The 109,725-nt window shown below is 56.4% G+C and overlaps 1 protein-coding gene, 1 long non-coding RNA gene and 1 other non-coding gene across 4 annotated transcripts; all 3 read left to right on the top strand.

Moving 5' to 3' along the window:
• Nucleotides 1–10,244: 10,244 nt before the first annotated feature.
• Nucleotides 10,245–27,855, top strand: LOC120638080. 2 transcript variants are annotated; one of them, XR_005659555.1, is made up of 3 exons: nt 10,245–10,304; nt 22,878–23,011; nt 27,507–27,855. It is a non-coding gene; the product is annotated as an uncharacterized LOC120638080 (long non-coding RNA). The 2 variants fall into 2 exon arrangements; XR_005659556.1 differs by lacking the exon at nt 10,245–10,304 and adding an exon at nt 18,014–18,133.
• Nucleotides 17,109–17,200, top strand: MIR124A-1 (microRNA mir-124a-1). The gene has a single exon (NR_034811.1). It is a non-coding gene; the product is annotated as a microRNA mir-124a-1 (primary transcript).
• Nucleotides 27,856–30,893: 3,038 nt separating the features above from the next.
• Nucleotides 30,894–109,344, top strand: KIF13B (kinesin family member 13B). Its single transcript, XM_029052790.2, has 40 exons — nt 30,894–31,013; nt 44,044–44,137; nt 67,052–67,064; nt 67,617–67,677; nt 69,527–69,619; nt 70,475–70,655; nt 71,575–71,662; nt 72,282–72,416; nt 73,126–73,238; nt 73,697–73,808; nt 75,170–75,382; nt 76,683–76,793; nt 77,941–78,075; nt 78,529–78,659; nt 80,431–80,517; nt 81,146–81,345; nt 82,263–82,497; nt 83,759–83,921; nt 84,438–84,587; nt 85,900–86,049; nt 86,458–86,571; nt 87,060–87,230; nt 88,538–88,695; nt 89,653–89,785; nt 89,972–90,118; nt 90,636–90,665; nt 90,826–90,925; nt 91,882–92,008; nt 92,888–92,943; nt 93,814–93,938; nt 94,576–94,752; nt 97,099–97,191; nt 98,331–98,477; nt 99,789–99,866; nt 100,045–100,098; nt 100,639–100,750; nt 101,905–102,050; nt 104,457–104,555; nt 106,014–106,890; nt 107,438–109,344. The coding sequence occupies exons 1-40, from the start codon at nt 30,959–30,961 to the stop codon at nt 107,725–107,727; spliced, it is 5,754 nt and encodes a 1,917-aa protein (XP_028908623.1). The 5' UTR covers nt 30,894–30,958; the 3' UTR covers nt 107,728–109,344.
• Nucleotides 109,345–109,725: the final 381 nt, after the last annotated feature.

Below are 109,725 nucleotides of genomic sequence, written 5' to 3'. Positions count from 1 at the left end.
TATTTTACTTTCCCAAGTGCTTAGCACGGTGTGCTGCACACATACAGTGCTCAGTAAATACGATTGAGTGATCAAATGAACTGTTAGATCAATTACCAATATTCACTGAGAGCACTTCACTCCGCAGAACACTGTACTAAGCATTTGGGAGGCGACAATAGAGTTAGAAACTATTCTCTCCCTCAGGGAGTTTACAGTGTAGCAGGGGAGGGAGAAATATCAATTAAGAGGAAGCAGTGGAGTAAAAGGATTTGTGGATAAATCCTAAAGTGAGGTGGGGAAGGGTATATTCAAGTTGCTTTGGTAGTGCAGGAGTTCGAATGGCAGTCTGGGGAAATTGGGTGGGAAAGTAAGATTAATCAGGGAAGGCCTCTTGCAGGAGTTGGATTTTATTTTTTTTTAAATGGCATTTGTTAAGCATTTATGATGTGCCGGGCACTGTTCTAAGCACTGGGGCAGATAGAAGCTAACTAGGTTGGGCGTAGTCCATGTCCCGCGTGCGGCTCACAGTCTTAATCCCCATTCTTTCAATGAGGGAACTGAGGCACAGAGAAGTGAAGTGACGAGCCCAAGGTCACACGGCAGATGAGTGGCGGAGCCGGGATTCGAACCAGGTCCAGTGACTCCCAGGCCTGAGCTCTTTTCGCCAGGCCAGTTTGCTTCCCCAGAGGATCAAGGCGGATTTTGAGAATCGAGGTGAGCACGGGTCGACAGCCTCAAATTCTAGAGAAGAAAAGCGCAGATTTTCAAAGCCATTTTACCTGCGTTAATGAGAACTGCGCCAGTATTCTGTTTCAAAAACATTACGTATTTATTTTCACGTTAGTGGCTCGAAATCATCATTCTGTTTAGTCGTCTTTTAAACCAGACCTGCAAATACAGCAAGGTCATCGCATTGGCTCCACACCCTGTAGGCATTCAATAAATATTGATTGATTCCTCCCTGCTACCTTCCTCTCCATTTCTGTTCATTTCTTCAAAACCCTCCCTCACCAGGGTCCCAGAGCTCAGGATGTGCCCAACATCCCCACTGGACAGTCGGGGTGCTAATCCTTTTCTCCTCTCGCATGGGTCATTTCCCTACCTACACCAATTTTTATTTATTAGGGTATTTGAGGACTTATTTTCTGCAGAGCACTAGTGAATTTGGGATGAGTACAAGATAATTTGGACAGTCTTGAAGACACCTCTCTTTCTCACCCTGCAGTAGATTGGCCAGAAAGCCCCTAGCATAGAATCAGTTCCTCAGCACAGCTTCTCGGTGTCCGGAACGAGCCCCCCCGGGGCCGAGGCCGACGGGAGACTCCGGTCTCGGATGGATCGCTTTGAGCATGAGGCTCTCTGTCTCGGCTCAGCGCCGAAATCTTCCCAACCCAGGACTCTCTCTTCCACAGGGCGCCAGGACGTCGGGAGGAACCGTGTGCCAGGTAACCTCCTGGACGTTCACCTTGGTGTCTAGAGATGGACAATCCCACACCCCAGCTCTTCCCGGTGACCCTGCTTGGACCATCCGACACCCCTGACTATTCTCCTCTTCATCCCTGACTGTCCCCAGTGACCCAGCATGGACCATTCACACCTCTGACTCTCCCCTCTCCATCCCCGACCCTCCCACCCCCCCGGTCTCCCAACTCCCAGTGACCCAGCAGAGACCACCCCTCACCCCCAAGTCTCCTCTCAAATAGAGTGTTTGGAGGAGACCCTGCCAACAGGGAGACTGCGACGGTTAGCGTGCGTGTCACTGAGAAACAATCTCTCGCACACCAGCACACTGTTGCCATGGAGACGCACGTTTCCTGGCCCCATCACCATGCGGGTGAGCCTGGCTCAGACACCAGTGGTGAAGAGGGGAAAAGATTTGTGTCAGGGTTGACGGGCGCCACGACGGACTTGTCTTTGCGCCAGTGGGGATGGTATGTGCCGAGCCATCCACTGGACTTTGGCCCGTGGCCTGGTCATTCATTAATAGCCGGCGGGGGTGGGTGGACTACGGTGAGCTGGTAAACAACACCCGGTCGGTGGCTCTCGTACGGATTGGGCCGGTGGCGGGCAGACTATCCGGCTTGTGTCTCTGGAAACTCTCACAGGCCCCTTGGGAAGGGCCAGAGCCCCTGGGCCCAGCGTCATTCACATCCCGGACCAATGGGACCCTCCCACGTTACCCACGGCCGATGGGGGAGCTTCTTCCTTCTGGTAACGGTTGAGCCCTTTCCATGTGCCAAGCACTGTAATAAGCCCTGGAGTAGATACCTAGTTGTCCTTGGTGACTGAAAACCAAACCAGTGGTCGTGACACTCGTGCGGGTGCATGTGAGAGACTGAAAGGGCAACGCGGGACCCCATGCGCTTCACATTTAAGCATTTGCTTAGGGTCGGTCGTGTGCCACCTATTGTGTCCGTCGTGTGCTATTTGTTCTGGGCAGAGTTCCATGCTGGGAGCTTGGGGAACACGCGGTAAAAATCAAAAGCATGGAACCTGCCCCCGAGAAGCTTACAATCCAGTGCCCAGCTCCAAGGGCCCAGCGTCATGGCTGGCCCGGGCTGGAGTGAGGCACATTCTCTGAGATGGACAGTCTAAGCTCGTCGTGGGCTGGGAATGTGTCTACCAGCTCTCCCAAGCATTTAGTACACACAGTAAACACTCGATAAATGCAACTGATTGATTGGATGGGTTGGCGAGATTTTGAAAAGGTGAAAGGGGCCAGAGGCCAGCAAAGGTCGTTGTGGGCGGGGAAAGTCACTGTTTATTAATAATAATAATAATGATGGTATTTAAGCGCTTACTATGTGTAAAGCACTGTTCTAAGCGCTGGGGAGGATACAAGGTGATCAGGTTGTCCCATGTGGGGCTTTGAGTCTTCATCCCCATTTGACAGTTGCGGGAACTGAGGCCCAGTGAAGTGACTTGCCCAAAGTCACCCGGCTGACAGGCGGCGGAACGGGGATTTGAACCCATGACCTCGGACTCCCCAGCCCGTGCTCTTTCCACTGAGACACAGGGTTTCTCTTATCGTTGTACTGTACTTTCCCAAGCGCTTAGTCCAGTGCTGTGCACACAGTAAGCGCTCAATAAATACGATTGGATGAAAGAAAGGAAGGAAGGAAAGAAAGGAAAGGAAGGAAAGGAAAGGACAGGAAGAAAAGAAAAGAAAAGAAAGGAAAGGAAGGAAGGAAGGAAGGAAGGAAGGAAGGAAGAAAGGAAGGAAGGAAGGAAGGAAGGAAGGAAGGAAGGAAGGAAGGGAAGAAAGGAAAGGAAAGAAAGGAAAGAAAGGAAAGGAAAGAAAGAAAGAAAGAAAGAAAGAAAGAAAGAAAGAAAGAAAGAAAGAAAGAAAGAAAGAAAGAAAGAAAGAAAGAAAGAAAGAAAGAAAGAAAGAAAGAAAGAAAGAAAGAAAAGTCTCATTAAAATGGGGGGTCCTCCCTTGCGCCACCTGGTGGCTCTCTCTGGAACTGCAGCGCCAAATCGAATATCCGCATTTCCAGGGCGAGGCTTAAGGAGACTTTATTTTTATTTTTATGGTATTCGTTAAGGGCTTACGATGTGTCAGACACTTTATTAAGCCCTGGGATAGACGCAAGCTCATCAGGTTAGCCTCAGTCCCTGTCCCACATGCTGTTGTTAGTTCAGTGCCTGTCACATCGTAAGCGCTTAACAAATACCATAATTAATAATAATAATTTTGGTATTTTTTAAGCGCTTACTATGTGCAGAGCACTATTCTAAGCCCTGGGCGTAGATACAGGGTGGTTAGGTTGTCCCACATGAGGCTCACAGTCTTAATCCCCATTTTACAGATGAGGTAACAGAGGCACAGAGAAGTTAAATGACTTGCCCACAGTCACACAGCTGACAAGTGGCAGATCCGGGTTTTGAACCCATGATCTCGGACTCCCAAGCCCGCCCTCTTTCCCCTGAGCCACGCTGCTTCAGGCGGTCCACAGAGAAGGGGTCTTTGAGCCCATTTACCAGAGGAGGAAACTGAGGCCGAGAGAGGGGAGGAAGCTGGGGTTACCCAGGGAGCCAGGCCTGATGGAAAGTCCAGGAATTGACCCTCTAGCTAGTGCTCTGCCATCCAGCCTTCTTCGTGGGGAGGGTGGGGGAGTCGGGGAAAGACCCCCGGGGTGGCGGGGTTGGAGATTGGCCCGAGACAACATCGCTGGGGTTTTCACTGCTTGAGTTAATAATAATAATAATAATAATAATAATAATGTTGGTATTTGTTAAGCGCTTACTATGTGCCGAGCACTGTTCTAAGCGCTGGGGTAGACACAGGGGAATCAGGTTGTCCCACGTGGGGCTCACAGTCTTCATCCCCATTTTACAGATGAGGGAACTGAGGCACCGAGAAGTTAAGTGACTTGCCCGAAGTCACACAGCCGACAAGTGGCCGAGCCGGGATTCGAACCCATGACCTCTGACTCCAAAGCCCGTGCTCTTTCTGCCGAGCCACGCTGCTTCTCAGCCACGTTGAGTTGGGAGGCTGCACACGTGTCTGCATGCATGCATGGGTGCACATTCCTCTGGGGGTGAGTGTGTCATTCAATAGTATTTATTGAGCGCTTACTATGTGCAGAGTACTGTACTAAGCGCTTGGAATGTACAAATCGGCAACAGATACTAACAGGCAATCGATCAATTCATTCAATAGTATTTATTGAGCGCTTACTATGTGCAGAGCACTGTACTAATGGTACTTATTGAGTACCTAGTGTTCAATAAGCACTATTGCAGCAACCCGACCTAGTGGAGTGTGGGTCTGGGAGTCAGAAGTCCTGGATTCTAATCCCGCCTCTGCCATATGCCTGCTGGGTGGCCTCGGGCAAGTCACTTAACTTCTCAATGCCTCAGTTACCTCATCTGTAAAATAGGGCTTAAAGCTGTGAGCCCTGTGTAGGCCTGGGACTGTGTCCAACCTGATTATCTTCTATCTACCCCAGCACTTAAAACAGTTTTGGGCACATGGTAAGTGCTTAAGACGTACCATTATAATAATAATTAGTCTATTACTAGTATTTATTGAGCAAAATACACCAAAGTAAAGCACTTGGAAAGTACAAGCAGGGAAAATATGTTTTGTTTTTGTTGTCTGTCCCTTTCTAGACTGTGAGCCTGTTGCTGAGTAGGGATTGTCTCTATTTGTTGCCCAAGTAAGCGCTCAATGAATACTATTGAATGAATTAATGAATTTCCTGTCCACAAGAAGTTTCCAGTCGGGGATCGTCGTAAAAGGCACCGTTCCTGTCTACAAGGGGCTTGCAATCGAATGGAATCCTCCGTCGATACGATGTTGGATTCACCGGAGTACTTGGGATTTACAGTCTAGCAGGGAGACAGAAATTGAAACGTTTTACAGCTAGGACGGCGTTCTAGAGGGGAAAGGCGTGAACGATAGCACTGTGGAGATTTGGGGTATTTTAAGTGCATAAATACCCTCATTTATATTTAATAAAATAAAAATTAAATATAGGTGGTGATATAGGTGGTGATCTATAGGTGTGGTGAGGAAATGCTGATTTGGAAGGTGAAGGATAGAAGATGGGGAGAGGATCTCAATCCGGGAAGGCCTCCTGAGGAGATGCTGTGTCTGCGTGTGTGTACTTTTGCTTGGGTCCTGCATGTTTCTGTGCATGAATCTGCGTGTGTGTCTAAGGGCGTGGGAAGGAGGGCTAATCCTGGAAGCCCCAGCAGAAAAACCCCGGGTCCAACTCCTGCCATCCGAGGCGGCTGATCATCGGCCTGAGGGAAAGGCCGGTGGGCAGGGGGAGTCGGCCTGGACTCCCCCCACCCCACACACCTCTCTTCCGATCCCCCGTCTGCTCCTTCCCATCCCCTCCATCTGTCATCCCACCCCGGCCGCCTGTCCACCCGTCCACCGTGCGTCACGGACACAGGAGGGCTCTGGGCTCAATCTGGGGGCAGCAGAGACAGAGACACGGAGAGAGAGAGAGAGAGACAGACACACACCGGCTGGCTTTCTCCCGGAGTCAGGAAGGAGGTGGGCGGCGAGGACCGCCCCACTATGTATATGTTCATATTTATAATTATAATTCTATTTTTATTAATGCTGTGTATAGATAATAATGTTGCTATTTGTTCAGTGCTTACTCCGTGCAGAGCCCTCTGATACGGGGTAATCAGATTGTCCCACGTGAGGCTCCCAGTTAATCCCCATTTTACAGATGAGGGAACTGAGGCCCAGAGAAGTGAAGTGACTCGCCCACAGTCACACAGCCGACAAGTGGCAGAGCCGGGATTTGAACCCATGACCTCTGAGTCCCAAGCCCGGGCTCTTTCCACTGAGCACGCTGCTTCTCCACTATAATTCTATTTATTTCTAATGATGCCACTGATGCCTGTTGACTCGTTTTGATCTCTGACTCCCCCCCACGTTCTAGACCGAGCCCGTTGTGGGCAGGGATGGCCTCTGTTTCTTGCGGAATCGTATTTCCCGAGCGCTCAGTACGGTGCCCTGCACAGAGTGAGGGCTCAGTGAATATGATCGAATAATAATAATAATAATGTTGGAATTTGTTAAGCGCTTACTATGTGCAGAGCACTGCTCTAAGCGCTGGGGGATACGAGGTGATCGGGTTGTCCCACATGGGGCTCCCAGTCTTCATCCCCATTTTACAGATAATAATGTTGGTATTTGTTAAGCGCTTACTATGTGCCGAGCACTGTTCTAAGCGCTGGGGTAGACACAGGGGAATCGGGTTGTCCCACGTGGGGCTCACAGTCTTCATCCCCATTTTACAGATGAGGTAACTGAGGCCCAGAGAAGTGACTTGCCCACAGTCACACAGCTGACAAGTGGCAGAGCTGGGATTCGAACTCATGACCTCTGACTCCAAAGATGAGGTCACTGAGGCCCAGAGAAGTGACTTGCCCACAGTCACCCAGCCGACAAAGGGGCAGAGCCGGGATTCGAACTCATGACTCCAAAGCCCGGCCTCTTTCCACTGAGCCACGCTGCTTCTCTTCTGAGAGAAGAGGAGATGCCGAGGGCGCTGCCCCGTCTGGAAAATTCAAGGCCGGCGTTGGGAACGGAGATGGGAAACGGAGTTGGGAAAAGGGTCCTGGTCACCCCCGAGCCGGGGACGGGTCCGGAGGATGGCCGAGTGCCGTTTCAGGTACTGAAGGAGGTCAGCGTTGTCCAGCCTGGCCTGAGGCCCCTCCACCCTGCTGCCCAGCCTCGCTGACCCCTCCTCCAACTGGACTTCCTCCCGCAGACCCCCCGCCCCCCAACGGGACCGACGGACTCCAGAATGTGCCATAAGAATAACAACAATACTGTCGGTATTTAAGCTTTGTGGCTCAGTGGAAAAGACCCCGGTTTGGGAGTCCGACGTCGTGAGTTCAAATCCCCGCTCTGCCACTTGTCACCTGGGTGACTGTGGGCAGGTCACTTCTCTGGGCCTCACTTCCCTCATCTGGAAAACGGGGGTGAAGACGGTGAGCCTCACGTGGGACAACCTGATGAGCCTGTATCTACCCCAGCGCTTACAGCAGCTAACAAATACCAACGTTAATTAATTAATTAAGCGCTTACTATGTGCCAAGCACTGTTCTAAACGCTGGAGGGGGATGCAAGGTGATGAGGTTGTCCCACGTGGGGCTCCCAGGCTCCATCCCCATTTTCCAGAGGAGGTCACTGAGGCCCAGTGAAGTGAAGGGACTTGCCCAAAGTCACCCAGCTGACAAGCGGCGGAGCCGGGATTAGAACCCGTAATAATAATGATATTGGTATTTGTTAAAGCGTTTACTAGGTGCCAAGCACTGTTCTGAGCGCTGGGGTGGATACAAGGTAGAAGCAGCGTGGCTCAGTGGAAAGAGCTTGGGCTTGGGAGTCAGAGATCCTTGGTTCGAATCCCGACTCTGCCCCTTCTCAGCTGTGTGACTGTGGGCAAGTCACTTCACTTCTCTGTGCCTCAGTGACCTCATCGGTAAAATGGGGATGAAGACTGTGAGCCTCACGTGGGACAACCTGATTACCCTGTATCTACCCCAGCGCTTAGAACAGTCCTCTGCACATAGTAAGCGCTTAACAAATAACATTATTATTACAAGGTGATCGGGTTGTCCCACGTAGGGCTCACAGTCTTCATCCCCATTTTCCAGAGGGGGTCACTGAGGCCCAGAGAAGTGAAGGGACTCGCTCCAAGTCACCTAGCTGACAAGCGACGGAGCCAGGATTAAAACCAGAAATAATAATAATATTGGTATTTGTTAAGCGCTGACTGTGTGCCAAGCACTGTTCTAAGCGCTGGGGTAGATACCACATCATCAGGTTGTCCCACGTAGGGCTCACAGTCTTCATCCCCATTTTCCAGAGGGGGTCACTGAGGCCCAGAGAAGTGAAGTGACTCGCTCAAAGTCACCCAGCTGACAGGCGGCGGAGCCGGAATTAGAACCCGTGACCTCTGACTCTCAAGCCCGGGAGGGGGTCAGGGGTCAACGCAAGGACCCTAACCCTCAAATTGCCCAGAAGAAGAGGGGAGGGGTGGGAGGACAGCGGGACAGGCCCTAGGAGAGAGTTGGCCTAGGTGATGTTGGAGAGTACAGTACTCTCCTAAGCGCTTAGCACAGGGCTCTGCACATAGTAAGCGCTCAAGAAATCCCACTGATCGATTAATTGAGCCGGGTTTCTCGTCCAGACTGTGGTCCAGGCACTGTGTGCAACCCGATCTGCTTGGATAATAATAATAATGATGTTGGTATTTGTTAAGCGCTTACTCTGTGCAGAGCACTGTCCTAAGCGCTGGGGAAGATACAGGGTCATCAGGTTGTCCCACGTGAGGCCCCCAGTTAATCCCCATTTTCCAGATGAGGGAACTGAGGCCCAGAGAAGTGACGGGACTTGCCCACGATCACCCAGCTGACAGGTGGCAGAGCCGGGATTCGAACTCAAGACCTGACTCCCAAGCCCAGGCTCTTTCCACTAAGCCACCCCGGCGCTCAGTACAGTGTCCGGCACGTTGTTAAGGATTTAACAAGTCCCATACTAGAGAAGCAGCGTGGTACAGTGGAAAGAGCGTGGGCTTGGGAGTCAGAGGTCTTGAGTTCGAATTCCGGCTCCGCCACTTTCCAGCTGTGTGACTTTGGGCAAGTCACTTAACTTCTCTGTGCCTCAGTGACCTCATCTGTAAAATGGGGATGAAAACAGTGAGCCCCACGTGGGACAACCTGATTACCTTGTATCCCCCAGCGCTTAGAACAGTGCTTTGCACATAGTAGGCGCTTAACAAATACCACCGTTTATTTTATTGATTTATTTTACTAGTAATAACTATTATTTTTATTATTATTCCCCGCAGCCGGAGGCGGGCAGGTGCTTGATCGCACAGAAATTTGGCGGGTGCAGGACGGCGCGACGTGGGTCCTGGCTGCGTCCATCAGGTAGGATTGTGTCGAGAAGCAGCGTGGCTCAGTGGCAAGAGCCCGGGCTTGGGAGTCGGAGGTGGTGGGTTCGAATCCCGGCTCCGCCGCTTCCCCGCTGGGTGACTTTGGGCAAGTCACTTCTCTGGGCCTCGGTGACCACATCTGTCAGACGGGGCTTCAAACCGTGGGCCCCCCGATCGCCTTGGCTCCCCCAGCGCTTAGGACAGAGCCCTGCGCGTAGTAAGCGCTTAACAAATACCACTATTTATTTTTTATTAAGCTGTGTACGCCTTTCCCGCGTCGCTCCCTTCAGCCGGTTTGGGAAGCGGGGGGCGGGTCCACGGCAGAGAAAGGCACCGACGCGGGCCACCGGCACCCGAGCGCTTAGGAGGGTGTTCTGCACAGGGTGAGCCCTCGAGGGCTACGGTTGATGGATAGGCACCGCCCCGGTTCCCTCCTTAGAGCCCCGGGTGCCAACCGGGTGCCAACTTTGCACCCGCTGGGTGCCAGGGAGGTTGGCGGTGACCACTCTGGGCCTGCGCCCATAAGGCCAATCAAGCCGGAGCTGGGCGGGACCTGCGGCCTTGACGCAAGCGCCCTTCATTGTCCACTTTGGGCCGCCCAGTCCTGGGGGGAGAGGAGAGAGTGACCCCCTTAATGCCCACCCACAGCCCTCCCTTCTCCCCCTCCTTCCCCATCCCTTTTCGCCTCCCTGTCCGTGCAGCTTGCTCTCCCTCCATCCCTCCACCTCTTTCTGGTCCTCCCCCGCCTCGACCCCTTCCACCCCCTCGGACCACATGCGCCGGAGGGTCCGCCATTCGGGCCCCCCCCCCAGTAGCCCCCCGGGAGGACCCCCCCCCCCCGACCCCCGCAGCCCGAGGATGCACCGCCCGGACCCCGGAATCCGCATCGTCCCCCCTGCATCCAGGGTGAGTCATCCATTCATTCAATAGTATTTATTGAGCGCTCACTATGTGCAGGGCGCTTGGAAAGGACAAATCGGCAACACATAGAGACAGTCCCTGCCCTCTGACGGGCTTACCATCTAATCGGGGGAGACAGACAAAAACGATAGCAATCAATAGAATCGAGGGGATGAACATCTCATTAAAACAATAGCAATCAATAGAATCAAGGTGATGTACATCTCGTTAGCAAAATAAATAGGGTGATGAAAATATGTACAATTGAGCGAACGAGCACAGTGCTGAGGGGAGAGGGGGAGGAGCAGAGGGAAAGGGGGGAAAAGGGGGCTTAGCAGAGGGGAGGGGAAGGGGGGGAGCAGAGGGAAAAGGGGAAGCTCAGTCTGGGAAGGCTTCATGGAGGAGGTGAGCCCCCGACTAACTGCAGGCTGGGGGATTGGGGCGGGGGCGGAGAAGCAGCGTGGCTGAGTGGAAATAACAATAAGGTTGGAATTTGTCAAGCGCTTACCACGTGCCAAGCGCTGTTCTAAGCGCTGGGGTGGAGACAAGGGCATCAGGTGGTCCCACGTGGGGCTCACAGTCTTCATCCCCATTTTGCGGATGAGGGAACCGAGGCCCAGTGAAGCGACTTGCCCAAAGTCACAGAGCTGATAAGGGGAGGGGTCGGGATTAGAACCCACGGCCTGTGACTCCCAAGCCCCTGCTCTTTCCACTGAGCCCCGCTGCTTCTCTAAAAGAGCGCGGGCTTGGGAGTCAGAGGACGTGGGTTCTGATCCTGACTCCGCCACTCGTCCGCCGGGCCCGGCGATTCTGCCGCCCGGTAGGTCCTTGGCCGTGCCCGCCGCAGCGACCCGAGGGCTCTGTCCACACAGCCCCCAGCTCCCCCTCTCCCTGCTGTGTCCCCCTCCCCGGGGAGGGGGCTTGTGGCTTCTTACTCTAGAAGGCCTCAATCGGCCCCCAGCATGGGGGTGGGGGCGTGGGGAGGGGTGACCGTGGCCCCGGGGATGGGGGTCGGCACCCCCGCACCCCTCCTGTCCGGACCGGGCTCGGCCTCTTCCCTAGGAGCGGTCCCTGGAGCTCCTGCCACCCAGGGCCGGGCTTTGCCCTTTGCCCACCCCCGGGTGTCTCCCACGGGGACCCCTAAATACGTCGTGCTCACCTAGGGAACGGTCCCGGCACACCCGACACCCGGCCCGTGACACCTGACACAAGGCACACGGCGCCTGGCACGGATCGCACAGCGCACGACAGCTGGCACGGGGCTCGGCGCACTCGGATCCCATTCCCTTTTGCCCCTCGCCGAGCCGAAGGGGGCAGCTCTCTAACGGAGGGACCCCGAGGGCTCAGGAAACGGTGACCCTGGCCAACAGTCCCTTTCTCTCCTGGGGTCAAACCAGGGGTCCCGGAGGGCAGAGAGAAACCTCAGCACCCCTCCCAAGCGGGATGCCACCGAGGGGTCCAGGAACTGAGGCAGACTGGCGGGCGGCCAGACGGGGAGTCCGCCAGACCCCTTTAATAATGTTGGTATTTGTTAAGCGCTTACTGTGTGCAGAGCACTGTTCTAAGCGCTGGGGTAGACACAGGGGATTCAGGTTGTCCCACATGGGGCTCACAGTCTTAATCCTCATTTTCCAGATGAGGTAACTGAGGCACAGAGAAGTTAAGTGACTTGCCCACAGTCGCACAGCTAAGTGGCAGAGCTGGGATTCGAACTCCTTTAGACTCTAAGCCCGTTGCGGGCAGGGAACATGTCCAACAACTCCGTTGGCTTTTACTCTCCCACGTATTGCAGTGTGCTCTGCACACAATAAGCACTCAATAAATATCATGGATTGATTGACTAAAGCCGGCAGCGCGGCCTGGAGGAAAGAGCTCGGGTCTGGGAGTCAGGGGACCTGGGTTTTAATCCCGGCTCCGCCACTTGCCCGCCGCATGACCTTGGGCAACTCAGTTTGCTTTCCCAGGCCTCAGTTTCCTCATCTGCAGAATGAGGATTAGCTTACCTGTTTCCTCTCCCGCTTGGTTGGTGAGCCTCAGGGGGGACAGTGACTGGGTCAGCTCTACTTACATTGCAACTACTCCAGTGCTTAGTGGAGTGCTTGGCACCTAGTAAGTGTTTGACAAAATTGTGATATTTGTATTGTGCCTGCTCCGCTCCCTCCCCGGCTCTCTGACGCAGGAGGCAAATTAATCCCCTTTTTCCGTTTTTGTTGTTGTTTTTATAAAGCTCCTTTCTAATTCCACTGTGAGGCGAAGTCCTCAGTGGGTCTGTAGAGACATATCTGAGTTCTGAACTCATCTGGGGGGGTTTGGCTTTTGGGGAAAAGAGTCCCAAGTGCGTTTGGGTGGGAGTTGGGGGAGGGGTGTGTGTGACTGGGCGTGTAGACAGAAAAGCACGAGTGGCTCTGAGGATGTACTGTACTGAGCACCTCCTGTGTGCAGAGAATTCTGCTGTGCACCTTCTATGTGCAGAGAGCACTGGACACTTTCTGTGTAAAGAGCACTGTGCAGTGTATGTGAAGAGCACTGTGCAGTGTACCTACCATGTGAGGAGGACTGTCAAGTGTGCCTTTAGTGTACAAAGCACTGGACTGCATGCCTTCTGGGTGCAGAGCACTGTACCCCGCGCCTTCTGGGTGGAGACCACTGTACCCTGTGCCATCTGGGTACAGAGCACTGTACCGTGTGCCCTCTGTGTTGAGAGCACTGGGCAGGGTGGCTGGGGAACATGGCGAAGTCGAAGATGGAATCCCTGACTTTGAAGAGCTCACAGACTAATGGGGGCAAGAGAATAGAATAAATTGACAAATGTTCCTGAATCAAGAGTCGTGGAATAGAGCTAAATGAGACCCAAATCAATAATAAAAAAAAAAATCATATTATCCCTGTGGGCTGAGATGGTTGAGAGGATGGCTGAGACTCCATTATTGATCAGGGGGTCTGTGTGAGAGAGCGAGAGAGACCGTGCTTAGGTATAATCCATCAAAAATCAGTCATATCGATTGAGCACCTACTACGTTCAGGGTCTTGGGAGAGTTCAGTCAGTAGACAGAATCCTTGCCCTCAGGGTGTCTCCATTCAGGGAGACAGACATTCAAATTATAGAAAGAAAGAAGTAGCAGAGAATAAACAATCAGTGGTATTTATTGAGTGTTTATTGTGTGCCGAGGATACAGATACATACCCAAGTGCTTCGATAGTCCATACTCCTTGAGGGCAGGGATTGTGTCCACCTACTCTATTGTATGCTCCCAAGCTCTCAGTACAGTGTTCTCCTTGCAGTAAGAGCTCAATAAATAGCACGATTGAGAACACAGAGTGGCTCAGAAGTGCTAAAATGGCAGTTGGAGATATAGTGGGGAAATCAGAGATTAACCCGGGGACCTGCTGTGTGACCTTGGGCAACTCACTTAACTCTCTGTGCCTCAGTTCCCTCATCTGCAAATGGGGATTCAAGTCTTGTCGTCCCTCCTATTTTACTAGAATAGAGGCGATAGAGGACTTTATATGAGTCCCCTGTGGGACCCGATTACCTTGTGTCTGTCCTACTGCTTAGTACAGTGCTTGGCACACAGTAAGTGCCTAACCAATACCTCGATTATTATCCGAATGGAGTGAGCCTTCTCTGACCGAATCTTTCTGAGCCGATCTATTCATTTCTTGGTATTCTGACTTGTTCGGTGTATTTGTGTGTCTGGGTGTTGGCTCGGCGCTGTGTCCGCATCTGGGTGTGTGTGCAGGTTTATTCATTCAATAGTATTTATTGAGCGCTTACTATGTGCAGAGCACTGTACTAAGCGCTTGGAATGGCCGAATCACAGGTTTATGTCACTGTGCTTCGGGGTGAATGTTGTGTGTCTGTCGGAGAGACTGTTAGCCCGCTGAGTCTGGGGTGTGGCCTGTGGGAGAGCAGACCTAGTGGATAGAGCCCGGGCCTAAGAGTCCGAGGACTCGGCTTCTAATCCCAATTCCACCCCTCGTCTGCCGTGTGACCTTGGACGAGTCCCTTCACTTCCCTGCGCCTTAGTTCCCTCCTCTGCAAAATGGGGATGAAGACCGTGAGCCCCATGTGGGACAGGGATTGCGTCCAACCTGATTAGCTTGTATCTACCCCAGAGCTTAGTAGGGTGCCTGGCACATAATATGCGTTTAAGAAATAGCATAAAGAAAAGTCCCCGGTGCTGTATCGGGATTTCCACTCCTGGGGCGTGGGAGCGCGTGTATGCACGCAAACGTGGGCATGCTCTCGTGGGGCTGGTTTGATGGCTTCACTCTCCCCGCCTCCCCCGATCTGGGGATGGGATCCCGGGGTGGCACGTTTCACAGTGCCAGGACAAGGCAACCCCATAGTCCCCGGCCACCCCCGACCCTTCCAGAAGTCCCCAGTCAATGGTATTTATTGAGCGCTTGCTGTGGGCGCAGCGGTATACCAAGTGGCCTACCCCGGCCTCCGGCCCCAAGGAGAGCCCGCCCTGGCTGAGTCTGGGGGCCTGCAGGTCCGTGCCCCCCGCTCCCACCCGCCGCAGCCTCAGTGGGCCAAAGCAGAGGCGTCGGAGGTGGGGAAGGGGCTGCAGCAGCGTTGATGGGGTTAACGCACTAAGGGGGGGGGTCTCCTTGAGCCCCACCCTCCATCCCCTCATCCAGGGATTGTGTGTGCGCACAAGTGTGCGTACAAGTGTGTCGGTGGGAGGCTGTGTCTACACGGGGAGAGGCGTGTGTGTGTGTGATGGTGACCGTGTAGCTGGGAGGGGGCGAATATGTAGGGGGAGATGTGTGCATGTGTGTGCGCGCATGAACGTGTGTGCGCGCATGTATACGGGGAGGCAGCTTAGCCGGTGGAGAGGGGAGGGGAGGGTTTCGACCCGCCTGTTCTCGACGCTTGGCCCTACGATTCCAGTCCGGGAGGCCGGAGCCGCATCGGGGGCCATCTCTCCGAGGGCTGCCCGCCGTCGGGAAGGGACACTGTAGGATGGGCAGGGATGGGGCTGGGCCGGACCTTGGCCGGACTGGGGGTGGAGTGGGGCTGGACTGGCCTGGGGGAGGCGGGGGTCACGGCCTGGGCCGGGACTCTCATTCTACCTCGGTTGCAGGTCTTCTTCTCCCCTCTCGCGGACCCTTCGCCCCGGTCCCGAAGGACGGCCCCGCCTGGACCACTGGGCCGGCGGCGGGCGTGGGCATGATTCAGCGGCCGGAGGCTCTCCGCCCCCCTCCCCCGTCCCGTTCTGTCTCCGCCCCCTCCCCATCCCCTCCCCATCCTCATCCCCATCCCCTCCCCATCCCATCCCATCCCTCTTCGCCGGAGCTGCCAGCTGCCCGTCTTCGCCGGGACTTCGCCGAGGCCATGGTGGTCCTTCGGGGCGGGGGCTGGGATGCGATGCGATGGCTGGGATCCGGGGTGGGGGTTGGGATGCGCTGGTTGCGATAGGGTGGGGGTGGTGATGTGACGGTGGGGATGGGGTGATGGTCGCGATGGGGTGGGGTGACGGTTTCTCCTCGCCGACAGGCTCCGGCTCTCGGTAGGCCCCAGCGGCCGGGGGTCTGGGGTCTGCGGACGACCCTCCCCGTCTGGGCTGGGGGTGGGGCCGGTGGGGGGGGGCAGATGCGTCGCTCTTTTTGTAGGATGGGGGGAGGGAAGCCGGGGGCGGGGGGGCTGGTCCTCGGAGCGACGGGGCCGGAAGTGGCGACCCTCCCCCCGGGGGCGGGGGGCGGGGGGGTGGTGGGAGGGAAGAGTTCAAAAACCATCGATCCTGGGTTCCTGTTGTCCGGTCGTCCGGGAGGCCGTGGAGATCTGGCCGTCTCGGTGTCTCTCTCTCCGTCTCTGTATGTCCGCATCTCCTGGTCTCGGCTGCCCCACCCCATCACCCCGGTGACCTTTCCCGTCCGAGCCCACCCTGGAGTCTGGTAAGGTGCGTTGGCTAGGCCGGCGGAGGGGGACTGGTACCCTGCGCCCCCCCCCACGACCCCCACCCTTTCCCCCATCTCCCCATCTCCCCCTCCCCAATCTCTGCTGCATTTTCCATGAGCTCCGGGTCATTAACGTCTCCGCGTGCGCCCTCCGGACAAAGCGGACAAGCCAGATGGGCCTCGCTCTGACAGCCGCCCCCCGACCCCCAGCCTCCCCCAGCCCCCCTCCCCCCCGACCTTCCCTCCCCCACCCGCCCAGGCCCGGGCCGACCCTGTCCGGGGTGGACCGGTCCTGTCCGGGATGGGCCCGGTCCTGTCCGGGATGGGCCCGGGCCCGGGATGATGCGCCAAGGTATGCGGGGGGGTCGCAGCCCCGCCCTCGCCCCCCCCCCCCCCCGCCAGGGCCGGGGGGTGGTCCCGGGAGGGGGTGGGGGTGGTGCTGGGAGGGGCCGGGATGCGGAGCGGCGGCGATGGGAAGGGGAGAACAAAGAGGAGCCTGGAGCTTGGCCGGGAGCCTCGGACCCCCGGGTCCCCGGACCCCCTGCTCGTTGCCCCCGGGGCTGGGAGGAGCCTGGGGGAGACCGGGCCCCTGTCCTTGCCCCCGTCCTCACCCCCACCGCCCTGCAGCAGTCGTGCATCCACACACACCCTCACACCGACACACACGGACACGTATACCGACAGTTCTACACATACCGTAACCAACACGTCCGCCGACACCTATATACACACGGACCGATACCGACACCCACACTGACGTGACCCATAGACCTGTACTGTCCCCGACCCACACACGATGACACTGTTACACTCTCACCGACACAGACACACGGTCCCACACGCGTACACTCTCCAAACACATGCCCCAACCCGGCTCTCCTCTAGCCTCCTCCCCCACCCCACCCACACTAGGCCTGTCTCTCCGTGTTCACAGCGGACCTTGATTTAAATTTGTACACAATTAAGGCACGCGGTGAATGCCAAGAGCCCAGCCAAAGAACGGCAGCGCCAGCGGTCCCTGGCCACGGAATCAGGTGTGCAGAGTGGCGTGTGCGGGACTGGGTGTGCAGGGGCAGGGGGTCCTTGAGCGGAGCAGGAGAAGCCTGGGCTGGTCTGGACCAAGTGCGAGATTTGAGGACATGAGTGGGTCTGTGTTTCGAAGGTATGTGTGTGTCGCTGTCGGCGTAATCGTGTGTGTGTTGGTGTGGTGCTGTTTGGAAGGATGTGTGTGCACAGACATGTTAGGCGTCGGTATTATGTGGATATGTTTAGATGTGTGCACGCGTGTCCGTGTACGTGCGGGGGGGAGAGAGGGGAGGCCGACAGATTTGAAGACCTGTGCGTGTTGTGGGTGGGGGGAGGACTCCTCCTGCCGATGAATCTGCCCGGATCCCCCGCGTGGAGGGGGAGGATGGGGACCGGGGGAGGCGGGGTGGGGGCGGGGGCAGATGTGGGGAGGGATGGGAGCCTGGGAGGAACGTTAAACCTCAACGGAGAGAGCCACGGGCCTGGGGCAGTGAGGGCTGCCGGCAGAGCCACCGTGCTCCCCACTCCCGCCTGAACCCACGTCTCCCCCGATCCCCAGGTGAGGAGGAGGGGGGAGGGGCTGGGGCCGGAGAGTGGGGAGAGGGAAGACTATGGTTGTGGTGGTGCTGGTGCCGGGGAGTCTCTGAATCACAAAGGGAGGCAGAGAGGGGGCGAGGTGTTGGTGGGGGGCTGCAGGACCCTTGGGGGCTCCTCTTTTCCCGCCAGCCTAATCTGCCCTTACCGCAATCGAGCAGGAGAGAAGCAGAGAAGGAAGGGAGGAAGGGCGTGTGTGGTTTGCGAGGGTGCGCTGGGGAAGGGCGGCAGCCCTGTGTGTCCTTTGTGTTGGCAGGGGGAACCTGGCTGGTCACCGAGTTCCTCGCACACGCTGCTTACTGCAGTTTTCAGTGAGTACGGTCAACTCCGCTGCACACGGACGCTCGATCTGTGCACACTGACACAAGTACTCCCTCTCCCCGGCCCAATCCGAAACACCTCGATCTTGCTCCCATAGTCACTCGCTCGAACCACGAGTCGGATGTGTCCGTGGGCGGCTGTGTGCCCCTGCAAGTCTGGGGGGATTGGGGGGCCCGTATGTGGGGGAATATGCGTGCGTGTATGCGTGCGTACATGTCTGTATGAACTGTGTACGTGTCGGGGGGGGGGGGTCCTTCCCTGGAGATGGGTAGGAAGGCCTCGGGGGCGGGGTGGGAGGTGCCGCGGGAGAGCCGTGGGTTGCAGTTAGAGCAAACTGAACCGAAGCCGAATTCCCCCCGGGATGGCGGGGACGGAGCCGCTGACGGTGGTGAGGAAGTTAGCGACGGCGATGATGGAGGCCAGGGTGAGGAGAGCGTCTGCCGACGGTGGCGGGGAGGAGGGCTGCGATGACGGTGATGATGATGCAGGTCACGAAGGTGGTGTGGACCATGAAGGTCGTGGAGGTGGTGGTGATGCCGATGAAGGTCGTGGTCATAGCTGTGATAGTGGTGAGGCTGACGAAGGTCGTGATGATGGGGGGTGATCATTCATTCGGTTGTATTTATTAAGCGCTTACTGTGTGCAGAGCACTCTACCAAGCGCTTGGGAAAGTACACTCCAGCAATAAACAGTGACATTCCCTGCTCACAGCCTAGAGCCGGGGGAGATGTACATCGCGGCGAATAAATAAAATTACAGATATGCACCTAAGCGCGGGGTGGCTGGGGGCGGGGGAGAGCAAAGGGAACGAGTCAGGGTGACGCAGAAGGGAGTGGGAGATGAGGAAAAGCGGGGGCTTAATCTGGGAAGGCCTCTTGATAGATCTTTTCCATTGTCCCCCAATTTTCGGCAGGCTTCCGCTGAGTGGTACTTCTCCAACGCGTTGAGAATGATTTAAAGTTGCGTTTCAAAGCCGAGTCGGAACAAGGAATGAGAAGCAGGCCAGGGCCAACCGTGGGCTCTGGACCTCTTTCCCTCTCTCCCTACTTTCCTTCCCTCCCTCTCCCCCTCCCTCCCTCCCTTCATGCCTCCTTGGGGCATGAGCTAGACGGGGGGGAATTTCATCGCCATTTCATGGTCTGTTTACTGTGGTATTGTACTCTTCCAAGCGCTTAGTACAGTGCTCTGCACACAATAAGCACTCAATAAATACCACTGACTGACAGCGTCTGAAGCAACGCGGCCCAATGGAAAGAGCACGGGCCTGGGAGTTTCTAGTCTCGGTTCCGCCACTTGCCTGCTGACATTCCAAGCGCTTAGTACAGTGCTCTGCACATAGTAAGCGCTCAATAAATATTATTGAATGAATGAATGCCGTGTAAGCTTGGGCAAGACTCGAAATTTACGTGTGTCTTAGTTTCCTCAACTGTAAAATATGGGATTCAATACCTGTTCTTTAAAAAAAAAAAATTGTGGCATTTTTTAAGGGCTTATTTTGTGCCAGGGACTGAACTAAGGGCTGGGGTGGATACAATTTAGTCAGTTTGGACACAGTCCCTGTCCCATATCGGGCTCACGGTCTTAATCCCCATTTTACAGATAAGGTAATTGAGGCAAAGAGAAGTGACTTGCCCATGGTCACTCAGAAGAAGAGTGGTGGAGCCCAGGATTAGAACCCAGGTCCTTCTGCCACCCAGGCCCATGCTCTATCCACTACATCATGCTGCTTCTCTTACTAGACTGTGAGCCCAATGTGGGCCAGGGACTGTGTCCAACCTAATTACCTCCTATCTATCCCAGTGCTTAGAACAATGTTAGAGCTTAGAGCAACATAGTAAGCGCTTAAAAATACCATTATTATTATTGTTGCTGTTTTTCGAGGCTCTGCACTAGCTACCTCTCTGTTCTCTCTCCCACTCCTCCCCAGCTCGCACCCCTGGCCCCTGCCTCGCTTCCTGACCGAACCTCCCTCTCCCCTGTCCCCCACCCCAACCCCTGGAGTGTGCCCTCCCCCCTCAAATCTCCCCTACCCCGGTCCTCCCCTCGTCCCAACTTTCCCATCTCTGTCGATACCACCACCGTCCTCCCTGACCCAGAAACCGTAACCTTGGTGTCACCCTCGACTCCTCATTCATTCAATAGTATTTATTGAGCGCTTACTATGTGCAGAGCACTGTACTAAGCGCTTGGAATGAACAAGTCGGCAACAGATACAGTCCCTGCCGTTTGACGGGCTTACGGTCTGATCGGGGGAGACGGACAGAGAAGAACGATGGCGATAAATAGAGTCGAGGGGAAGGACATCTCGTAAAAACCGATGGCGACTAAATAGAATCGAGGCGATGTACAATTCATTAACAAAATAAATAGGGTAATAAAAATATATACGGTCGAGCGGACGAGTACGGTGCCGAGGGGATGGGAAGGGAGAGGGGGAGGAGCAGAGGGAAATGGGAGGAAAAGAGGGTTAAGCTGCGGAGAGGTGGAGGGGGGGTGGTAGAGGGAGTAGAGAGGGAAGGGGAGCTCAGTCTGGGAAGGCCTCTTGGAGGAGGTGAGTTTTAAGCAGGGTTTTAAAGAGGGGAAGAGAATCGGTTTGGCGGAGGTGAGGAGGGAGGGCGTTCCGGGACCGCGGGAGGACGCGGCCCTGGGGTCGACGGCGGGATAGGCGAGAGACCGAGGGACCGTGAGGAGGTGGGTGGCGGAGGAGCGGAGCGTGCGGGGTGGGCGGTAGAAAGAGAGAAGGGAGGAGAGGTAGGAAGGGGCGAGGTGACGGAGAGGCTCGAAGCCTAGAGTGAGGAGTTTTTGTTTGGAGCGGAGGTTGTTAGGCGACCACCGGAGGTGTTAAAGAAGGGGAGTGACAGGCCCAGATCGTTTCTGCGGGAAGATGAGCCGGGTGGCGGAGTGAAGAATAGACCGGAGCGGGGCGAGAGAGGAGGAAGGGAGATCGGAGAGAAGGCCGACACGGTAGTCTAGCCGGGATATAACGAGAGCCCGTAGCGGTAAGGTAGCCGTTTGGGTGGAGAGGAAAGGGCGGACCTTGCCTCCCTGTCACTCAACTCCCGGCTCCGCCGTGCTTCTGCTGTGTGACCTTGGGCAAGTTATTTGACTTCTCTGTGCCTGTTTCCTTCAAGCTTTGATCCCCCCATTTTACAGTTGAGCCCCATGTGGGATGTGGATTGTGACCAACCTGACTAGCTTATTTCAGTGCCTGACGTAGAAAGTATTTAATAAGTTCAATTTTTAAAAACCCACTTTTTCGTAAGATCTGTACCAACTCTCTCCATTTTACGTATCGGCTACTCCTCAGCTCACTTCTCCCAACTTCACTTCCTAGCTGCACTTCACTCTCCGACCCCTCGTTCACACCATTCCCTTGGTCTGGAATCCCTTCCAGCCTCAAATCCACCAAATCTCATTTATTCATTCATTCCATCACATTTATTGAGTGCTTACGGAATGCCGAGCACTGTACTTAGTGCTTGGAAAGTACCCTACAGCAGTAAAGAGAGAAAATCCCTGCCCACAACCGGCTCACAATCTAGAGGGGGGCGGAGACAGGCATCAGTACAAGTAAACAGGCATCAATATCAAAAAATAGAATTATAGACAGATAGATAAGTACTGGGAGGCGGAGAGAGCAGGGGAAGAGCAAAGGGAGCGAGTCGAGGTGATGCAGAAGGGAGGGGGAGCTGAGGAAGAGGAAATTTAGTCTGGGAAGGCCTCTTGGAGGAGGTGCGCCTTCAGTAGGGTATCTCATCCCTCTCTATCTTCAAAACCTCCTGAAATCCCTGTGTGTGGACCAAGGGGGATGAGAACTGTGATGGTAGCGATGGTGGGATTGTCACCAACACGCCCCTCCACGACGTTTAGACCGTGAGCCCGTTATTGGGCAGGGATCGTCTCTATCTGTTGTCGAATTGTACACTCCAAGCGCTCAGTACAGTGTTCTGCGCATAGTAAGCGCTCAATAAATACTATTGAATGAACTATCGTGATTATCTTATACCTCATTAGGGGCAGGGAATGCATCTGCTAATTCTTGGGTACTCTCCCAAGTGCTTAGTACAGTGCTCTGCACGTAATAAGTAAATATCATTGATTGTACCATGTTTATCCCCACTGGACTAAATCCAACTTCAGGGCTGTGTGGGCCCTGTCCAGGGTGCTGAGGAGAATGAAAGAACAGTCACTAGATCCCTAATAATTAATAATTATTATTATTATTGTGGAATTTGTTAAGCACTTAATATGTGCCAAGCACTGTGTCCTAAGCACTGGGGTAGATAGAAGATTATCAAGTCTCCCAAGGGGCTCGAGGTCTAAGTAATAATAATAATTTGGGTACTTACCGAGCGCTTACTATGTTCCAGACAATGTGCTAAGTGCTGGGATAGATACAAGCTAATCGGGTTGAACACAGTCTCTGTCCCACATGAGACTCACAGTCTTCAGATCCGTTTTACAGATAACAGGCGCAGTGAAGTGACTTGCCCAAGGGCACACACAGCAGGCAAGCGGGGGCACTGGGATTAGAACCCAGGTCCTCTAACTCCCAGACCTGTGCTCTTTCCACTACTCCATGCTGCTTCTCTGATATAGATATATCTCATACAGATATCCGAAACAGAATATAGATATGATAAGGATTTTGGCTTTGCCCAAAACCGGACTGCGCGATCGACGGGTATTAAATGGGGTAGACGAACAGCTGATGGGTTGGGGCTGTTCCCACAGGTTTGGATTTCCGGTGAATAGCACTGGGCTTCGGGCGACCCGACCCTGAAGGCAGTTCCTTGAAACTTCCAACCTCGCGCCGAGGCCGTCTGTCCGAATGCCGCCGCCTCTCCGGGCGGGGAAGGAGAAAGCAGGTACCGTGGTGCCCTTTAACGCGGGGAGAGCGTTATGAGCCCAGAGACTGCGAGTACCTTGTTCTAAGTCACACAGCAAGACTTTGAGATGCAGAATGGCCTCAGGGAAAAAAAAGCCCAGGCCTAGGAGTCAGAGGACCTTTAATTATTTTTTTTTTTTACGGTATTAAGTGCTTATTATGTGTTGAGCACTGTTCTAAGTGCTGGGGTCGATACAAGTTAATCAGGAGGGACACAGTCCCTGTCCCACATGGGGCTCACAGTCAAGTGTGAGGAGGGGGAACAGGGTATTAAATCCCCATTTTATTAAACCGAGCCACAGAGAACTGACATCCCCAAGGTGACACAGCAGGCAAGAGGTGGAGCTGAGATTAGAACCCAGGTCCTTTGACTCTCAGGCCCATGCTTTATCGACTAGTTCACACTGCTTTCCTGGGCTCTAATCCCAGCACTTTCACTCCACTGCTGTTTTGACCTTGGGCAAGTCAGTTAACTTTTCTGGGTCTCAGTTTCCTCATCTGTAAAATGGGGATTCAGGGTCTATATTCCCTCCTACTTAGACTGAGAGCCTCGTCTGGGCCACGGACTGTGTCCGGACTTGATTGTCTTGTCGTTTCTACAGTTTAACATATAGTAAGTGCTTAACAAATCCCACAGTTATTATTATTGCTCCTTGAGAGCAGGGATCGTGTATACTCATCAGTCCTACTTATTGAGCACCTACTGTGTGCAGAACAATGTACTGAGCACTTGGGAGAGCACAGTATAGCAATATAACAGACATATTCCCTGCCTACAGTCTAGAGGAGGAGATAGACATTAATATAAATCAATAAATTACCGATATGTACCTAAGCGCTGTGGGGTCATGAAGGGGGGATAAATAGAGGGAGCAAGTCAGGGTGACGGAGGAGGGAGTGGAAGAAAAGAAAAAGAGGGTTTAGTCAGGGAAGGCCTCTCGGAGGAGACGTACCTTTAGATAAGCTTTGGAGCCGGGAGAGCCGTCGTCGGGTATGAAGAGGGAACGCATTCCAGGCCGGAGGCGGGACGTGGGCAAGAGGTCAGCGGCAAGATAGACGAGATCGAGGTTCAGTGAGTAGTTTGACATTAGAGGAGGCAAGTATGCTTATTCCTTTGTACTCCCTCAGGCACCTCGTACTGCCTTCAGCACACTGCAGGGGCTCAGTAAATAACCCACTCCTGGCCTAATAATAACTGTGGTATGTGTTAACTACTTACTGTGTGCCAAACTCGAGGGTAGATCAAAGACAATCAGGTCTGGCGTGGGGCTCACAGTCCAAGAAGGAAGGAGAACAGGAATTGAACCTCCATTTTGCACTTAAGGGAACTGAGGCTCGGAGACGCGAAGTATCTTGCCCAAGGTCACGCAAGCAGGTAAGCGGCAAAGCCAAGAATAGTGTCCAGGTCCTCTGACTCACAGGCCCGTGCTCTTTCTACTAGGCCACGCTGCTTCCCACGTGGTATACTGTTTGACCTTGGGGATGAGAGAAATGGAGAGGCCCTTGTGGGGCAGGGACCTTGTCCAATCTCACATCTCTATGTGTATCTCGGCACTTAGCATATAATCAATCACTGAATGGAATTTAGTGAGCCCTCAATGAATACTATAATTAGTACTATTATAAAAGGCATGGCCCTGCCCTGGGGAACCTACGATGGGAGATTGTAATGCCTTCCCCCCACTAAACCCTCATTTCCTCTTCTCCTACGCCCTTCTGCATCAACCTTGCACTAGGATTTGCACCCTTTATTCCCCCCTTCCCTCAGCCCCACGGCACTTATGTGCATATCCGTCATTCAGTGATTTATACTAATGTCTGTCTCCCCCTCTAGACTATAAGCTCATTGTAGGCACCTATAGTATCTCGCGTAGTAAAGCGCTCAATAAATTCGATCGATAGAACGGAGAGAAGCTGTGGGAAATACGGTTGTGGGAAAGGTGCAGTCGATGGGCACTGTCCACTTAAATAAATAGAAAATAAGCCAACAAGCCAACCCTCACTGGGGGCGGGGGACCAAAATCCAAGAACAGGCTTCCCACCTTCGACTTCCAAAACCTCCCTGGCAGGGGGAGAGGCTTGGGAATCCTTAGGAAGAGCGGCAGAACCCAATCTAAGGCAGTTTCGCGGACAGACTCTTAGCCCGTTCTCCATTTCTCGGCCTCTCTGGCCTGGGCTTCCGTCTGACCTAGAGCCACCAGAGGGCATTGTGGGCATCGGGAGTTTTCTGTTGCTTTTTAATTTTTATTTGATGATGCTCCAAAAGCCGCGATTACGGGTCAGGCCCTGTACTAAGCCCCGGGGTAGACTCAAGAAAAGCAGGTTGGACAATGACCCTGTCCCTCATGGGGCTCACCGTCTAAGTTGGAAGGAGGTGGATTTAATCCCCGTTTTACAGATGAGGTAACTGAGGCACATAGAAGTGAGCTGACTCACCTAGCATCACCCAGCAGGCAAATGGCAGAGCTGGGATTAGAACCCAGGTCCTCTGACCGGGAGGCCCGGGCTCTTTTTCTTGGGCCAAGCTGTTTCGTCTTTCAGGGTCGGAGCCTCCCTGGAGAATGTTTTCTGCTGCCTCCATCCAGAGGTAGGGGTTTGGTGGGAGGGGGCTGCAGGGGGGATGTCCCACCCAGTAAAGACCAGAACACCATGTGGGAGCAAGCAGCAAAGTTATTTATTTCACCCTTTCTCGGGTGACAATGACTGTCCCCAAATTCAAAACCTTATCTCCTCTAAAAGACCTTCCCTGACTCAACCCTTCTTTCCTCTTCTCCCACTCCCTTCGGCGTCACCCTGACCTGCTCCCTTTATCTCCCCCGACCCCCGAGCACCACAGCACTTATGTACATAGCTGTAATTTACTTATTTATATTCACGTCTAGCCCTCTAGATTGCAAGCTCATTTTGGGGAGGGAACGTGTCAGTTTATTGTTATATTGTACTCTCCCAAGTATTAGGTCCGGTACTCTGCACATAATAAGCGCTCGATAAATGCGATTGAAAGAATAAATGAATGAATGGCTTCCCGGGGAGGCAGTGGTGACAGCGTGGGGTGTTTGCAACTTTCAAAACGTTGGAAGGTTCTGTGACTGTGACAGAGGGTGATCCTTATCTTTTATATGATTTTTGTGTTTTTTTGGTTTCCGCTTCCCCTGTCTGTCACCCATCCCCTCTCCTCTCCATTTTTCCTAGGTTGTGAGCCCCTTGAGGGCTAGGTTTTGTGTAGAGTACTTAATACAGTGCTCTGCGTGTAGTAAGCGCTTAATAAAACACCTTTTTTTTATGGAATTTGTTAAGTGCTTACTGTGTGTCTAACCCTGTTTTAAGTGCTGGTGTGGGAACAAGTTAATTAGGTCAGACACAGTCCCTGCCCCACTTAGGGCTCGCCGTTTGAGTAGAAGGGAGATCAAATATCACTTTCCTCCTTTTTCCCAACACTTTACCCTCCTGGCCTGCTCTGTTCCCAGAGAGAGCCCAGAACTGATGATTTATAGCCATGTTGTCGTGCTAGAGCAATCAGTCAATCGTATTTATTGAGCACAGAGGACTCTATTAAGCGCTCGGGAAAGACCAATATAACGGAGTCGGTAGACACATCCCCTGCCCACAACAAACCTGTAGTCTAGAGGGGGAGACAGACAATATAAATAAATAACTTGCGGTTAGGAACGGAAGTGCTGTGGGGCTGAGGAAGGGGTGGTAAAGGGAGGAAATCCAACCAAAAAAGCAAAGCAGAAGGGAGTGGGAGAAGAGGAAATGAGGGCCTAGTAGTGGAAGACCTCTTAGAGGAGATGTGCTTTGAAAGTAGGGGAGCCATTGTCTATGGGATATGAAGAGGGAGGGCGTTCAAGGCCAGAGGCGGGACGTGGGCAAGGGTTCGGCGGTGAGACAGACGGGACGGAGGTACAGGGAGTAGGTTAATGTTAGAGTGAAGTGGGTGGGCTGGGTTGTAGAAGGAAATCAGGGAGGTAAGGTAGGAGGGGACAAAGCGACTGAGGTCTTGAAAGTCGACGGTAAGGAGTTTCTATTTGATGGGCAAGTGGATGGGCGACCACCGGAGATACTTGAGGAGTGGGGAGGTATGGAATGAAAGTTTTTGTTGAAAAATGATCCGGGAAGCAGAATGAAATACGGGCTGAAATGGAAAGAGCCAATCCCCCGAGTCGGGGTAGGGGATGGTGGGGGTGTGTATGTGTGTGTGTGGCTGGCTATTGTTTTTGTCTGCCTCCCCCGATTAGACCGTAAGCCCGTCAGTGGGCAGGGACTGTCTCTGTCTGTTGCCGATTTGTACATTCCAAGCGCTTAGTACAGTGCTCTGCACATAGTAAGCGCTCAATAAATACTATTGAATGAATGGTCAAATGGGGGCAGCGCTGGAGCCGGAGGTAAGGGGGGCTCGGAACACTCCTGTGGCAAGGTGTTGAGCTCTTTAACAGCCTTTTCCTTCCTCGACTCTTCTCCCGACCGAGGTGCAGCGGACGGCTTTTCCCAGCCTAGGCGTCTGCCCTCCTGTTGTTGTCGCTGGCTGCCCTTCTGGATGCACCAAGATGCTGGGGAGAGGGGCAGCCTGTCCCCACTCATCGCCCAGCAAATGCCTCCCCGGTTTGGAACCTGGCCCGGCTTGCTCCAGTTTGGAACCTGCCCGGCGGACCCATTCCGGGATCCCGGCCTCACGTCCGATGCCAGCACTGAAATCCATGTCCTCACGAAGCTCTGGATGACAATCTCAGACTGTCCCTCTGGACTGTAAGTTCCTTGTGGGCAGGTATCGTGCCTACCGACCTCGTTGTGTTGTACTCCCCTAAGCCCTCAATAAATAAATTCCCACTTTCGCCACTCCCTTCTGTGTCTCTCTGGCGCTAGAATTTGCCCCTTTTTATTCACCCCTCCCTCAGCTCCACAGCATTTATGTCTGCTGTCCCGCCACTCGTCCGCGTGTCCCCCTGAGCAAGTCGCTTCACTGCGCCTCAGTAACCTCATCTGTAAAATGGGGACTGAGACAGTGAGCCCCACGTAGAACAGGGGCTGTGTCCATCCCAATTTGCTTGTATCCAACCCAGCGCTTAGTACGGTGCCTTGCACAGGGTAAGCGCTTGACAAATACCATTATTATTACGTTCACATCTGTCATTTATATTACGGTCCCCCTCCAAGACCGTAAGCGTTTTTTTTAATGGTCTCTGTTAAGCACTTATTGTGTGTTAAGCACTGGGGTTCATCAGGGCAAGTCACTTAACTTCTCTGGGCCTCAGTTCCCTCATCTGTAAAATGGGGATTAAGACTGTGAGCCCCATGTGGGCCAACCTGATTCCCCTATGTCTACCCCAGCGCTTAGAACAGTGCTCGGCACATAGTAAGCGCTTAACAAATACCAACATTATTATTATTATTATTATCAGGTTGACAGAGTTGCGTCGTGGCCAGGGAACGTGTCTACTCACTCTATTATATTGTACTCTCCCAAGCGCTTAGTAAGCTGCACGCAGTAAGCGCTCAGTAAATACGATCGATGGGGTTCCTTGGTGCTTGCCCCAAGGCTCCACCGTGTGTTTCTTTCTGGCCTCCCGGTCCCCCGCAGCGAGCAATCCCAGGGCCGGGGGAAAAGGAGTGATGTGTTGTGTTGGCAGGAGGTCCGTGGGCCATCGGGGGAGAAAGGAACCGGCCCCGTCGCCTGATGGTTCCAGCCTGGCATCACCCCCACCCGCCGTGGTCCGTGCGGGGCACCAGGGGCTGCCCCTGCCCCGCCTCAGGAAGCCGAGGCTCCCCACTTCACCCGTGGAGGCGCGGGGGTCCTGCCTGGGGCTCCCCTCTCTTGGGCTTGGGCCCTCAGGGTGGAGAATGAGCGGCTAGGAGTTAGATTACTTTATCCGTCTCTGCCACGGATAGAGCCCGGGCCTGGGAGTCAGAAGGCCCTGGGTTCTAATCCCGGCTCCGTCTGTCTGCTGTGAGACCCTGGGTAAGTCACTTCACTTCTCTGTGCCTCAGTTACCTCAACTGTAAAATGGGGATTGAGACTGTGAGCCCCACATGGGACAGGAACTGTGTCTAACTAGATTTGCTTGCATCCACCCCAGCGCTTCGTATAGTGCCTGGCACGCAGAAAGTGCTTAACGAATACCCTAATTATTATTATTATTACTACGTGCCTGCTGTGTGACCTTGGGCAAGTCATCACTTGTCTGTGCCTCAGTTTCCTCATCTGTAAAATGGGGATTTAATACCTGTTCTTCCTTCCTACTTAGGCTGTGAGCCCCATGTGGGCCAGAGACGGTGTCCAACCTGCCTGACCTGTGTCTACCCCAGTGCACAGAATTGTATTTGACAGGTAGAAAGCGTTAAACTGCACTTGACTTCTCTGTGCCTCAGTTACCTCATCTGTAAAATGGGGATTAAGACTGAGCCCCATGTGGGACATCCCGATGGCCTTGATTCTACCCCAGCGCTTAGAACAGTGCTTAGCACATAGTAAGTGCTTAACAAATGCCATTATTATATTATATTATTATTATTATTAAACACATGCTATCATTATCATCATTAATTTCGGGTGAGCCGTCCCCACTCCCTCTCTGTTCCATGCTCTGCAGGGTCAGCCGGTTCCTCCGTGCAGGGCTCGGGATCGGTCTTCCAAAAGGTAAAAGGGGCTCACTCCGGCCCCGCTGGGCCTGGGATTGGAGTTTCCCCCCTCCGCCTGGAGGGAGGGAAGAACAGGAGGGGTCGGACAGCAGCGTGGCTCAGTGGCAAGAGCCCGGGCTTGGGAGTCAGAGGTCGTGGGTTCTAATCCCGGCTCTGCCCCTTGTCAGCTGTGTCACTGTGGGCAAGTCACTTCACTTCTCTGGGCCTCATTTCCCTCATCTGTAAAATGGGGATTAAGACTGTGAGCCCCACGTGGGACAACCTGATTCCCCTGTGTCTACCCCAGCGCTTAGAACAGTGCTGTGCACATAGTAAGCGCTTAACAAATACCAACATTATTATTATTGTTATTCTCTCTCCCCCAGCGCTTAGCACATAGTAAGCACTTAACAAATAGCAACATCATTATTATTGTTATTATTAAAATGGGGATGAAGACTGTGAGCCCTATGTGGGACAACCTCATTCCCTCGTATCCCCCCCAGCGCTTAGCACATAGTAAGCGCTTAACAAATACCAACATCAGTCTTATTATTATTATTAAAATGGGGATGAAGACTGTGAGCCCTATGTGGGACAACCTCAATTCCCTCGTATCTCCCCCAGCGCTTAGCACATAGTAAGCGCTTAACAAATACCAACATCATTATTATTATTAAAATGGGGATGAAGACTGTGAGTCCTACATGGGACAGCCTGATTCCCTCGTATCCCCCCCAGCGCTTAGCACATAGTAAGCGCTTAACAAATACCAACATCAGTCTTATTGTTATTATTAAAATGGGGATGAAGACTGTGAGCCCTATATGGGACAAGCTGATTCCCTTGCATCTGCCCCAGCGCTTAAAACAGTGCTTGGCACATAGTAAGCGCTTAACAAAGACCGACTTCATTCCCCTTCTTCTTATGGGGCCTGGAGGAGGAGGAGGAGGGAAGAATTCCGCGCCTGCGCATTTGCGACCCGGTGGCTCCGGGCTGGAACTACGTATCCCAGGAGGCCGCGCGGCCCCTCCGCGCACGCGCGGTCCGAGCCCCCGCCCCGGGGCACGCCGGGATGGGTAGTTCGTCCGGCCGCGGAGGCAGGTGGCGGCCAGAACTACCCATCCCGGCGTGCCCCGGGGCCGGGAGGGGCGCCTGCGCGCGGGGGAGGCCCCGCCCACCTCTAGGCCCCGCCCCCCGAGGCTCCGCCCCCCCGGGCCAACTCCGCCCCCTGGCGGCCCGGGCCAGAGCAGGCGGCCCGGCCGCGGCAGACGGAAGCAGCGGAGCGGCCCCGTGGCCCCGGGACGCCGGGATGGGAGACTCCAAAGTCAAAGTGGCCGTGCGGGTCCGGCCCATGAACCGCCGAGGTGAGCCGACACCCCCGCGCCCGCAGCTGTCCGGCCCCCGTCCCCCGTGACCCCTCCCCCAAAGCCGGCCTCCGCTGGGCCCCCGCCCCGGCTCCCCGCTCCCGACTCCCACCTCTCTCTTCTTCTTTTCCTGCCCTTCCCCTTCTCCTGCACCCCCTGCCCCCCTTGTCCCCCCTTGTCCCCCCTTGTCCCCCCTTGTCCCCCCTGCCTTCTGGTCTCCTTGTCCCCCTGCCCCCTTGCCCCTTGTCCCCCCGCCCCCTTGTCCCCCCGCCCCCTTGTCCCCCCGCCCCCCGTCCCCCCTGCCCCCCGTCCCCCCGCCCCCTGGTCCCCCCGCCCCCTGGTCCCCCCTGCCCCCCCGTCCCTTGCCCCCCCGTCCCTTGCCCCCCCGTCCCTTGCCCCCCCGTTCCTTGCCCCCTTGTTCCCCCTGCCCCCTTGTTCCCCCTGCCCCCTTGTTCCCCCTGCCCCCTTGTCCCCCCTGCCCCCTTGTCCCCCCCGCCCCCTTGCCCCCCGTCCCCCCGTCCCCCCTGCTCCCCCTGCCCCCTTGTCCCCCTGCCCCCTTGTCCCCCTGGCCCCCCCGTTCCCCTGCCCCCCCCCGTTCCCCTGCCCCCGTCCCCCCTGCCCCCCTGCCCCCTTGTCCCCCTGCCCCCCGTCTCCCTTGTCCCCCTGTCCTCCTGCCCCCCCGTCCCCCTTGTCCCCGTGTCTCCGCCCCCCCGTCTCCCCGCCCCCCTTGTCCCGCTGCCCCCCCTTTCCCCCGGCTGTAGGACGGGGGAGAGCGGTCAGACCCACGCAGCTCCGGCCTCTGCTGATGTGGAACTTGGGTCGAGTTTTCGCCCTGCCCAGAGCGTCTTTCCACTTCTCCAATTTCTCCCTCCCTCCCTGCCGGTTTAGACGGTGAGCCCGTCCCCGGGCAGGGATGGTCCTTATCTGTTGCCGAGTTGTACGTTCCAAGCGCTTAGTACAGTGCTCTGCACATATTAAGCGTTCAGTAAATACTATTGAGTGAATGCCTGCCGGGCCGGGTCGACCTCCTCTTCCTCTCCCTCCCTCCCTCTCCTCCCTCCTCTCCCTTCTCTCCCTTTTCCTCTTTCTCTTCTCTTTCCTCTCTCCTTTCCTCTCCCCCTTCCTTTCCTCTTTCCTCTCTCCCTCTTCTCCCCCCCCCTTCCTTTCCCTTTCTCTCTTTCTGTCTCCCTTCCTCTCCCCTTTTCTCTCCCCCTCTCCCTTTCTCCCTCCCTTCCCTCTTTTTTCTCCCCCTTCCGTTTCCCCTTTTCTCTTTTCCCCCTCCCTTTTCTTTTCTTCCTTTTCCTCTTTCTTTCCCCCTTTTTCTTCCCTTTCCTCTCCCCCTTCTCCCTCCCCCTCTTCCTTTACCTCTTTCTCTCTCCCTTCTTCTCCCCTTTCTTTTCCCCCTCTTCCTTTCCCTCATTCTCTCCCCATCTCTCACTTTCCCTCTTCTCTCTTCCCTTCTCTCTTCCTTTTCCTCTTTCTCTCCCCCCTCCTCTCTCTCCCCCTCTCCCCCATCCTCTTCCCTCTCCTCCTCCCCCCTCTTCTCCCTCCTCCTCCCTCTTCTCCCTCCTCCTCCTTCTCTTTTCCCTTTCCCCTCCCACTTTGGCCCTCTCCCCTGCCACCTCTGCCCCCTCTCCCCTCTGCCCCCTTCCGCTTTTGCCCCCTCCTCTCCTTCCCTTTCCTCTTCCCACTCCCTCTTTTGCCTCGTCCCTCTTTCGCCCCCTCCTCTCCCTCCTCTGCCCCCTTTTCCTCCCCTTCTTCCTCCTCCTCCTGGGAAGAACCGGAGACAGCTTGGCTCGTTAGCGGAGGAAAAACCACGGCGGACAAACACGTCCTTGTGTTGATTCAGCGTTTCGGAGGGGGGACTTTTCGGCTGGAGCAGGGCGAGGAGGAGGCTTCTTGGGGCTTTGAAGGAGCTGGGGTTTTTTTCCAGGATGGGCCCACTGAGGGGCTTTCAGCCCCCAGGTCTGCTCTGCTTCCTGGAGGCCTGTCCTCACTGACGGGGGCAGCTAGGGAGCAGGGCCAATTTAGGAGAGGAAAGGCCGCCGACCTGTGCCAACCCAGTGGCGTGCCCTCAGGCCCCCAGAATTCACGTGGCACCCCTGTGCCCCTTCTGTATTCTCTGCCCTTTCTTCACCCCCTACTTTCTGCGCCACCGGGCCGCCCCGACTTGTGCTGTGCCGGTGGGCTTGGGGTTTGAATCCCCCTACTCTCCATTCCTGGCAGTGCCCACGTCCCCCTCAGGTCCCCTCCACACCCATTGGGTCTGTCAGTCTCTCCGTCAAGGAGTGTTACCACGATACAAGCGAAGGCGTCGATCGAACCCCCGCCGATCGCAATGTGCCCTCCCCAAGCGCCTGGGAAATACAAGACGAGCAAGTGATCCATGGATAATAATGGTGATTGTTAAGCGTTTACTAAGTGCCAAGCTCTGGGGTAGATGCAAGCTAGGCAGATCCCACACATTCCCCTGCCCACGAGCGGCCGACACTCTAACGGCGGAGACGCAGACACAGAAATCTTCAGTAGTAGTGGTCATTCATTCAATCGAATTTATTAGGCACCTGCTATGTGCAGAGCACTGTACTAAACGCTTGGAATGTACACTTTGGCACCAGAGACAATCCCTGCCCAACAATGGGCTCACAGTCTAAAAGGGAGAGAAAGAAATAGGATTCATATAAATTGTTTGTGATCCCTTTAGGAACTTGTCTGCCAAGTGACCATGGGCAAATCACTTAATTTCTCCATGCCTCAGTCACCTCATCGGTGAAATGGGGATTGAGACTCCGAGTCCTGTGGGGGACGTGGACTGTGTCCAACCTGATTAGCTTGAATTTACACCAGTGCTTAGTACAATGCCTGGCACATAATAAGCGCTTAACAAGTGCCATTTGTTTTTTAAAAAAAGGCAAACAACCTTAAATCGAAAAGGTGATGGGGGTGGTGAATAGGTCATTTGTCTGTGAGCCCAGTAAGGGCAAGGTTCATCTCTCCTAATTCTGTTGTGTGCTCACTCGCTCTCCAAATTCAGTGCTCTGTTGTTCTGGTTCTGATCCATCAGTACTACTGATTGTGCGTCCACCGTGTGCAGAGCACTGAACTAAGCGCTTGGGAGACTGGATGACTTTGAGGGTCGGGGGGCTTTATGATTTTCATTTCACCAAACTTTGTGGGGGTGTTTGGATTAGAGGGTGACAGTCACCTCAGGAAGACACTTCTCCCTCTCTCCCCCGGCCCCTACAGCTCAGATTGTTTAATACCAATATAGTGGTCTGTCTTAGTGTGCAGCATTCACTTGGAAGTTATTATTGAGCGTGCTGGGGTGGCAGAGACATTCTGCCCAGCACACATGGTCTCTGTGATTTACATTTGAAGTCTCTTTAGGGCTTTTTACCTAAGAAGTCCCCTCCTCTTCCCAAAGTTGACCCCCTCCCCCATGTGGTAATTAATTGTCAGGTGCCACAGATAGCTTCCTTTGGCATCATGTAATTCTCCTCCTTCTTTTCCTCTTCCTCCTCCTCCTTTCTCCTCCTCTTCCTCCTCCTTTCTCCTCCTCTTTCTCCTTTCTCCTCCTCTTCCTCCTTCTTTCTCCTCCTCTTCCTCTTTCTCCTCTTCCTTCTCCTCCTCCTCTTCCACCTTCCCCTCCTCCACCTTCCCCTCCTCCATCTTCCCCTCCTCCATCTTCCCCTCCTCCATCTTCCCCTCCTCCATCTTCCCCTCCTCCATCTTCCCCTCCTCCATCTTCCCCTCCTCCATCTCCCCCTCTTCCATCTCCCCCTCCTCCATCTCCCCCTCCTCCTCCTTCCCCTCCTCCTCCTTCTCATCTTCCATTATTTTTATTTCACTATTAATAATAAAACTAATAGTATTCATTAGGTGCTTGCTCTGTGCCAAACACTGAGGTAGCTAAAAGGTTATGCAGGTGGTCACAGCCTGCGCCAATATAGGTCTCAATCTGTCTTATCCTGATTTTACGGAGGAGGAAACAGGCCAAGTGAGGTTCAGTGACTTGCCCAAGGTCACTCAGCAGGCCAGGGCCAGAGCCAGGATGAGAACCCAAGGGGCTACAGTCTCCTAGGCCCTTGCCCTTTCCTCTAGGCCGCTGCTTTCAGATCATTCAGTTTAGCCAAGCTTGCCCTTTTGTCCCTCCAGAAAAGTTAGTGAGGTTCCAGTTAATCATTATTTTGAGCGCTTACTGTGTGCAGAGCACTGTACTATTCATTCAGTTCATTCAGTGGCATTTATGGAGATGTCCGATGTGCAGAGCACTGTACTAAGTGCTTGGAAAGTACAATTCAGCAATAGAGACAATCCCTGCCCACCATGGTGCTTACTAAGCTTTGAGGAGAGCACAATACAGCGATAAACAGACACATTCCCTAAGGTCTCTGGTCAAGCCAAAGCGGCCACTGACAGAGCCGGACTTCTGAGGATGGGGGGGCGGGCTCCCTGTGGGTCGGCCCCCTTTTCTCCCCCCACAGATGGGTTCGGCTAAAAGCCATCGCTGGGGTCTCTGTTTGGGAGACCCTGCCAGGGGTTCTACCCAGTCCTCCGTAACTGTATCGGTGGGCGCCACTGATTATAAGGTCAGAAGTCGTCCCCACCCCAAAGCAAATCCCAAGCCCTGCTCCTTTGAGGATTTAATCAGTGTTGTTTGGAGCCTCCAGGGACCCCTAATTAGACGTCAGGGGCCCGATCTTCCCTTCCCCGTTGGGCGAGCACAGGGTCTGTGTGGGCTTTTAGGGTCACCTTGGCATTTTATCCCTCGTATTTAACATCTCGGTGAGGGACAGCAACTTTCCTGCCTCTAATTCAGTCGAATTTATTGAGCGCTTACTGTGTCCAGAGCACTGTACAACGCCCTTGGGATGGTACAAGGCAACAATATAACAGACACGTTCCCTGCCCACAAAGAGCTTACAGTCTGTGGGAGGCTACCGGGTAACTCACGCCCTGGTCTGTTTTCCATCTTTGCGTGGGCACTGGTGGGTTCTAAGGCCATGGAAGGAGCAGTGGGAGGAAAGGGATGATAATCATCAGCGTGGTATTTGTTAAGGGCCTCCTTTAGTTCAAGCACTGTGCTAGGCACCGAGTTAGATTCAAGAGGATCAGGTCAGACCCAGTTCCTGTTCCGCCTGGGGCTCAGAGTCGAAGAGGGAGGGAGAACAGGTATTTATTTTCCAGATGAGGAAACAGAAGTCCAGAGAGGTGAAGTGACGTAGCCCAAGGTCACACAGCAGGCGAGGGGTAGAGACAGGATTGGAACCCCAGGTCTTCTGACTCCCAAGCCGTCCTCTTTCCACTAGGCTGTTTGTAAGAGGCTCCCGACGGGATGTGGAACAAGAACCCTAAAGGATTTATTTTCTAATAATAGTCGTGGTTTTTGTTAAGTGCCCACTATGGGCCAGACACCGTACTAAGCGCTGGGGTGGATACAAACAAATCGGGTTGCCCCCAATCCCACGAGGGGTCCACAGTTTTAATCTCCATTTTACAGATGAAGAAACTGAGGTACAGAGAAGTGAAGTGACTTGCCCAAGTTCACACAGCAGACAAGTGGTGCAGCCAGGATTAGAACCCAGATCCTTCTGACTCCCAGGCCCGTACTCCACCCACTAGGCCAGGCTGCTTTCGTGCAGCGAACTAAAGAGCCGTGGACACAGGTGAAACCCAAGTCGTCGTTAGTTCTTGGAATCGTTTTGGGGAAAGGAACCACCGTCAGCTTGGTGGTTTTCACTCCGCTGTTGGGGGGCCTGGAGGAGGGTGGTTCTCCCACGGGAGCCCGCTTACCGATATGCTTTTCACCAAGTGTGTAATTATAAGGCCAACTGAAAGTTTTACAAGCACGGTATATAATACCCATTACATCAGCATCACCCACAGTACCTGCCCTTGGCCTTGCGATTGGCAGACGGCGAGGGCGGTGCTGGCATTTGTGTGTCTAATAAACGATCGGTGACTGTTTCTCTGTGGTCCGTGTCCTTCTCTGTCTCTCGCCTGTTGTATGTTTCGGACACTTGTGTTCTGCGTGTGCTCCTGGGTGACCCGACTGTCCTCTATTCCCTGCGGGTTTTTTTTTTAATTTATGTTATTTATAAAGTACTTATTATGTGCCAGGCACCCTACCCAGGGGCTGGGGTAGATACAGGCTAATCACTTGGGACGCAGCCCATGTCACCCATGGGGCTCCCAGTCTTAACCCTCATTTTACAGATGAGGGAACTAAGGCCCAGAGAAGTGCCCAAGATCACACACAGGAGAAGCAGCGTGGCTCAGTGGAAAGAGCACGGGCTTTGGAGTCAGGGCTCATGAGTTCGAATCCCAGCTCTGCCACTTGTCGGCTGTGTGACTGTGGGCAAGTCACTTAACTTCTCTGTGCCTCAGTTCCCTCATCTGTAAAATGGGGATTAAGACTGTGAGCCCCACGTGGGACAACCTGATTCCCCTATGTCTACCCCAGTGCTTAGAACAGTGCTCGGCACATAGTAAGCGCTTAACAAATACCAACATTAGCAGGCAAGTATTGGAGGCGGGCTTAGACCAGGTCCTTCAGGCTCCCAGGCCTGGGCTTCACCCACTAGGCCACGCTGCTTCCCAGCATGGGGAGTGACTGTTCTTCCTCCCGAACCCATCCTAGCCTGGGAGTCAGAGGACCTGGGTTCTAATACCAGCTCTCCAACTTGTCTGCTGTGTGACTTTGGGCAAGTCACAGCTTCTCTGTGCCTGTTTCCTCATCTGCGAAATGGGGATTCAATAGCTTTTCTCCTTTTCACTTAGACCCTTAGCCCTACCCGGAACAGGGACTGTGTCCAACCTATCTTGTATCTACCCCACCACTTAGAACAGTGCTCGACGCTTAATAAGAGCTTAACGAATACCACGATTATTATTATTATCCTAGAATAATGGATGCTCAGGCAATCCTGCATCTCCTCTGGGAGGCCTTCCCTGATTACTCTCATCTTCCCCACCTTATTTCCTGTTCTGCGTCCCCCTTGCCTTTGAATCTTCACCCCATGGGCACTTAGTTATTCCCCACTTCCCCTCTCCTCCCCACATCCCTCCCCACAACTGCATTTATGTCCACATTTCTAACCTCTCTTGCTTCTCGCGACTTGAATTTATTTTTGCACCCGTCTCCCCCACTAGACGACCAACTCCTTGAGGTCAGGGGTCGTATCTCACTCTGTTGTCTTCTCCCAAGCCCTGAGTCTAGCACACTGCAGGGTGAGTGCTCAGTTAACCCACCGATCGATCGACTGCCCGTTCGCCAGGATGATGCAGATCCCTCACCGGGGATCAAATTGTGGCCCAACCACTGTTAGCTCTTTGTGACCTTGGTCTTGGCCTCTCAGGCGGTTGCAGAAGAGGGACCCAGACTAGCCATGGCTTCCTCCCAGTTCATCAGCCGAACCCAAGACCCCCACGGGGAGGGAGGAAATGGGGGGCTCCTGCCCCACTGGTCCCCACCTGACCGGTGCTACCGTCTCTGGTCATTGTCCTTCCTCTGGTCTGCAACACCCTCCCTCCTCAAATCCGACAGTGACTCTCCCCTCCTTCAAAGGCTTACTGAAGACCTTCCCAGACTAAGCCCTCCTCTCTTCTCCCACTCCCCTCTGCATCGCCCTGACCTTCTCCCTTTGTTCTTCCTCCCTCCCTGCCCCGCAGCACGGAGGTTCATAGCTGCAATTTATTTCTCTTATTGTCTATCTCCCCCCTCTAGACTGTAAGCTTGTTGTGGGCGGGGAATGCATCTGTTTATTGTTGCTTTGTACTCTCCCAAGCTCTTAGTACAGTGCTCTGCACACAGTAGGTGCTCAGTAAATATGAGTGAATGAATGAATGACCGGGCTTGGGTCAGCCCCATTAGACTGGAAACCCCTCGAGGGTGGGCGCCGTGCTTTTCGGTCAGTAAGTCGTATTTAATGAGCGCTTACTAGGTGCACAGCACTCTATTAAGCGCTTGGGAGGATACAGTATAATATAACATATTCCCTGCCCACAACAAGCTTACAGTCTAGAGGGGGAGACAGATATTAATATAAAGAAATAAACCTGGGGTATGTTGTGCTCGTTGTTAAAGGGTCATTCATTCCGGGACCACTTGTTGTGTGCCAGCCCGGCTTAGAATCCGGATCTTTCGACTCCGAGCCCTCGGCTCTTTCCACTAGGCCCCGCTGCCTCCCGGCTTTAGATCTCAACGGGGTCCCTGTGGAAGCGGGGCAGCTGAGAACAGTATGGGAGCAGCGCCGAACAAAAGGTCTCATTGTGGGCAAAGAGACAACACTCAGTACAGTGCTTGAGCTTAGTTTCACTTAACGCTTGCCAGCACTTAGTACAGTGATTGACACGGAGTAAGTGCTTAACAAATGCCACAATTATTATTATTAGGGATTGTGTCTGTTCTGTTTTCTTCCAGGGCCTAGTAGTACAGTGCTCTGCACACAGTAAGCGCCCAATAAATCCTGACTGATTCATTGATTTGTCTCGCATAGGGCTCCGAGGCCGGAGCCGAGCTGTGGGGCGGAGAACCCCGGAGGCCCGGCCGGGGGAGGCGAGGGGTGGTCATCACAGAGACCAGTGAGGTCGAGCACCAGGGGCAGACCCGCAGCCCGGAGTCGGAAAGGGCAGGATGGCGGGGCCGGGCAGCCGGGAGGTCGTGGGAAACGAAGCTTAGGGTGTCAAGTTCGATTTGACGGGGTTTGGGGAAAGAAGTTGAGGTTTGCAGGTGCAGAGTGATGCGGTTGGCAGTGACAAGTCTGATGCCTACCTTTGTGACGGTAGTGTAGGGGGGCCTTCAGCTCCCTTTTGTATCGCCCCGACTTGTTCCCTTTGTTCATTCGCCCTCCCAGCCCCACAGCACTTATGTCCAGATCTGTCATTTATTGATTTCTATTAATGTCTGTCTCCCCCTCCAGACAAGCTCGTTGTAGGCAAGGAATGTGTCTGTTTATTGTTATATTGTGGTCTTCCGTGCGTCTGGTCCAGTGGTCTGCACACAGTAAGCCTCCAAAAAATACGATTGACTGATTGAAGGGAGGACGGAGAGCAGGGGGAGCCGGAAGAAAGAAGTTCATGGGGCCTTCCCGGCTTTGCCCACTTCCTCCCTGCTCTTCCCAGCCGCCTCAGGGTTCATAGCGGTAGGGGGCCCTCGGGGTTTTTCAGTCTCTCAGTGATGTTTAGTGAGTGCTTAAGGTGTGCAGAGCACTCTACTAAGCGCTTAGAACAGAGGCAGGAGAGAGTTGTGTTTGATCACGTGGCTGGAGCTCTCCACTGGAATGGGACCGACCAGTTTGTGTCACGGCTTTGGAGTGGGAGTTCCTGGTGGGCAGGGAACTGGTCTTGTGCTTCTGCCTCATTTTCCCAAGCGTTCATTGCAGTGCCTAGCACCCGGGGGTTGCCCAGCAAATATGGCTACTGGCCCCGGCTGAGGTCCCTCCCGCTTCCTGCCGTCACGGGAAAGAAGCAGTGTTTTGCCAGAGTAGATGCAAGATGGAACAAAGTCTGTGGCCTTCCAGCGGCCTGGGTAGTAATATTAGCAGTGGTTGTCATCTTTATTCGTATTTTATTCCATCTGGAGCAGTACGCGGTCCTAGGCACTGGGGGAAAAACATAGGATAAAGGAAGTTCCTTGTCTGTAAGAAGCTTCCATGTAATGAGGTGAAGCCCCTGGGGCTGGTCTTTGAGACCAGCGCCCTCCCGCTTCAGGATTTCCCATCTCGGACCCTCTCATCTCGTCCCCCCCCTCCCTCCCCGCAAACTGCCAGGGAGGCCCGACTTTGGATTTGATCGTTCGTCCGGTGCCCTTTCTCTTCTGCCTGTTGCAGGCTCGGCTGTCTGTGTCTGCTTGTCTTCCCGTTAGTTGTAATGGTACTTGTCAAACATTTACTACTGCTAAGCACTGTTCATTCATTGAATTGTATTTATCGAGCACCTGCTGTGTGCAGAGCATTGTACGAAGCGCTTGGGAGGGTAAAATATAACAGTAAGCAGACATTCTCTGCCCACAGCGAGCTTACGGTCTAGGAAACGAGCTCTAAGCACTGAGGTAGATACAAAATAATCGGGTTGGACGCAATCCCCGTCCCACATGGGGTTCACAGGCTTAATCCCCATTTTACAGATGAGGTACCCGAGGTACAGAGAAGATTACCGTGCCTCTGCCCTGGCTGGCTGGCAGCAGGCGGGGGGCACCGGGCGCCCTCCTGGGCCCGCATTCCTGCGAGGGGCGGGTCCACAGGTAGCCCAGCCACTGTGGTGTCCTCCTTCCCAAGCTTCCCGGGAGTCCCGCGGTCGGTGGTGTCTGCCACAGAGCCTGGCCTCCAGTCATCCTCCTGTCTCTTAACAAACCACCTCGGAGGCGGGACGACTTCAACCTCGGTGGTTGTCGGCTCCGAGGGCGGGCGGGCACCTCCTTCTCCGCGGCTTGGGATGACGCAGGAGGGATTGACGGTTTGGGTTGGGGATTCCCCAGGCCCTGGAAAGGTCCCGTCTCCCGCCATTCCCTTCCCTCTAGGAAACCATGCCTCCACTTCTGTTCCCCCGTCGGTCAGCCCGTCGATGGCATTTATTGAGCGCCTACTGAATGCAGAACACAGTACTCAGCCCTCTGGAAAGTAATAGAGTTGGTAGACCCGATTCCTGCCCTCAAGAAGTTACAGTCTCGTGGGAGATAGATGCTGAAATTGCAGATAGGGGAAACGGTGTGTAAGTGGCAAGAGCTGGGGATGGGGTGAGTATTAAAGTCCTCGGGGGTACCGGCTTAACTGCAGGGGTGACACAGGAGGGAGGGGCAGTAGCTGGGGAAATGAGAGGCTAGTCATAGGTGACGCTGAAGGGAGGGAGAATGGGAGGTGGGGAATGAGAGGGTTAGTCAGGGAAGTCTTCCTGAGGAAGGTATGATTTTAGTATGCCTTCCTCGCCGACCTCCCTATCTCCAGTCTCTCTCCACTTCGGTCCATACTGCACTCGGCTGCTGGGATCATTTTTCTAAAAAATTGTTCTGCACACCTCATTCCTCTCCTCAAGAACCTCCGGTGGCTGCCCATCCACCTCGGTGCCAAGAGAAACTCCTTGCCATCGGCTTTAAAGTACTCAATCGCTTTGCCCCCTACTACATCTCCTCTCCTATTTTCTACTAAAGCCCAGCCCGCACACTTCGCTCCTCTAACGCCAGCCTACTCTCTGGGCCTCAATTTCGTCTAACTCACCCCCGACCCCTCGCCCGCGTCCTCCTCACCTGGAATTCCCTCCCCCTTCGTATCTGACAGACCCAGGCTGGTCCAGGCTCAGAGCCGGGGGTGCTGGCGGTGTGGGGGAGGAGGAGGCATCTGGGGAGGAGGGGGAGGGCGAGGAACAGCAGATTGAGGAGAGTGGGGAGGAGGAAGTAGATCGCTTCCCCCGGGACCCAGTTCATCAGGGGCTTGGAGAGATGCTCTTTGGTGACCTCCTTTCCCAAATCCTGGAATAATCACACCAAGCTGGTACCGGGACACCGGGCATTTTCTGGGGGAGGAATCAGCTTTCTGGCCTTTGGCGGGGTGCCTGTAAGGTGCTCTCCTCCCATCGGTGCTCCTATCAGTGCTCTTCTCCATCCAGACTTCCCACAAAAGTGCAAAACTGCCTGGAAACACTCTCTGGGAACATCCTCTACGTGGTGGGAGATGTCTTCCACATCTGGGGAGTGGTCTTTCCTACCTCCCTGCCCTGGGACGTAGTGTCTCTGCTTCTGAAAACAAAAGGGATAGAGAAAAGCTAGAGTTTCCTAGCTTGACTGTACTTCGAGGCTATTTTAAAATGGAATTTTGAGAGCACCGTTGTACCATATTGAACCTCAGTTACTCACATAATTGCCCCACCGTGATTATTGCCGAGGAAATATAAGATTATCTTTTGTACCACGTAATTATAAGCAGTGATAGCATAGCTGTGTATGGACAATGTAGCTGGGGAATTCATTTATGGAATGCCTACTGCAAGCAGCATTTGGAGAGAACAATAGAAGACATATACTCTCAAGTCCCCTCTTAACTTCTTCCTTCTCTCCTTTCCTCCATTTTTTCTTGTGTTTTTCTCTCCTTATTGCTAGACTCAATTCTCGTATGATCCATGTAGTAGCCCCACCCCTGTTTCAGTGGTACAAAAAAAAAAATCTCTTCATAAATAAATACGGTGTTTTGCAAAGCAAAGAGAGCTGGAGTTTGGTCGGTTTGGGGTGTTTTTTAAAATCTACTCTCTTTTGAGCAGTTAATGGAAAACTGTTCCCGATGGACTGTCAAACACTCGTGGTTGATAGGCCACAGTTCAGGCTTGGGAGCTGGGGCTGAATGCCAAGGAGCGAGTGTGGTTTGGGGACTTGAGGAACGGTGGAGCTCCCAGATGTTTGCTTGGGGATGTGGGGCCCCTCTGGGAGGAGACTGCAGCCCGATGCCATTCTCGGGCAGGGCTGCCCACGTATATGTGTTCAGCCTGGGCAGGCCGGTGGTGCCTGTGGGTTTGTTTCAAGGTGGGCATCTGAGTGGCCTTCCTGAGGGAGGAGGGCTTTCGGACAGCAACACATCCCCTGGTCTCCCTGTCCTTCGTCCTTTGGCTGGAATTGCCCGGGGGCCTTTTTCAATAAGTTGTTAATTGTGGTATTTGTTAAGGGCTTACTATGTGCCAGGCACTGTACCAAGCACTAGGATGGATATAAGCAAATCGGGTTGGACACAGTCCCTGTCCCGCACGAGGCTCACGGTCTCGATCCCCATTTTGCAGTTGAGGAAACTGAGGCACAGAGAAGTTAAATGACTTGTCCAAGGCCACACAACATATAAGAGGCAGAGCCAGGATTAGAACCCATGACCTTCTGACGCCCAGGCCCATGCTCCATCCACTCTGCCTTCCTGCTTCCCCTAGCAGCACGTACCCAAACCCCGGCCCCCCTGCCCTCAGAGAAGGAGGAAGCTCAAGCCTCTGTCCCGACCACCAAGTTTGGGAAATGTCATTTCTCAAAAAGCAGACACGTTTTCCTCTTTTTCACTTTCAGAATTCGATCTGCAAACAAAGTGCGTGGTGGACGTAGATGCCAACCGAGTGATCCTTCACCCCGTCAACACAAATCTCACCAAAGGAGATGCCCGGTAAGAAAACGGGAGTTTCTTTGAGTTTCATCTGCTCTTTGAGGTCTGCTGGTCTCAAGTTGGGGTGGGAAGCGGCTCTCTGAACTCCCCGGCTGGAGGACTGAGGACGGGCAGGGAGAGTCGGGCTACGTTGAGGTGGGGTGGTGCCTCCAGGCCTCCCGTCTCTGCCCCTCGTATGCCAGCAGAGACGTGTGATGGTCCTGGTGTGCATTTGTGGGGTGGAAGGTGCCCCGGAGTGAGACAGAATTGGGGGGCATTGGGGATATGTCTGGGGGTGTCCCAGAGCACAGCGGAGGCAGCATCCTGCCTTTGGCGTGGAATGCCCTCCCTTTTCATATCCGACAAACAGTTACACTCCCACCTTCAAAGCCTTATTGATGTGACATCCCCTCCAAGAGGCCTTCCCTAAGTCCTATTTTCCTCTTCTCCCACTCCATTCTTTGTTGCCCTGACTTGCTCCCTTTGTCACCCCCTCTCCCAGCCCCACGTCACTTAGGTACATATCTGCTATTTAATTTATTTATTGAGATTAATGTCTGTCTCCCCATCTAGACCGTAAGCTCATTATGGGCAGGTAATGTGTCCGTTATACTGTTGTGTTGTATGTGTGGTTCACATTCAGAGGAGAGAGGAGGAGGTGGTCTGGAGGGGGCTGATCCGGGGGCAACCGGAAGCCGGTCTCCGAGGTGACAGAATCCAGCGCCTCGTGACTGAAAGGGAGCCTCGGGTTGGAGGCTGTGAGGGACTGTGGCAACCCACTCTGTGAGGTGGGAGCCGCACGCGGACCCGGCATGAGGCTGGGGACTAGCTCCCTTGGAGGCCCTCCTAGCCCCGGGATCGTTGCTCCTCCTTGGGCCGCGGCAGCTCGGCCGGGTCTGTGGATGCCGTGGGTCTGGCAGGCAGGAAGCCAGGGACCTGCCCTCGCCAGCTCCTTAGGAATGTGGAGATGGGAGGGACACATTGGGCTCCTGTCTCCATTCCGGAGTTTTCCGCTCCCTCAGCTTGCCGGTCCTCGGGAGCGGCCCCCGTCCGTCTCGCTCTCCCAGGCCCCCGGCTGCAGCCGCGGAATGTGTGGTGACCGCCCCGGCCAGGCTTCCTGCTCCTCCGGGCCCGCCAGCGTCTGGCTAGTGTCGGCATCAGAGTGGAGTTGGGCCAAACTAGACTGGCATGTGGCAAAGGACATTTATCTTCAAAGAATCGTTAATTAGCACATTGGCCTTGTCCCTGGGCGGAGGGCAGCCACCACTGCCTGGTTCATTTTACCTAGTCCAAGCAGCCTTGGTTTGTTTTTTGGGTTTTTGTAAAATGGTGTTTGTTAAGCACTTACTATGTGCCAGGCACTGTTCTAAGCACTGGGTAGACACAGGGTAATCAGGTCGGACACAGTCCCTGTCCCACATGGGGCTTACGGTCTTAAGCCCCATTTTCCAGATGAGGTGACTAGGCCCAGAGAAGTGAAGTGACTTGCAGAGCCGGGATTAGAACTCAGGTTCCCATTCCCTCTATTCCGGCTTCTCTGCCCTGGGTCAAGAATCAGCCCAAACCAGACCTTTCTCCAGAGAGAGCCCCCGCTCTCCGACCTTTGATTGGTCGGCGTGCTGCCGGGCTCAACGGCGGGCGCCGGGTCCCTGGGCAAGGCTCACTCTGGTTGGCGACAGGCAGTTGCTCTCAGCTTTTGGTCTAGTTTGGCTCCCATTCCCCCTAACAGGGTCTTTGCTTTCAGTCGAGAAGTCACAGGGCAAGTTGTTGCCAACCTCTATCGCTCCGTAAAACTGTTGGGCCTGTCCTCCGCTCGGTCCCCAGTCAGTCTTCAATCAATCAATCAATCAGTCGTTATTTATTGAGTGCTTACTATGTGCAGAGTACTGTATTAAGCACCTGGGCCCACCTGCTCTTTGGCTACCTGGGAGAGGACTTTAGCTTCGCCTCCAGTGCCGTCTGTAACCTTGGTTAGAAAAGAGGATGGCCCAGGGGAAAGGACACACACCTGGGCTTGTGGAGACCAGGGTTCTAATCCCAACTCATGTGACTGTGGGCAAGTCACTCGATTCCTCTGGGCCTCGGTCTCCTCATCTGGAAAATGGGGATCGCTGTCTGTACCTTTGGCTTGCAAGCTCTGTGTGGGACGGGGACGGTGTCCGGTCTTATTGTCCTGAATCCACCCGAGCGCCGAGCGTAGCGGTCGGCAGACACTGAGCACCTGGGAAATACTTGGTATTATATGATTAATGTCGTCACCGTTGAGCGAATGAGCGCTGGGTCCCTGCCGTGGTTATGAAGGTTAGCCCATTGCGCTGGTTGTTTGACGCAGCCACCTCGGGCTGGGGGCCTTCTCGGGCATCACCCAGTTTGAGCTTGTGGGAAGGGGTTCCCTCGAACCCCAACAAACAGTATAGCAAGAGAGGCTTCTTAGTGGACGATCTCCAAGCATCTCCTCTCCGCGCCCGCCCCCGCCTCGCCGTTCCGAAGAGGCTGTGGCCACTGACCATTCCTTCGTTCATTCAATTGTATTTATCGAGCGCTTACTGTGTGCAGAGCACTGTACTAAGCGCATGGGAGAGTACCCTGAGCTTGGGATCCAGCTATCGAAACGAACCGGGTTCTCGGGATGGGGGAGGTCACTGTCCAGAACCCCCTTTTAAAAAAATTGTCTTATGCCTTGATTTAAAGGTATTCATCCAAGGTGAGCCACCTAGCCCGTTGGCAATTCCCCCTAACTGGACAAGAAATCAGATTCTTCTCTCAGGGCTTCATTTAAGAAAGCAAACACAGAAAAGAGGTGCAGCACAGTGCTGGTGTTGGGTTCATGGTTGATGACGGAGAATCGGCTTGGAAAAGCAGTGTGGCTTAGTGGACAGAGCATGGGCCTGGAAGTCAGATGGACCTGGGTTCTAATCCCGGCCCTGCCGCATTTCTGCTGTGTGATCTTGGGCAAGTCACTCCACTTCTCTGGGCCTCAGTTACCTCCTCTGTAAAATGGAGATTAAGACTGTCAGCCCCATGTGGGACAGGGACTATGTCCAATGTGATTACCTTGTACCCACTCCAGTGTTTGGCACATAGTAAGTGCCTAACAAGTACCATTATTATTGTTATTATTCCCTAGTCAATTTTGGTGTCCAGTTTCAGGACAGTCTGCTATGGAACTGGTCCCACTCACCCCCAGCTCAAGTGTCTTAAGGGCTTAGGAGTCAGAAGGATCCGAGTTCTAATTCCCACTCCGTCGCTTGTCTGCTGCGTGACCTTGGGCAAGTCACATCACCTCTTTGTGCCTGTTACTTCCTCTGTAAAAATGGGGATTAAGACTGTGAGCTCCACATTGGATTGGATTGGGTCCATCCTGATTAGCTTATATCTACCCCAGCACTTAGTACAGTGTCTGGCACATAGTAAAGGCTTAACAAATGCCATTTAAAGAAAAAGAAAGTAAGGACAGTGCAGGATTCAGTTTATGAGAGTCTTTTCAGTCTTACTACCCTGTCTTCTGCACAGAGCTGCGATGGAATCAAATCAACAGTGTTTAGGGAGTGCTTACTCTGTGATTGGTAGACTATTCAATCAATCGTATTTATTGGGTGCTTACTGTATGCAGAGTACTGTACTAAGTGCTTTCATTCAATTGTTTTGGTGCTTACTATGTGTAAATTTGGGAGAGTACAATATAACAATAAACAGACTTACCCCCTGCCCACTATGAGCTTACATAATAATAATAATAATAATGCCATTTGAGCTCTTACTCTGTGCCAAACCCTGTAACAGAAGAAACACTCTGTGTGCATTCATTCATTCACTTGTACTTATTGAGTGCTTACTGTGTGCAGAGCACTGTCCTAAGTGCTTGAAAAGTACAATTCAGCACCAAGTAGAGACAATCCTTGCCCACAACGGGCTCACAGTCTAGAAGGGGGAAGACAGACAGCAAAACAAGTAAACAAGTCATCAACAACGTGTGTGGGGTGTGTATGCACGGGTGGGCAGTGCGTGTGCATGGTTGTGTCCATCTCCCGGCCTTCCCCTGACTAGACCCCGTCTCTGCCGGGCTTCTGGAATCATAGAAGGGTCAGGAGCTTTCCGCCTCTAGTTACCGTCGCTTTGGGGGCCGGTCAGCCCTCCTCGGGGGCGCCTGCAGCCGGAATATCGATCGGGTTCTTTGCCTCTGAGATCAGTGAACGCTACAGGCTAAAGTCTGCCGTGGGGTGGGAGTGGTGGCCGGGCAGGTTGGAGGGACATAGAGGACCCAAAGGTCGGTCTCCCTGGGGTTATTCCCCCCTGACTCTCCCTTCCTTCCTGCCCGCCTCCTCTCCAGGGAGCCCTGGCGGAAGCCGGGAAGGTCAGCCACTTGGCTCAGCGTGGCTGCCCTCACCCTGTCCTAGAAACGGAAAACGTGAGAGTTTCGGGGCTGACCGGAGACCTCCCTCCCTCTTGGTTCCCACCGCCCGCTCCTAAATTCACTCTCGTTCGTCCGTCCTCCTTTCTCCCCTCTGCCTCTCCACCATGTAACCCACCTAGCTCCTCCCACCTGGATAATACTCCGTCACCACTGTCCCTCTTAAGGGCAGATCCCCTCCCTGCGGACGGCACTCAAGACGTCGCCTGCCCCGTTCCGGTTAATCGTAATTTATCAGGCACTTATTGGACGCTAAAGCGAAAGCAGGCCTGGTCCCCGTTGCACACAAGACTCGCGGTGTAAGAAGGAGGGAGAGCAGGGGTCTCAGCCTTATTTTGGAGAGGAGGAAGCCGAGTCCCCGAGATGGTTGGCGACCGAACCGTATCTGATTCCCACCTGTGTATTCCCAGTGTTTAGCACTGTGCTGTGCACACAGTAAACACTTAACAAAATGCCAGTGTTAGTCCTCCTTGCTCAAGCAGCCAGCGGCAGAGCTGGGACTAAAACTTGGGGCTCTTGACTCTCGACCGACTCTGTTGTCCTCTCCCAAGTGCTTAATACAATGCTCTGCACTCAGTAAGCACTCAGCAGCTACGATGGATCGTTTGATCGACTCTCTCCACTAGTCCGTACTGCCTCCGTGGCTCAGGCGAACAATGATGATTTTGTGTGCGTGGCCCGGGGTGGGGGAGCTGGTTCCCTGTGAATTGGGGAATTCATGAGCTCACCAGGAGACTTGGGGTTGAACCAAGAGGCCCGGGACACTCCCCCACCCTCCCGGCCTGGGCCCCCCAACCTAGGGGCCCAAGCGGGGCGGCTGCTGGGTCCTGCCCGCCCGGCTTACCCGGGTGAAAGGTCCGAGGGCGGGTGCTCGGCCCACTTGGGGCCATTTAGGCTAGGCCCGCCCTGCCCTAATTTCCCTCCCCGCTCCTCCTCCACTCCTGACCCTCCCCTTCCGGGGTGATTGTGGGCAACTGCCGTGGCCACTGTTGGAAGGCCCTCTGGCTGTTTCCTGTAAATATTAACCGGGATTGCAGAAACCCTGCCCACGGCTGGCATTCCTTCCCTGGGCCAGGGAGGGAGGCAAGCCCCCGGCCCAAGTAAAGAAGGCTCCCCACGGAAGGTGGGCTCCCTAATGGCCTGTGGCTAACCTCAGGGGGAGCATCCGAGCCCCCCCGGAGGGACCTGGGCTGGGGCCGTTGGCCCCTTAGGGGCGCCGAGTCCGCGGCGTCCTGCCCAGGACGGGGCACGCGTGACCAGGCACCGTGATCCTCTCGGTGCCTGCCTGAAGCCAGCTGGCCCAGCCTGATTTTTTTGGTGGGGGGTGGTGTTTGTTTAGCTCTTACTATGTGCCGGGCCCCGTACTAAGCGCCGGGAAAGGTACAAGCCAATTAGGCTGGACACAGTCCGCCTTAATCCCCATTTTACAGAGGAGGTGTCTGAGGCACAGAGAAGTGCGGTGACTTGCCGAAGGTCACACAGCAGACAAGTGGTTCCGAGGAGCCATTTGGGGAGAGAGTTTGGGTGGGGAGAGAGCTGGTGGTCCCAGGGTCGTCTTCTGAAGAGCAGTGTGGACCAGCCTGAAGGGAGACCACCCCCCACCCCCAACCACAAGGTGCTGCCTGACCCTTTCACCCCTAGATTGTGAGCCCTTTGAGCGCCCGGGTCATGTCTAATTCCCACCTGCACATCGTTACCCTGAGAAGCAGCGTGGCTCAGTGGGAAAAAGCCCGGGTTTAGGAGTCAGAGGTCGCGGGTTCTAATCCTGGCTCCGCCACTTGTCAGCTGTGTGACTTTGGGCAAGCCACTTCACTTCTCTGAGCCTCAGTTCCCTCATCTGTAAAATGGGGATGAAGATTGGGAGCCCCATGTGGGTCAACCTGATGACCTTGTATCTACCCCAGTGCTTAGGACAGTGCTTGGCACATAGTAAGCGCTTAACAAATACCAGCATTATTATTATTACCCAGCACTTAAACAATGCTCGGTCCACAATAAGCGCTTTTTAAAGACTGTTGTTATTAGCGCTACAGGGAAGCAGTGTGGCCTAGAGGATAGAGCATGGCCTAGGAGTCAGACGGACCTGGGTTCTAATTCCAGTTCCACCACTTGGTGGCTGTGCATCCTTGGGCAAGTCACTTAACTTCTCTGGGCCTCAGGTACCTCATCTGTAAAACGGATTAAGACTCTGAGCTCCGTGTGGGACAGGGACTGTGTCCAAACCAATTTGCTTCTCTCCACCCTAGTGTTTAGTACAGTACCTGGAACACAGTAGGTGCTTAACAAATGCCACAATTGTTGTTATTATTACTGTCATAATTCTAATAATTGTGGTATCTGTTAAGTGCTTACTCTATGCCAAGCACTGTGCCAAGAGGGATACTGGATAATCAGGTCAGACACAATCCTTGTTCCACATGGGGTTCACAGTCTACGGGAGAGGGAGACCAGGTATTTAACGCTGATCTTAAAGAGGAGACCAAGCCCAGACAAGTAAAGTAGCTTAATAATAATAATGATAATAAAAATAATGGTATTTCATTCACTTACTGGTATTTATTAAGCACTTACTATGTGCAGATCACTGTACTGAGCCCTTGGCATGTACAATTTGGCAACAGATGGAGACAATCCCTGCCCAATGACGGGCTCACATTTGTTAAGCGCTTACTATGTGCCAAGGACTGTTGAAAGCACTGGGGTAGGTACAAGGTAATTAGGTTGTCCCACGTGGGGCTCACACTCTTAATCCCCATTTTCCAGATGAGGTAATGGAGGCACAGAAAAGTTAAGTGGCTTGCCCAAGGTCACCCAGCACCCAAGTGGCAGAGCTGAAATTAGAACCCAGATCTCCCAGAGTCCCCAATACGGGGCTCTTTCTATTGGGCTACGCTCTTGTATTCTTGGGCAGCCTACCAGGGGGCCTGAGACTCTTCCCCCCTCCTTGCCCCCCACACATGAGAGACCCCCTCTAGCCCGGAAGCTCGTTGTGGGCAGGGAATGTGTCCGTTTACGGTTGTATTGCACTTTCCCAGGCGCTTAGTACAGTGCTCTGCACACAGTAGGCAGTATTGGGAAGCACGTTGGGGAAGCAGCGTGGCTCAGTGGAAAGAGCACGAGCTGGGGAGTCAGAGGTCATGGGTTCGAATCCCGACTCTGCCACTTGTCAGCTGAGTGACTTTGGGCAAGTCACTTCACTTCTCTGGGCCTCAGTGACCTCATCTGTAAAATGGGGATTAAGACTGGGAGCCTCACGTGGGACAACCTGATTATTCCGAATCTCCCCCAGCGCTTAGAACAGTGCTCTGCACATAGTAAGCGCTGAACAAATACCACATTATTATTAGTAAGCGCCCAATAAATAGGATCGAATGGAAGAGTGAATCACAATGCAAGCCTAGCTTATCTCCAGCCCCTCCCCAGGCCGGCCTTGGTTAAACAGACTTTTCAGACTCCTTTGGGATCAGCCCTCCCGCAGTAGTACGTCCTCTTGGCCCTTTCCGTTCCCCCAGTTGTCGGCCACTGGGACGGTGATGATTCCCACATTTTCATCTGACCAGGACCAGTTCTCTAGCTTGTAAGCTAGCTGTGGGCAGGGAGTATCGTTATACTGTACTCTCCCAGAGCTTAGTACAAGTGCTCCACACACAGTAAGCGCTCAATAAATACTATTGAATGAATGAAAGGGGCAGACCCAAGGTCTTGGTACAAGGGTGGGATGGGGCGGTGCACGTTCCCGTCAGAGCGGAAGCTCCTCGTGGGCCGCAGTCGGGACTCGGCTTGTCTTCCCGAGTGCCCGCGTTCCACCGCTGCATTGCCTCGTCCAAAATGTGCACTGCAAGAGTCCACGCAGTGGCGACAGCAGCTCCCTGTAGGACCGGGCTGGGGGTGGTGTTCCCTCTTTCTGCTTCCAGGTCTGTTGGCAGGGTTAGTGCTGGAGATTGGGCGATTGTGGGTGCGGGTAAGCGTCGGTGTTTGTGTGCACGCGCGTGCGCCCGTGTGGGTGAGGTTGGAGAAAACAACTTGTCCTTTGTTTTAGAAGACGAGAAAAAAATGGATTGATGAGGAGTTCTATCCCAAAACTGCCCACAAACACCCAAGCAGACCCCTGTTGGTCCCTGGGGAAGCCAGTCCAGAGCCCGGGAGGGGCCCAGGGGGCCATGAGGGAGGACTAGGAGCCCTCCACTCTCCCCATGCCAGGGGGATGCAGGGAAGAAAGGCTCAGAGCCTCTCTCCCCCTTTTCCATCCTCTCCTTCCTCTGAGGACTCAGGCTCTGTGGAGGGGAGGGGAAATTTGCTTCCCCCCTACCCAACCGTCCAGGCAGGGTATGAATAATGGGACTAAAAGGAACAAGGTTTGGATGGGTGGACGGGTGGCAGGCAGGGGTGGAGTTGGTCATCAGGACCGAACCCCGAGTGGGCCACGAGAAGAGGGGCTAGAGCTGGCAGGGCGGAAGGCAGGCAGACTGGAGTTAAAGTGGGCATTTGTGGGCTCTATCTGAAGGGTGTTCCTCTAGATAAAGCCTGCCTCTTTTTTGTTCTTTTAAATGGTATTTGTTAAAGCTTACTGTGTGCCAGGCACCGTACTAAGCACTGGGTTACATACAGACTAATCAGGTGGGGCATAGTCCATGTTCCACAGGGGGCTGCCAGTCTTTATCCCCATTGTACAGATGAGGTAACTGAGGGACAGAGAAGTACATGTCGGTAATTTATTTCTGTTCGTCTGTGTCCCCCTCTAGACTGTAAACTGGTCGTGGGCAGGGAATTTGTCTACCAACTCCGTTCTATTGAGAGAAGCTGCATGACTTAGTGGCTTGGGAGTCAGAGGGCGTGGGTTCTAATTCTAGCTCGGCCACTCGTCTGCCGTCTGCAAGTCAGTTCGCTTCTCTGTGCCTCAGTTAGCTCATCTGTAAAATGGGGATTAAGACTGGGAGCCCCACATGGGACAACCTGATTACCTTGTATCTACCCCGGCACTTAGAACAGTGCTTGGCACATAGTAAGAGCTTAACGAATACTATTATTATTATTTATTAATTCTCCCTAACGCTTAGTACAGTGCTCTATACAGTAAACCCTGTACAGTAATCTCCCCGAGCCCCACAGCACTTATGTCCATATCCGTAATTTGTTTATATTAATGTCTGTCTCCCGCTGTAGACTGTAAACTTGTTGTGGGCCGGGAATGTGACTTTTATGGCTGTGTTGTAGTCTCCCATTCACTTAGTACAGTGTTCTGCACACAGTAAGCGCTCGATAAATATGCTCGATTGATAAGTATGGTTGATGAATGATGATCGCGGTAAGTCGGAATGAATCATTTCCTTACTAACCCGTCTTCTGCTCCACGAAGGACTCTCACCCTTCCCCGGGATCTCTTGGATTCGGGAGTTTTTTAGGCGCGACTGTTAGTCAGCGGATGGCAGGGATAAAGTGGAGCCCGGCTCGTTCCCGTAGATTGTTCTGCCCACTGTCCCATCCCAGCCAGGTGTCTGCACTGGAGCTAGTCATTATGAGGCAGGAAGCCATAGAACCCGCCCTGCCTCTTGGCCCACGGATCCGGTCTCCCTTTCAGCCGGTCCGTCCAGTTTGCTGACCCACAGGAGTTAGGGAGCGGAAAGCCGCGCGATCAATTCAGAGCAACAGCGGGGTTGAGTGTATAGATGACGGGCCTGGTAGTCTGAAGGACCTGGGTTCTGACTCCGCCACCTGTCTGCTCTGTGACCTCGGGCAAGTCGCTTCGCTGGGCCTCAGTTACCTCACCTGGAAAATGGGGGTTAAGGCCGTGAGCCCCATGTGGGACAGGGACTGTGTCCAACTTGATTTCCTTGTATCTACCCCAGCACTTACAATAGCGGTTGGTATGTAGTAAGCGCTTAACAAGTACCATAATAATAATTATTATTATTATTAATTCAGCCAAGTGGGTCTTTCTGGGGGCCTTCCCGGTCCCTATTGGCCGTGCAAGGTCTGAGCCTACTTCTTTTCTTTCAGGCCCTCTCCTCCTCCCCCAGTTAAGTACAGACAATCTCAGAAATGCAATGGTTTGGCTTGAGGGAGTTGTTTCCCCAAGGGGATTTTCCGTGTCTTTCAGTGCCTTCAAGGGACCCTGAAGAACACGAGACCTTTCAATCCTGGTGCCTGCTAGAGTGTGCAGAAGCCAAATTGTTGACTAGGTCACACCTCTCCTAGCCAACAATAGAGTGGAAGCTCCTTCTGGGCAGGGAGAGTGCCTTGGGCTTCTGGGGTACTTTTTTATGGTAATCGTTAAGCGCTTACTATGTGTTCAACACTGATCTAGTTGCTGGAGTGGCCACAGATTAATCAGGTCGGACACAGTCCCCGTCCCACGCGAAGGTCACAGCCTAGGTAGGAGGGAGAACAGGGATTGGGTCCTACCTGATTATTTTATATCTACCCAACCGCTTATTACAACGCTTAGCACATGGGAAGCGCTTAACACATAGCACAGTTTGGTCATTATTATTGGCTGCAATAGATTTTGCATAGAGGTGTACATCCCCTTGATTCTATTTATTGCGATTGTTGTCTTGTTTTTGTCCGTCTGTCTCCCCCGATTAGACTGTAAGCCCGTCGATGGGCAGGGATTGTCTCTATCTGTTGCCGAATTGTACATTCCAAGCACTTAGTACAGTGCTCTGCACATAGTAAGCGCTCAATAAATACTATTGAATGAATTTTCACTCAGTAAAACTTAGTCCAAAGCCTTTTTGAGACCACATAATAATTATGGTCTGTGTTGAGGCGCTTACTATGTGCCAAGCACTGTTCTCAGCACGAGGGTAGATACAAGGGAAGCAGGTTGGACACAGCCCCGTCCCACGTGGGACTCCCAGTCGTAATCCCCATTTTACAGATGAGGTAGCTGAGGCCCAGAGAAGTAAAGTGACTGTCCCAGGTTCACACAGGAGACAAGTGGCAGAGCAGGGATTAGAACCCAGGTCCTTCTGACTTCCAGGCCAGTGCTTTATCCGCTAGGCCACGCTGCTTCTCTTATTAAAGCTCTTATTTTATGTCAAGTGCTGTTAAGAGTGCTGGGGTAGATAAGAGTTAATCAGGTAAGGCACAGCCCCAGTCTCATGTGGCGCTACCAGTCTAAGAAAGTCACCCTTCAGTCCACCTTGCGGGGAGGTCTCGCGGGAAGGGGGAGGTCGAGGAGAAGGAGGTAGTGTCGGGATTAAGACCGAGTCGGAAGAACCCCGAAAGAGGAAGAAAAACATGTGATGATATGGGAAGAGCCCCAGGCTCCTATGTGTGTGCGTGTGTATGGGTGTGTGTGTGTGTGTTGGGGGCGAGCCTTGGGATCCCAGGTTGCAGGGGACACTCCCCCCCCCCCCCCCCCCCCGCCCCCAGCACCCCCAGATCGGGGCCGGGCCGGGATCCCAGCTGTCCCCCTGGCAGTGCCCGTGGAGGATGGGTCTGCCGGGATGGTGATGGGCAGGCGGCCGCCCAGCAGCTGCTTGGCACGGGTGGGGCGGGGGTTGTGAGTCAGCCCGGGCCTCCAGGGCGGCGGCGTTGCTGCGGCTCCCGAGAATCACCCCCAGGCCTGTTGCTCTGGGTGGGGGCGGGGGACGGATGGGAGGGCGGGGAGCGGCTTGAGGAAGGGGGGGCCGGGGAGACGCTAGCTCATCCTGCTCCTCCTCCACCCCCCCGCCCTGCCCACACTCCAGAGCACAGTCGGGCACTCCTCAGCCCCCCTCCCTGCTGCGGCCCTGGCATCAGTGTGGCGTGGGCCTACTTCTACAGCGGGCGGTGGCCCAAGGGGCTTCAGACCCCCCCCCCCCCCCCCGTTTCCCCAGGCACTAAGATCTGAAGCGGGTACGAGCAAATTGGTTTGGACGCGGTCCCTGTCCCAAATGGGGCTCACAGTCTTCATCCCCATGTTGCAGATGAAGTAACTGAGGCCCAGAGGGGTGAAGCGACTTGTCCACGGTCACACAGCAGACATGTGGTGGAGCTGGGATTAGAACCCACGTCCTTCTGACTCCCAGGCCCTATCCTCTAGACAGTGCTGCTTCTCTACTGCTTCTTATTGAGCGCAAAGCCCTGTACTAAGCACTTGGGGAGTCCAGTATGACGGTAGTGTGCCTGGCTGTTTGGGCCTGGAGTCCCAATCCACTTTCTCAGCTGCCAGTGCCCCCAAGGGGAGCTTCAAGTCCTAAGTACTGGCGTGGACGCTCGAGCCGCCAATCGTGGGACCAGCCGAGCTCCCCACCCCGCCGCCCCCAACCAGACCGCCCGTCGGACCACACTGGGTTCCAGGTTCCAACTGAGGAGTCCCGGAGGCCTGGGGCGTTTGCGTCGATGTCGGAGCAGCGGGGCCGGGGCCCGCCTTGCTCCGTGGCATCTTCTCACGGGTCACAGCTCTCCCCTTCACCGGCTGGGTCCCGCCGGCCATCTCGAGAGCCTCCCCAACCCCGGGAGATGAGTGACCGGAAATCCTTGCGTCCTCCGGGCCCTCCGCCCGAAGGCTCAGCCTGTTGCCAGCATTTGCCGGGCACTGACAATCAGAGCGCTGGGCGGAATCCGCAGCTGTTCACTGAGGCGCTGTTGCCGGCAGCCCCGCGCTTGGCTGGGAGGCTCAGTGGGGAGAGTGATCATAGATGAGCTATTCCTACTTGGTGCCAACCACTGTGCTAAGCCTCAGGGAAGAGACAAGGTAATCAGGTCAGACACAGCCCTGTCCCACATGGGGTTCAGAGGGAGGGAGAAACCAATATTTCAACCCTTCCCCCCTTTTATTAGATGACGAAACTGAGGCTCAGGGAAGTTAGGTGACTTGTTCAAGGTCACTCAGCAAGCCAGTGGCGGCACAGCGACCTGAATCCGGGTCTCCCCACTCCCAAACCCGTGCTCTTACTACTGGACTGCCCTGCCTCCCACGGAAAGTCATTATTTCCTGGTCTGTTCCCCACCAAGCGTTGAGCTTTGAAATGGGCAGCACGGTAGGAATCCCGCTGCAGCCCAGTTTACGCCCGTTGCATCGGTCCACTGTGGGACCGCCTCCATGGTTCCCATGGTTACCAAGGTGACTTTTAGCCTACTGTCCTTGCCCTTTGCCCAGCATTCTGTCTGGCTGCCCGCAGGCGGCCCTGTGTGCCAATTGCGGGCCGGGCAGGCAGCCAGTCAGTCGGTAAATCGTATTTATTGAGCGCTTACAGTGTGCAGGGCACTGTGCTGAGTGCGTGGGAGAGTGAAGTATAGCAATAAACAGACACACTCCCTGCCCACATGAGCTTACAATCTAGATGGGGAGACAAGTAAATTACGGATATGGACCTAAGTGCTCTGGGGCTGGGAGACGGGGATGAATAAAGGGAGCAAGGCAGGGTGACGCAGAAGGGAGTGGAAGAGGAGGAAAAGAGAAGAGGAAGCGACCCTGTACCTGGGGTCTCCCAGGCTGTGGGAAACCGTGCGCCTCAGAAAGATCGTCAGGTGGATCGTGGGGGGCCCGCCCCGTGCTGGGGCAGCTGGCCAGGCAGGAGAGCAATTTGTTGCTGCCGCTGGGTTTCCCTAGTTACTTCACCAGTGGCCCAGGCCTTCCCACCCGAAGAACCTGTCGGAAGACATTCCCCCGGAGTGAGCTGGCTTGTGACATGCCTGTTGGCCCCTGGCCCTGGGCCGCCCTCCCTCTCTGCCTCCATCCCTCCCACCGGATTCAGGGAGGAGGCCGGCTCCGGCGCCGCCGTCAGCGTCCTGCTTTCCCTCCGGGGGCGTCTCCTGCAGCCGGCCAACTGGCGGGGAGCCGGGGAGTGGCGGGGTCGGGAATGGGAAGCCGTGGAACGACTCTCCGGACCCTGCATTGACCCCAGACCCTGCAGATTTAGGCACCCAATCAATCTGCGTCGTGTGACCCGGGGCAGGTTTTTTATTTGTTTTTGGTTTGGTTTTTTTTTTTTGTTATTTGTTACGTGCTAGGCACTATATTGCGGCCGATACAAGTTGATCAGATGGGACACAGTCCCTGTCCCACATAGGGCTCACAGTTTTAATCTCCATTTTCCAGATGAGGTAACTGAAGCCCAGAGAAGTGAAGCGATTTACCCAGGATCACACAGCAGACAAGTGGCGTAGCGGGGATTAGAACGCAGATCCTTCTGACTCCCAGGCCTATGTTCTATCCACTAGGCCATGCTGCTTCTCCGACATCAGGTCACTTCTCTGTGCTTCAGTTCCCTCATCTGTAAAATGGGGATTCAGATTGTGAACCCCACGTGAATCTACCCTAGTGCTTAGTACAGTGCCTGGCATATTGTCATGGCTTAACAAATACTAATTATTATTAATAAATCCCACTGATTGAGAGGGCAGACCATTACTTTTCCAGATGGAGGAATGGGAATGGTGGCGTTCCCCAGGGATGGGAGTTTGGGCTTGTTTTGGTTCACGTGCTCCAGTGTGTGGGAGGGGGAGAACGCGGCGATATCTCTGTGCTTGGAGGAGCCCCAGAGTTCTCTCTGGCAGTGACAAAGGGAACGAGCGCCGGGGACAGGACTGAGGTGGGGGGTGGCGGATAGGAGAGATCGGGTCCAGGTCACACACCTGGAAAGACCACCCTCATCCCAGTGCCGCACTGCCGACTCCAAGTTCGGGAAAGGGATTTGGGGGATTCTGGAACTGTTCTCCCAAATTGTCAGATCAAGGGATGGTGGCGGTGGCCAGAAAGACCCCATGGGGAAAGGAGATGGGCAATCAGGCCCCGGCCCCGGGCTTGGCTCTGACATATATATACGGAAACTTTTGTGCAGGACAAATAATAATAATAATAATGGTGTTTGGTAAGTGCTTACTATGTGCCAGGCACTGTACTAAGCACCGGAGTGGATGCAAGCCAAATCGAGTCGGACACAGTCCCTGTCCCATCTGGGACTCACTGTCTCAGTCCCCATTTTGCAGATGAGGGAACTGAGGCCCAGTGAAGTGACTTGTCCAAGGCCACACAGCAGACAAGAGGAGAAGCAGCCGGGATCGGAACCCATGTCTTTCTGCCTCTCGGGCCCGTGCTCTGTCCGCTATGCCAGGCTGCTGCTCCCCCGCCAGTCCAGTGGGAGACCAGGGACCTGGAGACCACGCCCGAGACTGTAAACTTGTTGTGGGCAGGAATTGTGTCTGTTTATTGTTATATTGTATTCGCCCAAGCGTTCAGTACGGTGCTCTGCACCCAGCAAGAGCTCAGTAGATACGCTTGAATGAATGATCGGCACTGTGGCGTTTTGGCGCTACAACTGCCCAACTCCAGGAGAGAGCACTGCTGCCTTCGTGCTCCACACCCCCTCGCCAGCCTCATCCCGCTTCTCTTCTCCACCCTGAGCCCAGCCCCTCGGGGCTTCCCCGAGCCCACCCTCGCTCGCTGGGCACACGCTGTTTGGGCCGGGCATGGATCTTCTCTGTGGGCGCTGGCCCCAGGCTCCCGAGGGAGGACAGCGCCGTCTCGGTGCGGCCATCAGTGCAGTCCTTTGTCACGGGCCCGAAGGAAGGGTGGGGACCGTGGCTGGGGGAGGGAGGTGGAGCGGGGCTGCCGGTGGAAATGCCGTGTTGCATTTGGAGGGAGACGCTTCCCGCCGGCCCAGGGAGGAACAATAAATGGAAGCGGGCTAGCGCTAGATCGGCCCCGGCTGCGCCTCCTCGGGGAGGTTCAAGGGGGAGAGTTTAGAGCTGGGCATCCCGGGCCCTGGAGCGGACAGCCTCTAGACTATAAGCCCGTTGTGGGCAGGGAATGCGACTGTTTTGTGTTACATCGTACTCTCTCAAGCCCTCGGTACAGTAAACGCTCAATAAATGCCATTGACTGGCCGACGGCCAGAGGGTGGAGGGGGAATCGGGAACTGGTGTGAGGCCGTTGGATCCGTGGAGGTGGGAGGCCTCCCTGCAGGAGGCAGGTGAGTGGGCCGGAAGCGGAGGGCGCTGGGACGCAAGGGCACCTCCCCCGAATCGCAAGGACGGGTGCCCATTTTACGGAGCTGGGGGAACCGGGTCCGGTGGGCTGCGTGGGCTGCCGGGCAACCGAGAGCCCAGCGTGGAGTCAGCTCAGAGAGGGCTGGCCAGCCCAGTAGCCCGGGCCCTTAAGGAAGGTGACCCAGTTGTTCATGCCGGGGGCAGGCGCTCGCCCATCCAGGGTCCGTAGAATGGTGCCCCTTTAGTGGACAGAGCACGGTCCTGCGAGTCAGAAAGAACTAAGTTCTGATACCGGCTACTCCACCTGTCCGCCATGTGACCTCGGTCAAGTCACTTCACATCTCTGGGTCTCAGTTACATCAATTGTAAAATGGGGATTGAGACTTTGAGCTCCAGATGGGACAGGTACTGCATCCAACTCGATTTGCTTTTGTCCACCCCAGCGCTTAGTACAATGCCTGGCACATAGTGCTTGACAAATACCACCACCGTTATTATCGATATCATCATGGTTGCCAGCGGCCGGGCACCGGATCTCGGCCCTCTTGAGCCTGGTCCCAGAAGTGACCGTGGAGCTGGCCTAGAGGCCCCGGGGGAGCGGTTCAGCCACTGCGAGCGTTGGGGGAGCGGTTTGGCCGTTGGGGGCCTTGGAGGGGTCGTTTGGGCACTGGGCCCGCGGAGGCTCGGGCCTTGATGTTTTTTGTCCCCAGGCGGGTGGGCTGAGAGCAGATGGCAGGGGAAACTCCATCTTGGGGATCTGATGTTGGTCGCGCCGTTGGCCTTTGAAAAACAAAAAGGGCCTTCTTTTGGTCCTAAGCTGCTCTATGGAGTGGAGGGGCCAAAGGGTCAGGGTCGGGGGAGGAAGAGAATGTGTGAGGACCGTCGTCCGGGCCTACGCAGACGCTTGCCTTGTGTTGAGTCACTTCAAAGCAGTTTCCGAAGAATTGCAAACTTTGTCGGGGAGGAACGGGACCTTAGGCCTCAAATGGTCCTTCCCTTGCAGTCTCCAAGTCCCAACGGCGGGAGCCACAGTGCCCCCGTCGGGCAGCCTACGGGAACAAAGTGCCCAGCCCTCGCTTGGCACGACGATGGGCAGGTGGCCCGTGGGTCCCGTCCGCTGGGTGTAAGCCCCCTAAATCGAGTGGGAATGCAGCAGCGGGAGGCCCGGACTCTCCAATGCCTGAAGACATTACCCGGGAACCCCCTTCCGTTGAGTTCACTCAAACCCCGGCTTGGAAGGAAGCAATGTGGCCTGGTAGAAAGCGTCCAGGCCTGCGAGTCAGAGGACGTGGGGCCTAATCCCCACTCTGCCACTGACCTGCTTTGTGACCTTGGGCAAATCACTTGACTTCTCTGGGCCTCAGTTTCTTCCTCTGTAAAATGGGAATTCAATACCTGGTCTTCCCTTCGAGTTAGACCCCGAGCCCCTGACAGGATAGGGACCGTGTCTCACCTGGTGAACGTGTGTCTAATACGGTGCTTAATACAGTGCTTGGCGCATACTGTTTATTCTCCCTAGCTCTCGTCCTCTCCCCAGCACTTAGTTCAGTGCTCTGCATCCAGTAGACCGTCAGCTCCGGGAGGGCAGGGATCGTGTCTGCTAACTATTGCACTCTCCCTAGAGCTCAGTACAGCGGTCTGCACGTAGTCTGTGCAGTTGCTGGATCAAAACGGTTGCCCCAAGAAACCCCTGTCTCTTGTGACCTAGCACCAGGGCAGAGGGAGGAAGAGAGGGATTGAGGGTTTGAGAGAGCAAGAGCTTGGCGATGTCCTTGTCCTGCGTTTCCTCAGGGTTCCGGTCGCTCAACTCGCCCCCTCACTGTATAGGTGTGATCTGTTCCATTCTTAGAAAGTCACAAGAGCAAAAACCTAGGCCGCTCGAAGTCCCGGTTCCCCCTCTCAGTTTCCAGCGGCCTCTGATCGCCTTCCCCGCACCGCATGAAGCAGTGGCCAGGGACGGGGAGGTGAGTGGACGGCCTCACCATGGCCCCTATGGCATCAGCTGGGGAGGAGCCCACTGGGCTCCCGGGTTATCGCTGTGGGGTCCGACGACCAGCTGGAGCCCATCCCCTGGCGTGGCCGCCCCAGATTCTCTCTTCAGTCGGGAGAATCGGGGCCGTCTCCCCTTTCAGATTCAATTCTGACATCATTTCTCTGTGCTCTCGGGGTCGGATTCTGAGGGATAGTACGTTATTCGGAAGGAGGGGGCAGCAGGTGAGGGAGACCACTCTCCAGGCCATTGAGGGCTGTGCTCTGGGGGGGGATGGGGTCCGAAGAAAGGGCAGTGTGAGCGGGCCCCGAGCACAGGGAAAACGCGAGTGCGGGACATTTCGCTATTGAATGGGATTCCTGGAGCCGGAGTTGTGGGAGGTGATGGGGGGGCGGGTGCCAGAGGGAGGGGCGGGCGAGGGAGGGAGTTAAGGTTGGTGGCTTCTCTGAGATGTTGTGAAGGAAGATAGCTTCTGGCCAGCGAGAGAAGCAGCGGGATCGTGCCCTCGTCTTCTCACTCACTGCCCTCTGTGGTCGGAGGGCCTGCCCGGCTGCCATCTTAGATTTTCGTCAGCCCGTCATAGAGGAAACAGTGTGGTGGTTGAAGCGGTGCACCGAGTGCCCACCGGCCACAAGCCCTGTACTAAGTGCTTGGGAAAATCCGAGAGAAGCGTGGTCTAGTAGAACGGGCCACTGATTTGTTCTAGTTCCAAGGAAGTCATCAAAGGGGAGTTGAGAGGCATTTCCCGTGGCCCCAGCTGGTCTCTGCCCCCGGGGCCCCTGGCCTGCAGTTCCCTTCAGAAGGGAGGGGCAGACTGACGTCACTGACGAATGGTCAGTCGGGCACTCTCATTTTCAAGTCGGCCAGTGCGGTCGTTCTGGCCCAGCCGGACAAGTCTGACACCTACAGCCTCTCTGCGGGTTATATCGGCAGCTGAGCGAAATGCACACCCCACGGGCCCTCGATTCCCCTTCCCCCTCCTCCATCTCGGCCGAGGAAGTCTCTGCCTATCCCGGGCATGCTCTGTGCCCGCCGGGCTGAGTCCGAAAGCTGCTGCTCTTTCTCTTCGGCCCCTCTTCGCCTCCGGTAGAACGGAACACCTGGAAATTGCAGCCTTGCCTCCCACCCCGCCCCCGTACCCTCAGCCTCCTAACCAACCACCGTGGCTCGGGAACAGTCTACCTGCCCCCGGCATGCTTCCCTGGGAACTGGCACCGGCCCCCCTCTGCCCCATCGCGGAGACCCCAGCCCATCCTCTCGGCCGCCCCAGCGGGAGAGAGAACAGCATCTGCAGCGCGAGGCCTCCTTAAAACCTCAGGAAGACTGCTGGCCGTGGGAGCCACTGCTTTGGTTTTGGGAACGCCATGGGCTCTGAATCACGAGGAGCCTGAAATTCTGCTCCTCCAGCCATAACTCCCTGTTGACTTGTGTTTTTATTCTATGTATTGTGTATTTGACCTCCTGTCTTAGTGTTTTAGTGTTTTATTGTTTCATTGCTCCCGATGTGTCTGTCTCCTGGCTTCTCCCCGACCTTTAATCACAGATCGGGAGCTCCTCGAGGGATGGGGTCTGTGCCTAATTCCCACTTGTATTCTCATTCCCAGTGCTTACTACACTGCCGTGCATACAGTAAGCTGTTAATAAATACCATTTCTACTGACGTCTGACTGTAGACTCTCCAGCCTGTACGTCAGTGGACTGCCCTGGCCATCTTACAACCCATGAAGGGTTTGAGGGTAAAACTCTCTCCCTGGCCCTCCCCCGCCCGGCCTCACCCTGGCTGACCACAAGCACTTTGGGTGTGGCAGCAGAAATGAGCTGTTGAGAAGTCCAAGCCCCGTCCAGCTGGTCCTTTGAAAGAGAGACCCTCAGCCCACCATCCGAGGCCATTTGGGAGGGTCCTGAAACATCTCCCATCTCATCGGCACTCTTTCTCTGGGGCCGCTGGGGCCTTGCAGATGGGCAGAATACCAAGGGCGGACACTGGGCTTTGTCACCGCAGGGTCGGACGATCAATTAAATATGAGACGGAAACCGGAGTCGGCCGCCCAGCGCGGTAGACAGAGGGACCCGAGCGGACAGTTGGCATGGCACGGTGGGGCGGGAAGAGGTTGCATTTCCCTCCTGGACTCTGGCCGGGCCCCGTGGAAATGGAGAAAGGTTCACGGGGAGCTGAAGGGATGGGGGTGGAAAGACCAGGGATAGGTCATCCGAGGAAGCGGAGTGGCAGACAGCCAGATGTTTCTGTGACCTGGGTAAATTTGATGGACTTCCGGAAGGGGCTCTGGACAGTGGCTGCTTAAGTCCGACCACCCGGGGGAGATTGATCGAAGGCTCACGGCTTGGCCACCTGTCAACTGGGTAAGGAACGCAAGTCTCAGTGCCGAAGGGGACCTCCAGAAGTCAGATGGCTCAATCCCCTGCCCATAAGCCGATGGAGGCCCGAGAACGATGGGAGTTGAGGGCGTGGGTCGGTCTACCGCCCTGGACCGTGACCTGAGGAGGAGGTTTTTAAAGAGGTTCCCGGAAGCCCACTTAGGTCCTTGAGGTCTACATGATGTTAACTTTTGGGGCTTCTGGGAAGATTTCCCTGGTGCTTTGGGAGAGGGCCAGAAATCATATGAAGTAAGGCACGAATGAAAGTAAACTTGAGGACTCATGCAGGGGAAATGGACAGAGATGTGCTCTGACACAGGGCCCCTAAAGGTCCCTGGCCCCTCGCTACCTCCAATCAGCCAGGCACCCAATCAATCGGCGATACTGATTGAGCTCCTAATGTGGGCAGAGCACCCTATTAGTTACTTGGCAGAGTACAGTAGACTTAGAAGACGTGATCCCTGCCCACAAGGAGCTAACAGTCAAGCTGAGGAGACGTTACTGAAGTCATTTACAATAGGAGCAAGAAGGAAAAGTGGAAAATGTAGGATGTGGTGCTTACATAGTAATAACGATGGTATTTGTTAAGCGCTTACTATGTGCCAAGCGCTGTTCTAAGCACTGGCGTAGATACAAGGCAAGTAGGTTGTCCCATGTGGTGCTTACAGTCTTAGTGTGTACTAAGGTGCTGGGGGAGATAGAAGATAATCAGGGCAGACACAATCTCTAACCTGTATGGAACTCCCAGCCTAAGGAAAGGATGTAAATAAACCTCTCTAGACCGTAAGCATATTGTGGGCAGGTAATGTGTCTACCAAGTCTGTTTTATTGTGTCCTTCCAAGCTATTAGCACAGTGCTCTGCACACAGTAAGCAGTCAATAAATTACAGCGACGGGCTGATACACCTCCTCACCGTCCCTCGGTCTCTCCTATCCCGCCGTCAACCCCTGGGCCACGTCCTCCCGCGGTCCCGGAACGCCCTCCCTCCTCACCTCCGCCAAACTGATTCTCTTCCCCTCTTCAAAACCCTACTTAAAACTCACCTCCTCCAAGAGGCCTTCCCAGACTGAGCTCCTCTTCTCCCTCTACTCCCTCTGCCACCCCCCCTTTACCTCTCCGCAGCTAAACCCTCTTTTTCCCCTTTTCCCTCTGCTCCTCCACCTCTCCCTTCCCATCCCCACAGCACCGTACTCGTCCGCTCAACTGTATATATTTCCGTTATCCTATTTATTTTGTTAATGAATTGTACATCGCCTCGATTCTATTTAGTCGCCATCGGTTTTTACGAGATGTTCTTCCCCTTGACTCTATTTATTGCCATTGTTCTTGTCTGTCCATCTCCCCCGATCAGACCGTAAGCCCGTCAAACGGCAGGGACCGTCTCTATCTGTTGCCGACTTGTTCATCCCAAGCGCTTAGTACAGTGCTCTGCACATAGTAAGCACTCAATAAATACTATTGAATGAATGATAGAAGCTCAGGCAGTTTCTCTTTGTGTTTATTAATGGGAGCAAGTCTCCTTTCTCTCCCAGCCCCCAGGAGGCCACGGTGCCCACATGTGCCCACTGGCACCAGTGTGTGCGCATTTACGTCGGCACCCACACATTCCTGTCGAGCCACTCTGTTTTCACCCCAGCGGGCAGTGCCTTTCTCGGAGCCCCCTCTTCAGGAGTAGAGTCCCGTTTGTCTTTTCTAACTCTCTTTCCCCCCAAAGCTAAGGGAAGGCAGGAGTCAGGAGGATGAGAGCCCTGATTTCTTTTCTCCTCTTCCCTCCCGTCCGCCCCGCCTCCGGCCCCCTCGGCATTCCCCACCCCCCCACATCACCATCTGGACCCCCCCCAGTACTGAACCCACCCATATCTGATGCCAGGCGGCAAGGAGCTCCGCGGCCTTGCCTCTGGTCCTTCTCCCTCCTCTTGCCCTCCATCAATGTGAAAACGACCTCCCCGAGGAGGCCATAGTTGGGGGTGGGGAGCAGGGGTTGGTGCTCCATTGATCCGCTGCCAGATTCTCTCCGGGGGCAAATGGTCCCCTCTTACTGAAGATTGACGTTCACCATTGGCGCTGGCATCCCCTGTTCCCGGAATGGAAGTGAATGATTGAGTCGCTTTGATTTTCACCCCATTGTTTGCCACAGAGAAAGTAACAAGGTACCAACTGAGTCTCACGTTGATTCTTCTTTTCTTTTCTCTTACCCCGCTTGGATGCCCGATGACCACCTTCTCCTGGGGACTACAGGGGCCAGCCCAAGGTAAGGCATCCTGTTGGGAATTTCCCGTTACCTGAAATAATAATAGTAATAATAACATCAACCGTCATTGTGGTATTTAAGTGTTTACCCCTTGACACCCACTGTAATAAGCAATGGGGTAGATGAGGGTTATGGGATCGAACACAGCCCCTGTCCCGCATGGGCTTACAGTTCAAGATGAAGGGAGAATTAATATCTTGTCCTCGTTTTTATAGAGGAGGAAACTGAGGCACCAAGAAATTGAGACATACCCAAAGTTACCCAGCAGAGCTGGCATTAGAACCCAGGTGTCCTGACTCCCTGGCCCGTGCTCTTTCCACTAGGCCGTGCTACCTCTCGCAGTTAACTTCCGAATGAGGTTATGCCAGTTTTAAAGGTGGAGATGGTACGATCTCCACTAGACAACCAGCTCCCTGTATGCTGAATCTTGTGTTGTACCCTCCCAGGCACTCAGTACAGTGCTCGCACAAAGTGCCCACTAAATGCCGTGGATTGATTGAGGATGACTTTCTTTCTCTCAGTGTACCTGTCTGTTGTTTTGTTTCGTGGCAGGTGTTTGCTTACGATCACTGTTTCTGGTCGATGGACGAAAATGTCCAAGAAAAATATGCAGGTAACTCACCGGCTGCCGTGGTCTCGGGGGTCCAGCTCAGGCCATGGGGCCACGACTCGCAGCCACCCCAAAGCCGCAGAGGGACCCTCAGCGTCCCCTCGTACGTGTGGGTTGCTGGGCCAGGAGTGGCATGGAGAAGGGAAGTCAGACCGGACCTGGAGGGAAGGATCCCGGGGCTTCCAGACCCCAGCTTTGCCCATGCCACCAAAGCCCCCGTTTGGAACCCCCGAGGGCAGGGGCCGTGTCTCCCAGTTCCATCACACTCTCCCAAGCGCTCAGCACCATGGTCCGCATACTGTAGACCCTCAAGAACACCCACCCATAAATTGATTGTGTGGCCATCGTGGCTGTAAGTGTGGGTGGAAGGGATGAGGGGAACCATTCTTGGGGTTGTCATGGTTACCCTCCCTGTTGCGGAGCACAGAGGGCCAAGACGGCTATTCCCTTCCAGTCTTTGAAAATCCGTGGTTAAACCTTCCCAGTCGGGAGTTCTAATCTCATTGCCGTCTGCGGCCCTCTCACTGGGAGGCATTGACCCAACCCTCAGGTTCCCCAGGCTGTAGTCTCTCCTGGGCCCTGGGACGGGATGGAAGTCTGTGTGGAAGCTGGTGAGTCACCAATCCCAAGAAGCGAGAAAGCACTTTGCAAATAAATATAAAGTGCTTTGGACTTGCTAAATGGTATCCTTATTCTCCTTGGGGAGGGAGTGAGAGAGGGGGAAGCAGGAAGGCTTGGGAGGGGACAGTTGGGGGCGAGGAAAGTGACCAGATCACCAGGTGAAGTTGCCGAGAAGCAGCGTGGCCTAGTGGATAGAGAACAGGCTGAGAGTCAGAAGGACCTGGGCCCTAAACCCGGCTCTGCCACACGTCTGCTGTCACTTCTCTTCTCTGTGCCTCAGTTACCTTACCTGTAAAGTGGGGATTAAGACTGCAAGCCCCATGTGGGACATGGACTGTGTCCAGCCTGATTATTGTGTATCTACCCCAGGACATAGTAAGTGCTTAGTAAATCCCCCAAAAAAAAAAAAACCAACCCAAAAAACAACTCACCTACCCATCGTTTGGGTCTCGGACTTTGTGAGACCTCCAAAATCTCAGGATGTGGGAATCCATACCCTTCACTGAGATGTGCCCCCGACAGTTTTTCAGGGGGTTCTCAGCCTCTGTCTTACCTTGAGGATAGTTTTGCAACCCCTCCTTGGTTCTTGTGGTAAAATCCCAGAAAAATTGCCAGAATGAGGTATCTACCAGGCAGTAGAGCTGATTCTGGGCTTTGGAGCACCAGAAGGGGGTTTTGGTTGCGGGAGCAGATGAGTAGGCATTGACCAATCCAACCATTTGGGTGGTCTCTCTTCTCTCAGCCGCATTAGCACCCGTGGGGTCTCAGGCCAGAGGTGCCCCCGGGAAATCGCCCACTACTCCTGGAAAGTGGGTTAAGAAGTGGGTCAAAGTGTGGGTTTTTTGTTGGTTTTCAGTTATACTTGTTAAGCGCTTACTGTGTGTCAAACACTGTTCTAAGCACTGGAATATTTGTGGTTTTTCTTAAGTGTTTACTTGTTCAGCGCTTACTATGTGCCAAGCACTGGGGTAGGAACAAGATAACCAGGTCCCACATGGGGCTCACATGTAAGCCCCATGTAAGAGGAAGAGCAGGTATTGAATCTCTGTTTCGCAGGTGAGGGAAGCAACCCCAGAGAAGTGAAGTGACTTGCCCGAGGTCACACAGCAGACAAGGGACAGAGCTAGGATTAGAACCCAAGTCCTCCAACTCCCAAAGCCCGAGGGCTTTTGACTAGAACGACCCGGGGAGATCCAGCTTCTCATGTCGCATCTTTCTCTGCCCTGCCCAGGCCAAGATGTGGTTTTCCAGTGCCTCGGAGAGCCCGTCCTGCAGAACGCATTCGAAGGCTACAACGCCTGCATCTTCGCCTATGGCCAGACCGGTGAGCAGCCCCTGGCCCGCTGGGCACCGGGTGACCCTGTGGGTCAGAACCTGGCCTGCCTTCGGGCAAGCGGGGAGGCGAATGACCGGGCTGGGTGAGTCTGGTGGGCAGCGGGCCGGGGAGCCCTCTACGTTCTCCCCCCACCTCCCCCTTGCTGCTCGTGGCTCCTCCGGCTTACGCTATCCATAGTGGGGCGGGCATCCGGGCTGACCAGTGGCCACTGGCTGATTGGTGGAGTGGGCGTCCATGTCATTTTACCACAGAAGGACTGGCATTGATCGACTATAGGTGTGCACATCTGTGGCATTTAACCCGAGAGACTGCCATTGATTGTCCTTTCATTTCCATTTATCCTGAGTGATAAACTCTCTTTGATTGGGCATCCTTGACCAGTTTGCCGTGAGTGGTCAAGTACTGTGGGTGGATGGATGGAATGGGCATCCGTGCCAGGTTGTCCTGCATGACTAACCACCGTTCCTTGGACTCATGGAGTGGGCGTCCATGCCAGTTACCCAGAATGAATCAGCTTCACTTTCTCAGTCAGTGCCCGTGGGCACAGTGGTGACTAAATCTGATTCGCCTTGAACTGAGCGTTGCCGGCCAAGCCCGTTCATTACCCAGGAGGGCCCTCTGAGCGGGAGGTCGTGCCAAAGGGCGGTCACTTCCGATGAATCCACCCTCCCGGGTCGAGCCTCGGGCACGGCTCCCTCCCTGCAAGCTCCCGTCCGTCCCGGGCAGGTGGAGGTCAAGGAAGAGAAAGCTCCTCCCCAGGGAGAGAGCCGTCACTTCTCCCCCCCGACGGGGCTTCCCTCCCCACGCCCCGCTCCCGCGATAACTCTCGCTTCTGTCCCTCAGGATCCGGAAAGTCCTACACCATGATGGGCACAGCTGACCAACCTGGCCTAATCCCAAAGCTCTGCAGTGGGCTCTTTGAACGAGCACAAAAGGAGGAGAACCAGGAGCAGAGTTTCAAAGTGGAAGTGTCCTACATGGAAATCTACAATGAAAAAGTCAGGGACCTCCTCGACCCCAAAGGGTAATGCTCCTGTGGGCTGGGACGGGGAGCGTTCCACAAGCCTCCTGACTTTGCCCCTGCCTCCTGTTCCTCTAAGCACCCCAAGACTCTAGACGTCTAATGTGGGATTTTCACAGACTCCAGCCCGCCACTTCCCAGGGCCGGCTTCCCACCTCTGGCCCCTCGCGGCGTGAGAAAATGTGCCACCCAGTCCTGGGCGTCTGATGTCATCACATCACACTTCTTGTGCACCACAGCAGTCTGATTGACATCATCGTATCACACCACACGTAGCACCCTTTATGACATCTTTACATTATAGCTCATGTGCCCAGGGCGTACTGTGTACATCATCCACATCACGCTATTGGTGCCTGTGCTCTAAGGGATCGGCATCCGGCGGAAGCCTGGAGGAACCCCCAACCTAAAACATTTCTCTCAGCTCCCGTGGCCACCCCTGATGCCACCCTGTTGGTCCGGGCTGTTGCATTCCCGCCCAACCCCTGGCCCCATGAATATGGGCCATTTTTCCCGCTCCTGGCGCTTCCAAATTGATGACCACTGCTCCCAGTGATGAGCCCCGAGGGGGTGGCTTAGTCCACGTCCCCGTTCTGAAGCCAGCCCCACTTCTGGCTTCGAGCCTCACACCCCAGAACCCTGCTTCCTCCTCCAGTGGTCCTGCCAGCTCCTCTACTGTCCCCAAGTACCCCATCCGCCCCCAGCTGGCCTCATGCTCGGCTTTGCTGATTTGACCTTTACAAAGCTCATCCCTGGGGTTCCAGCATCCAGTTACCCCAGCCCGTTCGGCACCGCCGACGGCTACCTCTCTGTCCAGTTGCGTATGGGAAGGGGTCCCTCGACGCCGTCCGTTTGGAGCTTTCAGTGTCCGCTCGATCACACCCTCTTTTCAAACTTTTTTGCACCCACCTCCCTACTTCAGAAGCCGCCAGACACTAAAAGTCAGAGAGCACAATGTCCTGGGGCCTTACGTGGACGGGCTGTCCAAGCTGGCCGTCACAAGCTACAAGGTACGTGGACGGTGGTGCCGCCAAGGCCGGGCTTCTGTCGCTGGGCCCTGGTCACCGATGATGGGACGTGGAAGGGAGGGGCTGGTAGAGGGATGTCACCTGCTTTTTTCTAGCTGTATTTGTTAAGCACTTGTTTTGGGTCAAACACTGTTCTAAGCACTGGGGTAGGTACAAGTTAATTAGGTCGGACACAGTCCCTGTCCTCCATGAGGCTCACAGTCAGGGAGAACAGCTATTAAATCCCCATTTTACAGGTGAGAGGATAGGCACAGAGAAGTTAAATCTTGGCTCTGCCACTCATCTGCTGTGCGACCTCAGATAGGTCACTTAACTTCTCTCTGCCTCGATTACCTCGTCTGTAAAATGGGGATTAAGACTGTGAGCCTCATGCGGGACAGAGACTCTGTTCAACCTAACGAACATGTGCCCCAGCGCTTAGTACAGTACCTGGTACAGAGTAATCGCATAAAACATACCCTAAGAACACCACCACCACCAAAAAACAAATATCATTGATTCATTGATTGGCACACATCGGGAACATGGCCCCAGTGGCCCTCTGGAAGGCCGAGTTCTCGGTGGGGCAGAACGTGAAACCGGCTCCTACGTTTCCTTCCAGGACATCGAGTCCCTAATGTCCGAGGGGAACAAATCACGGACGGTGGCCGCAACCAACATGAACGAAGAAAGCAGTCGATCCCACGCTGTCTTCAAAATCATCCTGACGCATACGCTGTACGATGTCCAGTCTGGGGTGAGTGGGGCCCGGTCTGGTTGGTGGTCGGGGGAAAGCGGGTATGTCCCCTCCCAGTTGCAGCAGGGGCCGGAGATAGGCGCGGGGACCACGGACACAGGAGAAGTCAGAGGTCATTCATTCGATTGTATTTACTGAGTGCTCCTGTGTGCAAAGCACTGTACTCAGCGCTTGGGAGAGTACAATATAACAATAAACAGACACATTCCCTGCCCACAATGAGCTTATAGTCCAGAGGGGAAGACAGACATTAAGAGAAATATTTATCTCAGGCAGCAAGAGAGCTCTCCTGGAGCTGAGCTTCTATTGAGTTGGAGCGGGAAAACTGTGGCCATTCTGATCCTGGGAACGAGTAGAGCAATCTCCCCTGTCCTTGCAGTCTGCATTTTGGAGCTCAATTTCCACTTGCAGAGAGCTCGCCGTTGGCCCTCTCCCACCGCGGGTGGGGCCCAGTTGACCGCATCCTCCATTTAGCTCAAGACCAAGTTCTCGCCAGCTTTTCAAATGCCTGAGAACCCACTTTCCACCGTGGCACGGGGAGGGACTCACATCCGCTCTGGGTCTGCCCATTCCCGGAGGTGGCCACTCGGTGAAGGCCGGACCCTGTGCCGGTAGCTCTCTCTCGGGGGCCGGACACTGCCCCTGGCCCTCTCTGGGGGGCCGGCCGAATCCCCGCCCCTCAACGAATGGTTCTCTGGTCTGTCCCCAGACATCCGGGGAGAAGGTGGGCAAGCTGAGCCTGGTGGACCTGGCGGGCAGCGAGAGAGCCACCAAGACAGGCGCGGCCGGGGACCGGCTCAAGGAAGGAAGCAACATTAACAAGTGAGGCTGGCGGGAATACCCTCTCTCACCCCAGGCGGGCACCGGCCGAGCAGTCCAGAAGGTGGATGCGTGGGTGTGTGTGTGGATTTGAGCATTCAGAACAGTGGCCGCAGAGGGAGGTGGGGGATCCTCAGTCAGCACCCCATGGGGTGTCCCCTTAGCGGGTCCCCACACCGGCCTCTCATTCTGCCACGGGTGTGTTGGCATGGGCTCGTGGCCTCCCTTTGTGGACCACCTGGAAGCGGACGAGTTGGTGGACACTAACTGAAGTGATCGGTCAGTAGTCACCCAGCCCGCGGGCGTCCGAATCCTCAGTCGGAGAAAGTAGAGATGCAGCGTGGCTCTGTGAATGGGGAGCTCTGCCCTGCCCGTAGCTCTGACCACGGACGCCTGGGTCACAGAGATGCTTTGGCCATCGGACCGCCGTGCTGACTCGCGGCTTCTCTGTGCCCACGCAGGTCCCTCACCACCCTGGGCCTGGTCATCTCTGCCCTCGCAGAACAGGGCGTCGGCAAGAACCGGAACAAATTCGTGCCGTACCGTGATTCGGTTCTCACCTGGCTGCTTAAGGTCAGTGCCGGTTTCCCTGGCCACGTTTGGCCAGGACAGAGCCCCGCCTCTTCCGGGGAGCCAAGGTGTGAGCCAGAGGTACCACCGTTACCCTGGCAGCTGATGGTCCTTTTCAGTGTGAAGGGCAAGCAGAGGTACTGCTGGGGGGCTGCAGGGCACGGGGAGGTTCTCTCAGGATCCTTTCCGACTCAGGGAGTGAGCCCAGATCCAGTGCTTCCCATCACGTCCGGGGCAGCCCACGAGGGTCACGACCTCAGTCTGTCTCCCCCGGAAGCACGTCTCTCCCTGCCTGAACCCCCAGAGCTGCTCCCGCCATCCTGCTCCCGGCTCGAGTTAACGAGATTGGAGGAGATCGGATGCCGGTCCCGTAGAACCGCTTTAATTAAGCTTAGCCAGATAGGCGAGTGGGAGACCTTCGAGATTTCCACAGCCACATGATGGCTCTCCGCCTCCTTTATCCTGAGGTCACCCCTCCCCTCTCCTACCAGAGACCGGTCGGGGGGTTAGTCAAGAACGGGCTCCTGGCGGAGGTGGCATCCCGGGAGGCGATGGGAGACGGAAAGGGGGGTGATCTGTCACATCTGAGGGGCAGTGGGAGGTCACTCCGGGTCATAGGCTGGGGAGCCAAGAGGGAAGTGCAGAAGGGGCAGAATTCCCCAGGAATGTGTCGGGGGGAAAGAAGAGAGCAGACCAAGAAAGGGCCGGCCCGCTAGTTGGGAAGGACATGCTGTCCACTCCAGGAATAAGAGCAGATGCTTCTTTGTGCCTGGACAGGGTCAGCCTGACATTCTTTTCTTGCCACCCTACTGAAAGGGCAACCTGGAGTCCTCCTCCTCCTCTTCCTCTCGGATGGTTTGGCACCACGTGCCCTAGCGAGGTGACCCCTAAAAACTATCCCAGTGGTAGAATTCTGAGCCTCGGGCATTCGTTGGATTGAGAATTGCTTGAAGGTAGGGATGCTGCCTTTAATGCATATGGTATTCTGCTAAGGACCAATACCACGCTCAGCACGTAGTGGACTGCCGATACACATTTGGTATGTGTGAAGGGGACAGGGACTGAGCTGCCCAGGCCTCCGGGCTGCCCTCTGGGCCGCCCTGTGCCACTCTGGACCCCGGGCTGTGGGCAGAGAGCTCTTCTGAGTTTTTAGGGGGGTACAGTAAGGGTTCCAGGAACGTCCACTATGCTTGAGGAGCTTGTAATCTAATGGGGAACCAAGGAGGTTTCATGTTGGATGAATAACGGAAGAGGCCGGAGAAACCTAGCTGTTTCCGGTAGAACTTAATCGGGGTGGGAAAAAGGGGCAAGGTCCGGGTGCCCCAGCGGCATTCACGTTCGGTTCCGTTCCTCCCTGTCCCCAGGACAGCCTCGGCGGGAACAGCAAGACGGCCATGGTGGCCACGGTCAGCCCGGCGGCCGACAACTACGACGAGAGCCTTTCCACACTGCGCTACGCGGACCGGGCCAAGAACATCGTCAACCACGCCGTGGTCAACGAAGACCCCAACGCACGCATCATCCGCGATCTTCGCGAAGAAGTGGACAAGCTCCGAGAGCAGCTGACCAAAGCCGAGGTACTGCTGGCTCTGGGTGGCCCCTGTGCCGGGGGGCTCTGGGTCCCTTCCCGGTCTGGAAATCGGGTGCCCGGTTGGGCTCCCCAGACCAGGTAGGTGGCCCAGCTGCATGCAGGGAGGGAGGGACTGTGTTAGGCTTGACCTTTTAAAAGGAGAATCCGTTCAGGCAGTCAGTCAATCGATAATCTTTCAATCATTGGTATTTATTCAACACTTACTCTGCGCAGAGCTCTTTAGTAGGCACTCGGGAGAGTGTTGATTTAACAGAATTGGTAGACACGCTCCATGCCCGCAGTGAGCTTGGAAGTCTAGAACGGGTTGATGGGCTATTAATATAAATCATATATAATGTATGTTATAGATATGAGCATAAGTGCTGTGGGTACTTTACAACAGTTAGCAGTCACATTCTCTACCCCCAACAAACTTCCAGTCTCAGTCATCTGATCCTTTGGAAACATCCCAGGCAATTGTATCTTCCACACATCTTTTTGGAAAATGAAAGTGTGGGGGCAGATGCAGACAGTGTGGGAATGAGAGGAGAAAATGGAAGTGCTCCACTCCCGGGAAGTGTCCAGCACAGGACTCTGCCCACTGAAAGCACCCAACACATCCTGAAGATCATGATGATGATGACCACGATAGAGAAAAAGCCACCAACTGGCCCCCACGTCCTCGTCCCTTCTTAGGTCTTGTTTTCAATTGTATTCAATCAATCGTATTTTCATTCAGTTGTATTTATTGAGCACTTACTGTGTGCAAAGCACTGTACCAAGTGCTTGGGAGGGTAGAATATGACAATTAGACACATTCCTCGCCCACAACGAGCTTACAGTCTAGAGTGTGAATGGGTCTGCTGTGGAAAGATGCTCTGATCCCGGGAAGCAAGGGAGTCCCCGCAGAGTGCAGCAGGAGCTGGCGGGGGGATCGGTCCAGAGCCACCGAGAGGCCCGCAGGAAGGTCCAGCGATGGTTCCTTATTTGGGGCTGGGGGTGACCCAGAGGTTCCTTCCCTCCCCGAGGTGCTGGGCTCTGGGCCGTCAGCGTGGGATCTGTAGGAGCCCGGGAGGTTTTCCGCCCCACCGCCGGCCCCGGGGACAGGAGAGGTCCCTCGGTCAGGGGGCGGGGGACACAATAGCCACCCTGTGGGCTGCAGACAAGCCGGCGTGTGTCCGCGAGAGCCGGGACGGGGCAAGCTGACACGTTTGTCCCCTGGAGGCCCTCCCCGGCCTCCCCTGAGCGCGGTCGGCCGGCATTCTCCCCGGGCGGCCAGCGGACCGGTCTGTCTGACCTTCTCGCAGGCCATGAAGTCTCCGGAGCTGAAGGACCGCCTGGAAGAGTCCGAGAAACTCATCCAGGAGATGACCGTGACCTGGGAGGAGAAGTTAAGGAAGACGGAGGAAATCGCTCAGGTGAGGGTGGGCCCCTACAGGACGTGGAGGTGGCGGGGGTCCGCCCCTCTAGGGGTCGGGTGGTCCGGTTGACCCCCCGAAATCAGCCCTGTGGGGAAGCCATCGGGCTTCAGGCCCTGGAACCACTGGTGGTATTGCCACAGCTGAGGGCAGCAGAGACGAGAACCACCGTGGTCCATCGTAGGTTGGGCTGGTTGCTGCCGGAGCCCGCCTCTTAAGCCCGGGCACCCACCCCTATGCCCTGGGCGGCCACTGCTGGCTCCCTGGAGTCAGAAGGACCCGGGTTCTAGTCCCGGCTCCGCCACGTGTCTGCTTTGTGACCTTGGACAAAGCATTTCAGTTTTCTGGGCCTCATCTGTAAAATGGGGATTAAGACCTTGAGCCCCACGTGAGACACGTACTATGTCCAACCTGATTAGCTTGTATCTACCCCAGCACTTAGAACAGTGCCTGGCACGTAGTAAGCGCTTAACAAATTCCGTAAAAAAATCCTCCAAGCCCCCCAAAAAGCTGAAAACGAAAAAAAGCATATACCATGTCCCAAGTGCTGGGGTGGCTATTAGGCGATCGGATAGGACACAGTCCCTGACCCACAGAGAGGCTCATAGTCTAAGGGGGAGGGAGAGTAGGCACTGAGGAGACTGAGGCCTGGAGAAGTGAAGGGACTTGCCCAGCGTCACGCAGCGGAATCAGAATTAGAACTCAGGTCTCCTGCCTCCTAGTTCTGCGCTCTTCCCCGTTAAGTCACACTGACTTAAAGTTGCTGGTCTGTCAACTCCGGGAGGGCTGGGATCATGCCTACTAACGCTATTGGACTCTCCCAACTGCTTAGCACAGTGCTCTGCACAGAGCAAACGCTCAGTCAACATTGCTCGCTGACTTGATGGGGAGGGGAGAGAAAATGCACTGACATTTCCCTCGACTATGGGCTGGACTCCCCGGGCTTGTGGGCGGGCCCCCGAGCCCCCCTTCCGAACAGATCGATTGATCCTGGCCTCGTGGCCCCGGAGAGGCCCCCGGAGCCCACCTGCCCACCGGAAACGCCCCCCGGGCCCCGGAACCTGGGCTTGGTTCTCCCAGGGACTAGCTGAGCTCCCCGCGCCGGTTCGTCGTCCCGTGACCTGACGGTTCCCTCGCTGTGGGGCAGGAGCGGCAGAAGCAGCTGGAGAGCCTGGGCATCTCCCTTCAGTCTTCCGGAATCAAAGTCGGCGACGACAAGTGCTTCCTGGTCAACCTCAATGCCGACCCCGCTCTCAATGAGCTCCTCGTGTACTACCTCAAGGTAAGCGGTCCCCGGCGTCCCATCTCTCGATTCTTCTCCGGTGGGACCCGTGTCTCTGTCCAATCATCCTTAGATGAGGCCACACCTGGCCACTGTCTCCCCCTTAAAGTCGTGGGGAGCTCATCCGATGCCTGTAAGCCCCCCAGGGCTCTGGAGTTTATTGTTGTATTGTACTTTCCCAAGTGCTTAGTACAGTGCTGTGCACATAGTAAGCGCTCAATAAATACAGTTGAACGAATGAACGGAGTGTCCTTTCTCCTGTAATAAGGGGGAGTGCTCCGCCCTCCTGCAATGATGAAGATGGTATTCGTTAAGCGCTATGTGCCAAGCACTGTCCTAAGCACCGGAATAGCGAGGAGCGGTCAGTTCTGTAATATAGGGGAGCGGTCACCCCTCCTAGAATGCGGGGCCACGCTCCTCTCCGCCGGAGCTGACGTCCGGTCGTCCCCCCAGGAGCACACGCTGATCGGGTCGGCCGACTCCCAGGACATCCAGCTGTGCGGGATGGGCATCCACCCGGAGCACTGTGTCATCGACATCACCCCCGAGGGCCACGTCGTGCTCACCCCCCAGAGGAGCACGCGGTAAGACCCCCCCCGCTGCCCCTCCGCCGGCTGGTCGTCGCCACAAAGGATGCCCCTGGGATGTCCTCCTGGGGACACGCCGGGGATGCCCTGTGGTCACCGTGGGGTCACCCTGGAGGCCCACCCGGGGGGCCCCGGGGATACCATCTAGTGGGTTTTACTCTGGCTTTAGAATCCGTGAGAGTCCCTGAATGGCAGATCGGCCATTTCCCTCTCCACGCTCATACTGAGGGGTTCGGGGCAGGCTCACCCTGAGGGGGTGTGTTTGGGGGGGGGCGGTCTCTGTCCCCGTGCCCCTGTCCCCATCCTTAAGGGCCCATCCCGCAGGGATGGAATAGAAGCTGTGGAGTGTGTGGATGTGAAGGGGTCCTAGTGGGCTTCCTTACCACACCCCCTTTTCTGCCCCTTAGGGTACCCCAGTGCCCCTCCTCCACCTCCCTGCTTTCTTCTCCCCCCCGCCCCACAGCCGGCAGCCTGGCTCCTCTTCCCTGGCAATGCCCATCTCTCGGTGCCCAGAGGAAGAGGAGCCGCTGTGACTCCTCGACCTAGAAATGAGAAGAGGGGCGGGGGTAGGATGAGGAGGAAGAAGAAAGAGGGTAGATTCATTCAATAGTATTTATTGAGCTCTTACTATGTACAGAGCACTGGACTAAGCGCTTGGAATGGACCGTTGGGCCACAGGTAGAGACAATCCCCGATTAGACCGTAAGCCCGTCACTGGGCAGGGATTGTCTCTATCTGGTGCCGAATTGTCCATTCCAAGCGCTTAGTCCAGTGCTCTGCACGTAGTAAGCGCTCAATAAATACTATTGAATGAATGAACGAACGAATGAATCCCTGCCCAGTGACGGGCTTACAGTCTAATCAAGAGAAGCAGCGTGGTTCAGTGGAACGAGCCCGGGGTTTGGAGTCAGAGGTCGTGGGTTCTAATCCCGGCTCCGCCACTTGTCAGCTGTGTGACTTTGGGCAAGTCACTTCACTTCTCTGGGCCTCAGTGACCTCATCTGTCAAATGGGGATGAAGACTGTGAGCCCCATGTGGGACAACGGGATTACCTGTATCCCGCCCCCCAGCGCTTAGAACAGTGCTTGGCAAATGCCATTATTAGTAGTAGTAATAGAACTGTGCTCATTTGTATATATTTTTATTACCCTATTTATTTTGTTAATGAGATGAACATCCCCTCGATTCTATTTTTTGCAATTATTTTTGTCTGTGTCTGTCTCCCCCGATTATTCATTCAGTAGTATTTATTGAGCGCTTACTATGTGCAGAGCACTGTACTAAGCGCTTGGAATGGGCAAATGGGTAACAGATAGAGACAGTCCCTGCCCTTTGACGGGCTTACAGTCTAATCGGGCTTACAGTCCGTCAGTGGGCAGGGATTGTCTCTATCTGTTAGCGAATTGTCCATTCCAAGCGCTTAGTACAGTGCTCCGCACATAGTAAGCGCTCGATCAATACTATTGAATGAATGAATGAATGGTATTAGAAAGGACAGGCTTGGGGTTCGATGGTGTGCCGCGCCCCCTGCCGGCCACTGTGTGAAAGGTCTCCAGGCCGATGGGCTGCCGCGCCCCCTGCCGGCCACTGTGTGAAAGGTCTCCAGGCCGATGGGGTGCCGCGCCCCCTGCCGGCCACGCTCGGGTACTGTCCAGGCTGACTCTGGCGCGCCTCCTGCTGGCCGCCGGAGGAGTGGGCCGGGCCGGGAGCCCGGGCGGCGGTTTGTCCCCCAAACCCTGCAAGGTTTTAACCTCTCGCTCCCCAACAGAACCTTTGTCAATGGCTCCGCCGTCTCCAGCCCTACCCAGCTGCACCACGGAGACCGGATACTGTGGGGAAACAACCATTTCTTCAGGTACGGGGATGAGGGGAAGGCGGGCGGGCTCTTGGGAATAGCCTCGCAGGCTTCGGCCTAGAGGCAGGCGAAGAACCTGTGCGACCCTGGACAAGTGGGGGTCCCTGACTCGGCCGTGGCCCCCGGCAATTATCGACAGCTCATTCATTCACTCCCTCGCCTTGCCTCCACCCGGGGACACACGTTGGGGGGCCTAGTGGGTAGGAGGGTGCCCGACGGGCCGAGGGGTAGCGCGCCAGGCTCGGGCCATGGCACGGCCCCCGGCGTCCACTGCCGGACCAAGCCCCGTAGGCCAGACCTGCCGCTCCGATCCCGGGCAGACACCGTGGGCTCTCGCCTCTGTCTGTCTGGGGTCTCCCCGGGCCCTAGATTGGCATCCTGGGACAAGCAAGTCGATGACCTGAGCAGCTGCTCAGGGTAGGGCGGGGAGAAGCACCGGTAGAGGAAGCAGACACCGGTCCCCTGAGCTCTCCGTCCCTGAGCACTACAGGGAGCGTAAGACCACTTCGGGGGCAACCCCGAGGTCAGCCGGGGAGGATGCCCCCCGCCACCCTCCCCCCGGCACTCCTAGCACGTGCTGGAGGCGGCGCCACCAGGAGAACCTCGTCCTGTCTGCTTCTTTCCACAGGCTCAATTTGCCCAAGAAGAAAAAGAAAGCGGAGAAAGAGCAGGGGGAGGAAGAAGGGGAGCGCGAGAACTCCATCAGGAGCGGCAGCGACCAGGCCGACGCCGATGGGGACTCCTCCTCCAGCGAGGTGTCCAGCGAAAGTCACTTCAACTTCGAGTACGCGCAGCTGGAGGTTACCATGAAGGCCCTGGGCACCAACGGTGAGCCCCGCCGAGGCCCCAGGCCGGCGGCCCGCGGACGGGGTGGGAGAAACTGCCCAGAGGGATGGACAGGATCACCCAAGCTCAACCTGCTGGGACTAAAATTCCTGAGTTTCTTCAGCCCAGACTCCTAGGCTTTGGCACAACGCAGCGTTTTCATTCACTCTCTCCTCCGAATGCCCTCGTACTGGGTCCCTCTCGGGGAAGTTCGGAGGGCTTTTATGGTTGCCCTCTCACCCTGCCCTCAAGGGGCTTACAGTCCTAGCGGGACACAGGCAGTTGTAGATTATCTGAGAGATGGGAGACGAGGAGGTACAGAGGATTCAGCCGGTACCAGCAGGGAGCTGAAAGGATGAGCAAAATAAGTGACGAAACAAGGAGCGTGAGGAAGTCCTGAAGAGTGGTATTGGAGAGGGGTGAGGGATGATTCAGTCTAGAGGGGCCACTTGATCAGGGAGGTCCTCCTGGAGGAGGTGGGCCATCAGGAGGAGCTCTGGGAGAATAGTCGCATCGCCCCCGACTCCGGTCCCTTTTTTCTACAGTGGTGGGGTGTCCGGGGAGTGATGGACCCCTGCCCTTCACCCCCAGTCCCTCTGCTCTGCAGAATCTGTAAAATGGGGGCATCTTGGGGGAGGTGGACCTCTGTCCATCCCCCCAAGTCCCTCAGCTCTGCGGCACTGGGGTGTCCCGGAGTTGTGGATCCCCTGCCCATCCTCCCAGTACCTCAGCTCTGCATCGTTGGGACGTCATGGGGGTGGGGGGCTCCTGCCAGTCTCTGACCCTCTCCCAGCTCCGCAGGGTCAGGGGTCGGAGGGCCCGGCGGGGCTGTGTGCCCCGCCCCGCCCCGCCCCCAAAGTGCCGATTCTAATGCCTCTCCCGCTGTCCGCCCTCTGGCCGGCCTGTCGGTCCCCGCGCAGACCCTACGCAGTCGATCCTGCACAGCCTGGCGCAGCAGCACGAGGAGGAGAAGCGCTCGGCCCTGGAGCGGCAGCGCCTCATGTACGAGCGCGAGCTGGACCAGCTGCGCCGCCGCCTGTCCCCGGAGAAGCAGCAGCCGCTGCAGGCCCACCACCACCACCACCGCAGCCCCGACAGGTTCTCCTTGCACTCGCCCAACGCGCAGATGCGCTCCAGGCAGTGGACGGAAGAGAGGTGGGTGGACGGGCAGATGCGCCGGCTGGGGGAGGCAGCGAGGCCGGGCCCAGGGCGTGGGGCTGGGAGTTGGGGGGGCCTGGGTTCTCAGGTCGCCGAGAGAACCGGCTTCCGATGACTCCGGGAGATCCAGGTTCTGCTTGATCTGGGAGACCCAGGTTCCGATACTGATGGGAGGCCTGGGTTCTGATGTCGCAGGAGACCTACTAGGTGACGTGGGGAAAGTGTCGTGAGCTCTCTGGGCCTTGTATTGCCCCTCTGTGCAAGGGGGCTAAGAACCCTGCTCTTCCTCTCTCCCTTCCTCCCTCCCTTTTACACTGTGATCCCTGAGGGGGACAGGGACTATATCCCATCTGATCTGAGAACCCTGCTCTTCCTCTCTCCCTTCCTCCCTCCCTTTTACACTGTGATCCCTGAGGGGGACGGGGACTGTATCCCATCTGATTACCTGTATCTACCCCAGGACTTAGCAACAGTGCTGGACACAGAGTAAACAGGTGATAAATACCATAATTGTCCTCATCACCGTTAAGTGTCTACTGCAGTGTTCTGCACATAGGAAGCTCTCATTAAATACCACTGATTGATCAATCATTTTTAACGTGTGCTGAGCACAGTTCTGGGCCCCTACTATACGCAGAGCACTGTACTCTGAATCTCCTGTTTGTGGAGCGCTCTACTGGGTTGTACTAAGCCCTTTGCGGTTATCATCAAACGCCGTCGAGTCATTTCTGATTCATGGCGACTGTATGGATATATTTTCTCCAGAATGTCGTATCTTCTGCCTTAATCTGTAACCTTGCTAATGGTTCTTCTGTATTCGTTGTTAGGGTTTCTATCCATCCAGCTTTTGGTCTGCCTCTTCCATGTTCTTCCTGGACTTTTCCTAGCATTAGGGTCTTCTCCGGAGATTAGGTGTCCAAGATATGCTAATCTAAGTCGAGTCATATGGCCTTGCAAAAACCTTTGGGGGAGTAGAATAGAGGTCAGAGACGCAGTCCCTGCCCTCTACGAGCTTAAAGTCTGATGGGAGGTGGTGGGGACGGGCAAATGCAGACTTATTTGCAAAGGGAGGGATCAGAGGAAGGGGCAGAGATGCAACTTGGGAGCAACCGGGTGGTGGGATGAGTTAAAAGGGGTGGAAGGTGTCAGCAACAGTTGACTGCGGTAGGAGGAAAGCTTTCTGCCGGTTCTATGGGCCGCCGGCCCCCGAACCGTACCCCGATCTCTCACTGCCGACTCACTGCTCCCCGACCCTCAGGGAGGCGACGCTGACCCACAGCCTGAGGAAGCTGAGGGAGCAGATCGTCAAGGCCAACCTGCTGGTCAGGGAGGCCGGCTTCATCGCCGAGGAGCTGGACAGGCGGACCGAGTACAAGGTCACCCTGCAGATCCCCGCCTCCAGCCTCGACGCCAACAGGAAGGTGAGGTTGCCCGCGCCAGGGGTGAGGTTGGCACAGGCAGGAGCCTGGATTCTAGAATTCCTGGGGGCTTGCCTTGGCCCCGAGGAGGTCGACCCTGCTCCGTGGCGTTGCCGGGCCCTCCTGTGTCTTCAGGGCCCAGCCTCGGCCTCAGCTGTGGCCCCGGACTGGCCTGTGGGAGGCTTGTGGCCTGTCTGTCGGGGAGGGGGGGCCGAGAACATTGGCAGTAGGGTAAGGCAAGCACGACCTACAGGACCCCCAGTCCCTGGGTCCCCAGAGTGAGTCAGTCAATAGTATTTATATAGCATATATTATATGCAGACCTCTGTACTAAGTGCTTGGGAGAGGACAATACAACAATCTAAGCATTGCCTGGAGTCCTGACTGGATGGGTTGGGGTGAGGGGTTTTTTCACCTAAACGCAGGGGGCAGGGCCCGCTTGGGCCTGGAGCCGCTGAGGATGGCTCCGTGGCCCCCCACCCTGTACCTTCGGCTTCTCCCCCGTCCTGGTGTCTGCAGCGAGGGGCGGTCCTCAGCGAGCCGGCCATCCAGGTCCGGAGGAAGGGGAAAGGCAAGCAGATCTGGGCCCTGGAGAAACTGGACAACAGGCTGCTGGACATGAGGGACCTGTACCAGGAGTGGAAGGAGTTTGACGATGACAATCCGGGGGTAGGCCTCTACACGGGGGGTGGGGGAGCGGTGGGGGAGGTCCTAGACTGGAACTGGGTCGGGGCGGGGGACTCGGGGGACATGGAAGGGGATGAGGAAGCCCAGCTGGATTTCCCAGGCCATGTGATGATTATTATTACTACTCTTAGTATCATTATTATCATTAGAATTGTACCTGTTAAGTACTCACTGTGTGTCAAGAACTGTGGTAGATACAGGTTAATCAGGTAGGAAACAGTCCCTATCCTCATGGGGCTCACAGTCTGAGTAGGATGGAGAAGGATTGAATCCCCATTGTACAGACGAGGAAACTTGGGCAAGGAGAAGTTAAGTGATTTGCCCCAGGTCACACAGCAGGGCAGGGATTAGAACCCAGATCCTCCGATTCCCAGGCTATTGTTCTTTCCATTAGGCCATGCCGCTCCTCAATCAGTCAATCATTATGTCAGACACCTAATGTGTGCAGAGTTCTTTACCACAAACAGGAGTTGAATAATAATGATAATCATGGTATCAGTTAAGCGCTTACTATGTGCCAAGCACTGTTCTAAGCACTGGGGTAGACACAAGGTAATCAGGATGGACACAGTCCCTGTCCCACATGAGGCTCACACTTTTAATCCCCATTTTTCAGATGAGATAACTGAGGTTCAGAGAAGTTAATTGACTTGCCCAAGGTCACACAGCAGACAAGTGGCGGATCGGGGATTAGAACCCACAGCCTCTGACTCTCAAGCCCAGGCTCTTGCCACTCAGGGAGATAGTGTGGGGGCAGATGATAAGTTATGGGAGAAATCGGGTAAGGAGATCAACCAGGGAAGGCCTCGATTGGAGAAGGGCTTTGAAGATGGGGAGAGCAAGCCTTGCCAGATGTGAAGGGGAAAATTGTCCCAGGCAGGCCCTGAGGAAGAGGAGGATAGCAGGTACATGGTGGAGGATTTGGCACAATTTTGAGATCCTGCCCTTCGGGCACCCGGACCGGGGTCCGGCCCCCAGCGCCCAACTCATGTCCAGGAGCTCCCAGGATGAGCGCCTTCTCTGGGCAGCTGCCCAGGTCCTGGGAGTCAGGACGGACAGAAGGCCTCAGCCCCAAACTCAGGACTTGGGGATCACATCCCTTAACTCTGTAGGACTCTCCCTAAGCGCTCAGTTCAGCCGGGCCCCTCTTGGCACACTGTGGGAACTCCCTCAGAGCCATAGATCGATAGATCCAAATCCACTGGGCCGGCGATTAGTGCCGGATTTGTCCTGCAGACCCCCCACTCCCATCTGTCTGTCCGAGGTAGGCGTGACGGTTCGGGTGTCCCCACAGCTGAGCCGGTCGTACCTGACGCGGGCCGACCCGTTCTACGACGAGCAGGAGAACCACAGCCTCATCGGCGTGGCCAACGTCTTCCTGGAGTCCCTGTTCTACGATGTCAAGCTGCAGTACGCCGTCCCCATCGTCAACCAGAAAGGAGAGGTCAGTTGGCCGGCGGGCGGGTGGTCAGACAGACTGGCCTGGGGACGAGGAGCCCCCCGAACCCTGGGAATTCCCAATCCCAGCGGATGCAGTGGCCGGGAAAGCAGGAGCGTGTGCATCCTTGGCTTCTCGGCCGCCACCTTTCCTCCTCACCGTGGGCAGCGGGGGTGGTTGGGCAGGGCCAGGGCGAGTCTGCGGGCAGGAGGCTGAGGGGGAGGCTGGCAACATCAGCCCCTCTGGGCCCAGGGAGGAAATGAGGTTACGGCGGGACTTCCCGGTTTGTGGCCCTGGGAGCCAGGGACAGGGGTCTTGGGGATGGAGGCGGGCCCGGTCGCTCAGGGCCCCGAGAACGAGAGGAGAGGAGGAAACCGGCGCGTTCTGTTTTCCTCCCGCTCCTTGGGGGTCTAGGTGGCCGGTCGGCTGCACGTGGAGGTGGTGCGGGTCAGCGGGGCCATCCGAGAGAGGATGGCCGGCGGCGACGACGGCGAGGAGGCGGCGTCCGAAGCCAAGCTCGTGTGCATGGTGAGGGCCGGGGGGGGAGGTTGTCCGGTCTGGACGAGCGGGGACAGGAGGGGGCTTTTGGTGCTCAGTCCATGTGTCCCTCTGTCCCTCCGACTGCCCGGCCATCCTTCCCTTCCATTCTTCTGTCCATCCTCCCTCCCTCCCTCTGAGGGGTGATGGGGTAAGAGTGGGGATTTTCATCCCCAACTTGAACTCTGGTAGAGAGCCCATATGGGGCCACCCCTAGATCCGACCGTGCCCGCGCGCTCAGCTCCCAGCCCCACCCTTCCTCCACCCTGCTGGCTGCTTGAGGCCTCTTGGGCATAGCACACCCCACCATTCAGATTTCTAGCTCTAAGGCCCGCCCCATCGTCTCCATCCCTCTCGGCTACTTCCAAGTCCCAGCCCGTGGAGGCTTCCTCACCCCGTCCCCCGGGGAGGCCGCAGAAGACGGGAGGCCTGGCCCGAGCTGCTGGCTTCGCCAGGTAAAGCCTCATTTTCCCCTGCAGGTGAAGATCCTCCAGGCCACGGGCCTGCCCCAGCACCTGTCCAACTTTGTGTTCTGCAAATACAGCTTCTGGGACCAGGCGGACCCCGTGAGGGTGGCCCCCGAGGTGGACACCTCGTCCTCCCCCACCAGCAAGGAGCCCCAGTGCATGGTGGTCTTTGACCACTGCCACGTAAGCCCGGGGTCTGCACGAGGGGCTCGGCTCGGAGGTGGGATCCCCGGGGCGGGAGGGTCCTGGGCCTCCAGGAGAGTTGACGGATCACCCCGGCCAACCCTCTACCCTTCCCCACCATTAGAGGAGGAGATTTTCCCTCCTCGTTAGCACCCCAGGGCAGAGGCTGTCCGTCAGCCGGACAGTCTGCCCCGGAACCAAAAGAAAGTAAATCTCCCCTTCACTCTCCGTTGGACCTAGGGCCTGCTCCTTCAGGACCTGCCTTGAGAGAAAAAAACAGTGCTTAGAACAGTACCTGGCACATAAAAAGGGCTTAAACACCGGTAAAAAAAAAATAGACGGGGGGTTAAAGTGTTTATGGTGTGTGCAGAGCACTGGACTGAGCACTGGGAGAGTATACACAAGGGGGAAATGGGCACGGTCACTCTCACCGTACTCGCCACCGTCTCTCTTATCACCTGCACTATCACCACGTCCATCACCCACATCGCATCATCCTCCACCACGGACCCCCTCACCACATTGGCCACCGTGACCTCGACTGTGATCCCACTCCCTCCCACTGTCACCCTGTGACCCAGCGCGGTGGGCGGCAGCCAGAACTCACCCCGATAACGTGCTGGGCTTGGCGGATTATCCGCGCGGGGATGGCGGTTTCTGCCGACCCTTGCCGAGCAGCGTCCACGTCCTGGTATGAGGAGGGAGGCGGGGTTAGGGGAGAGCCCTTCGGGCTGACTAAGTTCGCTGGAGAAGCAGCATGGCTTAGAGGAAAGAGCACAGGCTTGGGAGTCAGAGGACATGGGTTCTAATCCTGGCTCCACCACTTGTCTGCTCTGTGACCTTGGGCAAGCCACTTAACTTCTCTGTGCCTCAGTTACCTCATCTGGAAAATGGGGATTAAGACTGTTAGCCCCACATGGGACAACCTGATTCCCTTGTATCCACCCCAGGGCTTAGAATGGGGCTTGGTACATACGTTATTAACAAATATAATTATTATAATTATAATGAACAAATACTATAATTATTATTCACTGTGGGCAGGGCAAGTGTCCGTTTTATGGTACTCCCCCAGTCGCTCAATACACTGCTCTGCATACAGTAAGCGTTCAGTAAGTACGATTGTCTGGGTGCACACAATACGGGGTCATGAAAGCACAGAAGGGAGACGGGTCAGTCCCCCACCTTTCTGACCCCAGTACCAAGACCCTCATGGAGGGGCTTGGCAAGAGAGTGGACATCCCGGCCCGCCGACCCCCCGGAACAAAGGCTCCCCCGGCACCCACCTGCCTCTCTTCTGTGGGCAGGAGTTTTCCGCCAACATTTCGGAGGACTTTATCGAGTACCTGTCGGAGGGGGCCCTGGCCATCGAAGTTTTTGGCCACAAGGTGACCGACCCCCGGAGGAACCCCGCCCTGTGGGACCTGGGAATCATCCAGGCAAAAACACGGAGCCTCCGCGACAGGTAACCTCTGTGCCCGGCCAGGGGGGAGTGCCCCATCCTCCACCTCCGACCCAGCTCCTGGTCTGTGGCTCGGCTGGGGTGGCGGGATTATTTGGGCGTGTGGTGCAAGGCCCTGAGCTGAACGCTCTGCCTATGAGTGACCGAGCAGCGCCAAGGGGAACCAGAGGCAGCAACCGGAAGCCTTGGGAGCGAGGAATCAGATTGGCCCCCCTCCCTCTGAAGGAAGGGGGTGCTCACCAGAACCGGGGGGCCTGGAGTCTGGTGGGCAGTGTGGCTTAGTGGAAAGAGCATGGGACTGGGAATTGGAGCTCATGGGTCCCCAGTCTGCTGAGGAACCTCGGGCTTGTCACTTCACCTCTCTGGACTTCAGTCTCCCCTTCTGTTAAATGAGCTAGCGGTCACAGTCTCTCCCCGTGTCTCTTATATTGTTATAATGTACGCTCTGCACACAGTAAGCGCTCAACAAATAGGATTGACCGACTGACCCTCCCTGACTCACGGGGACGTTCAGAGGACAAAAGTGAGATTAATGTGCGAACGCGCTTCGGGAAAGAAAAGCGCCAGAGAAATTCGAGGTGAAAGAGAAAGGGGCATGGGGATGGCATAAGGGGAGGCGACAGGCCAGGCTTATAACATTGTGCTTTTTCACAGCAGCTGCCTTTGGGAGGGAGGGATTAAGTGTTAATGTTAGCTTTGTCAGTGGAGTAACTGAGGCCCAGAGAGATTAGGTGATGGCCTGAGGTCACCCAGCAGACCAGGTTTGCCGGGCTTGTGGTCTTTCCAGTAGGCCAAGCTGCTAAGGCCCAGAGAGGTTAGGTGACGAGCCCGAAATCACGCAGCAGGCCACCACATGCCGCCCCTCAAAAGGCGTCCTTCTGGGGCGTCCCCGTTTCGCGGAGCCTCGGGGCTGGACGGGAGGGGGCCGGCCCGCGTCCCAGCCCCTTGGATGTTTCTTAGGTGGAGTGAAGTGACCAGGAAAGTGGAGTTCTGGGTTCAGATCCTGGAACAGAACGAGAACGGGGAGTATGTCCCCGTCGAGGTGCTCCCCGCAAAGGACGTGCAGACAGGCGGCATCTTCCAGCTGCGGCAGGTGAGAACAGCCTGTGGCCCTCTTGTCCCACCTGCCTGGCCCTGCTGCCCGATTTCTGCCTTCTCCCGTCCCCGCAGCCCGATTTCCTCCTCTCTCCTGGCCCCGTTGTCCGCTCCTCCCCGCCTGACCCCACGGGCGCTAGTCTGGAGTGGCCATCATGAGACGCTGTCCTCGTCATCCATGCAGGGGCAGTCTCGGCGGGTCCAGGTGGAGGTGAAGTCGGTGCAGGAGTCCGGGACCCTGCCCCTGATGGAGGAGGCCATCCTGGGCGTGGGAATCGGCTGCGTCCAGATCAAGCCCGTCAGGACCCTCAGAGCACAAGAGGGTTTCCAGGTAAGGAGTCTCCTTCCCCTCCCTGGACCGTCCCCTCTCTGGACACACCTGCCTGGCCCGTGTGGATGGACAATGGAGGGTGGGTGGGATCCCACTGACGGGGTTGAGGATGGTTTTAGAAAGTGTCCACCTGGAGCTCCACAACCTCCTTAGCCAGCGCAGTCCAGGGATGGAGTGGACAAAGGGCCTCTGGCCCAGTTTTCCATCTTCCCCAAGACACTGGCTTCCTGGGCCTACCAATCATCAGTCACCCCGGCCCGTGTTCCCTAGCTCCAGGGGATCGGTAGAACCCCGGCTTCCCAAAACCCCTCCCCGAGAGCCTCTGCCGGGGAACTTGCAGCCGGACCCTGCCTCTCTCCCCGGGATTTCTGCCAGTGGAGGGGCCCAGGCAGGGAATGGGTGGATGCCGGCATGCCACGATGCAACAGGGGTGGTTCGTTGTGGCTAGGGGCGTTGGACACATGGCGGTCGGGATCCCGGGGGATTTTAACAACTCTGACGGTGGGTTTTCCTCTAGGAGGAACGGGAGGACATGGACAGCTACCAGGTAAATCTGAACCCCGGATCGCTTGGGGTCCCCGGGACGTTCGGGGAATCACTGCGTCGGCTCCGTCGGAGGGGTACCGGGAGAGATGCTTTTGGGGCGGGGTGAGATCAGAGGCTTGGTGCCACACAGCCAGGTAGGTGACCGGCCTAGCCCCCTACAGGACCGGGACCTAGAGAGGCTGCGCAGGAAGTGGCTCAACACGTTGACCAAGCGCCAGGAGTACCTGGATCAGCAGCTCCAGAAGCTCGTCAGCAAGGCGGGTAGGTTGAGACTGCCGGCGTGGCTGGGGCGCACACTGGCGGGGGCTGCTGCAGGCATGGGCAAAGTGGGCTGGGGGAGCCAGAGCAAAGCTGCAATGACACAGCCATCATGTCTCTGGCCCTGGGAGTCTCCTGCCTCCACCTGAGGCAGGGTTAGTAGGTCACGCGCAAGGGTTTGGCTCTTCCTCCAAATTGGGCCGGTGGATCCTCAGAGATCATCAGTCTCCCCCGTCTTTCTCTCGAGACCATAGCAGACTCCTTCCCTAATCCCCCACGTGGCCCGAAGAGCCGAGCCTGAGGAGTCCAGGGGCTGTGTGACTTGGGGTAGCTCCCTGAACCTCTCTCTGCCCCGGCTTTCTATCTGCCCACGGTGGGGTCTCCGTATTCTCCCAATCCTCAGTCAGTCAATCGTATTTACCGAGCGCTTACTGTGTTCAGATTACTGAACCAAGCGCTCGGAGTACAGTACAGCAGTTGGTTGTTTAACATAATCCCTGGTCACAACGAGTTTACAGTCTAGATTGACTTCCCTCTTCTTCTGAATCTTCCCTGGTTCTTAGCATGGGTCTTGGCACATAATAAGTGCATAATAAATGCCATCATCATCATCATTTTTTTTTTAATTCAAGAAAGGAGTCTGGAAGCCTAAGGTCCCCATCTCCGGGAAAGTGGCTCTCCCACCACCCCCGACCTTCCCGGCAGGCTGGTCCACCGGGTGCCTTAGCACTTTGTATCCGCTCGTCCTGTTTCGCCCCCAGTAAAATTGGCAACTTGCTGTGACACACCCACTCTCCCCTCCCTGCCCCTGCCCCTCTGAGATGTCTGGTTCACTGTGGCTCCCGGGCACCTCGACCGAGCCAGGGAGGGTGGCTGGCACCGGTGAGCTGGGGTGCTGCCCGGACAGGGTCAGCCCCCTGGACTCACCGCCTGCCCCGGCGCCCTCTCCGTTGTTTCAGATAAGACGGAAGACGACGCCGACCGCGAGGCTCAGCTCCTGGAGATGAGGCTGACTCTGACCGAGGAGAGAAACGCAGTTTTGGTCCCCTCTGCGGGCAGCGGCATCCCGGGCTCCCCGGCTGAATGGTAGGGGCCCCGGGAGCTGCCTGGTGCGGGGGGGCAAGAGAGAAGGGGCGCAGGCCCACCTCCATCCACCTTGCGGGTCAGCTAGCCGGAGCCTCGTGGCAGGCCGCCCCTGTGGAGAATCGAGGAGGGAGCAAACTCCATTGGCCGGGATTGACAAGTCAGAATCTAAAATGGGTTTCCGTCAGACCATATTGCTAGCGACCAAAGTCACGAAGATCTTTGGAGAAAGCAGATCAGTTGGCTGAACCCTGCGCTGAGGAGTACAGACAAGAGCTCATCGGTCAGTCACCTCACCGGCCCTTTAAGAGGGTCGCCAACGGTGGGGATGAATCGGCATCACGGGGCGGGTCCGGGGGCCCGTTCCGGCCAGGACCTCCGAGCGGGGTCCGGGCAGCGATCCTTCTGGGCCACTTTTAGCTTCAGTCAGAGTGATGGGGCTTCCGGTAGGCTCTGCTCCACAAAGGGATTTAGTGTCTTCCCCTGGCCCCCACAGATGACGGGCAGGCCCCACCCACGTCCTGAGGGGCAGTGGAACCACGTGATGGGGGCCAGTTGTTCCCCGGGGTCCCCACGGCATACGCGGTGGCCAATTAGATGCGGCCATTTCCAGCTTCCCTTAGGCCTAACCCTCCCCACAGCTGTGCTGGACAGCGAAGAGTCAATCACCGGTGGGGGCTGGGCACCTGCAGGGCAGAGAAGGCTGTGCTGAGCGCTCAGATGAGCACAGAGTCAGGAGACACGGTCCCCGCTCTCAAGAAGCTTCCAGTGTAGTGGGAGTGAAATTGGCATTTGGTGGGCGGGTGCGGCAAGTCTATCCGTGTAAAGGGGTCGCACCCTCCGAAAGAACCCCACCTAACTGCCACCCTGTCCTCTCCTCAGGACTCCCGGGCCGGGGATGGAGACGCACATCCCTGTCATATTTCTTGACCTCAACGGTGAGTTGCCCAACAATGCAGAGCAAATTGCTCCCGGGCCAGCCTAACCATCACCCCTCAAGGGGGTCAGCAAAACGAGGGGGGGGATGGGGGCCCCCAAGAGAGGAAACTGAGGCAGAGACCACCCCCCACCCTTTCCGCACTTGGCAGAGGACCCGCGGCGTCCACTTGGCGTTCCCCCACCGCCGGGAATGAGTGGACATGTGCGGGCAGGGAGACCCAGGTAGCCCAGCATCGGGGAGCTTGACCGGGGTGAAGGTGCAGCGGGGCACGAGAGGAGACCACGGGCCTGTCCTCCAAAGGGTTCCCAACCCGCACACGGCCCTGCGGCCCACCTCACCTTGACCCGGGTGCAGCCCTTCTGGCTGCCAGTCAGTCAGGGGTATTGACTGAGCACTTGCTCTATGTCGAGCACTGTACCGAGAGCACTCTTCACATGGGAAGGTCCAGTAGAGTGAGTAAATAAGAGCCTCATCCCACCCAAGAATGAGTGGTCTCTGTCTCTCAAACAACTCTTTCCCACTGCTCAGGATCTGTCCCCCTCCCTGGCTCCCTCTTCCTCTCCTACCTACCAAATCGTGGCCCTCATCTCCAGTTGGTCGCAATTAATAAAGGAGTCATTTTGGCCATCCCCTTCATTTCTTGAATGACTTTCCCAAAACTTGTGCGTGTGCACACATCCATACACCTTCCCTCCGTCCTGCACCACTCCCCAACACAAGCCCGACAGTCATTTACCAGCCACTCAGCGGTGTCGCTGGGGCCTCGGTAAGAGAAATTACCCGGATTGGGATTGAGCCGGAAAAGCCACTCATCCTGCTTGCCAAATGAAGGGGCCTTGGGACTCAGCGACTGGTCCTTTGCTCACAGCCGATGACTTCAGCTCCCAAGATAACCTGGACGAGCCCGAACCGGGAGGCTGGGACGCCACCCTGAGCGGGGAACAGGAGGAGGAGTTCTTCGAGCTGCAGATCGTGAAGCAGTACGAAGGAGAGGTGGGTCTGTGCGGCCAGGGAGGCGGGGGGAGGAGGGGAGCGGTGAGACCCGCCCCCGGCTTCGGGGGACCCGTTCTTCACCGAGTCCCCTCCGCGCCCCGAGAGAGGGTCCCGCTCCATCCCCCCGCACCTCGATTCCTCACCTCCTCATTTTCATTCATTCATATTTATTGAGCTCTTACCGTGTGCAGGGCACTGTACTAAGCACTGGGGAGAGTACAGTATAACAGTAAGCAGACATATTCACAACAAGCTTTCAGCCTAAGCTCACCTTCCCTGGCCGCCCTCCCCATTTCAGTGGCCTCAGTCCTGGACGGAGTCACCTTGTCGGGGCTGGTCTCGGCACTCTGTAATAATAATTATTAATAATAATAATGGTACTTGTTAAACGCTTGCTTACTTGGTGCCAAGCACTGGGGAAGATACAAGTTAATCAGGACGGACACAGTCCCTGTCCCAGGTGGGATTCACACTCTTATCCCCATTTTACCGATGAGGTGAATGAGGCCCAGAGAGGCGAAGTGACTTTCCCAAGGTCACAGAGCGGACGTGTGGCACTTAACCGGTACCACGATCAAGAGGTACTGTCACCGTTCTCTGCAGAGAGGTACACCTTCACTGTCACCGTTCTCTGCAGGCCAAAGCCGAGTCCTCCTGGGACTCGGGGGTCCACAACTGCCCGCAGCTCAGCAAGGGAGTTGCTGCGGACGAGCGAGCTTTCCTGATCGTCAGGGTGACGGTGCAGCTCAGCCACCCGGCCGACATGCAGCTGGTCCTCCGCAAGCGCATCTGTGTGAACGTCCAGGGCCGCCAGGTAGGCTTCAGCTGGCTGGTCCGGCGGGGGCTTTTCCACTGTCCGGACATCTTGCTCTCTCCCCGGACGGGGTGGGGGCGGCGGTTGGAATGTCGGATGAATGACGGATGGAAGAATGTTGGGTAGACGGAGGAAATTTGGATGGATGAAGAACGGAATGTGGGATGGGCCATTAGGTGGGTGGTGGACTGATAATAATAATTAGGATATTTGTTAAGTGTTGACTACCTGCGAGGCACCGTACTAAGCGCTTGGAGTGGATACAAGCAAATTGGGTTGGATATAGTCCTTGTCCCACATGGGGCTCTCAGTCTCAATCCCCATTTCCAGGTGAGGTAGCCGAGGCCCAGAGAAGTGAAATGGCTTGCTCAAGGTCACACAGCAGACAAGTAGAGTTGGGATTAGAACTCATGACCTTCTGACTCCCAGACCCACGCTCTATCCACTACGCCATGCTTCGCCATAAAGGAAGGCCAGAGAACAGGCAGTGGTTGGCGGGATACCCAGAGCTGCAGGTATTCTGTGACTCTAGAGCTCCGATCATTAGTATTTTTTGAATAATTACTGTGTGCAGAGCACTGTCCTAAGTGCTCAGGAGAGTACAGTATAACAAAAAATATATTCCCTGCCCACAGTGAACTTACACGTCTAGAGGGGGAGACAGACATAAATATCAATAAATTGCAGCTATGGACATAAGTGCATTGGGATTGGGAGGGGGGGATGAATAAAGGGAGAGAGTCAGGGCGATACAGAAGGGAGTTAGAGAAAAGGAAAAGAAGGCTTTGGGTCTAGGGCCGTCAGGGTGAGGAAATAGAATAGCAGAGGAGTGGGCCCAGAGCAACTGAGGCATAAAATTGGAGGTAGCAGATGGCTGAGAAGGCAGAGAGGGTGGAGGGGAAACTGGCTTATGCCCTGGGTCCTTTCAGGCCCCCCCAAACTCTCATCTTCCTGGGGAACTGCCCCATCTTTTCTGGTTTCATTTGCCTCAGATTCTTCATCTTCAGCTTCCTCCCTGGCGAAGGACAAATTAATTCCTTTAGTGCCTCTCCTGCTTCAATCTCCCTTTACCAACTGTCCCCACCCCCATCCCCGCCCCTGCTCTTGCCAAGCTCCTCCTCGGGTCATCCCACCCCGGGCCTCTCAGGCCCCAGTGACCCCCTTCATGCATTAATGCAACAGTCTGGTTCTCAGCGGTGCGCGAGGAGCAGAGTCAGCATAAACAATGACCGTGCATTCTGAAATCATTCTTCTAACGATCCCGCTTCGGTCAAGGGTTTAATGGTCAGGCTTGTCGATATTCATCATCCACTGCCCCACCAAAAAAAAAAAACGTGTCAGAGTCCCCCATCTCGGCGGGCGACCAGGCGAAGGGGTCACCGGGCGGTCTGGACGTCGACAGTCCTCGGTTCGCTGCCCGCCGGCGGGGCTTAACTGGTGCATCAACGGGCCAGACTCTTGAAGCAGTCGATCAGTCAGTGACATTTATTGAGCGCTTACTGGGTGCAGAGCGCTGTGCTGAGCCCTTGGGAGGGACAGCAGAGTTCGTAGAACCGATCCCTGTCCTCAAGGCGTTACCAGTCTAGTTTGCACTGAGCATTCGGGAGAGGACGGTGGAGTTAGTGGACACAATCCCTGCCCCTGAGGAGCTTCCAGTCAGACGTGCAAACTCTTGGGGGTGTCCAATAGCGTTGGTAGATAGGATGCCTGCCCTCGAGGGGCTTCCAGTCTAGAGGGGTGAGCACAAGCCCTGTGACCTGTTGGTGCTCATTTGGTCCCCCCATGGGAGGGGAGACCGAGGGATGAGGTAGCCGCTTTGGGCCTGGGCCTCGAGAGGCCAGAGTCTCCATTCAGGTGGGTGGAAAGGAGTCAATAAGTCAGTCGTATTTATTGAGCGCACACTGGGTGCAGAGCACCGTATTAAGCGCTTGGGAGAGTACACTATAACAACATTACGGATATATTACCTGCCCACAACGAGCTAAAGTCTAGGCAGGGAGAGCAGGGTTGAATGTGAGGCAGTGAGGTGTTGAAGGCCGGGAGTCGGGGGATGCCTCTGGCCTGCTGGGTTCCTCAGGCTGAGTCACCGAGCCACTCCAGGCGCCCGCCTCCTCATCTGTGACCCCTTCACCGTGCCCCGCTACCCAGGCCAACTGATTGGTCCAGTGTGTCAACCGATAGGAAAGCCCCAAGCCGGGGAGCTGCGGCCAGGGTTGGAGATTAGAGGAGGGAGTGGTCCCCTGCAGCCAAGAGGCCTCCAATGCTGTGTTTGGGTCCCCTGCTCGGGAGCGTGCGGCCGATTTGGGCCACGGGGGGGTCAGCCACTCTCCCGTCTTCTCTGTGTAGGGTTTCGCCCAGAGCCTCCTAAAAAAGATGTCCCCTCGAAGCCCCATCCCTGGCTGTGGTGTCACCGTGGAGATTGTCTCCAATATCCCGGAGGTGAGTATGCCGGGCACCGGGACTTTATCAGGGAGATGGAAAGGAAAATCCTGAAGGGGGAGGGACCCAAAAGGACAGTCTGCTCACAGGAGAAGGGGAAGAAAAGACCCCGCTGCCCCTGTCATCCTCAGTAATGTGCACTGGGCACCTCCTGGGGGCAGGCAGAGTTCCGTACTGGATGCCTACCGCTTGCAGAGCTCCGTAGCGGGCGCCTCCCGAGGACAGAGTGCTGTGCTGGGCGCCTCTGGTGGGCCGAGCTCTGTATTGGCTGTCCACTATGTGCAGAGTGTTGTCTGTATTAGGATGGTTACGCAGGTCAATAACCCAGCATGATTGCAACCAGGTGGGGTCGAGGGGGGCCGGGATGGAGGGGGGAACCCCGGGAGGCCTTGTGAACCCCGGGAGGGCTTATGCCGCAGGCTGGGTCATTCATTCATTTATTCAATAGTATTTATTGAGCGCTTACTATGTGCAGAGCACTGTACTAAGCGCTTGGGATGAACAAGTCGGCAACAGATAGAGACATTCCCTGCCGTTTGACGGGCTTACGGTCTAATCGGGGGAGACGGACAGACGAGAACGATGGCGATAAATAGAGTCAAGGGGAAGAACATCTCGTAAAAACGATGGCAACTAAATAGAATCAAGGCGATGTACAATTCATTAACAAAATAAGTAGGGTAACGAAAATATATACAGTTGAGCGGACGAGTACACTGCCGTGGGGATGGGAAGGGAGAGGTGGAGGAGCAGAGGGAAAAGGGGAAAAAGAGGGTTTAGCTGCGGAGAGGTAAAGGGGGGATGGCAGAGGGAGTAGAGGGAGAAGAGGAGCTCAGTCTGGGAACGCCTCTCGGAGGAGGTGAGTTTTAAGTAGGGTTTTGAAGAGGGAAAGAGAATCAGTTTGGCGGAGGTGAGGAGGGTGGGCGTTCCAGGACCGCGGGAGGACGTGACCCGGGGGTCAACGGCGGGATAGGTGAGACCGAGGGACGGCGAGGAGGTGGGCGGCAGAGGAGCGGAGCGTGCGGGGTGGGTGGTAGAAAGAGAGAAGGGAGGAGAGGTAGGAAGGGGCAAGGTGATGGAGAGCCTTGAAGCCTAGAGTGAGGAGTGGGTCTCAGGGCCGCGGGTCCTCTGCCGCGCAGGATGCCCAGGGCGCGGAGGAGCGTGAGGCCCTCGCCCGGATGGCTGCCAACGTGGAAGACGCGGCGGACGCCGAGGCCTACATCGAGAAGTACCTGAGGAGCATGCTGGCGGTGGAGAACCTCCTCACCCTGGACCGTCTGCGCCAGGTCAGTCCCAGGCGATTGCCCTGCCCCTCCGCCCGCCGGGGGTCCCGGGCACTCTGCCCCTGCCTCCCCTTGCCTCCTGGCAGCGGCCGGCAAGTGGCGGGGGCCGGGGAGGTCCCTGGTGGTCTTCAGCAACTCCACCACCACCCTCCTCCCCGTGTCGGCTTGAGGAGGAGGCCTCCTCCAGGAGGGAGGGAGGGATGGTGGTGAAAGCGGAGGGGATGAGGCCAGGCAGGCAAGCTAGTATCTAACCTCTCCCACTCCCGTGGGAAGACAGAAGGCAGGTTTTTGTCAAATCTCATTTATTTCAGGGATTAAGTCATTTCTGTCCATGGATTATTCATTCATTCAGTCGTATTCATTGAGTACTTATTGTGTGCACAGCACTGAACTAAGCACTCGGGAGAGTACAATATAGCAGTAAACAGACACATTCCCTGCCCACAGCGAGCTCACATTCTAAAAGCCAAGCTCACAGTCTAGAGGATTAGACATTTTCCGGGCGAGAAGCGGCGTGGCCTAATGGATAGAGCGAGGGCCTGGGAGTCAGAAGGACCTGGGTTCTAATTCCACCTCCTCACTTGTCTGTTGTGTGACCTCGGGCAAGTCACTTACCTTCTCTATGCCACAGTTACCTCATCTGCAAAATGGGGATTAAGACTGCGAGCCCCACTGGGGACACGGACTGTGTCCAACCTGATTCCTTCGTAGCGACCCCAACGCTTAGAACAGTGCCTGGCACAGAGTAAGTGCTTAACAAATGCCATTAAAAAAAATGGCCCAATACTAAGCACTGGGAAAAAATGCATAAGTAGAAGTTAAGCATGTGGTCCCTGTGTGAAGCGCTTAATAAATACTTGTATTTATTACTACACACATTAAGCGCTCAATAAATATGTTGATGGTGGTTCCCAAGGTTCTCCCAGCCTCGTAGACAGGGCGGGCAGAGTGTTGGTGACAGACACGGAGAGAAAAGCTGAAACAAACAATGATAAACTTTGAATGAGAACGAGAGGGTCCTGGAATGAGAACAGCGGGGTCCTGGGGCCGGGGAGCAGAGTGGCCAGCGTTCCTTCCCGGAGGCTCAGAGTCCGCAGTCTCCGTGGCCTCGGCCTCCCCGGGGCTGAACGGAGTCGAGCTGAGCCGAGGCTGGGAGAGAAGCGGAGGGAGGCCCAGACCCTGTCCCGCTGGTCTCACTCCTGGATGCCGGTGCGTCAGGGCCCCCGGAGGCCGGCAGCCGCCCTCCCCCGGGGCCTCAGGCATCGCGTCTGAGTGGGGGTCTGCACGGCCCTGGGCGCGGGCCTTCTTCCGCAGGAAGTGGCGGTGAAGGAGCAGCTGACGGGGAAAGGGAAGCTGCACCGGAGGAGCGTCAGCTCTCCCAGCGTGAACCGAGTGAGTGTGGGAGTGGGAGCCGGGGGACCCTTCCCTGAGGCTGGGGAAGGGTGCGGGGGTCCGCTCCTGGGGCCCGTAAGCCGGGGGGAGGTGGAGCCGAGGGCCTGGATGGAAAAATGATGTGCGTACTCTCTGGAAGCTGACCCGTTTCCCTCCGTTTCCTCCTCTCTCTCTCCAGCTGTCCGGAAGCCGGCAAGATCTAACTCCGCGGTTCAGCCTGGGCAGTAACAAGGTCAGCACTATGCCCCTTTGGCAGGGAAGGAGATTGGGAGATTGGGTCTGGAGGGATGAGAGAGAACATGTTTTTTTTGTAGTAAACCTCCCACGCGGGCCTCTTACGATCTGTTCCCTGCTTGCCCGTCCCTTTTGGGGACACGGTCTCTCTGCCCGGAACTCCCTTTGCCGCACTCGCCCACCACCCGAATCTGCCAAGCCACAACTCCCTCTATGTTCCGAGTCTCCTGAAATCCCACTTCCTGCAGAAAGCCTTCCCCGATCCCACCCCTGCCCCAAGTCTCAGCAGCCGTTCTCGCTGAGCCCGACAGGGTTCCCGGGGACTGACCACTGGGGGCCCCAGAAATGGTGAGAGTGGGTGCCCTCAGCTCGGCCGGCCCTTTTGGGGAAGGTCTGGGTTCCCCCCGACGGCAGGTTGCGAACCAAGGGGGAGGGAGAGCGGGTGGCTGATAGGGGGCCCCGTGGCCACTGGCGTGTCTGGGGGTCTGGTCGATCTCAGCACCCAGCATTTGGGGAACCTGAACATTTCTCTCCATAGGGTCGGTGGGAGAGTCAGCAGGACGTGTCCCAGACTGCCCTGTCCAGGGGGCTGACCTCAGTCCGCTCCTCGCCTTCTGGCTCCCCGCAGCTCAGTCAATCTCAAGGCCCAGGTCAGTCCTCCCTGCGTGCGTGCGCTCTCTCTCCCTCTCCCTCCCCCTATCCTCTCCCCTCTTCCTCCCCCATCCCCCCCTTGGTTTTGATTCAGGTGAGTGCAGGACTCCTCAGGAGTCCCAGGGAATCCCCTCCCGACCAGGGACTTTCTAGCTGGGGGTGGCTGGAGCGAAGCCAGAGCTGGAAACAGGGACTGGGACCTTAGAACCGGAAGCTCGGAGGTCACCCGGGATCGGGCCGTGCCTCAAGGCAACTCGTTCCCTTGGTCCCCCAAGTAGAAGGCCATTCGGGCCATTTTTCAGCATCTTCAAGCGGGGACCTTCCTTGGGACGAGCTTGGGGCGGTCTGTAGATTAGTTCCCGAGGTCTAGCCAAACCCTCCTGCCACAACTCTAAGCCGCGCCCTTCCTTGCTGCTGCCTTCTGGGAGCGAACGGCTGGGCGGCCCAGCCGCTGGACTCCCGCCTCGGGCAGCGGTCGGGCCCGAGGTCAGAGTGTTGCCAGACTACTTTGCCCTGCAGTCCACCTGGCAGGGGCTGGGCTGCTTCGATTTATGACAAGGAAGAGGAGTGACTTAAGCATCTGGTGTTGAAATGAAAGGGCAGTAAAACAACCCAGAATGTTGGAGCAGGGAGGCTGGCGGGTGACCTGGGTGCCTCCCTCAGGCCATGTTAGTGGTGGGTTCAAGGCGGTCCGGCTCAGTCCACCCTCCCCAGTCGGGGAGGGGTGATGGCTGTCACGCCCCTCGCACACTCCTCTGCGTGTCCCTAGCAGGCCCACAGCATCTGCACGCCCTCCTCTTCCCCCAAGCTAGGCAGTCTGGGGAGCCCCACAGTAAGACTTTTGGGGGACTATCCTCGGTCAGTGCGTGCCGTGTGTCACCTTCGCCTCTCCACCCTGGGGGCGAGGGGTGGTCAGAGGGGTTGCCCGAGGGAGCCCCAGGGAGCAGGAGAGACCGAGGGGACCCCCGGCTACCTGCCTCCCGAAGGCAGATGAAGTGTGCCGGGCGTCGGCGGGGGAGAGGGCCGGCCCAGTCTGTGGGCACCGTTGGGAGTGGCAGAGTTCACCCGGGGCCCTCGATGAGTCGAGTGCCCCATCTGATGGGTCGTCCGCTCTGCCCTCTCCTCCTCCTCTTCCTCTGGATGGCGGCGGCAGGCCCAGATGGCAAGGAAGGCAGAAAGGCGTTCTCCTCTCCGAGCCCGGTCAAGTCCTCCACGCCTAACATGCCCAAGCTGCTCAAGTCCCTGTTTCCGGCCCGAGACGACAGGAAGGGCCGACAGACATCCCCTCTGGCCCAGCAGGTAACGACTCGGATCGGCCAACCCTCCTTCCTCCCCGGACTTCTGCCCCAGTGACCCCTCTGACCAGTGGCTCCTGGCTGCTTGTGGGGAGGGGGAAGGGAGCAGGGCTTTCAGCTGGTGAAAAGTTAGGTGTGGGCCTCCTCGGCTTTCTTCTCAGTCGGCTGGTCCTCCCCAACGTATTACTACAGACCAGCCTTCCTGCTATTTCCAAGACCGTGCGGGCGTGCGTGTGTGTGTACATACAGGCAACCTTAACAGGCAGCCCGGCGACATCACCATTTGGGGCCCGGTCACCCCCTGCCTGGCCGGCCCTTGGTGTGATGCCCATCGCCGAGCTGAGAGTGTAATTGGTCTTTCAGTGTGCAATGTGCCTCCCTCCCTCCCTGGGGGAAGGTGGTCAAGGCGCCACTGGCTCCTACCCCTCCCCACCTTCGGCCCTGGAGCTCAGTCATCTGCGGTCCACATGACTCCACTGGAGGGAAGAAATGGGGGGTGTAGACCCGGACTGGCCAGTCCGGCCCCACCGGGGGCTCTTCGACATCGGCCGGCGGGCGGCTTCCCTCGACCTCTTCTTTGTTACGGTATTTGTTAAGTGCTTACTCTGTGCCGTGCGCTGTACTGAGCATTAGTGTAGGTAGGAGCTAATCATCTCACCCTCTCGATCCCCATTTTGCAGATGAGGTAACTGAGGCACAGCGAGGTGAACCGGCTTGGCCAAAATCACACAGCAGGAATGTGGTAGAGCCAGGACCAGAACCCAGATCCTTCTGACTCCCAGGCCTTTGCTCTTCCCACTAGGCCAAGCTAGTTCTTTAGCCTGCCCCCTCCTTTCCTCTCTCCGTTTCTCTCCCCCGCACCTCCTTTTCACCCCTCTCCTCTCCCTTCTTTTCTCTCTTTCCTTTCCTCCTGCTTCGAATCCCTCTCGGCCAACCCCGCAACCCCTCTCCTCACCCCCACCCTCTGCCTTCCCCAGTCTCTCCTCTTTTCCCAGCCCCCTTCCCCCTCTCCTCCCAGCCTCCCCTCTCCCCTCCCCCTAGCCTCTCCCCTCTCCGCAGCTGGCTGCTGGCTGGCACTAGCGAGACTGCATTTAGGATCCTGCATTTAGCTCCGGGTGCATCAATACCAGACAAGCCCGGGCAGACTGGATCCGATTCAAGGAAGAGCATCTGAAAAGGATCCGTGCCCCAGGGTCAGATCCTGGGGGGACCCCAGGGAAGAGGGGACTCCCGGGGTTGCTCCGCAGCCCGAGGCCGGCTCTTCGCCCGAGCCGTCGGGGGCGAGGGTTTGCCGCCCGCCGTGGTCACTCACACTGGGCGGGCAGCAGAGCAGTGGGAAGAGGCGGAGACGTGGCGTCCTCTCGGGGGAGCTTCTCCCCGCTCCCCAAAGGGGTCTCTCTTGGGGCAGTGGGGCAGTTTGGGGTGAACCAGGAGCCGGGAAAGTTGGTTTATTGGTGATCATCTCTGCTACAGACCAGGCTCTCCTGGCTTTTGTAGACCAAAGTGACCCACTGCAGGAGGGGCTTCGGCCATCTCACTGATAGCATCTGGTCCAGCGGATACGGGGGCGGGGGAGAGAGAGAGTCCGACTGTGTGTGTATATGTGTCCGGGTGTGTGTCTTGGTGGGTACATGGGTCTGGGTCCGTGTGTGTTTGCATGTGTGTGTGCATTTGACCTTCAGGTGAGCTCTCTCCCCTCTCCCTTGCTTCTTCTTGTGTTTCCCTTTCTAATCAATTTCCGCCTGTGCTCCAGAAAGACAGAGAAACGGCACTGACAAAATTGCTGCCTCTGACCTTCTGAGGCGAGTTTAGGGACGAATCTGGAAAATAATGAACCATAATTAATGAAATCTGCACTTGTATTCAAGTGTATCTCTCCGGCAGCGCACGCAATAACAGAAAGAACTTCCTGCTCTCTAATTAGTTAGATGGAATTAATTTGTCATAATAGACTTTTTCATGCAGCAGAAGTTAGTCTTCAGGGAAGTTGTTTATGCACTTCAGTTCACTTTTATGTACTCCTCCGTTCGACTGTAAGCTCTCGGAGGGCAGGGAACGTGTGTCGGGCTTCCGTTGGACTCTGCAGAGTGCTTGGCGTAGTGCTCTGCTCTCATCAGATGCTCAATCCACACCCTGATTTGACGTGCTGGTTATTGGAGTGCTAGGGTCCTGGGTCCAAGTCCAGCTCTGCCATCGTGCCCCCACGGGACTGGGCCTCAGTCTCCCCAGGCTGTACTGGGGCTAAGGGCCCTGTCGCCTGCCTGCACCTGGGTTCCCCATTCAGCCCCAGCCCCAAAATGCTTTGCGGCCCCAAGGATGGGCGGTGGCCGGGGATCCCCAGTGGGCCCTCAGTCTTCCCACTCCTGGATACCTTGTCGCTGACCGCTGCCCCGTTCCCTCATCACCCCAGCTTGGTCCTCGAGTCCCAGCGCAGCTCGTCGCCATGGAGACTGGCGCTGTGAAGGCCGGAGTCATGGAGGCTGGTGCCGCGGAGGCTGGCAACCCGCAGGTAAGACCACCGGCGGGCCCGTGCTGCTCCTGGCTCTGCTGGGTCCACCCCCGCCTTACCTCTCTTCCCCTGCCCGTTTCCGTCTCCCCCGTCTCCCTGCGCCTCCACGACCCTCTCATCCCTCCGAAGGCTTGGCCTGCCTCGTTCCCCGGCCCGGCTGCTCGGAGTCGTGACCCCAGCCTCAAAAACACCCAGGCTGCTTTGGGCCACTGGGGAGAAAACGGTCCATTCTGCCTCCCCAGCCTGCCACCTTCCCATCCACACATGGGATATCGTGCCCCCCCATCCCCCTACCTACTGGCCACCCACCCACTCGTGGGACACTGGGCTCCCTGTCCTCCCCGCACCCCCGCCCACCTGGCTACTGAACAGAAAACGTTAAACAGGGCCGAGTAAAGACAAGAGGGCCAGGGGGTGCAGAGGACACCGGCGATTTACATCATCCTAATCTCTCAGCGCAGACGAAGCGCTGAGGGGGTTATCGCTCGATCAGATTTGGTGAATTCTCCAGCGGGAGCCATTCATCACTACGGTGGGCAGCCCGTGCCGGGAGGGGGCCCAGGGAACCTTGCGCCCCGAGCGTGGTCTGGGGGAGAGCCCCCTGCAATGCAGGCCGTGAACGACCGTTAGCTTGGAAACCTGATTTATCGGCGCGGCTGTGGGTAGGGCCAGAAAACCGTCAGGAGCCTATCGATCACAGCCATTTCCCGGGACAGATAAATCCTGACTTCCTGGAATGGGATCATCTTTCAGGAGTATCGGAAAGCTTCCTTCTTCCACGGGCACCCCCCTCTCCCCAACTTCGGGTGACAGGCCGTTAATCTTTCATATCCTGGAGGGGGTTGCCCCCCGCCTCTGCCCTCCCCATTCCTGTCCAGGTTGGTGTGGCACGAGGGGACGATGACTGCCCTCAGGCCTGATAGTAATTGTGGCACTTGTTAATAAGCACTCACTTTGCGCCAAGTATTATCCTTAACACTGGGGAAGGTGCGGGACAGTGAGGTCAGACACAGTCCCGGTCCCGTGTGGGGCTCGCTGTCTTAAAGGGAGGGTGAACGAGGTATTGAATCTCTATTTTACAGATGGGGAAGGTGAGGCCCAGGTCAGTGAAGTGATTTGTCCAAGGTCACCCAGCAGACAAGTGGCAGGGCTGGGATTAGAACTCAGGTCCTCTGTCTGCCGGGCCCGGTCTCTTTCCACCGGGCCCCACTGCCTCAACTAGGCTACCACTTTTCCACTCTCCCCAGGAATCCCCCCCGTTGTTGCACCTCTAGACTGTAAGCTCATTGTGGGCAGGGAATGTGTCTGTTTACAGTTGCATCTTATTCTCCGTAGCGCTTAGTACAGTGTTCAATTAAAATGAATGGATGAAGGAGTCAATGCCCCTGGAACTCTGTGAGGAAGAGAAGGGCCATCCCTGGCTCTTCGATCCTCCCCCAGCAGCTCCCTGTCTTTCAGGCTCCCTGGGACAAGGTCCGGACCACGGAGCCCCCGGGGCCGGCCGCGGGGATGGACCAGCCCTACAGGACGGCCGCCCAGCAGCCCGGTGCGGCCGACGTCCAGACGCGGGACCCTCAGGAGGGGCCCCCCAGCCCGCTGAGCGAGGCCTCCAGCGGCTACTTCTCCCACAGCGTGTCCACGGCCACGTTATCCGACGTGCTGGCGGCCGGTGCCGATCCGGCCGGCCTGGGGGGCCCCTCGCCCGGCACCCCGCCCACCCCCCTCTCCCAAGGGGCCCCGGAGGCCGGCGGCCTGTCGTTCCCGGGAGAGAGGCCGGCCCCCGGGGGCCGGAAAGCGACCCCGGCCTTTCCCGGCCAGCACGGCGATGCCCACGTCTCCGCGGGGGGAAAGCCCGAGGCTCCCACCGAAGACCCGAACCACGGCTCTCTGGCCATGGAACCCGAGAGGGGCCGCTCCCCCCGCCCCGCCCCGCCGGCCGGGGGGCGTCCGGGCAGGCCCGACGCCCCCACCGAGCCGCTCTCCGGGCCGGAGCCGGCCCCCGGCCCCCAGCGCCAGCCCCCCGCCTCCCCGTTCCAGATCCAGAAAGTGAGGACGTCGGAGCTGATGTCTTTCTCCGGCATGCTGGGTGGGGACCCCGGCCGCTCCTCGGGCGAGAACGGAGACGGGGAGAGGAGTCGGCTGGCGGCGGGAGAGCATCCGGATGCGGCGTCGGACTCGGAGGAGACGGACGAGGTCCCCGACTGGCTCAAGGTGGGAGAGACCGTCACCGTCGGCTCCTCCAAGACGGGCGCCAAGGTGGGCGTCGTGCGCTACGTCGGCCCCACAGACTTCCAGGAGGGCACCTGGGTCGGCGTGGAACTGGACCAGCCATCGGGTAAGGGTCTACTCTCCGTGACGGGTCCCGGTGGTGCTCGGGGTGGGGACCTGGCGATGCCCCGGGTCTCGAGCCCACACGGTGGTGTTCCCGCTGCCCGTTGCGTTGGTTCAATAGTATTTATTGAGCGCTTACTATGTGCAGAGCACTGCGACCCCGCACGGTCGCAGGTGGGGCTCTCCCAACTGGCAGGCAACCCGGGGGTGGTCCCGGTGAGAAGAGGGGCGGGGCCGGGCCTAGTCTCGGGTGGCTCCCGGGGGCAGAGGGGAGGCCGGCAGCCACGGTCCGCCTCGCTTCCCGGCTGCCGGCCTCGGATGACCGCCGAGGGGAGAAGTAGGAGAGCGAGAGTACAGGCGGCTCCCAGGTGATAGTCTTCTCGGCCGGCGCTCCGCGTGCCCCCCCCAAACCTTTGCCCCAAATCCTCGGGCCCCGACCCCTCGCCCCTGACCCCTCAACCCCCAAACGCCAGCCTGGCGGGCTGCCCGCCCGTTGGTTGAAGGCCCCCGGCCCCTCCCCTCACGGCCCCACCCCCTCTGCTCCGCTGCAGGCCGCAACGATGGCTCCGTGGGCGGGAAGCAGTACTTCAAGTGCAGCCCCGGCTACGGGCTCCTGGTGAAGCCGGGCCGCATCCGGAGGGCCACGGGGCCCGTGCGGCGGCGCAGCTCTGGGCTGAGGCTTCAAGGGGCGCTGCCCGAGCAGCGCAGGAGCGGCCACCTCTCCGGCTCGGCCTCCAACCTGGCCTCGCTCACGGCCCTGGCCAAGGCCGAGGGGGGCTCGGGTCCGCGGGCCGAGCGGAGCCACAGACCGGCAGAGAACCGCAAATCCTGGACCAGCTAGCCCAGGCCCCGGCCCGGCCCGGCCCAAGGTGGCACGGTGCGGCCCCGGCCCGCCCCGGCCTCCAAGTCGGGATCCCCACCCTCTCCCCCCACCGCCGTCACCTCCGCTCCGAGTCGCGCGGCCGCCCGGGCTCCCCGGGCCCGGGGCAGCGGCCCTCCCAGGGGGAACGTCGAGGGGTCGCCTCGCGGGGGCCGCCGCAGCCACCCCAGCCCCCGGGTGAGGATCACAAGGCTGCAGTACGGGGACGCCGTCCCCCGCCCCCGAGAAGAGGCTGGGGTCCCCGCTTTCCCACCACTGATTTTCAGTGATGTTTTAGGTCTCTCTTCCCCTTCTGCCCCACCCTCTCCCCGGCCCACTGCGGGGGGTTGCCGACGCCGGCTGTCGCCCACATCCCCGGGCGCCCCCTGAGGCGGGCCGCCCCTCCCTGGGCCCCCCCTTTTTAAGAGCAGCAGCCACGGGAGCTGCTTCCCTTCGCCCCACCTCCCCCCGCCCAGTGAGGGTGTGGTTGTATTTATTTTTATTTATTGTCGAGAATCCCGGAGAATCGGCGAACCGCAATCGCGGGCAGCCGCCCCGGAGCCGGGCTGGCCTGGGGGCGGGGGGCGGGGGGTAGGCCTCGGGGAGGGGGCTCTGTGCGGCCCACTCCCGCCGGGGCTTTCTCCGACGCGGTAAGGGAGAGACTCCGGCTGCCGGCCCATCCCGGCATCCCCTGGGAGAGCTGAAGGTGAAGGTGCGCGGGGTGGGATGCGGAGGGCTCGCCAGAGTCTGTGAACCCCGGACCGAACTCCCCCCACCGCCCCACTCCCGCCCAGCCCCTTCCCCTGACCCACGGGCCCCCGAGCCAAGGGGGAGAGTCGGCGGAGACTGCTGGATCCTCTCCTCACCGCGGGCCGGGAGGAGGCCCGGGGTCGCCTCACCCCTCCCTCGGCCTCGGTGCGGGAGCCCCGCGCCCCTCTGCGGGCCGGTTAGCTTGAGGCCGGGTCGGGGTCGGGTGCCACGGGTCTCTCCGCCTCCGCAGGGCGCGGCGGGTGATGCGGGGAGATGGGGCAGGTGCGTAGTCTCCCTAGTACCGAAGGCGAGCGATGAAACCCGGAGGCGGCCCTGGCCCCCGCGCGGCCCCGTGAGCCGCGACCAGCCCAGGCCCTGCAGACCCATCAGGGGCGGGTGCCCCCCCCCCCGGTGAAGGCTTTGAGGCGGACCGCAGCGCAGTGAACGGTAACCCCTCCCCACGCACCCACCCCGCCCCCTTCACCACCCGAACGGGTCAGCCCTCACAGGGCTGGCCTCACCGACCCGGGCCGCTGCCGCCGGTGCCCGTGCGTGCCTGCCTGCCGCACCCGGCGCCCCCGCGGCCCTACCGTGGGGGCCGGCCTTCCCAGCCCCTTCCTCACCCCTCCCCGTGCACTTTAGCTGCCGGAACCCGGGGGCAGGCGTGTCAGGTGGCCGGGACGGGGCGCGGCCGGCCTTCGGACCCCAGGTGCCTGTCTGCCCCCGGCCCGGCCCCCACCCCGCGTTCCTCTGGACGACCGCCCCCGGGGCCCAAGGGATGTGGCGTCTGCCCTGGGGGTGGGGGGCGGGAAGGAGGGAGAGTGGGTGTAGACCCTAGGCAAATGTAGGGTTGGGGGGAAGGGGTGGACTGATGGCCTCCCCCCCGCCCACTCCTCCTGCCCCTGCCCCGTGCCTTATTGCACTAAACTTCTCTGTTTCTCCAAGTGCCTTTGGGGGGCTCCGGCCCCAGCCCCACAGCAGAGGGGGTCTTTCAGGGCCTCTGGGGTGGACCCTGCATTCAGGTTGGAGGTGTGGTTCCCCCCCGCCCCCCGGCATGTAAGGCGGGGGGGGGGGGTACCATCTCCGAGGGTGTAGGGGGATGGGGTGGACGTTCTCCCCCCACCCCCCCCAGTGCTACAAACCCAAAGCGACTGTAAGAGAATGTAAAGATTTTCCTGCTTCTGCTGAAGGTCGTGGGTGTGTGGGAGTTAAGCCCCAGGCCCCGGCCAC

This window comes from Ornithorhynchus anatinus, chromosome X2, assembly GCF_004115215.2.
Source record: "Ornithorhynchus anatinus isolate Pmale09 chromosome X2, mOrnAna1.pri.v4, whole genome shotgun sequence".
Taxonomy (NCBI): domain Eukaryota; kingdom Metazoa; phylum Chordata; class Mammalia; order Monotremata; family Ornithorhynchidae; genus Ornithorhynchus; species Ornithorhynchus anatinus.
This window is presented reverse-complemented; position numbering and strand designations above follow the sequence as displayed.

Bases quoted from the DNA above. Each gene is read 5' to 3' on its own strand.
- KIF13B (XM_029052790.2), top strand. From the start codon at position 30,959: ATGGGAGACTCCAAAGTCAAAGTGGCCGTGCGGGTCCGGCCCATGAAC. The intron at 73,239-73,696 runs GTGAGGCTGGCG...GTGCCCACGCAG, and splicing joins GAAGGAAGCAACATTAACAA to GTCCCTCACCACCCTGGGCC. The intron at 88,696-89,652 runs GTAACCTCTGTG...GATGTTTCTTAG, and splicing joins ACACGGAGCCTCCGCGACAG to GTGGAGTGAAGTGACCAGGA.